This window comes from Pinus tabuliformis, chromosome 9, assembly GCF_031772625.1.
Source record: "Pinus tabuliformis cultivar Carrire ecotype Pingquan chromosome 9, CPIR1, whole genome shotgun sequence".
In the NCBI taxonomy this organism is placed as follows: Eukaryota; Viridiplantae; Streptophyta; class Pinopsida; order Pinales; family Pinaceae; genus Pinus; species Pinus tabuliformis.
This window is the reverse complement of record NC_142307.1, coordinates 189,042,153-189,186,331: the sequence shown is the minus strand read 5'-3', so window position 1 is coordinate 189,186,331 and position 144,179 is coordinate 189,042,153. Positions and strand designations below refer to the sequence as shown.

Sequence of the window (144,179 nt, the reverse complement as noted above, 5' to 3'; positions counted from 1 at the left end):
AAGGCTTGTTACAATACTCTCCAAGCTTTCTCTAAGATACTCCTATCGGAAGATTGGCTGACCAAAAGCATCTACAATGAGTTATGAGGGACTATATATAGCAAAGGGTGGGGTGGCCCTTGACATTCCCCTTTGTGACTATTCATCTACCCTCATGACTCTTCATCTACTTTATGACTGTTACATCCAAATATCAACACTTGAACTTCCACTTGACAAGAAGTTACATACAATCTAAACATGTACCCATGTGAGACAAAATAGGCTTGAGAAAGCCATGAAAGATATCACTATGACTCGGATAACTGTGCAAAGACCAACTCTTTCGCATCCTCACGTGGTCGACAGTAGTGAACTGATGGTAGGCTCGGTAGTCCGCGATGGTGTCTGTGTACTCTATGGTGACATATTTTTGGAAACGAACTCTTGCCTTTGTAGCATCTAGGTACACTGCTCTAGATCCTCTATCAAACTCACCTGATAACATGCACATCATTATGTTGAGTGTAGTTGGACTAGCGACATACTCATGCATGGTGTTTGCAATGATCACCAAGCTTGCACTGGTGGCTATGCGCATCAACTTGTCAAAGTACGAGTCAAGCTCGAGTCGGACTTGTGACTTCATCTTTTCCTCGATGAGTGTTCTAATAGACGGGATCACATGTGCATGCACAACTACATCTATACTCCTGAATACCCATGCATGGGAAGATTGCAAACTAGTGATGAACTATTGGAGTTCTTCATAGTTCTAGATTTGGCTCCAGATGACTGCCTTCAGCTAGACTGCTCTGGGATTCATCATCTTATTTAAGTGTAACGGGGCTCCCTTGTATCTTATTGTGCATGTTTGCATGTAGTCAACAATAGTATGAAAGTTTAACAAGGTACATGCTCTCCTAGCACATCGTTGTTGCCAACCATTGAGATGGACAATTGCCTTATGCAAGGTACCAAACATTGAATACAACACCCACATGACTGTCTTAACGGACAATACTTTATATAGTATCAACTTCTTCAACTCTGCGTAGGCAAATGTTGTAACGAGTTCTCCTCCTTGCTTGGTTGTCTATAACTCCTTAGTCATTTACTCGTTCTCAACTGTCAAGAAGTGAACACTCGAGCTAGTGGCTTCGACATATGCTCTGGTAGCATCGGCCAATGTTGCTAGATGCTTATGCATGTTAGACATGATCACTCGTTCCTCAATATGCACAGGAGATGTTTGATCATCTAGAGTAGACACTCTACGTGATTGCACAACTCTACACTATGACTTGCCGAATGATATGTCATGCCTCCCTTCTTCTGGATTGTCTCCAAGGATCTTAGTGTCTCCTTGGTCACTTGGGACTTGTTCCGCTTCCGGATCCAGTGAATATGGTAGGTAAACCTCTTGGTGGTAAGGAATGAGGTTGATGTCTTGCTCTAGCTATTGTTTCTCCATATCTGTATCCGTCTTCTCAATCTCTTGTTCAATCTCTTGAGCGACGTCATGCTCCTGGGACTGCTCACCCTATCTGCTTGGCGCCAAATGTTCGAATGAGTCTACTACCTTTACGGGCACAGTTTCATTTGTCTATACATGTTGTGCCCCCTGTTGTACCTGTTCTTGTTGTGCTTCCTTCTCCTATCTACATAGCTCCTGTTCCTTCTAGAGTTGCTCCTTCAACTCATGCAACTCCTTCATTGTTTCCTCCATCCTCTATTTTTCTCTCTATCTTTGTATGTTCCTCCTGTCGCGTTGTTGCATCTTTGCCTTTATGGCCAAATATTCTTTCTGTACAAGTGGGTCTACTTTGAACCTGTAGCTTTTTTCTACCTCTACAATATCGACAATATTTCTCTTGCCTTTGTCACGTGCCAATATGTTTACCTCTGTTGTTGTTGTTGTTGCTAGTGCTATCATGCATGCTGCTTCACACTGCCTCGCTAACCATTCCATAGCAATTCTGACTAGTGCATTGGGCCTGGAGAAGCTGTAATAATATCTCCATGGGTCTTCCTCTAACTAATGGCATGCCCCGCAAATCCACTGACATTGTACTCTCGCGTAGTGATCTTTCACAATACAATTCGGGTCATACAGATTGAAGCATCAGACGTCGAAAAGATATTTCTTGATCTCCTTTGTTTTGAAATCCACATTCTTGAGGTTCCTTATCTTGTACAACCCGATCCGCAATTGAAGATTGGGCCAAGGTGCCTTCTTTTTTCAGTGCATCCTAGCTGATAGTCTTGCCTAGATGTGGTATGATACTTCTTGCATGACGAGCTTGTCCATGGAAAACTTTGGAAAAACATGTGGAAGCTTCTCCGCATTGTACATCTGTATGAAGGTATCAGATGGTGAAGCATACCAATCTGCTATGTCGATCAGTGCCTCCATTGCTACCTTCGACATGTAAGGTGGATCCTGCTCAAATATCATCTTGTACACTAGGGTGACAAAATGATCTGACAGCTGTGTGATAACTCCTCTAAAGCTTCATTTGGAAAACAGTTTACAATAAGTATTGATAGAGGTTTTTGCCAATGTCCATGCCCACTTCATGCTCAGGAACTCATGACGGGCACAGATTGCATCCAAGATGTAGGCGGACATGTAGATTTCTGCTTGCTGACCTTTGGGCGGTTGTCGAGCTCCTATGACCTATTCCTTTAGCTTGTGAGCCAACATGTCAGACCAGTTGCATGCTTTGCCTTCACTGGCTAGTTGGTCCAACGCGATCACCCAACTCTGTGGGAAGGTCTCTGTGCTCTCTTGGCCATACAAGTGACATGCAAAGATAACCAAGCACTGATATGCCTTCCACAGTATCTTTGTATTGTAAATCTAGTTAGGCATCATCCTGAATTTGGCTAGCTCCTTTACCCAGTTCTTCAAGATATCCCTGGAGTTGGCATTGTTGCTGGGTATGTTGAATGGTGTCTCCATGGTGATCACTGGCTTTGAAAAATAGTACATCTGTTGGTAATTCTATGCCCTGAAAGTACAAATCTCCATCCCATTGACACTTCCCAATTTCATCGTCTCGAGATCAATGGGCAAGACGATCCAATGTATCATGTATGTGCATGGGAATGCAGGATACCTACATGTAATCTGGTACAAGCCAGACTTATGAATGTTCACATAGACTTGGTGGTCTTCACGATCCTCCCCTACTGTGCTTGAGAATGCACCATTGACCTCTTTCCATTTCACCTTGGTGTCTTCATAGATCGTAAAACTCATAGACACTCACTCAACTGTTGCTCCAGTTGTGCTTTTGTCGGTGTCCTTTGACCCTGCTCCCTTGGAGGCCATTGATCATGAACTATTGAGAGACATAAAAACACTTGCTATATATATAGACATGGTAACATCCATGGAAAGAAATCTGTTAAATATAACCAAAAAAACATTAAGGGATGACATGTTAGATACTTGGGGATTAACTGGCAAGGATTGCACAATTTTCATTGGGAGGTCAGGAGACTGACTGTTGGAACTGTGCAAAAGGCAGTCCAAACTGTCGGGAGGTTGGTTGGCTGTTGGAATTGTGCAACGTGTAATATAGACTGGCCTGCTAGGTGCTTGGATTGCACAATGCGCAATTTGAGCTGGCAAGTGTTGTAGGCCCAAGGATTGCATTGCGCAATTTTCTAGGCCAATAGTCACTGACTCTTAGAATTGTGCAAGGCAAGACTCAAGGGTAGTCACTAGCCAGAATTGCACATTTTTTGGGAGGAAACCATAGCCTTCCCTCTGAGAATTGTGCAATGTTGTCTTGGTGAGGCAAAGTGTGGGCCAAGGTTTCCCAGACCCGCCAATGGGCAATTGAAAGTAGATGAAGATGTGAATTCATGGTGATGCTGATTGTAAGAAGAGGTGAATGATCATGCATGGAAATAGTGAATGTAAGATTTAGAAAATGGAACGAAATGTATGTGTGTGAGACGTGTCACCGATTCAACGACTGTTCATGCAAAACAATGTCATGCATGCAACAGCAATGAGATGCTAACAAAAACTAAAACGGTGCGTGTACAAGCTAATATGCATGTAAATGATAGGAAGCATTCATAGAAATCAAGCACACAAAACTCACACAATCAAAAACACAAAAAGTGACTAAATTTTGCAAAAGTCAAGTAAAGCGTACTTACCCAAAAATAGTTGAGCTAGATGTGTTGTGGGATATCAGAGCTCCAAGATTGATGTGAAGAATGAACTCCAAATCTTCGAATAAATAAATTTGATGCTCATGACATGCATGCCACAAATCTAGGAAAAATCGACACATAGAGGAAAGTTTCTAAAATGATCTTTGCATGTAACCTCTAACTGCTAAAAATAGTTCCCTAAAATCTATGGATGATTTTTGCATGTTTCTTTTTTTCTATTTCACGAAAAAGAAGCCCATGCATGCAAGTCAAGTTTTCTCAGTCCCAGGTGGAGCCGGTCAACCTGATGGCACATGCAAAATCCTGCTTGACTGAGGGGAAATTTTGTGCAGTTTCTAGGAGGAATTTGGGCTAGATGTCTAGAGGGATTGCACAATTTCTAGGAGAAGCAGTTGATTGCTCCTCAAAATTGTACAATTTCTGGGCCGAGAAGCACTGCTGGGCCAGATTGCGTAGTTTTCACTGGGAAGACCGCCTCACAGGATTGCACTGTTTCTGAGCCTAGCAAGCTGCAAACTAGATTTGCAAAATTTCTGGAGGGAAGGTTGGTTCCCCTCTAGAATTGCACAATTTTTTGAGGGAGCTGCTCAGCCAGCAGCTAGACCAAGTCCAAAGTAGCAACCTGTAAGGAGAGTGAAGCAATCTATCATGCACAATATGGCAAGGTTCTATAAAATCGCTGAATCTTATTTACTTGATAGTGCAAGACATGCTACTGAGTGTTATCCTCTACAATGTCCTAGGCTAAGGAGGAGATCAAAAGAGGTAACATCAAATCACTTGTAGTTCAGAAGCTAGCCCTGCTAAACTAAAGAGCGATATCGCTAAGGATTTCACATTCAATAACTAGAAGAAAAATGGATTTTAGGTTAGATATAATAGTTTTAGATGATTTTTCGAAAATTTAGGGTTTTTAGAATGTTGGACCAAGGATGAGAAAAATAAATTAGTTCAAGGCCTCAAAGGGTTCCAGTAGTAGCATAATGGAGGAGTAAGATAGAAGTGTCTTGTGATGAATATAAGAGTTTGCTCTTTTTCATTTTCACTCCATTGCCCAATGAATAAGGCTACCTGGTCTACGGTGTTCTTAACACCTCCAAGAAGTTGCCATCCCTAGCTGGAGCCAATGTTAGTGTCAATCAATTCAACTCATCACCTCAATCAAATATACTGTTACAAGGTGTTTTTAGGGTGTGAAGTCAATTTTTTTTTCCTTTAAGTGAATCTTAAAATAAAAATTTGGTCAGTAGTTGTTGTGTCTAGGTCATTGCTGCTCCCTTCACTTATTCATGGTCTTCATCACTCATCATGTTCATTGTCTTCTTCGAGGTATAATATCTTCATTTAAGTGTCTTGAGTCATGAAATGGTTAAATTCCTAATATTAGGTCATGGTCTAGTGTTTCACTCCATGTGTCATCATGATACCATATGTAAAAATAAAAACATGTACATCATGTAATTCAGTGGGTAAAGGGAGTTAGTATCTCAGGGAAAGAAAAATAAAGGTAATATTTTATTTCAAATAAGACAATGTTGCAGTACAGTACTACCTCATCTCATCATTTCTCATACGGATAGTTTTACTTCAAAATATGTGTCTGACCAAATGGAGAATAATTTTACAAACGTGAAATAGTTTTTTGTCAATGATAGGCCAAGGAACCAAAACCTCCTTAATTTTATGCATAGGTATTATGATTTAAAAGAAATACCCAAACTACACTTGCTACAGGAGAGTTGCTGCACTTTTGGATAGCTTGACTTCAAGACAACTTTTCAGGTCTTTGGACCAGGTGTTTGCAGTACTTAAGGACTCTATTGTGTAGAAGACATCATAATCTTTCTAATAATACAACTTTATGACCAAAAATCCTCCAGGAAGGTAGACAAAATTTCTCTGCAATTTGGCACTATGCTTTTGTTAGAGACACCCTGCGGTTTTGGAGTGACCTTGGGAAAATCAAATTTTCTCCCTGCTAGAGTGTCCAAATTACATTCTTCATGTGTCCATATTGTAGAAAATTTCAAGATATTTCCAAGAGCTATCAATTTCACAATTTGGAGTAGTTTAATGCCTCCAAAATCGAGTTTCAAGTTAGTGCTGCATTTCTGGAGGTGTTGTTTCATTTCTGTAGGTGGCGTTGTGCATAGAGACATTGTGTTGCGTTTTCACGCTGTGCACCAGCGAACTGTGCTGCGCATGGGGCAAAGTCTGAAAAAAATAATAAAAAATCACTCAAATCAAAACTTCAAGCCTGCATTCTAGCTTCTTCATCCTCTAAGCCTCATAAAAAGTAAGTACGCTCATTTTCATTCCCTCACTCTGTTTGGAAAAACAAACAAAATGATTGTGAGTTTAGTCTTCTAGGGTTTTCTATGAGTTTCATGTTTTGAGATTTAAAATGATTAGTTGGAGCTTTGAAACCATAAAGTAACTATCCATATACCTCTATTTTCATTGCGACTCATCATTACCATTCACCAACAAACCATTTCCCTTCATTCCACTTCACCTCCCTACAAACCCTAGCCCTCATCTATCAAATTAGGTAGTTTCCCTAACTAGGATTGTGTTTAAATTTCCTAGCTTATCTCCCTCATTAATTTCCCTTCATTTACCTTCCTAAGGATTCCTAAAACCCCTTTCCATCTCCCAAGATTTCCCTACTCCCATCTCCCTTCCCTAACTTCCTCATTTCACTACTTCAATCACTTTTCAATGTTTTTTCCATTTTCCTATCATCTAGGGTTTCAAAAATGGAAGGAGACTCTTCACCATCAGAGAAAATAAAACATCATAAAGGGGGGAATATTCTAAGGCATTAACCCACAAATTGCAATGAGATCAATTCTTCACCATTCATAATACAATGCTTTGAAGATGTCAACTGCCTAAGGTTTTGTCAAAGAGTGGGAGAGGTAGGATTTCATGAGCAACTCACTAATTTGATTGCCACCAATCTGAAAGGAGAAAAAGTCACCATTACAGGGATTGATTTCACATTCTCATTTGATTCCATCTCTCTTTCCAGAAGGATAACCAGATGTTGAGGCACATGGCCCACCACTACCAAACCAGAAACAAGATTTGCAACATCAAGGTCAAACAAATAAAAAACAAACTAAAGGAAACCCTAAAAGGAAAATATGAGAAGGAAAAATTGGAAATGCTTTCTTAGGCATCCATGATAGCATAGTAAACCTCATTTGGCACTTCTAGACCAATTTTGGGAGTTTTTTGAGCATTTTTGGTTTTTAGTGAAATTTGGTGTAAATTCAGGAAAATACATTAGTCTCAGAAACGCAATGCATTGGCACTACACTTTTTATTCAGGGCTATAAATGAAAAATGATTTCATTTTTGGAAATATGATGGCCTCCTCTCAAAACCCACTTCCTCATACTTTTCAAACAAGGCTCAAATTTTGAGAAAAAGGGGTCAAAAATCAACATTTTGCCCCTTTTTTTGACAGGTGCTGCGCTTTTGGAGACACCTTATGAGAATCAGTTTTTGAAGGCCTTACCATAGGTCATTTTCAAAAATTAAAGATGTTATAAAAACTAGATAAGAAAGGATCTTTTAATGTTCTTTCTATTTTCAAATTTGACTTCAGGAAGGTACCTAAAAGTGGACCCAAATTTGGCGTTGCACTTCTGCAATTTTCTAAGTTTTTAATTAAATATTCCACTCTGTAATTTCTCAGATTTCTAGTTTGACTTGGTCAAAGGTAAATTGATGATGCAATTTCATTATTTCAAAGTCTTAATGATGTAATCATGAATAAATTAACATGATAGGTTGTCTTTGTGTTTAATTAGGCCTCATAAATGAAGAAAAACTCAAATCAAAGTCTAAGAGAAGAGTTTGTTTTTTACCTTCTCACTCTCACTTGTTGGTTGAGATATTCTTGGAAACTGTTCCACCACTCATGGATTCGACCCCTGAAGGTGGGGAAATGGTTTATATTAGTCTATATGTATCATTTTCTCAGTCAGAGAGAAGGGTTGGACATTTGAGGAGAGAACTCTTGTAACTTGTGTTTCAGCATTTTCAGGAAATCAAAGAACAATTGCAGCTATTATCTAGGAATTCATGTGCAGTGATTTTTTGGTATTGTTTCTTCTCTGTTATAGTTTCATATGATAGATATTCATCTCTTCTTTCTATTCATGAGTTTCTTCAGTGATTTTTCCTAAGTTTATAAGCAAAATTCTTTCCTTAAAGCTCTGTTTTGATGGAATTATCACTATATGTTATTTGCTTTCTAGCTTAATGAATTCATGACATATATGCTCATTAAGTCTTCTTATTTCTTCTAAAACACTACACTACATTGAAAAACCTAAGCTATCACAAAACTACTGCTACCTTGCTCCTTTATATTTTTGCTACTACTACCCTTTGATCTTTTGACCTAGTTGCCTGGTTTTCATCCCTTGTTCAGCATCAAAACCCTAAATTTTCAAACCTATATAAGCCTAACATACCTAGCCTAAAATACTTTTATATTCCAGTCAAATCTTTGGTTGTGATCTCATAGAGAGAGCCCTATCTAGTCTGGTAGGGCTAGCTACTAAACTAAAAGCTTGGTCTGTAGTGACCTTCGTCAATTCCTCTCAGCCTGGGACATTGTGGGGGATAACACTGAGGATGGTTAGTAGGGAGGCTCCAAAACGAAGCTAAGGAAAAATTTTGGAGGGTGGTTGTAGCCACTACAACAGAAACATATCCAACTATGCCCTACAACATGGAAGGAGATCCCACGAAAAGAATGGAAACATGGATTTATTCATACATTAGAGACAATCCCTAAGAACTGGTATCGAGAAACAGAGCTTGAACATGGTACAATAAAATAGGAAGACATGGTTGAAGGCTTCATATTGACATTCATCTTTGAGGATGATTTCCCATACATATATTTAGCCCTTCAAATAGTCAAGAAGAGGATATTTGAGAATGTAACCCCACTGACATGGAGGAAACTTGATTGGCCTGCATAGATAGAAAATGCACAAGAGTGCTATAAACTTACTACATATGAAGAAGAATGTCCTTGGAACATCAACATAGTAGAGTCAGAAGGATACCTTGATGTAACTAGACCTAAGCTAGAGATACCAGATATAATGAAGCCATTAAAGGCCAAGAAGGTGAACATATGATCCAAGAAGGAACCCAATTTTGCAACAACAGGAGACTACTAGGATGAAGAGATAGTCAGTAAAGTAACAGAGTTACTTCATGAATATCAAGAACTATTTCCCACCAAGTTTTCAGAAATGAAGGGTATAATAAGAGAAATAGGAGTCATGAAGATTCCCCTTAAGCCTGAAGCCAATTAGAAAAAGACCTTACAGGTTGAATGCCCGAAGTATAAGGAGAAAGTGAAATAAGAGCTTGATAAGATGAGAGCAATAGGAATTATTTAACTTGTATAAGAATCAGAATGGGTGAGCCCTATGGTGGTGGAAGAGTAGAAGACTCAAGGAGAGATTAGGATTTTTGTTGATATAAGAAAGTTGAATGATGCATGTTTACATGATCCCTTCCCTACCCCTTTCACAGATGAAGTGCTAGACAGTGCAGGAGATCGGGAAGCTTACTCATTTATAGATGGATTCTCAAGTTATCATCAGATTAGGATTTCACCTAAGGATCATAACAAGACCACATTTGCTATAGAATGGGAATCATATCAATACACAGTAATTCCTTTTGGATTAAAAAATTCCCCTGCTATATTTTCTGGGGTGTTGGTTGCAGCTTTTAAGGAATACATTCACAAGTTTTTAGAGGTATAATTTTTGTGATTAGACAGTATTTGGATTATTTAGCAAACATGTTAGAATTTTAAGACTTGTGCTCGACACATGTATACAATATGCGATCTCTTTGAACCTAAAGAAGTGCATATTTTGTGTACCTTTTAGCATATTGTTAGGACATATTGTTTGTAAACAAGGACTAATGGTGGACCCTACTAAGATTGTTATCATTGAGAAATTTCCTACACTTAAGACAGTAAGATAACTTTTCACTACGCTGGGACATACTGGGTATTACAGGAAATTCATCAAGGGGTATGGTCAGATCATTGTGTCTGATCCAAAAATGGATATTAAAAGGTATTACAGAATCATGTGTAGGAATTCCTATATTATTTAGTGCAATGGATCGAAAATATTGTGAATAATACAGACATTGAACAGTTATAAAACATAATAACACACATCCACACAGTCAAAATAATAAAGGAGTTCACTAGACCCCCTCGCTACGTCTCCTGGTCCAAGTTTTCAGTGTCGACCTCTATATTATGTCTTCAAGAACAGAGTTTACAGGTGTGAGCTCAATCAAAGTCATAACACAACAACAATGATATTACACAGGGATTTCACTCGAAAACCTTGAGTCTAAAGAGTGCACAGACTCTCCCTCTTAGTGCCTCTGATCAACTGTTCGTCGTTGTGTGTTTTCTCTGACTCTCTGTCTCCCCTCTCTCTCTGAACTCCGACTTGTTTTTGTTCTATTATGGAATGGCTTTTTAAACCTATCAACTGTGTCTGTTCACCTTCCCTCTTCGAGCTCTCTGTCTTCCTCTTCTATCCATTCACCTTCCTTTTGTCGTTGGGCACATCTTGTTAAGAAAAAACACTTAAAGCACAAGAACTCCTTTGTATTTCGATTTTATAATGGAAATACACCAAAACACAGAAAAACCTGACAAAACACCGCATATCAGATTTCAAATTTTATAGTGCCGTATTTATAATCCTCTCAGGTTCGTATTTTATCGCTGTCACAAGCCCACTGTTGATCTGCCTTCAATCGGACGGTTCACATCCAACCTGATCATCCAACTAGCTCGTGCCTTCTTCACCATCTGATAAGTGATCGCTAATCCAATGGCTGACAGCCATTTTGGGTGGCCCACTTGCACGGAGATTACCCGCTCGAAAAAGTGGTTTTCTCTCTCCTGTGGCATGCTACGTGTTAGCCAGTGTATGGAATCGGGCGGAGCCTCTCCAATACTACTTACTGCCTGAAGCCCACTTGAAATACCCCTTACCACAGAACTTAAATCCTTCGCTATTTTATTTCATAAATCCTTCGGGTCCGTCTATGTTAAGTCCTCCCTTTAGGAATCTGCGATGTGATATCCGTTGTTGATCTCCTTTGCCCATTTGATGGCTATGATGGAAGCGCTCGTTGCGAGTCTTTAAGTTATGGGTCTCGATTCTTCTCCCTTGGTTCATTGCGATGCGATAAAGCGGCCATCACATATCGCTTAAGCCTACCATCATGTGTTAAGTCCTCCCTTTGGTTCCATGCAATGCGATATTGGTAGTTGATCTCAACCATTGATCTGCGCACTCGATCAACGATTCACATTGTTTCGTTTGTATCGCTATCACATTTTTCTTAAGGCTAAGGCCTGTTAACACTGCTTGGCTTTCTTCAATGCAATATCAATGCTTTATTGCTGTGATTTAACCCCGATGCTATTTTTTGTGGTTTTAACATATTTGAAGACTTTTAAAAGGGTTGTTTAAGATCCATTTTAGATCACGCCTTCCCACTGAAAAGCTTTTGAACCACCAAAATTTGGTTTTAGGCATCCATCAAGTGAGGATCCTACTCCTTCACCTATCTAACTTCTATCCATCATGCTTTGCTTGGATTTGAACTTTTGAGTCCTACTATTAGGTACTCAACATCCCCATGACGTGTAGTTCAACTGTGTCCTCCTGTAACTCATTGAGATACTTGGGCAACAAATCCCCAATAGAAGGCAACTGAATTTGCTCTTCAGGATCTTCAACCAATGAAGGTTCATACAATCTCAAGTTTTCTACATTAACGACTGAATAGATCTGCATATAAGCTGGCCAATCAAGGTGAAAATCATTTTCACCAATTTTATCAAGTATCTTGAAAGGTCCATACCTTATTGGTTTTAGCTTCTTAACTTCACCTTGCATTCTGTCTTTGCTAATGTACAGCCAGACTTGATCACCAACTTGAAAACTATGTTTAGCTTGATGCTTGTCATGTCTTGCCTTGTACTTGGCTTGACTTCTTTCCAGTTCTTCCTATACTGCCTGGTGAATTTCCTAAATTTGTTCAATGAACTTGGTTGCTTTGTCCACATCACTGTGTCCATCCATTTCTATGTTTTTACCAAAGACAAAATCCAAGGGAGACTTTGGTATAAAACCAAAACAAGTGTCAAAATGAGATCTCTGAGTAAAAGAGTGCTTGGCACGATTGTAAGCATGCTGCACATAACACAAATGCTCATCCCAGAGCTTGGGATGCTTACTGCAATAATCTTTGAGCAACTGGATCACTATCATATTGAACACTTCTGTCTGACCATCTATTTGTGGATGAAATGTTGTGCTCTTCTTCAACCTAGTGTCCATCAACTCCCATAGATTTGACCAAAACTTCCCAACAAATCGAGAATCGCGATCAGATACAATAGAAGTGGGTAAACCAAAGTGAACCCATACATTCTAAAACAACAAATATGTTGTTTTTTCAACTGTAACCTGCTTGTTACATGGTAGCATAATACACATTTTACTGAACCTATCCACAACAACATACAAATAATCATGACCTGTCCTAGATTTTGGCAATCCCCCAACAAAATCCATGGAAACACTTTCCCAAGGACGAGAAGGAATTAGGAGTGGAGTGTACAAGCCTAATTTCCTATTATTGGGCTTTCTTGTAGCACACATTGTACATCCTTTGATATATCTAGAAACTATCTCATGCATTCTTGGCCAATAACAGAACCTTTGCTATTGTGCCACTGTTTTACTTACACCAAAATGCCCTGATATGAGAGAAGTATGTGCTTCTTGAATTATGTTAACTCTTTCAGTTTGTGGAATGAATAACTTTCCAAAATGATATAAGAGTTGGTCCTTTACATAATAATCCAATTCTTCTACTTGCTTGCCATGACTTAAAGTTGCATATACATCTTTAAAATCTACATCTTGAGCATATTGTTCAATGTAACTTTCATGCATTACTGAGTTATGCTTAAGTATAGTAGATGCATTTATGATTAGTCTTGATAAAATGTCTGCAACCTTATTGTGTATTCCCTTCTTATATCTGATGACAAGATGAAATTGCTATAGAAAACCCGTCCATCTATAATGTCTTGATTGATGCAATTTAGTTTGTGAGTGCAAATATTGAAGTGGTTGATGATCTTCATGTATGATTGTTTCTTTACCCATTAGGTAATGTTTCCACTTTTTCACACTTTGTACTAATGCATAGAATTCTTTATCATATGTGGGATAATTAACTACTACAGAAGTAAATATCTCAAAAAGATAGCATATGGATTTTCTGTGTTGCATAAACACTGCTCCCATGGCATAGTCACTTGCATCTGTCTCAATCTCAAATGGATGCTGAAGATATGGCAGTGCTAGTACTGGTGCTATACTAATTTTCTCTTTTAAGGTGTCGAAGGCTTTCTGTTGTTTGCCTCCCCACTTAAAACCCTGTTTCAATCCTGTTAAGGCATGTAATGGAGCTACAATCAAAGAAAAGTTAGCAATAAACTTTCTCCAATATTGTGCTACCCCTAGGAAACTCCTAACCTCTGTAGCAGATTTTGGTTTAGACCAATTCACATTGACTTCAACCTTAGAGGGATCTATCTTCAATTCACCACCCCCTACAATATAACCCAAACAATTTAAAGATGTTCTACCAAATTCACATTTTGACATTTTTACATAGAGATTTCCTCTTTTGAAAACATCTAAAGTCCACTTTACATGCTTTACATGGTCTTCCCATATCTTACTAAAACCAAGAATTTCATCTAAATAAATAATTACAAAATCATCAATAAATGGTCTGAGTACATCATTCATAACTCTCATAAATGTAGCAGGAGAATTAGTTAAGCCAAAAGGAATAACCAACCATTCATAAAGTCCTTGCTTTGTCTTGAAAGCAGTCTTCCATGCATCCTGTTATGCAACTCTGACCTGATGATAACCACTTTGCAAGTATAATTTAGAAAAGTAAACTTCTTTATTCAATTGATCTAATAAATCATCAAATGAGGAAGAGGATAACGATTCTTGATTGTTATTTTATTTAGTGCTTTATAATCAATGCACATTCTCCACGAACCATCTTTCTTTCTCACCAGAACGATTGGAGATCCACATGGTGATGTGCTTGGTTGTATAAACTCTTTATTGAGCAACTCCCGTACCTACTTCTTTATCTCTGCATTCTCTAAAGTTGACAACCTGTACATTCCAATGTTAGGTAATGGAGCATCTTGCTACAAATAAATATCATGTACTATTTCTTGCTTGGGTGGCAAACCTTTAGGTTCTTGAAATAGAACATCATACTCTGAAACAACTTTAACTAAATTAGCTTTCTGTTTAGAATCACAGCCTTCAAATGCATTGGATTTTTCAAGATCCTTTGCCTTTACAACCATTAGTAAAAATTGCTTATTTGAATTCACAATTCTTTTCATCTAGCCTGAGTTTATGAGAGAATAAATACCATTGAGTTTATGAGCTCTTACAATATATTCCATTCCATATTTAGTTGATACTTATTCTCAGCTCTATAGAAAATAGCTTTCCTATCATATAAGTATAGATTTCCCAAAACAATACCACATATATCCAATCGAACTATATCTAACTCAACCTCATCTACAAATGTTGATCCAATAGCAAATCTAATTTTACATTGTCTCATTACTTGTAGCTTTGTTTCATCACACACCCAACCTAATGGATATAACTTCTCATGAGGTTTTTTTGTAATCCAAACTTCTTTACAATTGTTTCAGAAATCAAATTTACTTGTGATCCACTATTAAATAAAGTATCAATCTTATTGTGCTTGGAAATTACTCTAATATGAAAAAGTTCATTTCTTTCCCTTTCATTATTTTCATTATCAACAGATTGTGTAGAATTACTTATGGATGCTTCAGAATCTTTACCTTTAATACCTGTGGCTGTAACTATTGTTTCATCGCCTGAATCTAATCCCAAGTCCTGCTGAATATCAACAACATTCTTTCTCTCCTTTCCACCAAACTTCTTAGGTTTTCGTTCTAGATGCAAAGACCAGCAATGTGCCTCATTGTGTCCTTCTTTATTGAAATGAGTTCATGAAGGTTTATCCTTCTTTATAGTGTTTTATTTCCTCTCCTTCATTTCAATTTCTTCTTTTCCTTTATCTTGCTTACAAAATATTTAGATGATCCCCCAACCTCTAGGTTTACATTCTTACCTCTAGCTTCTAGATGTGTGGCTTGAACTGATATATCATCTAAGCTAGTGGGATTAAACATGAGAATATTATGCTTTAAATACCTATGAAGACCACCTATATACTTCAATAAAGTCTCAGGTGAATCTAATGATATACGTAGAGTTAAAGCTCTCTTTCTGAATTTCTGAGTATAATTTTGTACACTTTAACCCTTCAATTGCCAAAGAATTTGCCAACTCATCATTGCCTGCTGCATGTAAGCTAAAGGATAGAATTTATTTTTGATAGTAGAAACAAATTCATTCCAGGTAGAAATGATTTTACCATGTTTTTGCAGATCAGCTTGTGTCTTGCATTCCCACCATACTAGTGCAGTTCCTCCAAGTCGAAGGCTAGCCAGCTGAATCTTCTTCCTTTCTGAATCAATGTTATGTACCCTACAATATACATCAATTTGTCTTATCCAATTATCTAGCTTTTCTGCATGGAGATCTCAATCATAAATTGGCAAATCAAACTTCACATCTAATTTGATTAAGGAAGTTTTCTTCTTCTTCTTAGAAGTGCTAGTGTTATGCGAAGAAGATGATGAGAATGATGAAGGTGATGATGGAGGAGATGGTGGAGGAGGCATTTCCCCTTTCCTTTTTCCTTCTAGAGAGGCAACTAGAAAATGTTCCTCTGCTCCTTTGTCTGGTTTGGGTGTTGCAGTGCTTTCACCTCGACCCTTATGAAACTCCAGATACATCTCTTCCACCATGGCTTGGAGTGTCTTAGAACTCTCTATAAATTGAGATTCTGATCCCAATGGAGCTTCTTCTACCATTCTCCTCTCAAAATAGAATCTTCTAATCTCTGGATTAGCCTCAACAAGTTCTCCTTCTCCTAGTCTAATCTTTAATCTAGTTAGCATTCAAAATCCAGCACAAGTTTGTCTAACCTTAACAAAACCAAATGCTCTGATACCACTTGATCCAAAAATGGATATTAAATTAAGGAGAAAAGGTATTACAAACTCATGTGTCGGAATGCCTATATTATTTAGTGCAATGGATAAAAAATATTGTGAATAATACTTACATTGAACAATTATAAAACATAATAACACACATCCACATAGTCAAAATAATAAAGGAGTTTACTAGACCCCTTGGTTACGTCTCTTGGTCCAAGCTTTCAGTGTCAACCTCTATATTATGTATTCAAGAACAGAGTTTATAGGTGTGAGCTCAATCAGAGCCATAACACAACAACAGTGATATTACACAGGGATTTCACTCGAAAACTTCGAGTCTAAAGAGTGCACAGACTCTCCCTCTTAGTGCCTCTGCTCAACTATTCGTAGCTGTGTGTTTTCTCTCACTCTCTGTCTCCCCTTTGTCTTTGAATTCCTACTTGTTTTTGTTCTATTGTGGGATGGCTTTTTAAGCCTATTGGCCCTATCTATCGCCTTCCCTCTTCGGGCTCTCTATCTTCCTCTTCTGTCCATTCACCTTCATTTCGGCATTGGACACATCTTGTTAAGGAAAAACACTTAAAGCACAAGAGCTCCTTTGTATTTTGATTTTATAACGGAAATACAAAAAAACATAGAAAAACCCAACAAAACTCTACATATCGGATTTCAAATTTTATAGTACCGTATCTATAATCCTCTTGGGTCTGTGTTTTATCATTGTCGCTAGCCCACCGTTTATCTACCTTCAATTAGATGGTTCACATCCAACCTGATCATCCAACTATCTCGTGCCTTCTTCACCGTCCGATTTGTGATCGCTAATCTAACAACTGACAGCCATTTCAGGTGGCCCACTTGCACGAAGATTACCCACTCGAAAAAAGCTGTTTTCTCTCTCCTGTGGCATGCTACGTGTGGGCTAGTGTATGGAAGCAGGTGGAGCCTTTCCAATACTGCTTACCGCCTGAAGCCCGCCCAAAATACCACTTACCACGAAACTCAAATCCTTCACTATTTTATTTCATAACTCCTTCGGGTCCACCTATGTTAAGTCCTCAATTTAGGAATCTGTGATGTGATATCCACCATTGATATCTTTCACCCATCTGATGGCTACGATGGAAGCACTCGTCGCAAGTCTTTAAGTTATGGGTCCCGATTCTTCTCCCTTGGTTCATTGCGATGCGATAAAGCATCCATCGCATATCGCTTAAGCTTGCCATCACGGTTCATGTTGTTTTTCTTGTATTGTTATCGCATTTTTCTTAAGGCTAAGGCCTGTTAACACTGCTTGGCTTTCTCTGATGCGATATCAATGATTTATTGCTGTGATTTAACCTCGATGTTGTTTTCTGTGGTTTTATCATATTTGAAAACTTTGAAAAGGGTTCTTTAAGATTCATTTTGGATCAGTGCCTATGGAGAAATTGTTGAAGGATGTAACTTTTCAATGGAATGGAGAATGTCAAAAGAGCCTTGACATATTGAAATAGAAAATGGTAACTGCACATATACTAATGTTCCCTGATTGGAATAAGGAATTCCATGTCCATGTGGATGCCTCTTGTATAACTTTGGGAGTGGCATTGGCACAACCTGGTGCAGGAGAGATTGATAATCCTATAGATTTTGCGTGTAGAAAGTTATCTAAAGAATCAAAAAACTACACCACTACAAAAAGGGAAGGATTGGCCATGGTATATGATTTGCAAAAGTTTAAACACTATTTTTTGGGGTCACTCTTTAAAATGTTTACAGATCACTTTTCATTGAAGTATTTGGTTAACAACCCTGTCTTAGGAGGAAACATTTGTAGATGGTTACTGATATTCCAGGAATATGACTTTAAGATCATTGTTGAACCAAGAAGACTGAATGCAGGACCTAACCATCTGTCAAGACTAGAACCATGGGAAGAAATAACTAACATAGAGGATAATATCCCTAATGCACAGTTATTTGCAATTAGAGTTGCGTATGACCATTTCGCAGATATCATTCATTTTTTTAATACAGGAACGGCTCCTTCAGAGTATACTACGCAACAAAAGAATGAATTAGTGGTTAAGGTAGCTGAGTTTTCATTAATAGCTGGACAATTATATAAGATGGCACTAGATGAGATACGATGCAGATATGTTCCTGAATATGAAAGATAGATGATTCTAGCAAATGCTCATGGGGGCACAACTGGTGGACACTATGTAGGAAAAGCTACCACGCAGAATATTTTGAGAGAAGGATTGTGGTGGCCTACACTACATAAAGATGTGAAGGAGTATTGTCGAGCATGTGATGTATGTCAAAGGACAAGAAAGCCTTCTAGAAGAGATGAGGTTCCATTCGTACCACAAGTTACATTGCAGACATTTGATACCTAGGCCATTGATTTTGTTGGACCTATCAACCCACTTGGAAGGCGTACTGGTGTAAGGTACATAATTATAGCGACCGATTACTTAACAAGATGGGCCAGAGCACAACTAGTAAGGGGCTACAGTGTAGATAGTATTGTTAACTTTATTTGTTAGTACATATTGTCTATATTTGGATGTCCAAAGATTTTTATGAGTGAATAAGGTTCACACTTCTTAAATACGACTAGATTGAAGCATTGATTGAGGAGTTCCAAGTTTATCACCATAAGAGTACCCCTTATCATCCTCAGGCAAATGGAATAGTAGAGGAATTTAATAAGATTTTGGAGAATTCACTTACTAAGGTATCCAATGTGAATAGAGATGACTGGGACCTTAGAATTCCAGTGGTTTTATGGGCTTATAGTACCACATGTAAAACGTTGATAGGTCAGACACCCTTCAGGTTATTTTATGGGTAAGAAGCTTGTTGGGTCTCCAAAATGTCATCCAGTTTCACATTCATTTCCATAATTTTACCCTCAATCTGTAACCTTGTAACTCCATAACCCTACATTTAGTAACCATTTTCATAATCATATGGGTTTATTATTATTATTTTCAAATTCATTGATTTTAGTTATTTTAAGTGAATTTGTGATTAAATATTAGGAAATTAAAATATTTTCATATATATCTAAAAGTGTTATGAGTTTTGTGATATTGTATGCTTACATGGAGATTCTAGAAGGGCCCTACTTGGAGATCCAACCAAAAACTTGAATTTCAAATTCCAACTTATGAGGATTTGTGGAACAATTGTAGAAGATGTGGATCATTAATTATGCACGTTCAAAGGATAAGAATCATGGATGAGAATTTAGAGAGGATTTGTATCTTACATTTTTAGGATATTGGTTGTAACCACAAGAGATAAATGTGGATTTACGAGAGATATAAGGATCTATATTTATTGAATAATTATCTTCAATTTTTGTATTAATAGGAGTGCACCCTTCATACAAATAGTTAGTAGCTAGTGGTTAAGTGTTAGTGTTAGTTTCTAGTTGAAGGTTCCAAGTTCCATCCAAGAAGAGGAGAGAGTATTATTGTAATATCTTGTAACTTCATTTTATGAAATACATACTACCATTTTGATCTCTAAGATGTGTTAGTTTTTCAGTGTTGCTGAGGAATTAGGGCCCCCATAAACCACACTTTGCACACCTTCGTACATATAGATAACATAGTGTAGTTGTTTTATTTCATTTATTTTCAGCGGGTGTGTTTTCATTTTATGCAAGTGTGATTTTCCTTTCAGCAAGTGTGATTTCATTTTAGCATGTGTGATTTCAATTATGAAAGTGTGGTGTGATTTCATTTATGCAATTGTGGTGTGATTTCATTTATGCAAGTGTGATTTCAATTTCTTTATGTTTGGTTTGATTTGGATGAGATTTCTTTAATTTGTTTTGTAAATTAGTTTTAATTGCATTAGATTAATCTATTATAATAAATAACCACCTAGTACATATAGTACAGGTATACCTCATCAGTTCTAGGAACCTTGGGTTGACAATTAATGATAGGGATCTAACTTACAATTAAATAACCCAAGAAATTTGTGATGCACATGGAGTGCATCGTGTGTATCTTGAGCATCACAACTTTTACAGATATGGCAAACCCTGATATAATGGAGGAAATAATGTCACAATTGCTTTCTTTAGAGGAAGACATTTAAAGTAGGATTTTGTCAGCAGGTACAAAAAGAAAGATAAAATTCTTGGCATGACAAACATATTAAGCAGAAGAAGTTCTAGGTAGGAGATCTTATTCTCCTTTATGACAGTAACTTTGTAAAATTTCTAGGAAAATTCAAGATGCATTAGTTAGACCCATACATTATCAAGCATATTACTGATGGAGGTGCAATTCAAATAGCAAAGTTAAATGGAGAATTGGTTCAAGGAAGAGTAAATGGTAGCAAGTTTGAGTTGTACAATGACAACCCTACCCCTACAACTTCACTCTAAAGAAAGAAGAAAAGTCTTAGTGCCACCTGCAACTGAAAATGGGCATTCGACTATAAACTACGTTGTAGAAAGAGCTTGAAGTAGGAATATTACCTCGCTAAATTCTAGATTATGTCGAAGTTTCTTCATAAGAAGGGTTGCTTTCTACAATATGGGATGTGTCAAAGCTCATCGGAAAAATATGACCATTAAAAGGGAAAGTTAACAAGCAGAATGCATTTATGAGGAAAGAATGACTGAATCTAGGGATAGATATGCAATTAATGAACACAATATGAGCTAATGATGGGGTTATAAACTCATGTTTGCTATAAAAAATAACGTCCCGCCTAGATTTGGCACTTGTTTGAATTGAGAATTTGAATTTTTCTATTCCGAAGAAGTTGCTAAAATTTTCACATGAATATCCTATCGACAGAATAATTTATTCGTATATTTAATGAGAAGTGCTTAGTCAGAGTCATGGAAACAACATCTAAAGTAGTAGTTGATATGCCTACACCAGAATCACCTATAGCAGCATCATCACGCATGTTGCAGAAATCCCCACCAAAGAAAACGACCAAAGATGAGAGAACGAAGAAGAAATAGGACAAGAGACCTATTGAGAAGCCTGAACAAGTGAGAGATAGTGAACAAGAAGCAAAGAAAGTGAAAATGGAAATGGATGGTTTGACATTTCCTTTGCCTCTCCCACCATATATTCCATTGAGAAAACTAGATGCAAAACCAATAAAAGAGTCAATGGATGCAAAGTATGGCACCTTCACAAATTTATTGCCAAAGTCAGTGCCATTTGTTGGAGAAACCCTTGGGAAGATTCCGCAATTGGATTTCACTGACTATGAGTTTGCACCAGATAGATACTTAAATATAAGTACACTTCACTAAGAGTTGTGTGAGAAGGTTAGAGCCACAGCAGTGGGTGGCTGGATTGGTGCAGTCGAGGTTGATGAACATGTTGAATGTGCTACACTTTGGTAGAAGTCCAGGGAGCACAGCCTGTGTAAGAAAACTACTCTTGTTGGTGAACGATGGATGCCTATGGATGTGGAAGAGGATCCCTACTGACCCAGTGGTGATATGGAGAATCACAATACTCTCGTATCAAGGGAAAAATCCCGTAAAAGAATTTGTTGGGAAAGATCATGACAGAGCAATGGTCGAAAACGTGAGGACGAAGTTCATACTGACAAAAGGGAAGCGAGGTGATGACATCGAATCGATCAGTGACCAGGGATTTCACTTCACAACACAGATATTGGCTCGAAAAATCATGAGGAAGTGTCCAACTAATGAAGTCCTTGCATCGATGGTTTCATTAGCTACGTAGTGTGCTAATGGGGTTCAGTACAACTAGGCCACATATCTATGCCAAGAGTTTCTAGATGACTGTCGTGAGGCTCAGGAGAAAGTTATTGCATTTCATTATGCATGGATAATTTTGATAATTTATATTCTTGCATGGAGAGAGATGGAAGATTCGTAGCTTCCTGTGCTACCCTCAGATGTTTGTGAAGACGTGCAGTATGCCTCACTATGGTATACCACTAAACCGACATGAGAACATGAGATTTTTTTTATATATATTATACCATATGGACTTACACATGTTGGTGAACTGAAAACATTGCCTTTCACCAAGCCTATACCAACAGTATAGAAATGTCACAAAGTTTAAGTTTGACTTCCATGGAATTTACATACAGGCTCGTAGGGACACAAGGAAGAAATGGAATCCCCTTTCATATTTAGTGACAGAATACAATATCCTAGCTCAAATACAATAGTGGCTCGCAGATTGGATGACTCCAATAGAGACACAGACAAAGGATAGTCTGACAGAGGAGGACACAACGCAGCATGGGGAAGTGTTGATGGTGTTGGACACGCCAACATTTAGCGGATCTCCCCAGTATGAATTCCCAACTAGACCTCACATCATTTGGTCTAGGAGTCCCATTTGGTATGATGGCTCGGTTGCCATTATATTAAAGGTTTTCCTTAGCTCTTTCTTGTTAGCATATGAGAGTGGTATTCTTTTTCTTCGAACAACGAGGTCCGCTTGCCTGGTGAGTGCTATTGTTACTTGTGTCAAGTTTCTTTCACCACATAGGGATAGGGTGGAAGTGAGTCTCCAGTTGAAAGGGAAGAGTCCCAACTCTATCAGAGACACACAACACAATAGGACATGTGAAACTTTTGGCGAAGTAGTCCACATAGATGCGATAGTCATAAACACACAAGAAGTGATAGCACGTACAAAACTGAACAGAGTAGTTTGCATGAGTCCGATGTTCGTTGTAACCAATTTATTGGAAATATTTTGTCTGATGTCCAGTGAGGTAGCCCACACAGGAAAGACAACATTAACAACTTATACAACACATTTTCATAAACACATGTATTAGAGAAACCAAAATAGTTCAACTGTTTTAACACAGGTTAAAGAAACATGCATTACAAGTGTTCCAAGATTATTCTTACAAAAATTTACAATACATTTTTGAAAACATGCTAATCTGTTATCAAGCTTCTGAATTAAGCAAAAGTTCCAAGACACATTGGTACACCATACATCACTAACCCTGCAAGCGGGGTGTTGGAGTCACTGCTCGTTCCTCAAAGAAAATATTACATACTCAAAAGGCTATGTGGGAGGAGCTAAGGTGAAAAGTCCTTTGCATGCACAAATGAGGGGTATTTATAGCTAAGGGTAAAACTGGCCCTTGTGACCGTTCAAATTCCCTCATGATTGTTTGACTTATTTGACTCTTCAAGTTTACATTACTCTTCATATTACATGTGGGTCTCTTGGAATTCCATGTTACATTACATTAATTTACAATAGTATGGACCATAGTAGTGATGTTTCCGAGGTGACTCATGAATTGACTTGACATGACAGTGTTGGTATGTTCATGTTGCTAGTGGTGTCCATGTCGAGCTACAATGCTGCTAAGTGATGGATGTGCTCTTGGTGTATCATATATTCACCTATGCATGGCAAGGTGTGGGGAGTCTTCGATGGTCTTGGTGTTCACTTGATGTCGCATGTGCATGTCGCTCCTTCTCTTGTACTTTCAAATTTTTTGCATGTTCATCTGTTTGCAATAAAATCTCCTCACATGCATTCTATGTTCATCTATTCGCAAAGAAATCGCCTCGCTTGCATTCTTTATTCGTCCATTCATGAAAAAATATCCTTGCATGTGCTCTCCTTGTTCATCCCATTCGTCATCACATCATGTCTTATCAATGTACCTATATATGCAATCAGTCATGATGAGATGACATAAAATCCATAAATCTCCTAGTCTACCATGATGTAGTGTCATTTGCTTTTTTATGCGTGTGACCGAGAGAGAGGATAAGGCTATGAAACTACGCAAAGAATATTTCAAGCTCAGATGTGGGCTCTGGGAACTACCGGTGAAAATTGCGCTAAAGTCATTGGGAGACTGAGATGGATAATCTAAATTAGTAGTTATTGTCTGTGGGATCTACCTCAGTTGGAGGTAGATCTATTCAATTTCTTGAGGGAAGCAGTGCAAGCAGTAGTGAGGGTTGGCAACAAAAACTATGCAATTCCTTGGGGGAGTTGGTAGCAGGCTATAGGAGGCTTGTTGTGAAACAAAACGCAATTTTTTTAAGGATATGGCATCAAGCTATGGGAGTACTACTCGAAAAATCTGTGCAATTGCTAAGAGGCTGGCCTAGTGAACATCCCTGAACAATTTCTAAGCCAAGCGGGATGCTTGGTAGCTGGGTGACTACTCATGAAGTCTGCACTATTTTTTGGGTGAGCGATAGGTCGGCTAACTAGGTGGCTAGAAAAGGTAACATAATTTTTTGAGGGAGACAGTGATAGAAACTTGGTGTCTATTCAACATGTGTACGCAGTTTCTTCAGTTAGCGGAGTGAGCATGCTTGGCATATTTTGCACAATTTTTTGGGATAGTGAGTTATGGGATCATTGTGCGGTCAAACTCTCTGGTTGACCAACAAGAGGCTTTGTAGATTTTCTTGTGGGCAACACAGATTGCAATCGCTTGTTGGGAAGCTTCTACATTTTTTGGGGGGACATTCGGCCAAGTTAATTCCATATTTGTGTAGTGTAGACTACCTGGGAGGCAGCCTCAAGCTCTGTGCAATTCTGGGTAGCAGTACATAATCACTGAAAGCTAAAACTGCACAATGCATATCAGCGGGTGTCTAGCTGTTGGGGGTTGGTCTAGTCGTTAGAACTTCAGGAAAATGACTAAGTGTGTGAGCGAGTGAACTTGTTCATACGTGACCTTGTGAACGCACACTCAAGATGACTCGATGACAAGACACCTCAAACAATCAAGACAACATATACTTAGTGTGACTGACCGATGGTGTGAGCGACAAGTGTGACACTTGTGATAGATCATTGGAAAAATGCGATGGCACTTGCACGATAGTGCATACAACTTCGTGTGTGAATGCGATAGATGTTTACATAGAGAATACAACTTGTACACATGAAGGCAGACCTTGTGCATGGCCAGAACATGACTGCAACCATGACATTATGACCAACATGAAAAAAGATGTCTGATGAATGATCAAGCGAGGAGGGTGAAAAGACTCACTCTGGGCTCACGAAATGAACCCAAGTGCTTGCAAATATCAAGGAAAAATCCAAGGAAGGCTCTGAAATTGAATGCAAGCCAAAAGTTTGGAGGGTGTTACAACCGCTACAACACTTGGCGATACACTAGTTGAACTCCAGGTTCTCTGGTTTGGTCCATTGATAGCACGGGGCCTTGGTCTTTGAGGAAGTATTGAATCGTTGTGTGCATTACTTCATCTTCCCCACTTAGCCCATGGAAAGACATGGTTCACCTTCCATCAACTCAGTCAAACACAACAAGAAGTTTTAGCTTGATCATAACGTTTCGAAATGGGGAAGGGTATTTTGGCTCGTGTGTTAAAAAATTTCAAAGTATAAGTTTACATCTCTGGTGTTTTTCTACTGCCAGCAGGCCTGGAAAGTACCCTAGCGGAGTCACGGAGGAACACACACATTGCTCCTTTTCCAACAAGCCTAGTCAGTACCCCAGTGGAGTTGTATGCATAACCTCTCTATGCAGGAAGCCTTTCGCTTCTTTCCCCTTTGTATTTTTAAAGAGGATTGTGCATAGGAACTTATTTATTTTTTGGGTTGAAGATAGATCCCGACTTATTGAGAGAAAAATAGGTTGTTCCTTCAGATAATTATGTAAGACCTTTGACACAAGTTTTCTCGTTTAGATTCTCCCCTTCTTCGTTTCTACTAGTTGGATGAGCTTGAACACACAGAGGACAAGACTGAGTATAGGCATGGGGTTTCCCAGTGCGAACATAGGTTCATGGTTGGACCCAATATTCCCTTGCATATGGATCATATTTTATGTCAAGACTTCATCGCCCAAAGGTTATAACCAAGCATAGAGAAGACAGATGCAGGACTGGCCAAGTTCTGCATTCTCACAAGACTCTTTAGATCTCAGCCACATACTCATTCAAAAGCCAGAACTCATTAGAGGGAAGCACTTATTTACAAAAACAAAAAATAGCAGGATGCTAAAAAAACAAAACAAAAATAGTAAGAAAAGCGAAAAATAAAAACAATAAGCAGTAAACAGACTATGTACATAGCATGGGGTGTGGCCTTGGCCTCCTGAAAGTAATGTTTGAGATCTTGACCATTGACAGGAGGGTTTTCAATCATCCAGTCAAGTGATTGCATAAGGTATGTGTGTGGGCCAAGCTTCTCATGGACAGTGTACGAACCAATCCAAAGGGACTATAACTTCGTATGCTACATTTGTCTTCATGGGGTTTTTCCCATTTCAAGGCTAAGTCACCAACATCGAAGTTAGCCTTCCCTGCAGACTTCTTGTCAAACCATCTCTTGATATGGTTTTGGTGGAGTGTAAACTTTTATTTTTCTTTCATCCTTTCTTCCTGCAGTTTTTGAAGTGTATCCATCCTCTGCTGGACTAGCAGACAAGGCTTTCCTTGGGATTCTTGAGACAACTGAAACGTAGGAAATAAGAAGTTTGGCGGTCGAATGGCTTCTTTCCCATAGACTAGGAAGTATGGTGAGGTATTGAGAGAGGGCTTGGGTGTTACGTGGTCAACCCATAAAGCATTCTTCAAGGCAGAGTTCAAGTTACGCTTCTCAGAGTAAATGGTCTTTTTCGTTATGCAGAAAATGTTTTTGTTCATAGATTTTGCGGGACCATTTCCCTATGGGTAGTACTTAGATGAGTGCTTCAGAACAATACCATATTCCAATGAAAAATCATAAATCTTCAAAAGATGAAAAGTAAGTGGCATTGTCAAACACGAGTGATATCGGGAAGCCAAAGTGTGAGATGATGTTTAGTTGGAGGAAGTTGATGACCTCCTGGTCATTCACTTGCTTGAGCAGAAATGCTTCTCTCCATTGTGTGAAGTAATCAGTTGTTGTCAAAATGTAGCAGTGTTGTTTTGATGAATGTGGGAAATTTTCCCCGATAATGTCTAGGCCCCATTGTTGGAACAATTCAGTCACTACAATAGGGTGCAGTGGGGCTACTGAACTTCATGTTCCGTTAGCACATCGCTAATAGACCAGGCACGTATGGGCATAGGCGTGTGCATCCTTGAATAATTTGGGCCATTAGGAATAGGCTCGCATGACTTTGTGTGTAGTGGTATTTCCCGCAAAGTGACCCCCGACTGGTCCATCATGCAGATCTTGCAAAACCTTCTCTGTTTCATGTGCCTCTAGGCACCTAAGAAAGATTATGTTACTTTTCTTTCTGTAAAGCATTCCGTGCACCAACTGATAGGCTAAAGCTTTAAGGTGTTGTTCCCTCTTCTATGTCATGGAGAATTGAGAGGCTATGGTACTATGCTCAAGGTACTAGTGCACATGGTGGTGCTCACACTACATCATACAATTCAGTTTCCTCCTCCCAACCAATGAGCTCTTCTTCTTCCTCCTGTGTGTGTACTGCATCAGCTACAAATCTGTAGAGACCATGACCCTTGATGGTGTGAACTAGCTTGATGTCAAGATCTTACTCTTGCAAGCCTGCCATCCAGTTCGCACGCTGTTCACCCAACTCTTGTTGTACGGGTAGTGAGTGAACTGTTGGGTGAGGAACATACACTATGCAATGATTCTTTATTATGTAGGGTCTAAAGTGTTTCACCACCTTGTATACTACATATGATTGTTTTTCAATGGCGGGGTAGTTGAGTTCGAGTCCCTGCATGCTTGCGCTCATGAAGGAGATGGGATGTTCGTCGTTTAGTTCATCCTTCTAAGTGAGTATTGTAGTGAGCGAGTTGTCGAAGGTGAAGGTGTACCGAAGGAAGTATTTGTTGAAATATGGGTTGTAGAGTGCAAGCGCTACTACAATAGTCTGGTTGATACAGGTTAATGCACACTTTTCCCTCTTACCCCAGCTATAGACTACATCCTTCTTGATCATGTCTTGCATTGGTTTTACTATCTGAGCATAGTCAGAGATGAACTTCCAAGGAAGTTTTTCTTTCCCAAGAAGGACTGCATTTCTTTCTTGTTGGCTTGGTGAGGGATCTGTGTAATAGTGTAGACCTAGTTTGGATCAACCTTAATCCCTATTTTGGCAACGATGTACCTAAGGAGGTTCCCCTCAGACACTGCAAATATGCTCTTTTTGGGATTCAGGGAAATCCTGTATTTCCAGCATCACTCAAAATTTTTCTTCAAATGGCATATGTGGTATTCTTCTTTTCTTGAAAACACAGTCACATCATCGAGGTACACCACTATGCTTTGTCTGATAAGTCCGTGGAAGGTGATTTCCATGGCACGCTGAAAGGTTGCGCCTGCATTCAGAAGTCCAAATGACATTCATTTGTATGTGAACGTACCCGAATTGGTACGGAAGGTAGTATTGAGTCAATTAGGTTACACTACTAGGACTTGATTATATCTTGAAAACTTGTCAAGTAAGGAAAACATGTGTGCCCCAGATATTGTCTGTAAAATGTGCTCCATAAATGGCATAGGGTAATTGTCTTTGTCTGAGGTGTGGTTCAGGTTCTGGAAATCAACACACAAGTGGATTTACCCAGACTTCTTACGTACAGGAACAAGGTTTGAAACCCATGTGGAATGATGAACTCTATATATGATCCATGCATCCAACATCTTGGTGAGATCTTTTTATATGAGGGGTTCAAGTGATAGATGTACTTTCCTTAGATTCCGTTGATATGGCTTGACCCCTTCTTTGATCAAAATGATATGTTGGATTATTCTCGTGTCGTAATTTTTCAGATCATCATATGTCCACGAGAACACAACCCAGTACTGTTTGAACAAGTGGACAAAGGATTTTCACTCTTTCTACGTGCAACACGTACTGAGATTGAAAAAATTCAGATCTTGTTCTGTTCCCAAGTTAATCAGTTCATGCATCATGGTAAACTTATGGGTTTTAGTTTTCCTTGGCCTGTGAAAGAGGTCTTGGAATTCATAGACCTTTTCTAAAGATACCACACCCTTGGGGTTAAGGTTTCCTTTCTTGTCATCAGCCTGAGATTAAAGAGACAGCTCGTGCTCATCTTCATCAATCCATGCATCTTTGAAGATATCAACATTGGCCATGAAGTGCAGTGTCTGTTGATCATTATCAAACACACGTAAATTAGTTATCTTGTTACTACTGCTATTATTTTTTCTACTGCTACTGCTATTAGTACTAATGTTACAATGACCTATACAGGTTTCATTTCCATCACTTGGGCAAGGAAGGAGACCCAACTACATGTCTAGTGGGGTTGGAGTTGGCCGTGTGTGATAACACCCCAACGTTGTTTCCAAATGGTAATTGTTGAACATGATCTCTGCGAAGGCCAATGGTTTGTTCTCGTGATTGATGGGAGTGACATTGTGCCTCATGTATCTATCGAATAATACCCATATTTGATTGCTTTTTCCCTTGTACAAAAGCCACAAGTGTGACCAGTCTATAAAAAAGTATCTGTTTAGCTTGCTAGAGCAATGTCTAATGAGTAGTAAGCCACACTCTTTCGGTATGCCCACAACAACAATTTTTATGCACTGGTGAACTCAGCTATCATGAGATAGTCGAATGATCACATCTCGAAGTTCACCAATGACCAATGAGGGCTTCACAGAGGTAGTAATACCATACCACATGGGTTCAAATTGGAGGATATATATTGAGGAAAAGGTAACACAATATATTGAGCATATATTAGAGGGTAAATGGTTTTTATGTTGCCGAGTATAAAAAATGGAGCTCAGCTAATGAAAAAATATAAAGGGTTATAAAAAATGTTAATGAAAAAATGGATACCTACAATATCTAGTGAAACTAGGGGTCTTTTAAATTGGGAAGGTGTATTGGGTTTATATTGGTATAGGGTTAAACAATGTGATTTTTAGAGGTATTTTTCAATATGTAGTCAAATTAGGGGTATTGTTTAGTATTCCATGAATGCACATGATATGTCAAAGGTTCATTGAGGGAAGCCCCCGTGCAATGGTCAGTATGGATGTCTAATCGAATTGGATGATCTGCGTGGATGTCTTGCTCCATTGCGTATTGATCTTTTTTGGAAATGGAGAGCGACATGACCTTGGTTGTTGCGCCAGAATCATCCAAAAATTATGGTTAAATATTTCAAATGAAAGCAGGAATGGAGGGAAAGAAAAGTTTTCTTCTTCCATCTGGAGTGTATTTAGCCCAGTTGAGAGTGATCTGGGAGGTGTGCTTGCTCCCTTGTTGGTAGAGGTTATGTTGTCCATAGATGTCTATCCTAGCGCACATAGTAGAATATCCCACTGGCTCAGACTCTTAGCGAACTCGAACAAACTAATGTTTGTGCGATTTTTCTTCATGTATTCCACAATGTTGTAATCTAGAGTAGGTAGAATCACCAAGATGTCTGGGGTGAGACTGGTGTTCATGTTATGTGATGGAGTGTTATGCATTTTTTTGCTCATGGACATACTCTTTACATCACTGTCTTCCTGGCCTTGCTTTGTTTTTTCTACTTTTGAGTGGCATGTGGATCAACCTTCCTCAGCAGTTCGAGCCTTTGTTGCATTTCCCAAACTATTGGGGGAGCCCCTTGACTTATCAGTTTGTAACAACCATTTTTCCTTTGGGGTTGTTTCTCGGTGTTTTTCTTCTGCATTGCTCATGAGAACTGATACATGCTAATCACCTGCCCAATGCTTGGGGTCTCATCAGCTGCAACAGCTTCGTCATCATCTGTGTCTCCTGGCTGTCCATGTGCACTTCTCATCATGTTTGGCATGTGGTCACATACTAAGCCTACAACTCGTTTCTAGTCCGAACAAGACCCTTCTGGGTGATTATCTTCATGAAATAAGAAAAATTCATTGTTCATGCACCATTCGAGCTGGAACACTGAGATAGAGCTCTACGCAGTTTTGGTCGAGAAGTGATTGCTACTTAATGAAATGCTTCCTTGTCTTTTTTTGGGTGGCCAGCTACTCACAGATGTGTCAACTATTCATTGTTTGAGATCAGACACTTTTGTTGTTAAGTTCTTGACAAGACGAGTAAGGCTTTTAATATCACTTTCTTCCTTGTCTTTCTACATGCTCATTGCAGCCTAGGGCTTCCTACTAGCATCTCTGGAGTCCTTTGTTGGTTCATCATCCTTGATTATTGTAATCACGCGTAGGTCCTTCTCTACAACGATTGCCTCTTCGCAATTTTCTAATAATGGTGGTTTCATACCTTGCTTGATGAAATGCACAATGTTGGTTGGGATTGTGGATGTGTTTAGTCGACAGTGATGGATTCGTGAGGCTTGATGTCCGCTGCAAACTTATTCAATATGCGCAGAAACCTCTAATTGAAATTTTTACCTTTTCTTTCCTCTCCATCTTCAGGCTTTCCAAATATTTGAGCAACATAGTTAGGGTCTTGTCATCAACAAAATTTTCCAGAAACATGTGTTTGAACATACCCCAGTTATGGATGGAATTGACAGGAAGGTTTTGATACCATAATGTTGCATGACAATCAATGGTACATGGGAACAATCTACATGCAACATCATTGTACCATACCTCGAGATTATGTAGCTGTATGTAGAAGTTGTCCAAGTGATCTTCTACCTTCACTGTGCTGTCAGGATCAAATTTTGTGAGAATTCTCTCCAAACACTTTGGCATCTTGTGCAAAGCACCTAGGACAACCAATGGTCCCTGAGTCATCCATTCCAAGTTTTGTTCAGCCATGTCTTCTTCTTTTTTGTCCTCCTCCTCTTCTTTAGAACATGATGGTTCCGACTCTTAGTCTGTTGGTTCGTCTCCACAGCCACCTCCTCCCCTACCTTCCCGTCCACCTTCTGTATTGAAATCTGAGCCCAAGATTATAAGGATCTCTCGATCTTCATGTTGGAAGACTAGAGGTTCCTCTCTGTTCGCAACAACTTCTGCCAGACATTTGAGTGTGGCAAGAATTGACTCTTCCACTAATGATACAACAACTCCTGTGGGAGTGGATTTTTGCTTTCTTGAAGCATATGGAAGATGTTGTATTCCTGGGATCACTCTGACTTCTTTCATGAACTAACAAGTGATTTGACAGACAAAGCGAAGGTGTTGATACAAAATTTTTTGTTCACGTTTGGGAGGTGAGGAGTAAGCAACTTCAGAGTCGCACGTAAGGGAGAGGGAGTGTGAGTTGCTGCCTTGACCAAATGATTGACGTCTTGGGGTGAGAGGACATTCAACCATAAACAATTGGTGGCCTTCCTTCTAGCGCTAGAAATGTTGATGGTGCTGGACCTGCCAACATTTAGGGGATCTCCTCGGTATGAAGTCCCACCTAGACCTAACACCATTTGGTGTAGGAGTCCCTTATGATATGATGGCCCAATCCACATTATCTTAAAGGTTTATTTTAGCTCTTGGTTGTTATCAAATGAGAGTGGTCTTATTTCTCTTCGAACAATGAGGTTCGCATGCCTGGTGAGTGCTAGTGTTGCTTGTGTCAAGGTTATTTCACCGCAGAGGGAGAGGGTGGAAGTGAGTCCCCAGTTGAAAGGGAAGAGTCCCAACTCTGTCAATAACACACAACACAACCAAACATGTGGAGCTTCCAACGGAGTAGTCCACATGGATGTGGAAGTCACAAATAAACAAGAAGGTATATCATGTACAACACTCAATGGAGTAGTTCACCTGAGTGCGACGGTCATTATAACAAGTTTATGGGAAAGGTTCTTTCTAATGTTTGGTGAGGCAACCCACATGGGCAAGACAACGTTAACAACTTATACAACACATTTTCATAAAAATATGTATTAGAGAAAATGAAATAGTTCAACTATTTTAACAGAAGTTGAAGAAACATACATTACAAGTGTTCCAAGATTATTCTTACAAACAATTACAATACATGTGCAAAAATGTGTTGGCCTGTTATCAGGCTTCTGAATTAACTGAAAGTTCCAAGACATATCAGTACAGCATACATCACTAACCCTGTAAGCAGGGTGTTGGAGCCACCACTTCCTCCTCAAAGAAAATACTACAGACTCTCAAGGCTATGTGGGAGGAGCCAAGGTGAAAATTCCTTTGCATGCACAAATGAGGTGTATTTATAGCCAAGGTTAAAACTAGCTCTTGCAACTATTTGACTTCCCTCGTGACTCTTTAAATTATTTGACTCTTCAGCTTTACATGACCCTTCATATTACATGTTGGTCACTTGGACTTCCACATTACATTACATTAATTTACAAGAGTATGGCCCATAGTAGTGATGCGGCCGAGGAGACCCATGATGCAACTCGAAATGACAATGCTAGTATGTTCATGTTGTTGCTAGCGTCCTTATCGAATTGTAGTGCTGCTAAGTGATGGATGTGCTCTTAGTGAATCATAGGTTCACCTTCGCATGGCCAGGTTTGCTGAGTCTTTGATGGTCTTGGTGTTCACTTGATGTTGTAGGACCTGGCTCAGCTAGAGGGCAGATCTATGCAATTTCTTGAGGGAATCGGTGCAGGCAACAGAGGGCGTGTTGGGTTGTGTTATATTCTTTCCACGACTAGCCCACGTAGTTAACCGGGGGGTTAGGAGGGGGGTAGAGAACCCCTTCGTTGCACTGATTGCGTAGCGGGGGGTTCACAAGGGGTTTGAGGGGTGCAGGTAACCCCACTCTATGGGGTCCAGGGCAGCGCCTCGAAAAATTTTGGTTTTGGACGTGATGGTTTTTCGGTCCATGGTATTAGATGCTTCGACATGTATAAATATGTATTTTAACATTGAAAGGAACATAATGAAAAATCAAGCTGATAGTCCTGATTTTGGGATCCATGGGAAAATCTTTGTGTATATGTGTTTTATGTGTTATGCTCTCACATTGTTTATTTTCTATGTTTTAGAATTCGTATGCAGGTAATTTTTGTATGGGGTTAAAACCTACATTTGGTATCAGAGTTGTTTTGGATTCAAGGGGATGCCTTTGTTGCTAAGGGGTTTCTCTCGGGCTTGTGGTAGACCCTGTTCAGTGGGAGATCTACGAGATTGATTCTGGTGGTGAAAGAAGATGGCGAGCAGTGGAAAAATAGAGATCGAGAAATTTAATGGTCAGAGTTTTGAGTTGCGGAAACTCAAGATGGTGGATCTGTTGGTTGATAAATATTAGTGGATCGTGGTAGACCCAGGTACTAAACCAATGGGAGTGTCCAATGAAGAATGGAAGAAGTTGGATTAGAAGGCAAAGAACACAATACGATTATGTGTCTCAGATTTAGTATTGTTGAATGTATCTGGGGAAGCTACGACGAAGGCTTTGTGGGACAAGTTAGGGACTTTGTACCAATCTAAGTCTCTCGTGAATAAATTTTTCCTACAGAAAAGGCTGTATAACCTGAGGATGAAAGATGAAGACTCAGTGACAGACCATCTGAACACATTTAATACTGTGGTAAGTAAGTTAGCATCTATTGATATTAAAATTTCAAATGAAGATAAGTGCATCAGTTTTTTGTGTTCGCTACCAAATTCATGGGATATTCTGGTTATTGCAATAGGTAGCAATGAAACTGCCTTGCAGTTTGATGAAATACTCTCATCCTTGCTGATAGAGGAGATGAGACGGAAAAATATGGAGAGCCAAAATGGTGATGCCTTGTCTATACGAGGATGGTCCCATAATAGAAACAAAAATAAGTCATTGAGTGGGAGATCTAAATCTAGAAGGAGATCTAAATCTCCAAGAAAACCTATAAAGGTGGTGTGCTGGAAATGCGGAAAGGAAGGGCACTACAAAATGGACTGTAAATCTAAAGCTCCTGATAAAGGAAAGGGATCTGATGATGCTCCTTTTGCAGAGGTGAAAACCACCTCAGATGAAGGTGGGGATGTGTACTTGGCTTCTTCAAGTACACATGTAGATCATGAGGCATGGTTGATTGACTCAGGTGCATCCTTTCACTTCACTCCCCATAGAGAGTGGTTCTGTGAGTATGAGAAATAGGATGGTGGTGATGTCCTCTTAGGGGATGATAGAAAGGCTAGGATCATTGGTCATGGAAAAGTAAAGTTGAAGTTGCAAGGTGGATGGGTTAGAACACTTCCGGGTGTTCTACATATTCCTGCATTTGCCAAAAATCTGATTTCTGTAAGCAAGTTGGATGATGCAGGTGTAAAAACAATGTTCGAGAAGGATACCTACAAGATGGTTCAAGGAGCACCGATATTGATGCGGGGAGTTCAGATTGGAACTCTATACAAGTTGCAAGGTAACATGGTTGTTGATGAGTGCAACAGTTCTGTGGTTCCTGAAAGTGGAGCAGAAAATATAGTGGTTTCTGGAGAGAAGATGATGTTGTGGCATCAAAGGCTTGGACATATTGGAGAGAAGGTCCTTTGAATACTTCATGGTAAAGGTATGGTAGAAGGTATGAGTAATAGTTCTCTGGATTTTGATTTCTGTGAAAATTGTGTATATGGGAAGCAAAATCGGGTGAGTTTCCCCTCTGGTAGTAAGCGGGCGAAACATATATTAGAGCTTGTGCATAGTGATGTGTTTGGACCTGTGAAGGTTCCATCACTGGGTAAGTCTGTGTACTATGTATCATTTATAGATGACTTCTCAAGGAATATGTTGGTCACTTTAATTGTTTATTAATAAAACAGTCGAGCGCCACATAAATTATCAACCCGGGAAAGTCTGATTAGTCCAAAGGTGACTACGTACTGTATGTACTCAATCTTAATGGTATTAAAAGCTGTAGTATAAACAGTCTACTATCTATTAAATCCCTACTCTGTGTTACAACAGTTACAGCAGTTACAGCCTATTGCAGGAATGAAGTAAGAACAAATAACTTAAAAGAAACAAATCTGCAAAAGGAATTGATGGCTGTCCTACAAAAAAGGATCAGGACCCTATCCTCAGAGTAAGGACTTTCAGCACCTGCCTCTGTTGTCTAGTTCACCAATACACTCTATAAATCCTAATCACCGTGAGGCACTCATATACAGCATCAATCAGTTAAAAAGGAAAACAGAGTTTCAGCAAAAGTAAATATCATTAGAAGCAGTACTCGTGATATAAACAGAAATCACACACACACCACACAACAGAAAGAAGATGGGTGAATCTTGTGATGAAGGTGGGCCCTGTCCTTCTCACAAGATTCCCCAGAACACAGAAACTAAGATAAAATACTCAGAACAAAATTGTATTCATCTGCCAATAAACCATATTACAAAAAGAGATTTAGTCTCATCCCTTCACTACAGTTTTTGTGTTACAGCTTGTTCCCTCCTTTTCTATCCATCCCTCTAATGTAGATGTCTCCTCTTTATAGAGGAGACATCTATTACAAAAGATTTTCATACATTCTAATTCAACCCTTTTGTACCAAAAATAGGAAAGTCAGTTCTCGATAACAGAATATTGTTACAGTCATGTGGATCATGATCATTATGACCAATATAGTAATTGGTCAGACTCCTTTGCCGATGCAGATTTGTTACGCAAATCTCAATTGTTCCTCAAAGTGTGCATGCTGTTCGTGCTATTTCAGCTTCGAGGTTCATGCTGTTCTTGTTGTTTCAGCTTCACGGTTTGCGTTGTTTCCACTGTTTCAACAACTGCAAAATGTGATCCTGCCAGTTAGGCAGTTTCAACAATTGGTCAGCACTTAATCAACTTCAGGAACAATTATAAAGATAGCATGATTATGTGTTGAATAATTAAACATATAGCAATGAGGAGAGTTACTCTATACCTTTTGGAGTGATTAAGCCAAAACACTAGCAAAGGCTTTCAACTAAGGGTTGAAGAGGGTAATATAATGGCAAAATATATGATCCAAAATAGACAATATGGGAACCTAACATCCGCCCCAACTGAAAATGTTGCATGTCTGCATGCAATGTCTACTCTGAATCGGAATCAGAATACTGGGCTGAACAGTGTAAATTGCTTATGTAGCAAGTGTAGAAGGTGTTGTCAACCATGTCTCTGAACCCTTGGACATTCTGAAGTCTCTTCCATGCTGCCAACTCTTCCTTTTTAGTCAATGTAAATTGAGCCTTGTATTGTTCTCCAGGAAGCCATAAGAGAGGGAAATGAAAATGGTAACCAATCCACTGTTCAACACATTGTCTCATGCATTTTACATAATCAGGTATTCGTGAGATTGCCGCCTAAAGATTGAGAGGATTTTAGGGATGATATTCCCGTCTTTCTTTGGGACAGTGTTCCCAGAATAATTCATTTGCTTTTATGGCCAGAGGTCCTTTAGTTTTGACATAATGTTGGCAGTCTTCCAAGACTGCTGCTTGTAGATTCCTAATATGATCGGTCATCCCTAGTTCTCGTAGATTCCGTTGATGTTCCATAAGGAAGATGGCTGCATTCTGCGGTTCCGGACGAATCCAGAGAAGACAGTTCTCCTCATTGTGTTTTGCAGACATAAAAGCATTCTGCCAAGTAAGCTGGTTGGCCAAAAAGGAAATAAAAGCTCTTATTTGAATATCACCACAAATAGGAAGTAAATTAATCTTTCTATCTTCAGGCATAGCCTCATTGTGAAGATAGAGTTCACACAGCAAGTTCTGGTCATTGTTTGGTGCTTCTGCAAAAGTCTCAATGAATTGCTGTGGTGTAGAGACCTGGTGTGGTCTTCCATCCTTAATTGCTTTTAATTGGAGGAACGCTAAGCGTTCTCTCAAGAATACAGAATAATTAAAAGAAGGCTTTCTTGTAGCAAGTAAGCGCTGGACCAAATCGAAGATAAGGGACAGTCTGGCTTTTAATTGCTTATTTTCCTTGTGTTGTGCACGAGACTGTTCCATTGCTTCCCAATTTCTATAGGCATAGTTAAGCCATAATGACTTCTGTTGTTGAAATGCCTTTCCTTGGGAGAGCTCGTATTCTGCCTTCCATGTGTTGCTTAGTTCTTGAAAACTGGAAGTCTGTGCATGAGCATTGCTGACACAGGGAGGTTCAGTTTGTATATGCACAGTTGTAAAAGATTTTGATTCTGGTTTCTGCTCATCAATAACTTGGGTAGGCCGGGGTGGTTCTGTTTCTTCTTCTGAAATTCTTGAAGACCCTGCTGGTTCTTGTGTAACAGTAGGGTGTTCCTTTTTGAATATAATAGGGCTGGCTCCAATCAATGGGACTGCAATTATCTTATATCATGCTTGAGTATAGATATCCCCACATTCACTGCACATGTATTCACTGTATTGCTCTTTCTCTACACTCTTTTCAGCTTGAGATGCTACCTGAGCTAACATGTACAGATTGAGTTCCTTTTTATAGGCTTCCCTAGCCATTGCTAACTCTTTCTAATAGGCCTTAATTTCTGATTTTAAGAACTCATTTTCTTCCTGTAGGGAGGCTAGAGTAATTGGGGCTTCTATAGTTGTAGATTCCAAAGGAGAAGAGAATTGTTGTTCAGCATTAACTTCATCATTTGCGTCCTCAACAGGTGGTTCTTGTGTATCACCTGTTGGGTCAGTTTGTGTATCAGTCTCACCTAGGGCATCTTCTTCTTGCTCCCCAACAGGTGGTTCTTGTGTGGCACCTGCTGGTTGCAGGTCATCTTCTTTTTGCTCCCCAACAGGTGGTTCTTGTGTGGCACCTGTTGGGTCAGTGGTTGGTTCTTGTGTAACAGCCACATGCAGGTCGTCTTCTTTTTGCTTCCCAACAGGTGGTTCTTGTGTGGCACCTGTTGGGTCAGTGGCTGGTTCTTGTGTAACAGCCACATGTCCTATATCGTCTTGGATGTCTAGTTTGAATGTATCGGCAGCTGGTTCTTGTGGAGCAGCTGCCTCTGTTGAGAAAAATGATGTCACAAAATCGTGAACACTTTGTATTTCGGCATCTGAGGGTGAAGGAGGTGAAGGTTCAGGGCTATGCGGAATACGGGGATTTAAAATGATAGGAGGGACATTTGGGATAATGGCCTCAGTTGCTGCAAACAACCTTGTTCGTTGCCGAGGTAGGGAACCAGGAGAGACAGTAGTTTTCCTCTTGCGAGGACTTTTACTCAGGGTAAGGGAATCATCAGAAATAGTAGCTCCCTTAACTGAGGCCCTGGTTCTTCTTTTTAGTGGGGTTGCAGCTTTCTGTTGCTTTTTCCTCTTAAGGAAAGTGATGAGAGTATCCTCGTCTGAATCATCAGTAGGGATATGAACTATGGGGGTGGATGGTTCAGCTTCATCAGGGGGTGAGGACTGCTGCAGATTTTCAGTGCTCAATTGGGGTGTTTCTGCTGCTGGTTGCTGAGTTTCAGCATCTTGCTGGGAATTTTCTTCATTTTGCTGAGGATTTTCCTCAGCTTGCTGGGGAGGGTTATTGAGGGGAGGTGGATTGTGCAGGGTGAAGCCTCTATTTATCAGGAGTTGGACCAAACGATGGTGCGTGAGGCAGAGGAGTTGGTGCCTTGCGTTCACAGTATAGTGTGCCATATTTTTTAGACATCCAAGGAGATAATAGGGCATATTTACTAGACGACCATGCCGCAAATGATTTAATAAAACAAAGTCGTGTTGGTAGACTACCTGATAACGGCCCTCGCAGGTGAAGTAATGCTTGATGAATTCTGCAACCTTTGGCCAAGGTGGTGGTAGTGATCGAAGCGCAACACCCTTGCCTTTGGCTTCCACCTGCTCCCCAGGTAACAGGAAATCTTGCTGTGCATTGAGGATAATATGCTTCCTACTGAACCGGTGAATATCATTGGTTGGAAGCCTCGAAACTTGCACTATGTCTTCTTCTGTTACTGAGATTCTGACCCCTTGGACAGTAGAGTACCCCTCCCTCAAATTGCATGCAAATTCTAGAACCTGTTGTAAATCCAAATCCAGAAGTCTTCTGAAATAGTCCACCCATCCTGCTTGTAGGAAGATCTGGTATGCGTCTGGGTAAAGTTCCAGTAATGTCGTTGAGCCCAGTTCATGTCTAACAGCATCTCCTCCCATAGTTACTATTTTAGGTAGAATACAAAGTGCAGAGCCAAGTTGCTGAGGTCGAAACAGAGCAGAACGTTGCAAAATGAGATTATGACATGATAAGGTATAAACGAGGTGGATTAGACACAACCGCGAGGAATAGGGATGGTGGTGATTGGCGTGTTATGTAATGATTACAATATTTCGGTAATCCCGCCCCAACTGCGATTGAATGATATGGTTGGCCGTACGACGCTTTTAGCGGTCATGTCAACTATCTCCTCTTTAACTACAATTTAATATTCACACTTAACATGCGTACCTTTACAATTACCTTTGGTTGTTGCGCCGAAAAGTGTTATCTCGTCCTTAATAGGTCAATGATCATTATAGAAAGGGTTTGTAAGGTGTGAGGTTATTTATACACGAGCTTTTTATTATTCACGAGAGGCAGTAGTGAAGGGATATTATTAACAGGATAAATGGCTGATTCCTTTGAATAAAGAATGATATGTTTCTATTGAAGTAATAGTTCATTCTCGGGAGTAAAAATGGGGGCATTTAGGAAAATGGAAAAGATTGGTGTTTGAGCAGTGGGATTTGGTGTTTCAACAATGAAGAATGGTGTTTCAACAACGGGAAATGGTGTTTCAGCAATGGGAAATGGTGTTTCGGCAACGGGAAATGGTGTTTCAGCAACGGGAAATGGTGTTTCAGCAACGGGAAATGGTAGAGGGAATGAATTATGATCTGGAATGACATGGCAATGCTTTCCAATCTGCAGATTAATTCTTCCTATATTGGAATTTTTCTTTTCAGCCACCATCCAAAGCTAAGATCTGCAAAATAATTAATTGTAACATGGCAACCCTTGACAGGGATTATTAGTTAAGAAATCTAATCTAAAAATAAATACATAAACAGGAAATTAAGTGCATTTAGGGATAGCTAGTTCCCCCAAAAAGGCATAGTGTATGTCTGTCATGCAAGTAGCTTTGAAATCCTCTTTAGAAATAGGTTGTTTATACAAACGAAGTCGATACCCATTTACTAATAATGGTGTTCTAGAATCATCAATCGTTAGGAGTCTGACTGTTCCATTTGGAAAAATAGTATCTACTTCATAAGGTCCTAGCCACCTTATTCTTAATTTACCCTGAAAATTTTCAAAACGGGAGTCATACAGTAAGGCCCAATTACCTTTTGGAACTTCTTGTGCTTAATAGTTTTGTCATGCCACCTGGTTCTTTGCTGTTGTATCATGGTTGTTTGATGGATGGAATCCAACCTCTTTTCATCCAATTCCTGAAGCTGCTGCAACCTAGCTGTCTGTGCATCAGTCAAGTCAAGGTTAATAGCGAAAGCAGTCCTTAAGGTTTTGATTTCAAATTCCACAGGAAAAACAACACTTTTACCATAAACTAATTCATAAGGTGAAAAACCCGTAGTGTTCCTCCAAGTAGTTCTGTAAGCCCATAATGCTTCAGGCAACCTTTGAAACCAGTCCCCTCTATTCTCCCTGTCTGTCTTTGTTAAAATGGCTTCTATGACTTTATTTGTACTTTCCACTTGCCCATTTGCCTGGGGGTGATAAGGTGTAGTCATTTTATGCTTAATGTGATATTTCTGGAGTGTATCTTTGAAGCCATGAGAATTAAAAGGAGGTCCTCCATCTGTAACTAGCTCTTTAGGCAAACCAAACCTAACAAAGATTTCTTCAAATAGAAAAGTTAACACTGATTCTTCATTAGCTTTGATGAGTGCCTTAGCTTCTACCCACTTAGTCATATAATCTGTGCAAACCAGTATATAAACTCTTTGATTGGATGGAGGATTGATGGGACCTATAAAATCTAGTGCCCATCTTTCAAAAGGTTCAAGTATTATCTGGGGGTTAAGTGGCATTTCATCCCTGTGATTAGGCTAGCCCATTCTCTGACAACTATCGCAGGACCTAACATATTTCCTTGCGTCCTTGAAAAGTGAGGGCCAATAGTAACCCATTATAAGAACTTTGTGTGTTGTTCTTTTGTCCGCAAAATGCCCTCCACAAGGGCCATCATGGCAAGCCTTCAATATATCATAAAATTCATCTTCTATGATGCATCTTCGAATTTCCTGATCGAGTCTTGTGTGAAAGAGACACCCACTTATCCAGCTGTACCTAGCATTTTGCTGAACGATCTTTCTTTTCTCTCTGTGCGATAGGTGTGATGGTAGTTTCCCTGCAACTAAGTAATTGGCAATGTCTGCATACCAAGGTGAGTGAGCAGATACTGCAAATAAATATTCATTAGGAAAAGAATCATCCACTGGAATATTTTCATCAGTTTTTAACCGAGAAAGAAAATCAGCAACTACGTTTTCTTTACCTGGTCGATCTACGATTGTGATATCAAATTCTTGTAATAATAATAACCATCTGGTAACTCGAGCATTTGTAACTGATTTTTTCATTATATATTTAATGGCTGAGTGATCAGTATGCAAAAAACTAGTGTAACCAGTAATATAATGTCAAAACTTATTAATAGCATAAATAACTACTAGGAATTCTTTCTCGGTGACTGTATAATTAAGTTCAGCAGGGGTCATATTTTTACTAATAAAATAGATAGCATAGGGAAGATTGTTTTCTTCTTGACCCAAGACAGCTCCAATTGCATTATCTGAAGCATCAGAGGATATATGAAAGGGGAGTGCCCAGCCAGGTCCTCTTAAAATGGGAGCTGTAGACAATTGATGTTTAAGTTCATTAAATGCTTTTTGACAACCATCAGTCCACTTAAATTCAACATTTTTCATAAGTAACACAAATAAAGGAGAAGCTATTTTAGAAAAATCCTTGATAAATCTTCTATAATATCCAGCATGTCCTAAAAAACTTCTTACATCAGTTTGTGTTTTAGGGATAGGCAGAGTCTGAATTACTTGTACTTTAGCTGGATCAACTTGAATTCCTAGGAATGAGATAAAGTGTCCCAAAACAATACCTTGATTCATCATCATATGGCATTTTTCAATACTTAAGGCAAGATGTGCTTCTATACATCGTTTAAGTAATTTTTCAAGGTTTTGTAAAGCATCTTCAAAAGTCACACCATAAGGAGTAAAGTCATCCATAAATATTTCTAAGGAATCGTTAATCATATCAGAAAAAATTCCTATCACCGCTCTTTGAAATGTTGTTGGGGCATTACATAGTCCAAATGGAAGAACTCTATAGGCAAAAGTCCCCCATGGACTAGTAAAAGTGGTCTTGTCCTGATCTTGGGGTGCAATCTTGATCTGATTATATCCACTAAATCCATCCAAAAAGGAAAAGAATCTCTTACCTGCCAAATTATCTAGTACCTGATCAATAAATGGTAAGGGAAAATGATCTTTCTGAGTAGCCTTATTTAGAGCTCTGTAATCCACACACACTCTCCATTTCCCATTTTTCTTAGGTACTATTACTAATGGTGAAACCCATTCACTATCAGATATAGGATATATAAATCCTGCATTCAACAGTTTTTGAAGTTCTTCCTTCACAATTTCCCTTAAATTGGGATTCATTCGTCATTGGGGTTGACAGACTGGGTGGGATCCTTCTTTAATATAAATACGATGAGTACATAATTCAGAAGAAATTCCCTTCATATCTGTGTAATCCCATGCGAATGCTTGTTTGTTCTCGTGGAGTAACTTCATTAATTGTTGTGTTTTAGCATCTGTTAGGTTAGGGTTTATATTTAATGTTTTTACAGGCTCGATTTCGACTGTTATACTTTTGGAGGAGGTGTCAGCTGATGTCTGAGATATGTCTTCAGTTCTAACATTTTGCTGTAATTCAAATTCCAAGATTGTAGTCAAGTGATCATGTATTTCAGAGTTAACTGAAGAAGGTTCAGAAATAAAGCTACTAATTAATTCTTCTTTGGTTGAATCCTTAAGAGTTAGGGCTTGTCCGACAGTCAAAATGGATTGGGTCTCATCGTCCTCATAATCTAACCACACAGAGTTATAATTATTAATCATAGGTGTAGCATGAGGGTACAGAGTAAGTTGTTTGGTTTCACATCCATTAGAAATTGTCATTGAACCTGACCTACAGCTGATGAAGGCATCTGGTGTAGCCAGCCAAGGTCTTCCTAAAATCAATGGATGCCCCCCCAACTTTCTTTTGGTCTGTAACACAACAAAATCAACTAGGTAGTTCCAAGATTCGACTGAAATTATCAGGTCTTCAATGACTCCTTCAGGTTTGATTGTGGAGCAATCAGCTAACTCTAGAATGGTTGGGGTTTCCCTAATTACATCCTTTAACTGTAATAATTGTGCAGTTTCAAGTGTCATGATGTTTATTGTAGCACCCAGATCTACTAGAACTCTAGAAACAAAAGTTTTTCCCACCTGTACTGTGACCGTAGGATGACCAGGGTCACCATATTTCACAGGAGGGTTTATTTCTGACATTAGAGCAGCTACATCACCCATCACATGAATTGTGAGGGGGTCCTTAGCTTTTCTTCCAGGTTTCTTAATACAAATATCTCTAACAGTTCTAGCATAAATTGGTACATCTCTCAGTGCTTGTAAGAGTGGAATTTTAACATATAAATTCAACAGCTCTCCTAACAGATTAAAAGCAGGTGGCTCAAGTGTTTCGGTAAGAGCCAAACGTTCAGGGAATGGTGGCTCTGCTACTTCAGCAGTCTTTTTAGAGGATGTTTCAATTGTTTCAACATTGTTATTAGAGGATGATCCAACTGTTTCAGCATTAGATGAATTTTCTTTTCCGATTTCTTCTTTATCAGAATCGGAAGTAATGTCATCAATAATGGGTTCAACTATTCTTCCAGAGCATAAATGAATGTCATTACATTGCATAGGGGAAACCAGTTGGTTTTGAACATCAATTACCTGCAGAGCTTTATTATTATTCAGGTTGGGGTTAGGTTGTACAGGCAGCTGAGGTCTCATTGTCTGAATATTTGGCAGAGCATTTGATGGTAAGGAGAGAGATTGCTGATACTGAGGTAATTGGTTTGGAAATGGGATCTGTGGAGCTGTCCAATTTGGGTTCCATTGATTAAAATAGGTTTGTTGTAGAGCCCAGGGATTCCACATCATAGGATCAACAAAAGGAGGGTTCGGTTGCTGCATGGTTGGGAAATTCATTTGATTAAAGTGTGGGTACTGCATTTGATTGAAGGGTGGGTAATTTGTTTGAAAAGGAGGATGATTATTCCAACGATTAAATTTCATGTTAGAATTCGTACCTTGTCCTCGTGGTTTCCATTGCCTTCTCTGTATGAGGAGGTACACTACTTGAGCTTCTTCTTCAGTTGGCTGCAGTGTTGCTTTTATTCCTGGAAAAGAAGGGCATTGTTGAGTCTCATGGTCCTTTTCACAGATAGTGCAGATTGGTACCTTGTCCAGGGGGCATTCCCTTAGTGGGTGTTTTTCCCTGCATTTAGAGCAGAAAATAGCCAGAGCAGCTTCTGCTTCTGCCTGCTTCTTTTTAACCTGCAAGGTATCAATTTGTGAGGAAAAAGAGCCTAACATTTCAGTTTTAAATTCTTCAAGTAAGTTACCTATTTCGGCCCGTGTTGCTCCTCCACTTGCTGATTTCTGGACTCTTGAGTATGTATTATCTTTTCTCTTTGGTCTGCTTGCTGCTCCTCCCGAACATCTTTTATAGAGATTGATAATCTCATCATAGGATTCCTTATATATGTCTCCTTTTCCAAGCATATTCAACATATCTAAACAATCATCTCCTACCCCTTTTAGCAATATTGACTTGAGAATATCCTTACTCATATCAGGATGATCAGATCATTGTAAGTTATACTGTAACCTTTCCACGAAGTCCTCCAGACTTTTGTCCTCCTTCTGAGTCATCTTGAATAATTCCTCCTTCCTTTCTCTTGTTCGACAATAATCTTGGTATTTAGCCAAAAATTTCTCCTTCATCTGGTCCCATGTTGTAATCACATGAGCTCCCAAGCTCATGAACCATCTTAATGCATTCCATTTTAATGTAGCTGGAAACAACTTCAATTTATGAGTGGCATTAACATAGTCATAGCTTCTACACAATATATCAAATTCAAAAAGAAATTCATCGGGATCTTCTATGGATAACCCATGGAAATTGGGTAATGCTGAAAGTGGGATATTCTTCATAGGAGTTGCTCCTCTGGAGAGATCTCCAATAGGGAATTCCAGGGTGGAGAGAGAATTTTCTCCCCTTCCTTCTATTCTGCGACCTCCACCGAAAAGTCCTTCATTGTTATCCTCCATTGGTTGTTTTCCTGATGCACTTGCCCGGTCTTTAGAGTTTTCTGTTGGAATTTCAATGTCCTGCACTGGTTCCTCCACCTTAATTTCCTCTATTGGTTCTTCTACTGGTCGTTCGTCTTCTTCCACCGGTTCCTCAGTATATTCTGATGGTTATATAACCTTCTCTGGTCCCACTACTTCCTCTGTCTCATAGTCTGTCTGGGAAGAGTGTTGGGTCTGTGGCCTTCGAGAGCTTAACCTCTGGGATGTCTCAACTTTTGAAATAATATCATCAATAAAAGTTTTTCTTCCTCCTCCTTTGCCTTTTCCGCCTGAATGGTTAACCTTCTTGCGTCCTCTCATGCATCCTGCATCTCTAAAAGAAGATTGTTAATACCCTTAAAATCTTCAGTCGCCTTCCCCGACAACGGCGCCAAAATGTTGGTCACTTTAATTGTTTATTAATAGAATAGTCGAGTGCCACATAAATTATCAACCCGGGAAAGTCTGACTATTCCAAAGGTGACTACATACTGTATGTACTCAATCTTAATGGTATTAAAAGCTATAGTATAAACAGTCTACTATCTATTAAATCCCTACTCTGTGTTACAGCAGTTATAGTAGTTACAGCCTATTGCAGGAATGAAGTAAGAACAAATAACTTAAAGGAAACAAATCTGCAAAAGGAAGTGATGGCTGTCCTGCAACAAAGTATCAGGACCCTATCCTCAGAGTAAGGACTTTCAGCACCTACCTCTTTTGTCCAGTTCGCCAATACACTCTATAAATCCTAATCACCGGTGAGGCACTCATATACAACATCAATCAGTTAAAAAGGAAAACAGAGTTTCAGCAAAAGTAAATATCATTAGAAGCAGTACTCGTGATATAAACAAAAAAACACACACACACCACACAACAAAAGGAAGATGGGTGAATCTTGTGATGAAGGTGGGCCCTATCCTTCTCACAAGATTCCCCAGAACACAGAAACTAAGATAAAATACTCAGAACAGAATTGTATTCATCTGCCAATAAACCATATTACAAAAGGAGATTTAGTCTCATCCCTTCACTACAGTTTTTGTGTTACAGCTTGTTCCCTCCTTTTCTGTCCATACCTCTAATGTAGATGTCTCCTCTTTATAGAGGAGACATCTATTACAAAAGATTTTCATACATTCTGATTCAACCCTTTTGTACCAAAAATAGGAAAGTCAGTTCTCGATAACAGAATATTGTTACAGTCATGTGGATCATGATCATTACGACCAATATAGTAATCGGTCAGACTCCTTTGCCGATGCAGATTTGTTACGCAAATCTCAACTGTTCCTCAAAGTGCGCATGTTGTTCGTGCTGTTTCAGCTTCGAGGTTCATGCTGTTCTTGCTGTTTCAGCTTCACGGTTTGCGTTGTTTCCGTTGTTTTAGCAACTGCAAAATGTGATCCTGCCAGTTAGGCAGTTTCAACAATTGGTCAGCACTTAATCAACTTCAGGGAACAATTATAAAGATAGCATGATTACGTGTTGAATAATTAAACATATAGCAATGAGGAGAGTTACTCTATACCTTTTGGAGTGATTAAGCCAAAACACTAGCAAAGGCTTTCAACTAAGCGTTGAAGATGGTAATATAATGGCAAAATATACGGTCGAAAATAGACAATATGGGAACCTAACAGAATACATTGATATACTTCCTTAAGAAGACATTTGAAGTCCTTGACAAGTTTAAAGAATTCAAGGCTCTGGTGGAAACCCAGATAGAGAAGAAGATAAAGGTGCGAAGGACAGATAATGGTGGAGAGTTTTGCAGTAAGGAATTTGAATAATTCTGTAAGAAATTTGTTATAGCATGACAAAAGTCTACTCCATATACACCTCAACAAAATGGAATTGCAGAAAGAATGAACAAGACATTGATGGAAAGGGCAAGAAGCATGCTTAGTGGTTTCAGGTTAGGACAAGAATTCTGGGTAGAAGCAGTGGAGACAATATGTTACCTAGTCAATAAATCACCTTCATCAGCATTGGAGGATAAAACTCAACAAGAGGTATGGACTGGTAAGAAACCCTCTCTTTCACATATGAGGGTATTTGGATGTGATGCATATGTACATGTTCCAAAGGAGAAACGAACCAAGTTGGATATTAAATCTGAAAAGTGCATCTTTATTGGGTATAAGGATGGTTTAAAGGGTTATAAGCTTTGGAACCCAGTAACAAGGAAGGTTGTGTATAGTCGAGATGTGGTGTTCAGAGAGGTGAAATATGTTATTAAACATGAAGTCCAACCAAAGGAACCTGAGAAGATAGAGTATGAGCTAAAGGAGGAAGAATCAAACTCTACAGTAGAGGAGGAATGAGAAGATGAAGAGCCACAAAATCCGGGTGTGAGAAGATCAGTTCGAGAAAGAAGACAACCAAAAAGGTATAGTCCATCTGCTTTTTGTTCAAACTTTTCTTTATCTATTACTGATGATGATCCCAAAACTGTGAAGGAAGCAGTAGATTCAGAGGATGGAAAACTCTAGAAAGAGGCCATGGTTGATGAAATGGCATCTTTGCACAAAAATGAGGCTTGGGATCTGGTGGAATTGCCGCCTGGAAGGAAACCCATTGGAAGAAAATGGGTGTTCAAGATGAAGACAAATGTAGAAGGATAGGTGGAGAAATACAAAGCTTAGTTGGTAGCAGAAGGTTATTCCCAAGTGTCGAGAATTGATTTTGGTGATATTTTTTCTCCTGTTGCCAAGGTAGCTTCTGTTAGATTAATTTTATCTGTTGTTGCTGCTTTTGATTTTGAGGTAGAGCAAATGGATGTGAAGATAGCATTTCTTCATAGGGATCTAGAAGAGAAGATCTACATGAAGCAACCTGAAGGCTTTGCGGTGAAGGGTAAGAAAGAACTAGTATGCAAGTTAAACAAGTCTTTGTATGGCTTAAAACAGTCACCAAGAATGTGGTATCAGAAATTTGATACATTTATATGGGGACTTGGCTTCACCAGAAGCAAAGCAAATCACTGTGTGTATTTTAAATTAATTGGTGATCATGTTATTTATCTAGTCGTGTATGTGGATGATATGTTGCTTGTTGGAAATGATAAAGAAGTTATCCAGGATTTGAAGACCCAGTTGTCCTCCAAATTTGACATGAAAGATCTTGGTGCTGCAAACTATATTTTGGGCATGGAAATTAAAAGAGATCGGGAAAAGAGGAAGCTCTGGTTAAAACATAGGAAGTATGTCGAGACAATATTGCAGAGGTTTAATATCCAGGATAATAAACCGGTGAAGGTTCCTATTCCTGTAAGTGTAAAGTTATCTACTAAACAGTGTCCCAAGACACAAGAAGAGGAAGAGAATATGTCCCGTGTTCCATATGCAAGTGCAGTTGATAACCTGATGTATGCGATGGTCTGTACTAGACCAGACGTTGCACACGCAGTGGGAGTATTGAGTAGGTTTATGTCAAAACTAGGGAAGGAGCATTGGACAGCAGTGAAGAAGGTTTTCAGGTATTTGCATGGCACTAGTAATTATGGTTTGCACTACCAAAGAAGACCGGGATTGGACAGAGTATTGGATATCTGTGGCTTTGTTGATTTGGACTAGGCTGGAGATCTGGATCATAGAAGATCTACAAGTGGGTATGTGTTAACCTATTTGGAGGTGCAGTTAGTTGGATGAGTAAGAAACAATCTGTAGTGGCACTATCAACTACAGAGGTAGAATACATGGCAGCCACTCATGAAAGCAAGGAAGCAGTTTCGTTGCAAAGATTATGTTCAAGTATGGGGTTAGTACAAGGAGGTATAAGGATATACTGTGACAGCCAAAGTGCAATTTTCTTGGCAAAGAACCCTACTTACTGTTCAAAGACAAAGCACATTGATGTTCAGTATCACTTTTTGAGCGATATGATAGAAGAAAAAAAGGTGTTGCTGGTTAAGGTGGACACTTTGAAGAATACTACAGATGCATTGACAAAATCTGTGAGCTCTGAGAAGTTCTCTTGGTGTGGAGAAACAATGGGTGTTGCAGGGTTGGATAAATGACTAAGCTCTCTTGTCGCCCCCTGTGGAAAGAAAAGAACAAGTGGGAGAATGTTGGGTTGTGTTATATTCTTTCCACGACTAGCCCACGTAGTTAACCAGGGGGTTAGGAGGGGGGCAGAGCCCCCCCTTCATTGTGCCGATTGCGTATTGGGGGGTCACAGGGGGCTTGAGGGGTGTAGGTAACCCCACTCTATGGGGTCTGGGGCAGCGCCCTGGAAAATTTTCCTTTTGGACCGTATGTTAGGTTGGGTGGACCTACCTATGGTTTTGTGCATGATTTTCGCACATGGTTTTGGACGCGATGGTTTTCAGTCCATGGTTTTGGATGTGATGGTTTTTTGTCCCATGGTATTGGATGCTTCAACATGTATAAATATGTATTGTAACATTGAAAGGAACATAATGAAAAATCAAGCTAGTAGTCCCGGTTTTGGGATCCGAGGGAAAATCTCTATTTATATGTGTTCTATGTGTTATGCTCTCGCATTGTTTATTTTTTGTGTTTTAGAATTCGTATGCAGGTAATTTTTGTATGGGGTTAAAACCTACAAGGGGTTGGAAGCAAAAACTATGGAATTTCTTCATGGAGTTAGCAGTGGGCTGCAGGATGCTTGCTAGGGAAAAAATCCAAAATTTTTTGAGGGAGGTGGCAGCGGACTACGAAGTGATGCAAGCCAAAAACTACGCAATTGCTGAGAGGCTGGCTTGTTGAACATCCTTGTACAGTTTCTGAGTTGAGAGGGATGCTGGGTAGCTGGGTGACTTCTCATGAAGTCTGTGCAGTTTTCCAGGTGAGTAGCAGTCCAACTAACTTGGTGACTGGCTAGAAAAACTTTACAATTTTTTAAGGGAGACAGTGACGGACACTTGGTGTTTGTCCGACATGTCTGCATAGTTTTTTCAGGTAGTGGAGTGAGCATGCCTGGCATATTTTCCGTAATTTGTTTTGGGAGTGAGTCCCAGGATCACTACCCATTCAAGCTCTCTGGTTGACAAGATGGAGGATTGGTTGATTTCATTGTGGGAAACGCAGATTGAAATGGCTTGCTAGGAAACTTTTGCACTTTTGTGGGTGACAGTCAGTCGAATCGATACCATAGTTACACATTGCAAACTTCCTAGGAGGCATCCTCAAGCTTTGCACAATTCTCAACAATAGTACATAATCAATAAGAGTTGAAACTATGCAATGCAACTCAGTGGGTGTCGGGCTATTGGGGGTTGGTCCAGTCGTCCAAAATTCAGCAAAATGACTAAGTCTGTGAGCGAGTGAACTTGCACATATGCGACCTTGCGAACAAACACTAAGCATGAGTCAATAACAAGATGCCTCAAACCATCAAGACAACATATACTCAGTGTGACTTAACGAAGGTGCGAGTGACAAGCGCAACACTTGTGATAGATTGTTGAACGACCGCGACGGTGCTTGTGCGAAAGTGCATACAACTTCATTTTTGAGTGTGAGGAATGTTTACATAGAGAATACAACTTGTACACATGAAGGATGACCTTGTGCATGGCTAGAACATGTCTGCAAGCATGACATTATGGCCAACATGTAAAAATATCTTTGATGAACGGTCAAGCGAGGAGGGTGAAAAGACTCAACATGAGCTCGTGAAATGAACCCAAGTGCTTGGAAACATCAAGGAAAAATCCAAGGAAGGCTCCAAAATTCAACGCAGGCCAAACTTTTGGAGGGTGTTGTAGCCACTACAAGAGGAAGCTTGTGGGAAGGATAAGGATAAGCTAGAATCATAACACAAATAGAAATATGACGAGGTTCACCAGGATCCTCCTAAAGGTGATGAGAAGAAAAAAGAATCTGAAAAGACATAGGCAGACCAATCTGTCACATAGAAGAGGAAGGTTGGCACTGAATATTTGACAAGAACCAAAAAGAAACAGAAGGTAGATAAAACAAGGACATAACACCAGTGGTTCTCACTGAGGGGATTTGGATCAGACTGGGGATAAAATTCAGGAAGTAACAAAAAAATAATGGAATACGTTAGAGGATCACTACGACACACTTTTAATAGGCGTCGAATAGTGCAGTGTAGAATTGAATATTTTGGCACAGATGGTCAGATACCCAGTGCAGGAAGAGGAAAATCTTGCAGAGGAAAGATCAATAGATCTTACACTTGTAGTGCAAATAACATCGATACCTGCAAGAGCCTTGTAGTTTGACTCCACCGAGGTACACAAATAGGACAAAGAAGGGATATATGTGAATATGAACATTGCAGTAGTGCGAATTTAGAGATTACACAAGCTGCTTAAAGAGATCATGGATGAGATGAAGTGACGTGAACAACTTACATCGAAATTAAACATTTAGGTAGAGAGAGAGCGATTTTCTTTATAGAAGAAGCTCGACCAGGCGATCGAGGAGAGGGATCAGATAGCACATCAGCAATAGAAGTTGAAGGAGGTCATCGAAGCAACATGTCCTGAGATTCTAGACATTAAGGTCCAAGAAGACGAGTCAGTGGATGCCAAGGTCACAAATCTCAGCCTTAAAGTAAAACGATACAAGGATAAGATTGCAGAAGTGTAATTTTCATATGAGATGAAGATCAATGAGATGCAAATGAAGCTACAACCAACCACACCACAAGAAGTGCGAGAGAAGAGGGAGACCAACCTGAAGGATGTAATGGTCGACATCTCCACAGTAGTGGCAGATTGTGGGAAGCTTTTGGATGAGAGATTATAGATTTGAACTTCGCTACAGGAAGTCCTAAACGTACAAGAACTTCAAGAAGACATTCAGCATAAGCATCAAGAGCTAGAAGAGATTTGGGCAACTGCGAAGACCTTACTAATATCGCAGAAGCTCGCCAATATCAATGAGGTAAATTCCCTCCAGAGGAAGATAGACGAGTTGGGGAAGGAAGAGCAGGTTTTCACAGAGAGAAATTAGCCATGGAAGGATGTGGCTCTCCAACTGTCCCAAGAAGTAGATGAGAATCCTCAGGAGCTTTGAAAGAGAGAGACAAAAATGATACATAAGACTACAAAAACTGTGACAGAAGCACTGCTGGAGGAAGTGCGTAGCGAAGAGAAGCATTCTGAAGCAGTTCAACAATGCCTACAACAACATTGTAGCAAATATCAGAGGCAAATCGGCTGAGTGACTCGGGATGAGTCACATGTGAGAGTTGGGGGCCTATTGGGCGCAGCCCAACTTGGCCTAGATTTTGGCAAAAACTCTGTGTTTTGTGGGGTAGAGTGCACAGTGGATCAGGTAGAGGAGTGTGAAGTGGACCGCACAGCGGAGCAGTGGAGTGTAGCTGGAGGAAATAAATATATCACGCAATGTAAGGGCTTCGATGTGGGTTGAAGCCCCTCCTTTTTTGTAAATGCACATGATTTTGTAAACGGTCATTGGGATTTTTGGGTCATAGTTGCTTGTTTTAGGGATTCCATGGTATTTGGACCATGGTATTATAATGATGTGACCCTTCGATGTAATAGTATATATAGGGTAAAATAATAGGAAGAGAATCTATCTTGAATTAGATCTAGATTAGTTTTATGGGAAAATTGTTGTGATCTGTAACTTGAAAGCGAAGGAGAGGCTCTACAGCTATGTGCGCAGAGGCCTAAGTCTACAGCTTAGTGCACAAGTGAGTTATTTTTTTTTGTTCAAAGATTCATTATATTAGCAATAGTTCTTATGAATGTAGCCCCACATTGGGGTGAACCACAATGCATTGGTGTTTGATGTATATATTTTCTTATTATAGAGTAGTAGTTATTATAGTTGCATTTTACTTTCAGCACAAAGATGGTTTATGGTTTTATATGACATTTTTAAGTGTTTAATCTAATGCAGCGAAGTGATTTATGAATGATAAGAATAAGAAATCATAACAATATAACATCCCCTAGTCCTTTAAGGCTACAATAACCTGGTTCGACATCCTCCCATAATCACTTCAGGTGAGACTGCGATTTGCTTGCAGGTCATTTCCAAAAGGGCCAGTGATTGAGGGGTTCTGTTGGTGCACAGTATAAGTCGAACTTGGGTCAGCCCAAACCAAACCAACAATAATAATAATTGGTCCTTGGTTTGCATATTCATCATGTTAATGTCACCCTCAAGATCTATAAAAAAATTTAGGCTGTAGAATCCATTAACATGGATTAACACAATAGGACTACTAAAATCTACATATTTCTCTATAAAGGGTTGACCTATCATTAAATCTACTATTTTTCCCACAAATTGAATAGTTTTTGGATCGTCCCTTTTCCTTCCTATATTTTGTCAAATAAATTTCCCTTAATAGTTTTGGTGTAATTGAGAATATCTCCAATGCCTTGTACTAAGGGAACGTGGATGTAAATTTTCCTTAGTTATCTGGTCAACTAATTTTTGGAATGTTTAATAGGATTTTCAAAGCTAAGCATTTATGGATAAGGAGGAAGTGTAGACGATTTTAGGGGTTCTAATGTTGAAGGAATATGTTGTCTTCTATTATTGTGTGTTTGCAATGGGGTCTCCTCCTTTGATTTCTCTTCAATAATCACATGGAAGGTTTTATTGAGAACCTCCTTAACGTAAGGTTTACATCCTGCAACTCTACAAGTGTGATTAAATAGGTCAAAAAGGTTGGTGGATCAACATTGAAAGCAAGCTGAGCCACGTTTTTGTTCAAATTGGTTAATGATGGGTACAAAATTGAGTTGACTTTTGGGGGTTCAGTAGGTGGAAATTGTAGTTGTGGAGCTATTGGAAGTTGTGCCATTGGTTGGGCGACTATAAAGTTTGGTTTTTGATATAGTGGTGGAGGTGGTTGTATAGGATAAGGTTTTTTAGCTTGCATATGATAATAATAAGTAGAAATATCCCCAAAGTTAGGACCTTGTCATCTTTGATTCTAAGGACAGTGTCAAAATAGTTGTGGTGGGCATGCTTGCCAAGACACATTAGAATTAGAAAATTGAGATGGATATTATCGATGACAATAAGAAGGGAATCGTTGAATAGGTTTAGAGGTTATACCTGAGGTTGTTGGCTACCAAGGTTTCTTTGGTGTTTTTGCATATAGTTTCATGATTCCTTGATCTTCTTCTTGGTACATTTTCTTGAGCCTAGGTAGAGAAAGAGATTATCAGTATTTAATGGTTACCTATATAATTGGCATAAGAATTATAATCATCCAAATGATATTCTTTAAGTGGATGTCTTCTTTATACATTTAGAACAAAAAACAAAGAAAGGAAAATTTTCATCTTCTTTCTTCTTTTTAAGTTCAAAGTATCCAACTTCATACACAAATTTCCATTAAGATTATTTTTGAAATTCTCTAATAGATTTCCTAAGTCTCCTCTAGTAACACCATCTATAGTTTATTTGGTAACTTTCAAAAAGTTGTCTTAAATTCCCTTACTAGATTGAGCTTGTCCCCCTTAGCATCTTACGCAAATATCACTAATTTTATCAAAGGATAGATGTGACACATCCCTGATCCCGTCATATCAGGAAGGTTAATTGATTCATCCAAAGCGTCCCTTCAAAAAATGGTTCTAATAGTTTCTAAGTCAAGATTGTTTTTTCTAGATCTTCGAAGATTATACATGAATCATTCTAGATAATCCTCTAATATTTTATCCTCTTTTTGTGCCATTTTGAAAACATATTCCCTTAAGTCCCTAGATTTATGATAATCCAGATATTTTGTATGAAAAATTATACGCATTTCATTCCATGTTTGTATGGTATTCTCTCACAATCCCATGAATCAATTCAAAGTTGAGTCCTTGAGAGTGGTAGGAAATAACTCAAGTTTTTTTGCATCATTATAATAATCATAACTATGACATAACATATGAAATTAAAATAGAAATGCATCAGGTTCATCAGTCACTATACCATGAGAATTTGATAACACTAACAGGGTAATAATTTTCATTTGAACATGTGTAATAATATCTACAATTGGGAAATCCAAATGTTACCTCATCGTCCTATATGCATGTCCTCTTCTCCAATAATGTGAACTTCACTATATCCTTCCATATTCATCATTATAGTAAAGCTAAATTCCACCTCTATTAGCGGAATCTCCAAATTTATATTTGGATGGGAGGCTATTTCATTTCTTGGCATCTAGAGTTGACCTCCTACATTGATTTTCTCTATTGTAGGTTTTATTTGATAGTTTATAGGACCTGTGCTTATTTTTGGTTTGATTTTTTGGATCTTTGGACTATGAAGCTTCCTCTTTGGACCTCCTAATGGGATCTTAACTACTGATTTCTGAAATTTGAAATTTCTTGCCCTAAGTATTTTCTTTTGGACCCTCAAACTATTTTCCCCAAAAATTGGATTTGACAAAGGATTCTTTTTTGCTTGTCTTCTTTTAGATTTACCTACTAGTAAGTTAGAATTTGAAAGATTTTGTTTATCTAAAGTAACAACCTTTTATATTCTTATAAATCTACCCCTAATGTCTCTAATTCCATTTCTATTCATACAATCCTAACATTGCTTTTAGAACCAAGAAATAAATTAATGGATCTAGAATTCTAGCTTAAAGAAAGAAATTTTCACAACTCTCATGCAGAAATTATAACTAAACCATCAATGGACCAATCCCCTTAGTGTATCCCTAGCGATGATGACAAAATGTTGGTTATTTTAATTGCTTAAATGATTCAACATTAAATTATCGACAATGATGTTTGAAAACTTTGAGATACTATATTATATGTGCAGAGGTGAAATTATTGATGGAATTCTATCCTAACACTATGAAAGGAAATGACATGGAAAATTAAATCAATTGAAAGTGAACTGTTATGAAACCAGCTCACAAAAAGATAGAAAAGATAGATAAACGCCTTAGAAATAAGCCTCTTCGAGGGGGCAACCTCCTTTACATTACAAAAACGAACAATTCTTGGATGATACAAATAACAAGACCTCCTTTCTATGTATAGGAGTCTAACGAGTCATAATATAATCAGAGTTGAGATAACAATAATAATGTAAGGGCAAAATAATAACAATATGGGGACTACATGGGCACAACAATATAATAAGGGGGTCGTACAAATAACAATAAGGGGTTACACTAGTAGTATAGGGACCTAACATGCCACTCTCCTTAATGTATATATTAATGTAATGTGTATATTAATGTATATATTAATGTAATGTGTATAATAATGTAAGGGCACAATAATAACAATAGTAGGCTTCTATGGGGCACCATAATAACAACATGGGGACTACATGGGCACAACAATAGAATAAGGGGGTTGTACTAATAACAATAAGGGGTTACACTATCAGTATAGGGACCTAACATGCCCCTCTCCTTCAAAAAGTGTTGTCCTCAACGCTTGAGTATTTCTTGATGCTTCTGTATAAATTCTTGTCCTCCCATGTGGAATCTTTAGTGGGTAAGTTCTTCCACTTGATGAGATACTCTAAAATTGATCTATTTCATAGCTGTCGATTTCTCGGTTCTGTGAAAAGTTCTTCCACTTGATGAGATACTCTGAAATTGATCTATTTCATAGTTGTCGATTTCTCAATTCTATGACTATTTCAGGTTCCAATATGATTTTTTGTTCCTTGTCAAGTTCTTTCAATACTGTTTGAACTGGGATCTTCTGCAACTTTTGAATGAGTTCCCACTCCTTTTGGCATATGGATATCTGTACTGCTTGATATTTGTAGGAACACTTCCTGGAATCAAATGAATAGCATGATCATGATCACGAGTAGGTGGGAGGCCTTTGGGAGTCTCAAATACCTTGGAATGATTGTCCAAAACGTTTTGGAGATCTGGAGAAATATATGATTTCGATGTGGGATCCTCTAGTGAACATAATTGTGCAATTACCCCCCATTGTTATTTATTTAGAAGATTTTTCATGCTGTGAGAGTTGATTATCTTTCTTGATTTCCCTTTGATACCCCTCAATTCAACTTCCTTTCCTTCCCAAAAAAATTCAAGAAACATTCTTGAAAATTAAAAGCTATCATACCCAAATATTGTAGCCATTGGACTCCTAGTAAAAAATCAGCACCACCCATTGGAAAGGAAAGAATTTGGCTATTCAATACATATTCTCCCATGGATATCTTGATATTATGGCACTTTTCAGAGCAATTTATGGTTCCTCCACTTGCAACCATCACTTGACACTCTGGCGCTAGATATAGGAAGCAATTCAATTCCTTGGCTATCTTACAATGAATAAAATTATGGGTACTACCTGAATCAATCAACATTGTTACCTTTTTCTTCTTGATATGTCCTTCTATCTTGATAGTTTGAGGAGTGGTAATTTCTTCCAATGCATTACAAGATATGGTTAGATTCGTTTCTTGATCCTCGGTGTGATCTTTCACTTCTTGAACATTTTTCTTCTTGATATGTCCTTCTATATTGATAGTTTAGGAGTGGTAATTCCAACAAATGCATTACAATATATGGTCAGATTCATTTCTTATTTCTCGATGTGATCTTTCACTTCTTAAACCTTTTTCTTCTTGATATGTCCTTCTATCTTGAGAGTTTGAGGAGTGGTAATTCTTTCCAATGCTTTACAAGATATGGCCGGTTTCATTTCTTCTTTCTCTAGGGTGGGTTCCTGGTGTATATCCTCTTTTTTTGATGTTTCTTGATTCTTTTCTTCCTCCTCTTCATAATCTATGTAAAATAATTTCTTCTCAGCACACTTATGACCTTTAGTGTATTTGTTATCACAACTGTAACAAAGCCCTTTTTCTCTTTTTTTATTTCGATTGTTGTGGTGAAAACCTTGTAGGTTGTGGAAGGCTAGCAGAAAAAACACTTCCGTAATTATTGTTGTGAGTGGTGGGATTCCTTGTTTCCATAATTTTGCTTTCAATTTTTCTTGCCTACCTGAATGCCTTCTCCAATGAATCAGGTTCCCAAAGACAAACCTCATGTTGAATGTTATCCTTTAAAGTCCCTATGAAGACATCAACCATTTTCTTCTCTGGAATATCATATACCCTTATATTCAATTTTTGGAAGTCCTCAATGTGCTCTGCCATTGAACCCTTTTCTTTGAGATTTATCAATTGGCTAAAGAAGGTGTTTCTCTTTCTATCCTCATAATGTGCTATCATTTCCTTCGTGAAAATTGACTACGCGACAAGTGGTTTACAAGAACAAAGCCCTTTATACCATAAAAATTGATTTAGTTCTAAATAATTAGATGCAATATGTACCTTCTGTAACAGTGGTACACCATGTAGATCAAAATACATATGTAGTATCCAATTTACCAGATCCTTGCCATCAAACTTCCTCATCTCACTTTTTCTTGATTTTACGAGCTTGATGTTGAAACAACTGTAACTCTGTTATTTCGGATCTTTAAGTTCAAAAATTTTGATCCATAATAGCCCTTTGAGTCCTCTTTCTAACTCCTCAAGTCTGATCTCAATTGGATTCCTAAAGAAATATTTATTCCCAATCTCCCACGATGACCTAATTATAGACTAGTTCAGTAGAGTGAACTGGTACGACGTTCCACATGTCATTGTTTCAACCTTACGTTCTGAAAATTATACCCAAACAAAATAGAGTCCATCATCTTTCTGTAACTTCTTACTAAATTTCAATCTGATGCTCAAAGAGAAAGTTATGATGATTTTCCTAAGGTCATCTGTTTAGGATGTAATTCGAGCATCTGCAAAAACCCTAAATTCCTTAGATCATATATCCGAAACTATAGCGAGACAAGATCTGAAATTCGGACCCAAGGTTCAGACCACTTTCTTCTCAAATGGCTTTTTATTTTACATTCTAAAACTTCATAGAGAAAATATTATAGATAAAATTCCACAATGACTTGTTTTAGATGAAACTCTGGAGCTTGAAAAAACTCTAACTTCCTCAGATCATATATCCTAAAATATAGCGATACATGGTCAGAAATTCAGACCTGAGGTTCAGTGAGATTTTTTCTCACATGGTTTTTATTTAGCTTCTGAAATGTCACAAAAAAATCTATAGCGAAAACTCCACGATGATCTGTTTGGAGCAGCGAAACCCTAGAACCCAAAGCTCTGATACCAAATGTTATGAAACCAGCTCACAAAAAGATAGAAAAGATAGATAAACACCTTAGAAATAAGACTCTTTAAGGGGGGAACCTCCTTTACATTACACAAATGAATAATTCTTGGATGATACAAATGACAAGACTTCCTTTCTATATATAGGAGTCTAAGGGATCATAATATAATCAGAGCCGACATAACAATAATAATGTAAGGGCACAATAATAACAATAGTGGACTTCTATGGGGCACAATAATAACAATATGGGGACTACATGGGGACAACAATATGATAAGGGGGTCGTACTAATAACAATAAGGGGTTACACTAGTAGTATAGGGACCTAACATGCCACTCTCCTTAATGTATAATATTAATGTAATGTGTATATTAATGTACTTAACTACATATACAATATTGTTATGCACACAAATATATATTAAGAATGCATTTCAATGTATTTAAATCTACATTAATATACTTAAATATATATAGATATATATATAGATATATATAGATATATATATATAGATATATATATATATATATATATAGATATATATATAGTAATGTGTATGTATATCTACTTAAGTACAGATACTAGGAATTGATATTATAAGCCCAAGTAAATAATATTAACCCAAGGGATTAATATTAAAAACCTTAGGACCTTATGGAGAGGTAGGTTTTCCCTATTGCTACACAAGTTCGGGGTTACCTTTGGATGGGTAGGATTTGGAATCATGGAGATGCTTGGGCAATATTTATTTGACATTTATCAGTATTTCACTATTGGGTTTCAGGAGAGGAGGATACGGTATGTGCATGATGGGTAGTCAGTTGTAGTTATAGTGGCACAATGTCGACATGCTGGCATATTTTTGAGATTATCATGGGACCCTGGTATCGAGGGATTCATTTTTAATAGGATTGTGTAGGGGTTCAAGGTGACTCAGTTGCACATTTTGGACCCTAGTATTGTTTGCAGTGACAGATTGGTCAATAGAGAGAGAGTGATTGTTCGAGCATTGCTTGAGGACAAGCAGTTTTTGGCGGGGAGGACTGTAATATACCCAATTTTGTGAGCATGGGAGTCACTAAGGAATTTTACCCAATTTTAGTAATATTAATTAAAAAGGGGAAAATATTATTGGAGAAAGGTGGCTAGTATTACTTTATCGGAGAATAGTGGCAAATTATTATTTTATTAAATGGTGGAAAAAGTGACTTAGTAGAAAATGGCCCCCACAAATAAAATAATATTAAAAAAAAATAAGTCTAGAGGAATGAGGAGAAATTATAAAAGGAGGATGGACTCATTTTTTGGATTATCTTCTACATTTGCAAACAAACACTCACTTGTACACTTTGTTGTTTAGCAAGTCTACCAGCTATTTAGCCACGAATCTCTCACATGAGATATTCAACCTCTACTTCGGGGGAACATCTGTGCCCACCCTAGGGAGGCCGTTGTACAGGAGATTCCAGGGAGTTAGGGGCAGCAACACACATCAGTCACCAACGTGAAGAGAGGGAAGTGCGTATTTCTTGGCAGCCAGAAAACACACAGAGGGAAGTGAAGATCAAAAGGGGACTCATTATTTTTTGGGATATCCAGGAACTGAGGAGGCAACATAGACAAGGTATTTTCGCTAAAGTTTGTAGATAGGTGAGCTAGCTACTAGCAATTCACATTCTAAGTAGAGGGATCGTATAGAGGCCACCCAACATAAATTCACGATGTTTGGGGAGAAACTTATATTGGCTAAGATTCATCCAAGTAGTGAGAAGTTGGATAGCATGGGTGAATCCAACATTTTAGAGGAGTTTGCAGAGGGATTTGCAGGCAGTTTGCAGTAGGTCGAATTTGGCAGCCATAGTTGGGGTGAGGCTCCAAGAGGGTCTAAAATCAGAAGTCAAAACCAGCCAAATTCCCTTCTGTGTTTTTCTAGGTTTTGGCCAAGGAGTTTAGGGTTGAAAGAACACAATTTTCTAGGTGCTTTTAGTGAACATTCCAGCCAATCGAAGTTTAGTAGTGGAGTAGTTTTCTCAACAATATATTTTAGATTGGTGCAACAGTTGGGTTGCCTTCAACTCAACCATTTTCCTAACTGGGTTTGGTCCTTATTCTCCATTGAGACAAGCCCAGGTGCACCATTCCACTATATATTGTATTTGGCTTGCAGAATTATAACAAAATGGCTCAAAAGTTCTTCATTTGTAGTTTTTCTGTGGGTGCTTAATGAATATCTTATTTTTGTATTTTGCTGCATAGGATAATTTCTATTATCATTTGTATTTCCTATTTAGGAACATTACATTTCCCAACGCTCGAGCATTCTTGTATGAGCGAAGGGATCTTTTTGCAAGCACCCTACCCTAGATCAACCAATGTTTACGTTAGGGGCTTAGCACCATGAATGGCATGGAAGCAGACACATCAGAGGAAAGCTGAGTTTATGATGAAGCAGAATCATGTGTCGAAGCAGGAGTATGCAAGAATGGGCCATGTGACTTTGAAGAGCCTACTTAGTATGTGATCGTTGTACAATTTGAAGAAGGGTTGGGTCCCCAATCAAAGTCACATGACGTTCAAGAACTTCAAGTCCAACTTTTATAGTCTTGAAAAGAAGGAAAGAAAGAGGAAATGAATGCGACATTAGTTGTGTTGTCACTTACTGCAAAATGTGCTTTTAGTTGTCCAAAGAGTAAATGAGAAGAGAAGTTTTCAATCATCTTCCAAGCCTTAAAAGGAATCAAAGTCTAAATTAGACCCTCTCCGTTGGAAAGTGCTCTGAACAAGATTTCCAATGATATCTAGGAGTCCAAAAATGGACTCCTAGATCAAACGATATGGTATTCTAAGCTTTCAAGGATTCAAGCTTTAAGAAACAAGGAATATAAAAAGTCGTGTCCCACCCATATTTGGTACTTTTCAGAATTGAGAACTCGAATATTCCTATTCCGAAGAAGTTAGAAAAATTTTCGCATGAGTACCCTTTCGACTAAAGAATCTATTTGTATATTTTAACAAGAAGGGCTTAGCCAGAGTCATGGAAGTAGCATTTGAAGCAGTAGCTAATATTCCCACACTAGTATCACCCGTAGCAGCATCATCACGCTTGCAGCGAAGATCCCCGCAAAAGAAAACAAGAGTGAATGAAGAAGAAATAGGACAAGGGACATGTTAAATAGCCCGAACAAGTGAGAGATAATGAGGAGGAAGAAGAGCAAGTGCAAATGTAAATGGATGGTACAGTGTTTCCATTGCCTCTCCCACCATATATTCCATTGAGAAAACTAGATGCAAAACTAGTAAAAGAGTTTATGGATGTGAAGTATGGCACCTTCACACCTTTATTGCCAAAGTCAGTGCCATTTGCTACAGAATCCCTTGTGAAGATTCCACAACTGCAGTTGATGGACTATGATTTCAATGAGAGAAATAAATATCAGCAGTTTTCACTAGACAAATACTTAAAACAGGCACACTACCCTGACAGTGGTGTGACAAGGTTAGAAACACAGCAATGGGCAGCTAGATTTGCACAGTCGAGGTTGATGAACATGTTGAATGTGTCGCACTTTAGTAGAAGTACAAGGAGCATGACCTGTGTAAGACAATTTATCATGTTGGTGCAAGATGGATGCCTATGGATGGGGAAGTGGATCCCTATCGACCTAGTGGTGGTATGGAGAATCACAAGACAGTCATATCAACGGTGGAACCATGTAGAAGAATTTGTTGGGAAAGATCAGGAGAGAGCAATAGATGAAAACATGAAGAAGAAGTTCAGACTGACAAAAGGAAGCGAGGTTGTGATATCAAATTGATCAGTGACTAGGGATTTTGCTTCATAACACATATATTGGATGGAAAAATCATGAGAAAGCGTGGGGCTAATGAATTCCTTGCATCGGTGGTTTCATTAGCTGTGGAGTGCGCTAATGGCTTTAGTACAACTGGGCCACATATCTATGCCAAAAGTTTCTGGACGACTGTTGTTAGGCTTAGGAGAAAGGTACTACATTTCATTACACCTGGTTAATTTTGACAATTTCTATGCTTGCATGGAGAGAGCATGAACATTCACAATTTCCTCTTGTACCCTCAGATGTTTGTGAAGCCACATGGTATAGGCTCACTGTGGTATACCACTAAACCAACATGAGCACAGGAGAACAAAATGTTTTTTCTTTTATACCATATGGACTTACACATGTTAGTGAACCAACACCCTCACGTTTCAACAAGCCTATACCAGCAGTATAGCAATGTCGTGAAGTTTAATGCTGAATTTCATAGAATTTATATACAAGCTCGTATGGACACGGGGAAGAAACAACATCCCCTGCCATATTTAGTGACATAAGATGATCTCCTAGCTTAGATACAATAGTAGCCCGTGTAGTGGATGAATCCGCTAAAGACACAGACAGAGGATAGTTTGTCAGAGGAGGACACAACACATCATGGGGAAGCTAATGGGAACGATAAGGATGATCTAGAATCAGAACACAAGGAGAAATATGACGAGGGTCACCAGGATCCTCCTGAAGGTGATGAGAAGAACAAAGAATATGAAAAGAAAGAGAGAGACCAAGAATTGAATCTTCCACAAGAACCAAAAATAAATATAAGGAAGACAAGACAAAGGACATAACACCAGCAGTCCTCACTGAGGGAGACTTAGATCAGATTGGGGATAAAATTCAGGAAGTAACAACATAATAATGGAATAAGTTAGAGGATCGCTATGATGCACTTCTAACAGGTGTCGAAGATCACATTTTAGAATTGAATATTTTGGCACATACGGTCAAATAGCCAATGTAGGAAGAGGAAAATCTTGTAGAGGAAAGATTAATAGAGCCTACACTTGTAGCATGGATAACATTGCTACCTACTTGAGTCCTACAGTTTGACTCCGTTAAGGTATAAAAACATGCCAAAGAATGGAGATATGTGAATATGAACATTACATCAATGCGACTTCAGATATTACACAAGATGCATCAATAGATCATAGATGAGATGAAGCAATGCGAACAACTCACATCAGAGGTAAACATTCAGGTAGAGAGAGAGCAAGCTTCGCTGTAGCAGAATTTCGACCAAGCGATCCAGGAGAGGGATCAGGTCGTAGAGCAACAACATAAGTTGAAGGAGGTCATCGAGGCAACATGTCACAAGATTCCGAACATTGAAATTTGAGAAGAGTAACTAGTGGAGTACAAGGACGTGAAGCTCAACCTTGCAGTAAAAAGATACAAGGATAAGTTTGCAAAAGTGAAATTTTCATATGAGATGAAGATCAATGAGATGCAAATGAAGCTACAGCCAACCACGCGACATGAAGTGAGAGAGAAAAGGGAGACCAACCTAAAGGATGAAATGGCCGATATATCCACAACAGTGGCAAATTATGAGGAGCTTTTGGATGAGATCTTACATATTTGAAGTTTTCTACAGGAAGATCCAAATGTGTAGAAACTTCAAGATGACATTCAGTAGAAGCAATAGCAACTGGAAGAGATTTGAGAAACTACAAAGACCTTACCAAACTAGCAGAATCTCTCCAAGATCAATGAGGGAAATTCCCTCGAGAAGAATATAGACGAGTTGAGGAAGGAAGAGCACATTTTCATAGAGAGAACTTAGCCATGGTAGGATGAGGCTCTCCAATTGTCCCAATCAGTGTATGAGAAGCCTCAACAACTTTAATAGGGAGAGACAAAAGTGATACATAATACTACAAAACCTGTGACAGAAGCACTGCTAGAGGAAGTGCGCAGCAAAGAGAAGTAGGTCACAGACATTTTGTGGCATTTCAATAGTGCATACAACCAAATTGTAGTAAAGATCAGAGGCAAATGAGATGAGTGATTCGGGACGAGTCACATGTGAGAGTTGGGGGCCTATTGGGCACAATCCAACTTGGCCTAGATTTTGGAAAAAACTCCAAGTTTTTTGGGGTGAAGCATGCAACGGAGTGCGAAGTGGACTGCACAACAAAGCATAGTTCGAGGAAATAAATATACCACCCAGTGTAAGGGCTTCGGCATGGGTTGAAGCCCCTCCTTTTTGTAAAAGCACGTGATTTTGTAAAGGATTAATGGGATTTTTTGGCCGTAGTTTCTTGTTTTAGGGATTCCATGGTATTTGGACAATGGTATTATAATGATGTAACCCTTTGATGTAATAGTATATACAGGGTGAAATAATAAGAAGAGAATCTATCTTGAATTAGATCTAGATCAGTGTTATGGGAAAATTATTGTGATCTATAATTTGAAAGTGAAGGAGAGGCTCTGCAACTGAGTGTGTAGACAACTCGTAGCTTAGTGCGCAAGTCAAGAATCGTTTGTTGTTCAAAGATTCATTATATTAGCAATAATTATTGTGTACGCATACCCACATTGGGGTGAACCACAGTACATTGGTGTTTGATGTGTATGTTTTCTTATTATCTATTATAGAGTAGCAATTATTGCAGTTGCATTTTAATTTTAGGACAACATTGGTTTATGGTTTCATATGACATTTTTAAATGTTTAATCTAATGTAGCGAAGTGATTTATGAATGATAACAATAAGCAATCATAATAATACCACATATCCTAGCCCTTCAAGGCTGCAGAAACCTAGTTTGGCATCCTCCCATAGTCACTTTGGGTGAGATTGAGATATGCTTGCAGGTCGTTGCTGAAAGGGCAAGTGATTGAGGGTTTTTGTTGATGCATAGTATAAATTGATCCTGGGTCAACCCAAATTAAACCAACAGTAATAATAATTGGTCCTTGGTTTGTTTATTCATTATGTTAATGTCACCTTCAAGATCTATCAAAAAATTTACGCTGTAGAATCAATAAGATGGATTAACAGAATAGGACTACTAAAATCTACATATCTTGCTATAAAGGGTTCACCTAGCATTAAATATACTATTTTTCCTCCAAATTGAATTTTTTTGGCATCATCCCTTTACCTTTTGGTCTTTTGTAAAATAAAGTTCCTTTAATAGTTTTAGTGTAATTGAGAATATCTCCAATGGCTTGTACTAAGGGAACATGGATGTAACTTTTCCTTAGTTATTTTGTCAAATCATTTTTCGAATGTTCAATAGGATTTTTAAAGCTAAGTGTCTATGGATAATGAGGAAGTGTATATGATTGTCAGGGTTCTAATGTTGCAGGAATATGTTGTCTTTTGTTTTTGTTTGTTTGCAATGGGGTCTCCTCCTTAGATTTCTCTTCAATAATCACATGCAAGGTTTTATTGAGAACCTCTGTTGGGTCCCTATAATACTAGTGATTACCCCATTACTATTGTAGTTATACCCCTTATTTATATTGTTGTCCCCCTATTACCCCATGTTGTTATTTCTGTGCCCCATAGAATCCCTCTATTGTTAATTTTGTGGCTTTATATTATTATTGTTAGGTCGGCTCGATTATATTGTGACTCCTTAAACTCCTATATATAGAAAGGAGGTTTTGTCATTTGAATCATCCAAGAATTGTTCATTTATGTCATGTAAAGGAGGTTGCCCCCTTGAAGAGGCTGAATTCTAAGGCATTGATCTATCTTTTCTATCTTTTCTTGAGCTGGTTTCATAACATTTGGTATCGGAGCTTTGGATTCTAGGGTTTCGTTGCTCCAAACAGGTCATCGTGGCATTTTCGCTATAACTTTTTTTCTGTGACATTTCAGAAGTCGCAAAAAAAAAACCCATTTGAGAAGAAATCGCGCTGAACCTTGGGTCTGAAATTCAGATCTTTTCGCGCGATATTTGTGGAGATATGATTTCAGGAATTTGGTCTTTTTGCTGACTCCTGAATTACATTCAAAACAAGTGACCTGGGGAAAATCGTCATAACTTTCTCTCTGGGGATCGGATTGAAATTCTGTAAGAAGTTACAGAAAGAGGACGTACTTTAGTTTCTTGTTTGCATGTTTTAGATACATAGGTTGAAACAGTGACTCGTGGCATGTCGTACAAGTTCGCTCTACTGAACTAGTCTAGAAGAAAGTCACTGTGGGAGATTTCACATAACTCTTCCTTGGAGAATCCAATTTGGGTCAAACTTGTGGCATTGGAAAGAGGACGCAGAAGGCTACTATATATCACAATTTCAGAACTAGATGATCTGAAATTACAGAGATACATCAGATTCAATATCAGGCTTCTACAAAGTGAAAAAAAGTGTGTAGTTTTTTTTTTAATTTTTGCGTAAGCTTGGTTTAACGGAATTCAAAGGGCATAGTAAAGCATTATTATCAGTAACTGATGCCCCGAGGAAAGAAAATGCAAACACCTAGTAAGGAACCTGAAAGCTCTAGCATGACTCATGAAGAAGAGGAAGAAATGCTACATGATATATCAAAATTACAAGAACAAGTGCAACAAATGTCACGCTCACAAAAGCTAACAGAAGCTAAGATAAATGGCGTGGAATATAAGATAAATGGCGTGGAGTGTAAGATAAATGGCGTGGAATCTAAGATAAAGGGCATGGAAGCTAAGATGGATGATTCGAAGACAGATCTGAAGAGAGACATGGCAGATTTAAAGACAGATTTGAAGACAGACATGGCAGATTTGAAGACAGATTTGACAAATTTTCTACAAGAAATACTTACTAATGGTGAAAAGGTAGTAAAGGAAACTCATGATGAGAACAAAAGAAATGTTAATCATGATTCCATAGACTCTAATGTTGGATCAAAGACCCACCATATTCCAAAAATCGATATGAGGAAGTTTGATGGCAAGGATCCCGCCACATGGATATTACAGATGGAGCAATTCTTCGATCTCAATAATGTGCAAAACACACAAAAGGTACGTATGGAAACTGTATATTTGGAACCAAATCAGTTTGTATGGTATCAATGGCTTTTCTCTCGTAAAAAATTTATCACTTGGGCAATTTTTACGGAAGAATTGATAGCACATTATGAAGATACAAAAAGCAACACTTTTTTTAGCCAATTGATAAGTCTCAAACAAAAGGGTTCAATAATGGAGCACATTGAGGAGTTCCAAAAATTGAACATAAGGGTAAAAGATATTCCAGAGGAGCATAGGATTGATGTGTTCATAGGGTCTTTAAAGGATAATATCCAACATGATGTTCGCCTTTGGGAACCTGATTCATTAGAGAAGGCATTCAGGTTAGCAAGAAAAATGGAAAGAAAAATTATGGCAACTAGGAAGCATACCACTCACAACTATAAAGACGGAAGTGTTGTTGCCCCTAGTCTTCCACAACCTATAAGGTTGACACCACAACAATTGGAAGAAAAAAGAGCAAAAGGGCTTTGTTACAGTTGTGATAGCAAATACACTAAAGGTCATAAGTGTGCTGAGAAGAAATTATTCTACATAGATTGTGAAGAGGAAGAAGAAAAGGAGCAAGAAAGGTCAAAAGAAGAAGATATACTCCAGGAACAAAGCCTAGATGAAGAACAAATAAATCCGACCATATCTTGTAATGCATTGGCGGGAATTACCACTCCTCAAACCATCAAGATAGAAGGACAAATCAAGAAGAAAAAGGTAATAGTGTTGATTGATTCAGGAAGCACCCACAATTTTATTCATTGTAGGGTAGCAAAAGAATTGAATTGCTTCCTATATCCAGCACCAGAGTGTCAAGTGATGATTGCAAATGGAGGAACAATAAATTGCTCTGGAAAGTGCCATAATATCAAGCTATCCATGGGAGAATATGTATTGACTAGCCCAATGCTTTCCATTCCAATGGGAGGTGCTGATGTTGTACTAGGAGTCCAATGGCTACAATCCTTGGGTACAATAGCTTTTAATTTTCAAGAACTTTTCATCAAATTTTCTACGGAAGGAAAGGAAGTTGAATTAAGGGGTATTGCAGGGAAACCAGGAAAGATAATCAGCTCTAATGGTATGACAAAGCTTCTAAAAAAGGAGCAAAGAGGTGTAATTGCACAATTATGTTCGCTAGATGTTTCCACATTGGAATCATCTATTTCTCCAGATCTCCAAAAAGTCCTGGACAATCATTCCAAGGTATTTGAGACTCCCAAAGGTCTCCCACCTATGCGTGATCATGATCATGCTATTCATCTGATTCCAGGAAGTGTTCCTCCAAACATCAGGCCGTACAGATATCCCTATGTCCAAAAAAGTGAAATTGAACGTATGGTTGCAGAAATGCTAGAGGCTGGTATAATTCAACCGAGTCAAAGTTCTTTCTCTGCTCCAGTAGTATTGGTGCACAAGAAGGATGGATCATGGCGCATGTGTCCGGATTATAGGGAGCTCAACAAGCTCACTATTAAAGATAAGTTCCCCATTCCTGTCATTGATGAATTACTGGATGAATTGCATGGATCAATTTACTTCACCAAGTTGGATCTTCGTTCAGGATATCATCAAATCAGAATGAAGATTGAAGACATTCCGAAAACGGCATTTAGAACTCATGAGGGTCATTATGAATTTTTGGTCATGCCTTTTGGCCTTACCAATGCACCTTCAACATTTCAAGGTTTGATGAATTCAATTTTCAAACCATTCCTTAGAAAATTTGTGTTAGTATTTTTTGATGATATACTAATCTACAGCAAGTCTTGGAAGGATCATGTTGAACATGTTGACAGGGTGCTACAACTATTGGAGGAGAAACAATTATATGCAAAAAGATCCAAATGTTTCTTTGGAGTCCAGGAGGTGGAATATTTGGGTCATATTGTATCTCATGAAGGAGTTAAGGTAGACCCTAGCAAAATTAAAGCCATTAAGGAATGGAAAATCCCCACACCCATAAAGCATCTGCGAGGATTTCTTGGGTTGACAGGGTATTATCGCAAGTTTGTTAAGAATTATGGGAGAATAGCAGCACCTCTAACAACATTATTGAAGAAAGATGCATTTTCATGGACTCCGGAAGCAACAAAGGCCTTTGAACATCTTAAAGAGGAAATGTGCCAAGCACCGGTCTTAGCTACACCGGACTTCAAAAAATTGTGGAATGTGATGCTTCAGGAAATGGAATTGGTGTTGTTCTAATGCAAGATGAAAGACCCATTGCTTTTGAAAGTCGTCCAATCAAGGGAAAGTTTTTAAGCAAAGCTATTTATGAGAAGGAAATGTTGGCAATACTCCATGCACTTAAGAAATGGCGACCCTACCTAATGGGAAGACACTTCAAGGTAAAAACGGATCATGATAGCCTTAAATACTTTTTAGAACAAAGATTATCCTCTGAAGAGCAACAAAAGTGGGTCACAAAGATGTTGGGTTATGACTTTGAAATCATCTACAAAAAAGGGAAGCAAAATGTGGTGGCAGATGCACTCTCAAGAAAGGATGAGGATGTGGAAGCATTGTTGTGCGCCATTTCTATTATCCAACCAGATTGGATAAACGAAGCAAGGGAGGAATGGAAGAATGACGAAGAAGTGTGGGCACTTATTCGAAAGCTACAACAAGATTCCAGTATGTCTGATACATTTAGCTGGAAAATGATTCGTTATGGTACAAAGATCGCTTATACCTCTGTAAGAATTCCCAGCTAAAACAAAAGATTCTTATGGAATTGCACACTTCTCCCTTAGGAGGGCACTCAGGATTTTTAAAAACTTACCACAGGGTTAAGAAGGAATTTTTTTGGGATGGCCTTAAATCAGATATTCAAAAGTTTGTGGCGGAATGTTTGGTTTGCCAACAAAATAAAGTTGAAACAATTAAGACACCGGGTCTATTACAACCTTTATCCATTCCAAGCCAACGTTGGGAGGAGGTTTCAATGGATTTTATCACAGGTTTACCCAAGTCTGAGGGAAAGAGTGTCATCATGGTGGTAGTTGACAGACTTACCAAGTATGCACACTTTTGTGCATTATCACATCCATTTAAAGCCAGTACAGTTTCTACTGCATTTATGGAAACAATTCAAAAGCTACATGGAAACCCAAAGATTATTGTAAGTGACAGAGATCCCATTTTCACTGGAAATTTTTGGACAAATTATTTTCTTGTCTTGGTACTCAGTTAGCTCATAGCTCATCTTATCATCCTCAATCTGATGGGCAAACTGAGATAGTAAACAAATGTTTGGAAGGATATCTTCGTTGCTTTGTATCTGATAAACAGACACAATGGGTCAAATGGTTGCCTCTGGCTGAATGGTGGTATAACACTTCCTTCCATACAGCAACAAAAATGACCCCATTTATGGCACTTTATGGGTATCAACCACCATCCATCACATCATATTTAAGAGAAAATTCTAAGGTTCAGGCAGTGGAACATCACATCGAACATCAACAACAAGTCCTCCAACTCTTAAAGGATAACCTCGTGTTGGCACAAAATAGAATGAAACAACAGGCAGATCAACATCGCAGTGAAAGAAGTTTTGATGTAGGTGATTGGGTATTCCTACGGCTACAACCATATAAGCAAATGTCCCTAAAGCAAGCTAAGAAGGATAATAAATTATCACCAAAGTATTATGGTCCGTACAAGGTGTTGCAAAAGATTGGTACTATGGCATACAAATTGGAGCTTCCTGCAGCTTCTCGATTGCACCCAGTTTTCCATGTTTCATGTTTAAAGAAGGTTATAGGCGACAAGCTCCCAGTTCAAACAATATTGCCAGAACTTGACGAGGAAGGAAAAATTATATTGGAACCGGAAGCAGTCACAGAAACAAGAACTCGACAGCTACGAAATCGATCAATTTCAGAGTATCTTATCAAGTGGAAGAACTTATCCGCTGAAGATTCCACATGGGAGGATGAGAATTTTATGCAGAAGTATCCAGAACTACTCAAGCGTTGAGGACAACACTTTTTTGAAGGAGAGGGGCATGTTGGGTCCCTATAATACTAGTGATTACCCCATTACTATTGTAGTTATACCCCTTATTTATATTGTTGTGCCCCTATTACCCCCATATTGTTATTTCTGTGCCCCATAGAATCCCTCTATTGTTATTTTTGTGGCTTTATATTATTATTGTTAGGTCAGCTGGATTATATTGTGACTCCTTAGACTCCTATATATAGAAAGGAGGTTTTGTCATTTGAATCATCCAAGAATTGTTCATTTATGTAATGTAAAGGAGGTTGCCCCCTCGAAGAGGCTGAATTCTAAGGCGTTGATCTATATTTTCTATCTTTTCTTGAGCTGGTTTCATAACAACCTCGCTAATGTAAGACTTGCATCCTTCAACTCTACAAGGGTGATTAAATAGGTAAAAAAAGTTGTTGGATCAACATTGAAAGTAAGTTGAGCCACGTTGTTGTTTTGCAGATTGGGTAATGATGGGTACGAAATTGAGTTGACTTTTAGGGGTTCAGTAGGTGGCAATTGTAGTAGTGGAGCTAGATAAGGGGTTGGAAGTTGTGCCATTGGTTGGGCTACTGTAAAGTGTAGCTGTTGATACAGTGGTGGAGGTGGTTGTGTAGGATAAGGTTTTTTAGGTTGCATATGATACTAATAAGTAGGAATATCCCCAAAGTTAGGACCTTGTCATCCTTGTTTCTAAGGATAGGGTGATAATATTTGTGGTGGGCATGCATGCCAGGACACATAAGAATTAGAAAATTGATATGGATATTGTCGATGATAATAAGAATGAAATCGTTGAATAGGTTTATAGGTTATACATGATTTTTTGGTTTGCCAAGGTTTATTTGGTGTTAATGCACATAGTTTCTTGATTCCTTGATCTTCTTCTTGCTACACTTTCTTGAGACTAGGTAGAAGAGGATGGCTTCTTTCTACAGTTAGAACAAAAAACAAAGAAAGTAAATTTTCCACCTTCTTTCTTCTTTTCAAGTTTAAAGTATCCAACTACATAATCAAAGTTCCATTAAGATTATTTTTTAAATTCTCTAGTAAATGTCTTAAGTATGCTCTAGTAACACCGTCTATAGTTAAGGGGTGGCTCTAAAACTATCTAACCTAGGGTTTCGCTCATAGTCTGCGCACTGTTACACACTCTGGCAGGGGGCAGTGCCCTATTCATAGATCTAAGATAGCAGGGGCTTGCCCTGGCCCAACAGATAAAGCAAGTGGGGGCTAATGGGACCCCTTCTTACAAACAAATAATGATGGACAAAGGTAAAAGTCCATTGGAAGGAGTGCAGATCATGGGTTCAAACACCATAGGGAAAAGTGAGCTCAACAAGAAAACAAAAATGGATGGCAAAATGAAGGAAACCCAGTTTCCACATCGGACAAAAGGCATAAAAATTCTGGAAGGAAAAGACAAACCAGATCCCACTCAAGGAGCGGGAAAGAACAACAAAGAAGTGGAGGATGCAGAAACCTCCCCCTTGAAAGGCCCAGACCCAGAAGAACCGGTTGCGGATAACAAGCAACACAAGGACCAGGGGAGATGTAAACCAAAAACTACAGAAATCCTGAGGGTTATCATCACTGACCCCGAACTGCAGGCCTATAAGGATCACATGGCTATGCATCCAGTGATATGCAAGTTCATGGGCTTTTGGCCCAAAGAAAAAGCCTTATGCCAATGGATCAAGAAAACCTGGAAGCTGAAAGGAGATGTTACACTCCACTTGGGGGCCAAAGGTTTCTTTACGATGGTCTTTGCAAACCTTGAAGAAAGACCTCATTTTTTATGGAGGCCCCTACATCTATGCCTCAACAGGACTCTACATGAGGCCCTGGAAACCAAATTTCGCACCAGAGCAGGAAACTTTCAAGCATGTTCCTGTGTGGATCCACTTGTTTTCCCTCCCTATCGCCTACTAGAGACCGACAGCTTTGGATCAAGTCGGAAATAAACTGGGCACCTTCATTCAAGCATCGGAAGCGACCCTCCAAAAAAGGTACACATATTGCACTAGAATCTGTGTTTAAATGGATGTTTCAGGTGCTCTCCATAAGGGTCTATGGTTGGAATATGGAGATGAAGTCTTCTTTCAAGCCATAGACTACGAAAAAATACCTTTCAGATGCAGAAAATGCCATGAACATGGCCACCTAATCCAGGAATGTTCCATGCACAAGCCTGTAGAGAGGGTCAAGGATCCCCCAAGCAAAAATCAGGATGGTTTCATCCGACCCACAGGCAGACACCACAATAACAGAAGAAACCAACCGAAAATAGGAAACATCAACAAAAGGTCCATGAACGCCTTTGAGGTGCTTGGAGAAGAAACTAGAGCAGAGGAGGATACCCAAACACCAACAGTAAGGCAGGACTTCCTAGAAAAGAATGATCAGAACAAAAAAATGCCAACTCCAATCTCGATTGATGATTTTCTTTGAGAACCAGGATTGAGGAAAGACATAGAAGGGGATGAGGAAATGACACTAAGTGAAGTGGGCACAGAGGATCAGGACCTCAATGACACTCTAGAACAAGAAGGAATGGACCTTAATACCATAGTTGAGCAATGGAAACAAAAAGGGGTGGAGCACATTCTAGAGGAAGAGATTGACAGAGTCAACTTCCTCTTTTTATCAAGGTAGGATGTAGTCCTGAGAGGGCAGAAAAGGGGTATGGGCACAACAAAAGGACTGGACATCAAGCCAAAAAACCTACACCAAATTTTTTCTAATGTAAAACACAAAAAGAAATGGGGCAGAAGAACAAACAATGAGGCACTACATGAGCTCAGCCAAATGCTCATCAACTCGGGAAAGATGAAGGTCCTGGAGGCTTTTCCTCTCTCCTCATAATTATAGTTTAACTATGAATATACTCTCATGGAATGCAATAGGGCTCAACAGCCAAATCAAACAATGATTATTGAAAAAGATAGTCACATAGGAAAATCCAGACATTGTTTTCCTACAGGAAGCCAGATGCTCTAGGCTAAAGCTAGAAGGAATAGGCAGAAAACTAGGAAAGAGAATGGATCATTTGGATGTAGAGGGTAATGGTTTGGAAGGGGGCTTATCCATCTTCTGGAACCCCCACTCCCTACTCCTCCTTAATGCCGAGGCCTCCAGATCATACATTTCCATTGAAATGCAAATCCTAGGAGAAGCTGGCACCTACTTATTCACAAATGTCTATAGCCCCCAAAGGTTGGAGGATAAACTACAGCTACTAGACAACCTATCCAAGATGCAACAAAGGCACTCTCATGCTAAGGCCATCTATGGAGGAGATTTCAACATGATTACCTCTCTGGGGGAAAAGAAGGGAGGACTTCGAACCTTAAACAGAGATGCAGAAGCTTTCATTTCTTTCATAAGAATGACTAACCTGGTGGACATCCAACCAAAAAATGGCATTTTCACTTGGAATAATAAGAGAGGAGGAGACAGGCTGATCACATCTAGGCTTGATCGGTTTCTAATCTTGGATACCATTCTCCTTGAAGGAATCATAGTGGAATCTGAGATTATTCCATCTGGAGGATCGGATCATTGGCCCATCTCTTTACAGGCAACCATTCTAGGCACACCAAAAAATAGACCCTTTCGTTTTGAAAAATTCTGGCTCAGTCATCCAACTTTCACCACCAACATCCAACTTTGGTGGAACGAGCATCTAGACATTAGAGGAACCAAAATGTTTCAGCTCCAAGCTAGATTGAGGCACATTAGAGCAAAGCTTCGAATTTGGAACCAAGAGGTTTTTGGCAACATCTTTGAGGACAAGCAAGCCCTGGAGGATCAGATGACTCTAATACATAACAACTGGATCAAGGGGGACATATCTCAAAACTCCATTAACACGGAGCATGAACTCCTGCAAAAATGGAATGATAGATGCAATCAGGAAGAGACTTTATGGAAACAAAAATCTCATATTCAATGGCTGAACGGAGGGGAGAAAAATAAAAAAAATTCCATCGTTCAACCATGGATTACAGAGGCAATAATAAAATAACCAAGATTAAGGATGAACAAGGAACCTCCTTTTAATCTCATGAGGAGATTGCCTCTATCCTCAGGAACCACTTCAGTTTTATTGCCACAGAACCCATCAATAGACAAGAGGCAATCAATACAGTCATTACCTCTATTCCTAAGTTGATCATAGAGGAACAGAACAGATCCTTAGACCACCCGGTCATCCTCCTGGAGGTAGAAGAGGCAGCCAAAGAAATGGCCAATGGAAAAGCCCCAAGACCATATGGATTCACCATTGATTTCTTCAAAGCTTGCTGGGACATCATGAAGCAGGACATTTGGGTGGTGGTCGAAGACTCTAGAAGATCCTCCTCCATTCTCAAATCCATAAACTCCACTTTTATTGCCCTCATCCCCAAAGAAGAGGCTGCCTGCACACCTTCTAAATTTCGACCTATAGCCCTCTATAATGTGCTGTACAAGATCATCTCCAAAGTCATGGCCAACAGGTTAAAGCCTATTCTCCCTTTGATCATCTCAGAAGAGCAGTCGGGATATGTGGAAGGGAGGCAAATCATGGACAATGTTTTATTAGCACAGGAAATGATCCACACCCTTCAGTCTCAGAAAAAGGCTGGAATGATCATTCAACTGGACCTCTCAAAAGCATATGATAAGGTTAGTTGGACTTATCTTGAGGCAATTTTGAAAGCTTTTGGGTTTGCCCAGCATTGGATCAGTTGGATTTTAGCCATGGTAAAATCCCCCAGCTTCTCTATTTTAGTCAATGGAGCCCCTTCAGACCCCTTCTTCCCATCCAGAGGCATTCGTCAAGGAGATCCCATCTCCCCTTTCCTTTTTGTTATCTTAATGGAAGGACTTAGTCACATCATCAAATCGGCTAAGGATAGGAATATCATCAAAGGTCTTCAGCCCTTGATTCATGCTCCTACAACTACCCATCAACAATTCGTGGATGATACTATGCTGCATGGCACCCCTACTACTAAGGAGGCCCAAGGTTTCAAAGCCATTTTGAACCTATTCAGCCAAGCTTCTGGTATGGATCTTAACTTGGATAAATCTTCTATTTTTTTCTTCCATACGCACTTGGTGGTCCAAAAGCACCTCACTAATATCCTTGGTTTCAAGAGGCGCAACCTTCCTTCTAAATATCTTGGCATTCCTCTCACTGGCAAGCCTTGGCAAAAACTCCACTGGGAGCATTTGCTCTCCAAGCTAGAGGACAGGGGGAATTACTGGACCAACAGAGTTTTAAATTTTGCAGGAAGACTTGTAATGACTAAGGCGGTTCTGCAAGCCATTCCTCTCTACATGCTCTCTATCCTCCTAGCTCCAAAAATGGTTTTAAATAAAATTAGGAACATTCAAAGAGCATTTCTTTGGTCGGGAAGTGTCAGGCGGAAAGAGTCGATAGTGCGGACACAAATCAACCTCCCTAGGAGCCTAAGACTCTCTAGTGACAAACAAGACAAACAAGAGCAATCCTTCTCTAAACATGCATTTACTATATGGGAAATCAAGTGTTTAGATCCTACCTGTAATCCAACGCTGTTGTAGCAGTCCAGCTCCGCTGATCCGGATGAGCTCCTCCTTCACTTTGAAACCTGCATACACTAACAATCAAACGATTAAATAGCACTTGATAATCTCATAGAATAAAACATATTTAACACATAGACCAAGGAGTACATGAAACAACTCATAAATAACAAGTTATTGAGAAGAATGAACTCATTTGCATTAATAGGTAACAAAAGGAACAAATACAACCTGAGCCTTGGTGTTGTGCAAGTCCCTCCCAGGGTCCATCAAGAGTTCTCCTTTACTTTGACAAAGCTCACCCACTTCCAAATAGAACAAGCAAAGATGGCAATCTCTCCTCACAAGCTTCTAAATGGGAGTCCTAATTCCCGTAGCATTTACCCTTAGAAATGTATAGCTTCCAACCTCTCCTCCTTCTGGCCCAATGCCTGTATTTATAGTGCTCAAGAGGAGGTTAATCAGGTCCACCATCAATGGGATAATCCCCTCTTTGGATGGGATAGCTCCCTTATTGATGGGATAAGTTCCTCTTTGGTAGGGGTGCATGAACCATCTGGAGGCGCTCAATACACGTCGAACAACCTTCTAGAATGCTCTAGAAATGACCACAAGTAACTTTTTAAAGATGAAACTTGCGCATTTTAACCTTTACAGGGGGGACGCACCTGCCCCTTTACATACAGAGCGTCCAAAGACGCAGCTTTTGTGAACATTGGGTGCGTCCCCGCAGGTAAGGTTGAGAGAACCTGCGTACCCAGAGATAAATACATTTATAAAGACTTTCTCTCTTTTTTGGAGTTTGACATGGAGAGCAGAGGCATAAGACTTGCCTAAGAGGATAGCATGACTGTTGATAGAGCCATACTAACTGTAAATAGTCATGGTGACATTTTTTAGTGTAACAGATTGCCCCCTAAAGTGCGAAGCCTGTAATAGATTAGGGTTTTGTATTATCTAGGAAGGGTGAAGCGCTTTATCATTTCAAGGATTATCTCGTGGAGAGCCTGGTCAGAACCTGCAATTTTCAACACAAAATACATGTATAAGATTATATCATCACTGAGGTAGGCATTCCCATACTCAGATTAAAACTTTAACTAACAGACTAACTACTCTGATACAGGAATGATCTTGCAGTACATCATAATCATAGACTTTTGTAGACACAGTATGGGCGCAGCCATCTGTTTATGATTAGTCTACTTAGATAATGAATACAAAACTCCTCGCAGCCTGGATGGTGGAAACTAGATCCAGGGTCTTCATTTCTACTTCCCGAATTGGTACGATTCTAGCCATGCGAATAAATGAGTTGATGTCGAACATGGTAGAAACCACTTGATTACCAGTCGATGATGTAAACTGTTAACAAGCGTGAGAGAGACCACCAGTAATGTCAATGGTTCTCAAAGTACCCAGTACAATCCATGAGATGTGAATGAATGAGTTGATGTCGAACATTTCACGGAATCCTTCGATCGAAAGTCAATGATGTAAACTGACGTCAAAGGCGAGAAACCTGCCATTGATGCATGCAGACTTCAAGGTACTGACGATTTCTAAGTCATCTCTCTAGATAATGTGCTGATGTCGATAGAAAGCGACCGTTGCAGGCAAGCCCGCAACACGAAATCATTGTTCAAGTTGAAGAAATGTTGCTGTAAGGACTGACTCAGGGATGGTCAAATGGATGACAAGTATTTTGCAGATGAAAGTTTTGTTTGCAGACCTCTTGAACACATAACGACACAACAGATGGCTTGGTGATAAACGACTCAAAGTTAATCCCCGGAACCCGGCTGAAGACTTTCAAAGTGGTTTGATCAACTGTGAGGTAAAGGATTTCCCAACCCAGGTGAATGAAAAGTGTCGTGTTCAAGAGTGGTAATAAAGTTTCTTCTGAGACAAAAGGTAACAAATAGGCTCATTCTTCTCTCTTTTCCCCCACCATTTCTGGCAAGTACCTCTTTATTTTTAACAAGCTTGAGGAGGATAACATATGCTTGATTATAAGCTCATCCTTCGGATGAGTCCAACCTAGTTTTGATTCGAACCCTAGGAAGGAGTGGTTCGTTCCTGTTTGTAATTGAACAGGTCCTTTACTGTGAAATGTTTAACGAGCCCAGTATAGGAGAAACTCGGCGTTTTTCAATTTTAGAGAGTCTGAAAAACTTAAGAAGACTCCAAGTTGAACTTTTTCGTAGATTTGTGTCCCTCAAGCCCGAAAAAGTATAAAATAATACCTGGGGGAACCGCTTGATCTTGCGACCAAGGAGTACTTTCATAATTAGTGCCACTGACCTGAAAAGTAAAAAGCGATCAAGGACACGTCGTTTTATTTCCGTATCGAGTTTGAAACGACAAAAACCCGGCAATCTTTTCCTGATTTTACGGTCAGAAAAGAGCTATAAGGGGACCGTCTTTTAATTCCGTTTTAACGAGTGTAAAAGAAACGCTCGGCAATCTTTTCATTTTTTAGGAGTCAGAAAAGGGCTTAAAAGATGACTCTGATATTTTGGTTTGTGAAAAATGACAATTTTCCCTCTAAATCCCTTTGTCCTGCACAAAAACGACACATTACTCATACCTGTTTAAGATAGGCAAAAATACATCGAAAAACATCCTTCCATGGTGAAAAATGAACAAATTCATCCAAAAAACCTATAAAAAGACTTTTTACCATGTCATTTTTACCATTTTACTGTTGAGGTTGAAAAAAGGGCTTTTGGCAAGAAACTTCCCGTGGTCGCTGCGGAAAATCCGACCGTCAGAATCGAACGCCGTCTCTTCCAGGTATTTTACAACATCCTCCTCTTCAATTTCATCCGATTAAAATTGTGTTTTAGGTTTTAGTTTTGATTTTTGGGGGGTTTTGGGTTTCAAAATGCGCTCTGCGGGGGACGCAGGTGCCCTTCGGGTGACCTGCGTCCCCCGACTTTTTCCTGTACAGGAAAAAGGTCGGGGGACGCAGCCCACCTTCAGGCCAGCTGCGTCCCGACGCCCTGTGTTCTAAACGCGGGGTGCGTCCCCGCGAAAGGCGGAATTTGAAACCCCAAACTCCACAAACAACCATTTAAAATTTCCCAAATAATTCTAATCTTTGTTTCTTGGTGTGTAGGGCACTCACCATGTTGGATTGGAGAGAAAGAGAGCACGAAGACGTTGATTTAGCCGCAATTGAACATCAACCTTCCATTGATGCCCTAAAAGCATGCGGGCTATATAAATACTGGGCCATACCTGGCATGAGGGCTCAGGTGAGATTCTTAGAATGGCTGGTTGAGAGATGGAACGTTCAAGAGCAATGCTTTTACATAGGAGGGCACCAGCTCGAGATAGAGCCCTCTGATGTATACTTTCTCACTGGCTTGCCAAATAGAGGCGAGCAACTCAATCTAGCCGGGACTAGGCCGGGTGGCCAATCCCTTGCTAGTCTCCGGGCAGATTGGTGCACACCCAATGCACACCATGCGAAAGGCGTGGAAATCAAACACATCTCTCTGCGTGAACTCAAAGTTATAGCTTTCACGGTTACCAGAATTTGCGGCGCAGCCGCTTTACATATTGCCTCCGGGTCCCAAATGCGGATGGCGATTGACTGTTACCAAGGCACCATTTTCAACTGGTGTGATGCTGTGTCGGCTAATATGAAGAGCCAACTGACTAGGGCAAAGAACGGACGACTGAAGACCTTTGGATATGGGCCTCTAGTTGTGAGCTTTGCCTTAGAGAGAGTTCCGATGCTGATCCCTCAGCAACTCACTGTTGATATCTTGGGTCCTCGGGAGCCAAAGCTGATACGATGGGTTACGGTGATGGCCCGGCATCCTGACGAGGGCGCGGCGATTGTTCGATTCTCTGATAGTTATTTTCACTGGTTAGAGGACCAGGTTTTTTCGATCCAGGACTTTCCGTATGCCGGAGTAGATTTTCGAGGTGATCCGGACATGGTTCTTCCACAGGGAGAACAATGGGATGACAGAGGTACTTTATTTTTCACAAGTTTTCAAATTATGTATTTTTTTGTTTTTTATATATATCGTCTCAAAACTGACAGTAAAAATTTTCAAAATGCAGATGTTGGTCCACAGCGCCCAGCCAACCTCCGGCCTTTTGAGAGGAGACATCCAGTTGCACCGGTACCGGCCCCACAGGACGCGGCTGCAGAGTCACTAGCTGAGTTGGAGCAGGATCTAGAGCGTCTGACGGTGGATATACCTGAGACTACCATAGATGATATTCCTATCAGACTTCAGCGCTATGTAGTCGCAGTCCCTGGACCGTTTAGGAGATTTTTGTGTAAGGTAGCCCGTGCAGTGGTGTCGTATAGGGAGCACCACCAGTGATTGGCTAGTCACTTTGTAGACACATGTGACATTTTTGACTTTTTGTACTTTATCATTTTTGCCGATCATAAGGTGTTTTTCAACCTATGATCGAAGACGATGTATATTTTTTGACACACTCCTATCTATATATATATCACTATTACCGGCTTATCTTGTTTAACATATGTGATGAAATGTTTTTAAATTTACTTGCATGATTATCGTAAATGTCTGTCCAACATTCGAGAAGCAATTGCATCTGCTAATGTATTTAAAGACCTTGGAATATGCTGATATTCAATGTAATCAAATTCACGTTCCAAGAGACGCACTCTCAAAAACAACCTTAATAACACAGGATTTCTAATGGCATAAACTCTATTAAGCTGTAATACAACAAGTTCAGAATCTAACCTCACTATCAAACGTCGAATTCCAAATGAAATAGATTCGGATAATAATTCAACCACTGCACTGTATTCTGCAATGTTGTTCGTTGTTTGACCGAGGCTTACCCCATGCATAGAAACTAACTCGTCAGAGGGTGAATAGATAACCCAAGCTGCGGAAGAGATATTCCGTGTACTACGACAAGCACCATCAGCAAATCCAATGTATGTTTGGAGAGGCGTCGACATCTGCAATATCAAGAGTAAAACCAAGATAAGCCAGAATAACGACGAAAAACACACTCTCTAAGCTAAGCACACTGACTAACTAACAAACATACTAGCTAGAAAGAAAACCTAACCTAACTAAAAATTCTCCATACCCACCATTTAAGCATAATACCTCTTTAGGTAAAGTCCATTTCTGGGTTTACCCAAAGAGTCCCCATCAAAATCTACCAGCTCATAAGCCCCTTTTGCTAGCTTTCGCTTTACAATGTAGGGTCCATGCCACATAGGAACGAATTTTCCAGCACCTAGCTTATCGTTAGCTTGATCATATAATAGCACTAGGTCTCCCTCCGAAAAACTTCGAGGGGTCACATTTCTATCATACTGAGCTTTCATTCGCTTCGCGTGAGTCTCGATTGCCAATGCAGCGTCACGTCGAGTCTCATCTAATTTAGCTAAGTACAATAAACGTTTCTCCTCTTCGGAAGTAGCTGGAAGTAATTCGACAGCCATTTGAAGTGATGGGATTTCGCATTCAATGGGTAACACAGCTTCCAAGCCATAAACTAGCTGGAAAGGAGTGAACCCTGTTGAAGTTTTCACTGAGGTTCGGTATGCCCATAGCGCTGAAAATAACATGTTGTGCCAATTCGACCGATGAATACCAATGGTTCGTCGGATCATGATAACCAGAACTTTGTTGATAGACTCAACCAAACCGTTGGCTTGCGGATAATAAGGAGTAGAGCTATCGTGGCGCAAACCAAGCTGGCTTGTAAGCTCAGTCATCATGATGTTTCGAAAATGGCTCCCATGGTCAGTAATGATTGCTTGTGGGACACCAAACCTAGTTATAATATGATTGAATACGAAAACTGCAGCTGTTTTGCCGCTTGCGTCGAATGTAGGCATCGCCTCGGCCCATTTAGTGAAATAATCAACCGCGAGGATGATATACGCATGCCCCCCGGCCGAGTGAGGGTTACAAGTAATAAAGTCGATACCCCATTTGGCGAATGGACCAACGGCAATTATAGGGTGGAGAGGAGCAGGTGGTGCGCGCATCTTGCGATCAAACACTTGACAGTTGTGGCACTTCCGGACTGCAATGATACAATCTTTAAACATAGACGGCCAGAAATAGCCAGCGCGCAACACCTTCTGAGCTGTGGCATACCCAGACATATGACCGCCACATGCTCCAGAGTGACAATCATTCAAAACCCTCTCAGCCTCTTCGTGAGTTAAACAACGTCGAAAAACTAAGTCTGCCCCCCGGCGATAAAGTGTATCTCCAATAATTTTGTATTGCTGGGATTGAAACCGAATTTTTCGACGTTCCGCCTTTGAAGCTTCAGGCCGAAAGGTTTGGGTTTGGAGATAGATGATTATATCCCCGTACCACGGATCTAAAGTACTGATAAGAAACAAAGATTCGTCCGCAATGGACTCCTCTGCCACAGTCTCTGTGTCAGCACGCGGGAAATCACACATCAATTCCGCAAAAACTAAGGATTTCTTAGACTTGGACTTCTCGAACTCCAAGTCGAACTCTTGCAGGATAACGATCCATTTAGAGTACTTGCCCCCTAGCAGTTGTTTTGTCAAAATGTAAATCATAGGGTTGCAATCCGAAATAACTGTAGTTTTACGGAGAAGAATGTAGTGACGAAAACGCTGGACAGCTTGAACGGCTGCCAGGGCCAATTTCTCCACATGCGAATATTTTAGCTCAGTGGGATTTAAGGTCCTACTAAGATAATATATCACATGTTCCGCTCCGAATTCATCTTCTTGAACTAACACCATTCCAATGGTGGAATGCGAAGCTGCGAGGTATAAGAAGTAGTCCTGGTTGTAGTTGGGAGGATGCAACAACGGTGCATGGGTCAACGCGTGTTTAAGTGCATCAAAAGATTGTTGGGCAATCTCGTCCCAAAAGAATTGAGCGTTCTGTTTCAACAACCGTGTAAAACCTTTAGTGACCTCGGCGTAGTTTGGGATGAATCGGCGTAAAAAGTTCGCTTTCCCTTGCAAACTTTGGAGTTGGCGCAAACTCGAAGGAGGAGGCAATTTGATGATAGCTTCGACCTTCGAGGGATCGACGCGAATGCCGGCTTTTGAAACAACAAATCCCAGCAATCGACCTGTTTCTATACAGAAAACACACTTGTGGGGATTCAACCGAATTCGATAATGCCTACACCTCATAAAGATTGCTCGTAAGTGGACAAGGTGATCAGCTCGATGTAAAGAATGAGCAGGCAAATCATCGAGATACGGTTGCACAATGTGCTTGATGTCATGAAATGCGTAAGACATCGCCCGTTGAAAAGTGGCCCCGGCATTCTTAAGCCCAAAAGGTAATTTGCAATAAGCAAATGTCCCCCATGGACAAATGAATGCCGTTTTTGGTTGGTCGGCAGGTAGAATATTGATTTGATTATAGCCCGAAAAACCATCCATAAAGGAAAACATTTCACTTCCGGCACAATCATCAATAATTTGATCGATATAAGGCGTAGGATAGTTGTCTTTTGGACAAGCTCGATTTATATCCCTATAGTCGATACAGATTCTTATTGTTCCTTGTTTCTTGTTGACCGGAACAATATTCGATACCCAATCCGTTAACGGGATCGGATAAATGAAACCTGCTTTCAACAGCTTTTCGACTTCTGCTTTAATCGCAGCCGCTTTTCGAGGGTGAATCTGACGCAACCGTTGCCGGACGGGTTTAGCATCCGGGTAGGTCTTTATTTCATGAACAACAATGGCAGGATCGATTCCCGGCATTTCCTCGTAAGACCAGGCAAACACATCGCGGAATTCTTGGAATAGGGCCTTGTAAGTTTGGATTTCATCTTCTGTACATGCGGCACCTATATGAATGTTCTCCTCAATTCCGGGCTTCACTGAAATATCAATGGGAATAGTACGAGAAATATTCCCTAAATTCAACTCTGAATCAGAATGTTTCGTTGGATCCTGAGCGTCTTTGACATATTCAGCGGTAAAGATAGATGAAAAATCATTTTCAAATGCATCATCCTTAGGTAAAAACGAAGATCTGTGATGGAGATCTTCCCATGGTAGATCGTCTACACTTAGGATTTCGCGAAGTTGTTCGTCAGATGACACGACTTCGGGAAACGCTATCCGTTCTAAGGTTGAGGTGAAAAGTGATTCTTCACTGACCACATTCATTTGGTCGATTTGGGTTGAACGCGAGTCGGTAAAAGACATGACAGCTTCATAAGCAATTTCATATGGACTCAAAGGCATAGCATCACCGAATGAGTCTATCTCAGATTCAGATGGGACAATCCAAGGATCATCATAAATAATGTTTTCTGATGTAATCATATGAATTGATGCAAATGAAGGGTCTGCGTTGATTGGAGGGAAAGGAAAAGTTCCCAGTAAACCGGAATCTTTAACTAAACCTACGCCAACGTCCCTATAAGGGATTGTCGTCTTACCGACATGCTGGATACTCTCTGAAGAGGCTGGGTCGGATGAAAAGTATGTCAGCTGATCAATAGTCACGATCTTACCGTTATGTGGAAACTTAATTACTCTGAAGACCGATGAAACGACCGCTGTCATAGCATATGACCAACTTCGACCCAAAAGAAGGTTGTAGTCTAGAGGGGCATCAACCACTTCCACATCCAGACTAACGGTTTTACCTTCTACCCCTATAGGCAATTCCTGTAGAATACCAAACGGACGGAACCCACGGCCATCAAAGGCCTTAAGGATGGTGGGGGATTGGTTCAACGAAGGAGAACCAAGCGATCTCCAACATTGAATCGACATAATACACGTAGAAGCTCCCTCATCAATCACAGTCCGATGAATAGGCCTGTTTTTGACTATCACTGGAATTTGGAAAGCCATTTGATGGGGTAGACGCGGTGTACTATTTTCTAGATCGAAGATTATCAGGTTCGGGTCCTGAACATCAACAGCTCCGATAGCCGACAAAAGTAATTTTCGTTGTGCTGGGCATGATTGCAGCACTTCTAACGCCGACATTGCTGAGGGTGAAACAGCTAAGTCCTCAACAATGTTGTAATTCTGGGCTGCTCTCGCATGTGGATTGAAAGCAGACCTTCGAAGTACACCCTTGGCGGGCGGTTTGATTACTAAGTCCGGGTTAGGTTTTTCGATCTGTAGTGGATCGGAACCAGGAGCTGAGGTTGATGGGTTAGAGTGAGAAGATTCTGCTTCCTTACCATCAACAGGATTCTTACTACCATAATCTTGCGATCGAGTCGCAATCCTCACATGAGACATCATCAAAATGGGTTCTTCACTGGCATTCGAGGAAGAACCTATCATCTTACTCTCCTGCTTTGGAAATGGATCTTTTAACACAGCAGGAGTGGGAGAACCTTTGACTATTTTCACAACCTCGGCCCGATGAGGGCAATCTCTTGTAAAATGATCCTCTTCACAAATAAGACAAGGATATCGAGGTTTGCGCTTTTCGTCATTGGTTTCCGACTTTTCTGTTTTCTCCTTCGGAGCCTTGTCTGCTTTAGCCTTCTTCTTTCCTTTCTTCTTTCCACCGTTTTTTGATTTGGCCGTAGATGACTCTACAGCGTGAATATCGGCGGAAAGTTCAGGAGAAGACTCTCCTGTCGGGGAATCGGGCAAAGTGATTATAGGAGTAGTAGAAGCCTTGGAAGATTTCTTCTTGCTCTTTGTGTTCACGATACCAATCATACCATCAGCGGCATGAGATCCCGAAGGAGCAGCAGCGATTTGATTCGATTTTGGAAGATCTGGAATCTTCTCGTGTAACGTACCCGACTGAGTATAAACTAAGTCAAGGTATTGCGCCTGAGCAATGACTTGCTCCTCAGTAACTACTCCGGCCTTAGCTACATCTTCAGTAATCTTCGGTAATAATGATTTAACAAACCATTCAGCTAAGATTTGGTCCGGAATAAAAACTTTCACTAACCTTCTTCGACGTCTCCACTCATGAATGTGATCAGAAATATACGTGGACGTCGATTGTTTTAGTGAAGTTAATAACTCCGTGCCGTTATCGTATCTGACCGGCAACTGAAAGTGAGTTAAGAACGAGGTAGCTAACTGGCTAAAATTGTAAAAAGAGGCCCGTGGTAACTCAATGTACCACTTGGCCGCGAGACCAATGAGTGTACGCTGGAAAAGACGTAAGCGGATCGAATCATCCGAGATAGAATTTGAAGCACACCAGAGGTGGTAAGTCATCACATGATTGGACGGATCCTCTCCAGACTTACCTTCGAACTTGGGTATATCACTGGGCAACTTATTTGGCATTGGCGGCCAGAACTGAAGATATTGAATTGGATCGTTCGTTAGGCGCGTCAAGTCTGGTAAATCCAAAGTTGCGATAAACGGTAACTGCCGGTTAGGATCTCTAAAACTCTGGGTCACAAGACCAGCCCCAGGAGGAGGATATCCAGGATAACTAGGAACAGGAGTCGCATTAGGGATATTATATCCTCCTGGAAAACCAGGATTAACCGGACCGTACTGGGGTTGTTGAGGTTGTTGATAAGTGTACCCAGGATACGGTTGATACTGGTAAACCGGCTGTTGGACAGCTTGCCCATGTTGGTACTGTCCCTGGTACGGTTGTTGAACAAATTGAGGTTGAGTAGTGACAACCGTACTTATACCAGGCTGACCTATAGGCATCTGGACCGTGGTTTGAATCGTAGATCCAGACAACGGTAAAGATGTCTGAGGAGTGGTTGCAGAGACAGTAGAAACCGGAGCTGTCGATACTCCAGAAGTAAGTGCGGTAGATGTAGCGGTAGTTGCAGCAGCCGTTTGAGATGGAGTACTAGGTGCAATTGGCGGCTGAGTAACTACCGAAGTTACAGAAGTTTGAACATTTGACTGGACAGGTTGCGGTTGCTGGGGTGGACCAGAAACTACGGGTTGTCCAGCTTGAGGTACCAACTGTATACTTGGCTGCAACACCTGTTGACCCTGTGATGGATCCCACACTAACATTCCAGGGTATTGACCCGTAACAGGTTGAGGATACTGAGATCCATAACCGGATTGAGGATAGGATTGATAATTGAAAGGTGCAGTTCCCATACCTTGACCATATGACTGACCTTGAGGTGGTTGATAACCTTGACTCGAGTATTGACCTTGAGGTTGATAACCTTGAGGTAAATACTGATACTGGGGTTGACCTTGACCTTGAGGTTGGTACCCTTGAGGTTGATACCCTTGGGGTTGATACCCTTGGGGTTGCCATCCTTGAGGTTGCCATCCTTGAGGTTGATATTGATACTGAGGTTGACCCTGGGGTACATATTGAGGCTGGGGTTGACCTTGAGGCATGTATTGCACCATAGGTGCATACTGACCTTGAGGTTGCCCCCCAGACACGATTTGTGTACCTTGAGGTTGCCCCCCAGGCGTTAACTGAGGCTGCCCCCCAGGCGGTAATTGGCCACCTTGAGGTTGGGAAACGGGAACTGAACCTGACATCATGTAAATGTCTCCTACACCCAATGGTATATTACCACTGTTTCCAGCTAATAACCCATGATCAACGGGTTGAGGAGATGCCCCCGCAAAGGTACCAGAAAGTGATTGATACCCAGTGGGAACAGAAGGACCGCCGTGTAAGAAAGATTCAGGACTTTGAGTAAACACGGACGACTGACCAGACATATTTACAGGAGTATGAATACCTCCAGGTGGAAAAGGAGTACGAGGTGTAGAAAAACCTATCCCTGAGTTGTCTAAATAATTGGTTAACGAAAGGTACCAAGTAGTACTTCTAGGAGGACTGTAAAAGATAGATTCACGCTCCCTGAGATCAATAGTAAGTTGATCTTCAAGGTTAGAGACGCCTATTTCTTCCTCTGGAGCAAGTTCTTCGATAGCAATCAAACCAGTAGGAAGATTTTCGGTGATAATTCTTTCTATTCTTGGTGAATCTGGAACACTAGAAGTTGGAGTAACAGGTTCAGATATTTCAGGTTCTTCGCCTGTATCACTAGCAGACGAAAAACTACCAACAAGCTCAGAAACTGTAACAGCTTCGGGATTATAACCTGTCTCTAGACTTTGGTAATCTGGATGGACTACCAAGGAAGATTCTCCTTCTTCAGGTGAACCTACTCTACTGCCACTAGGAGGAGTTACAAGGACCTTCAACCCTTCGTACTGACCCGGGACGTCTTCAGGAGATCCACCCCGTGATCTACGGAGTTTCCTCAACAAATCAGTTCCGGTAACAATCTCAGGTGACTTGCCCCGAAGTCTACGGGACTGTCTCGGTAATTCCGCCACAGCTAAAAACTTTTAACTACTACACACGAAAACAAAATAAAATTTCAAATCAAACCACCTAAAGTCTCTAAAGAACCAAACAAATTTGAATCACACGCCTAAAGAATCTAGGGCGTCAAACCAAGCACAAACAGTAGCCTTCCAGACCGAAAGCGCTAGTTGGTGATGAAGCCCAACATCGCTGGATTCAGTACAGAAGTGGCGGGTGGAACAGTTACCCCGGCAACCTGCTTAATGAATAGACTGGACCAAGTTCCTCCACTTTAACCGTCTCGAGTGAAGTGAACCCCCCAGAAAATCCAAGTGAGTCTAGCCGACGTCTGCTCCAGGTACAGTGGGATCTTCCCTCCACCGTCACCTCGGTAGAATCCTAAAGATAATGGTCACTAAGGTTACCAACCGCAACAAATGCACCTGGGGGAACAGTCTAAACTCCGACAGCACGCAAGGGCAGAGTATCAAGCTCAATCCCCTTGCCGGCTCCTTGACAATAATCCAAGGTTTACCGACAAGTGACCCCTGGCTCCTCGACAATGGTTAATCCGAGGTTTACCGTTTGTAATACGTGCGTGTCTGGCGTCGTTCCCAACGAGGGGGGATTGATCCCCTCACTGGTTCGGACACGAGCTCGTGCTTCTCCTTTAAGAGGAGCTTTCCCAGAGTACAAATGAGACAATTGGATTTATTCTATCACAAGATAAGCTACTTGTTTGGTTTTGTTGTCTTGGAGAGTTAATTACTCACCTACTCCAAGACACTAGCCTGATCTAAATTGGTGTTTCAGAGCCCTAGTAAATAAAAGTTACTACGTCGATTTTACTTTAAGCGTTAATTTTATGGTTTTTCTTAAAGACAAAAGGTAGCGGAAGTGAAACCAATGGTGTGTAGACTCGACTCAAACCACTACAAAGATGCACCTAAGATGATTTACGCTACTTTCCTTTTTCAATGAAATTCTTAACTAAGAGAGTTGAGAGATGCAAATTTTATAGAAAACAACTTTCTTAGTAAAGACAATCAAAGAAACAATTCTCTTTATCTTTTCAAGCATACAAACATGACCACTCCTTACGTGCACGAAAAAACTCTTTTTCTTTCAAAACTTTTCAAAGCTACTTGAAACAAAACTTTTCAAAGGAGATGTTTTTGTATTTTCTCTTTTTAATAAAGCATATAAATCTATTTTAACGAAAATCAATCTCAAAAGCTATAAAATCTATGAAAACTTGACTCACAAGCAAATCAAAAAGGAAATTACTCTAAGCAAACCTAACAAGGCAAAAGCTCACAAAGATGATTCTAGGTTGTTTTACTTGACCAAAATCAAATCAAGGACCAGCTAATGCAGAATCAAAAGACTAGTCAAAACAAAACTCAAATCTTTTTGTTCTTTTTGTAAAATGGAATTCAAGACTCAATCAACAAGCACTTCGAAATTTGCCCAAAGAAACAACTCAATGGTAAGTTGCTCTCACAGGTAGACTTTATGACAGGTCTGACTTCTAAGAATGCTGACAAAACCAGAGAGATCTAAGGCTTGACAACTTCTACCGCCAAAGTCACTACAAGACCTACTCAAAAATCAAACCCTAGGGCTTAAACTTCTATGAAATCCACTAAAACACTCAATGCTATCGAAACAAGTTCAGGTGAAGATCTTTGACAAGAGACTAATGGATCTGGGCAGTAAAAACTAAGAAAAAGCAAAATCTAAGAGAAAAAATGCAAAAAATGGAATTTTTTCAAATTTTAGCAGGGGACGCAGGCGACCCGTTAAGACAGGTGCGGGCCCGCTCTGTGCACACAGCGACAGTGCGTCCAGGGACGCACTGTGCAATACTCAGAGGGTGCGTCCTACTGGAAAATTCAAGAAAAACCAAAATAAATCTAACCCTAAGCTAACCCACCCAAAGACAAAGTCACAGAGCCAAAAACCAGAAAAATAAACCAATTTTCTCAGAGCAAAGTTCATACAAAGGAAAAGACTTTCACATCAATGGAGTCCCCAGCGGAGTCGCCAATTTGTCAGGCGGAAAGAGTCGATAGTGCGGACACAAATCAACCTCCCTAGGAGCCTAAGACTCTCTAGTGACAAACAAGACAAACAAGAGCAATCCTTCTCTAAACATGCATTTACTATATGGGAAATCAAGTGTTTAGATCCTACCTGTAATCCAACGCTGTTGTAGCAGTCCAGCTCCGCTGATCCGGATGAGCTCCTCCTTCACTTTGAAACCTGCATACACTAACAATCAAACGATTAAATAGCACTTGATAATCTCATAGAATAAAACATATTTAACACATAGACCAAGGAGTACATGAAACAACTCATAAATAACAAGTTATTGAGAAGAATGGACTCATTTGCATTAATAGGTAACAAAAGGAACAAATACAACCTGAGCCTTGGTGTTGTGCAAGTCCCTCCCAGGGTCCATCAAGAGTTCTCCTTTACTTTGACAAAGCTCACCCACTTCCAAATAGAACAAGCAAAGATGGCAATCTCTCCTCACAAGCTTCTAAATGGGAGTCCTAATTCCTGCAGCATTTACCCTTAGAAATGTATAGCTTCCAACCTCTCCTCCTTCTGGCCCAATGCCTGTATTTATAGTGCTCAAGAGGAGGTTAATCAGGTCCACCATCAATGGGATAATCCCATCTTTGGATGGGATAGCTCCCTTATTGATGGGATAAGTTCCTCTTTGGTAGGGGTGCATGAACCATCTGGAGGCGCTCAATACACGTCGAACAACCTTCTAGAATGCTCTAGAAATGACCACAAGTAACTTTTTAAAGATGAAACTTGCGCATTTTAACCTTTACAGGGGGACGCACCTGCCCCTTTACATACAGAGCGTCCAAAGACGCAGCTTTTGTGAACATTGGGTGCATCCCCGCAGGTAAGTTTGAGAGAACCTGCGTACCAGAGATAAATACATTTATAAAGACTTTCTCTCTTTTTTGGAGTTTGACATGGAGAGCAGAGGTATAAGACTTGCCTAAGAGGATAGCATGACTGTTGATAGAGCCATACTAACTGTAAATAGTCATGGTGACATTTTTTAGTGTAACAGGAAGCGAATAAGCATAAGTGGGCACTTGTAGCTTAGACTAAATTATGCAAGCCCAAAGTCATGGGGGCTTAGGGCTGCAAGACCTGGACACTATCAACAAAGCTTATGGAGCCAAGCTTTGGTGGCGATGGCTCAAGGAACCCTATACACCTTGGGAAAAATTATGGAAGGCCAAAAATGTCAAAATGTGGAGATCGAAGGACCTGATCAAAATGACAGATACCCCTGAAGGTTCCCCTATTTGGAATATGGCTAGAGCTAACAACCACCTCATTTAGAACCACTGCTTCTAGGAAATTCAAAATGGAAACAGGGCTTTATTCTGGGAGGATGCATGGCAACAGCTACCTAAACTAGAAAACCCTAACTCTCATGTCCTACAGAGATGGTTTTAGGCAACAGGCAAGATACAAGTCCATCAATATTGGTCTGATATCAACGAGAACCAACACTGGAGGAAATGGAACCTAGAGGCTCTCCCCCCAGGGGAAGACATGATAGACATCCTCAGCAACCTAAACTCTGATCTGGATAAGAGAATGATCTGATCCACTCAGGAGGAGGACCAACTCAGGTGGGGAAAAATTGACGGAGGAACCTTCAACCTCAAGGAAGCCAGAATTTATCTCAAGCACCAGAACCTCGAAGACAAAGTAGCTTGGTACCCAAATGTCTAGAACAATGCTCTCTGGCCAAAGATAAAATCTTTTCTTTGGCTTATCATGCATCGTAAAATCCTTACCTGGGAGAATCTAGTGAAAAGTGGTTTTATTGGGCCTTCTAGATGCCCCTCTGTGAAAAGGATGAGGAAACGATGAACCATCTCCTTAATAACTGTGACTAGACTAATAATATGTGGGAATGGATGAAATGAATTTTCAAACAAACAGACAGACACAGAGATTCTATTCAAGACTCCATTGCAAATTGGTGCACAAATTATTCCAGTTGCAATGCGGTTAACACCCTTTGGAGGCCCTGCCTTGGTTTCATAGTCTGGAACACTTAGAAAGAGAGGAACGGGCCCATCTTTCAAAAAGAAATCAAGCAGCTTGAAACCATCAAAACAATCATTATGCACAGTTTAAAAGAGACTACCCTTACCACCTGCAAAGCGGAACAGGACAAGACGCTCACTCCCAATGACTCTCGCATCCTGCTGTTGTTTGGCATGAATGGTCTGACAAGTCACAAGGCTCAAGCTGACCACCTTCGACCTGCTCCCGTTCCTTCGGCCTGGCTGCCCCCCACCTCGGGATTCTGCAAATTAAATTTCAACGGGGCCTCTAGGGGCAACCTTGGCCCTATAGGGCTTGGAGGCGTCCTCCGAAATGACAAAGGTGAAATCCTCCACATTTACTGCAGAGCGCTTGGGGAGGCTACCAACAATGAAGTAGAATTCGCAGCCCTGGAACAGGGGCTGCAAATCCTCATCCAGCTGGGTAAAGGCTTTGTTATAGTGGAAGGTGATTCCCTCTTGGCCATCACTATGGTGAAGAGGTTGCAGAATGGAACTCGACCGGAGAAAGTCACAAAGCACTAGAGATTAGCCATGGTAACAGCGCTCATCACGAAACATCTCTCCTCCCTCAGCAGCATTGTTCCACAGGCAGTCAGGCGGAAAGCAAATGGCTTAGCGGATTGCCTTGCCAACCACGCGGTCGATCATCTGATGGAGATCACTGACACCTGTTGGCAAGACATCACAGAAAACGAGCTTCGGGATCAGTGCACTCTCATCTCGAGGCAAGATCTTACCAGAACATCAAGAGTGGAAGAAGGGCTGCAGGTTACGGCTCATTAGTTACTTATGAGAATTAACAACTCACTTAACACCAAACGAAGGTACAATGGGCGACAGGCCCATGGAGTACCTGGGGAAGGGTGGGAAATCATCCACAAGGAAAAAGTTCATCAGACGGGGAGGACAATCAACAAAAAATATGATCAGTGTCGTCAGCAAGATGCAGGGGAGGACACATGGCTTTCAACCAATAGCCTCAAGCGTGGCAGAGTTAAGGCTCTAGATCGGCATCATGAGTAGGAGATGGGAAACCATAATGGTAGTTATTATGGCAGGAATAGCATATCTCCGACGGTGAAGTGGGAGATCTTAAGCCAGACCTTCCCACCCTCAGCTATATCTAAGGCGTCCAACCAGGTGATCAGAACACTACTTTCTCCTGGCTCGTTTCTTAACAATCGCAGTGCTGCTAGGATTTTCATTGTATCCTCGACCTACAATAACATTATGGTGCATGAGGGTAGTCGGAATGCTTCCGCTAACCGAGACCTGCAGAAAGCCCGGGAGGCTTATGAGACCCGGACCACTCAGAAAGAAAAATGAAAAATTGAAGAGCTCGAAGCTGCGGTTATAGAGGAGGAAGAACGTTTGGACACTCAAGCTCTGGAGATGGAAATGGATTGGCTATCTGATCTAGGCACAACAACTACAAGAGCAACACAATTCGTTCGAACCCAAGGAGAAATGTGGAGAATGAAGACCATGTTGGCCAAAGCGCTCAACATGCAGGCTAAAGATATCAAGAGAGCTCACCAGGCCATCTCCCTCATTTCTACAGAGAATTCAGCTAAGTTAGATGCCATGGAGTTCAATTTCAGTGCCCTGACTCAGGAAGTCAGAATCCTTTCGCAAAAGCTAAGTGTCCTCATCAATCTCCTCAGGCACTCCATCCATCAGGGATCCAATGCTACGATGGAAGTCCCGGTGGAGGTAACGGACACCAACCAGGTGAAGCGCCCCACTCCGCAAAGGATTCAGCAGCCCGAGTTCGTGACTGCAATGGCAGGCCCAAGTGCACCCAGTAAAGACTATGTGATTTTGAAGCTGTAATGGCTTCTCAGTTTCTTGTTTCTCTCTTGTTTTTGTATCTCTCTGTCATAGCTGTGGAGGTCCTCCAGGCCCTCTTTCTTTTTGGAACTACTGTCAAGCAGCCCAGGGTGGTGGTTTTTTCTAGTTTAGACCCCTCGTTAGGCAGCCCTGCGTGGTTAGCCTCGGGTTTAGTAGATGTAGGTTCAGCTACTTATAGTCATTTTGAGCATGCGTTGATGATTTTTCTTTGTCTATGCGTACAGACCTTTTGTATCCTATGTATTTTTATGAATTAATATATAACTGCTGATTTACACAAAAAAAAAAAAAACACAATCTATAGTTGATTTGGTAACTTTCAGAAAGATGTCTTAAATTCCCTTACTAGATTGAGCTTGTTCCCTTGAGTATCTTATGCAAGTATCAGTAATTTTATCAAAGGATAGATGTGACACATCCCTGATCCCATCATATCAGGAAGGTTAATTGATTCATCAGAAATGACCCTTAAAAAATGGTTCTAATAGTTTATTGGTCAAGATTTATTTTTCTGAAACTTTAAAGATTATACAGGAATCATTCTAGATAATCCTCTAATATCTTATCCTCTTTTTGTGCCATTTTGAAAATATATTCCCTTAAGTCCCTAGATTTATAATAATCCAGATATTTTCTACGAAAAATTCTACTCATTTCATTCCATTTTTGTATGTTATTCTCTCACAATCCCATCAATCAGTGCAAGGCTAAGTCCTTGAGATTGGCAGGAAATAACTTATAATTTTTTGCATCGTTATAATAATCACAACTATGACATAACATATCAAATTCAAAGAGAAGTGCATCAGGGTCATCAATCACTATACCATGAAAATGTGATAACACTGACAGGGGAATAATTTTCATTTGAACATGTGCAATAGTATCTACAATGGGAAATCCAAATGTTACCTCATCCTACTATATGCATGTCCTCTTCTCCAATAATTTGAACTTCACCTGATCCTTCCATATTCATCATTCTAGTAAAGGTAAATTCCATGTCTACTAGAGGAATCTCAAAACCTCTATTTGGATTGGAGGCTATTTCATTTCTTGGCATCTAGAGTTGACTTCCTACATTGATTTCCTCTATTGTTGGTTTTGTTTGATGGTTTATAGGGTCTATGCTTCTTTTTCGTTTGAATTTTTCAGATATTTTGACTATGAAGCTTCCTCTTTGGACCTCCTAATGGGCTCTTAACTATTGATTTCTGAAAATTGAAATTGCTTGCCCCAATTATTTTCTTTTGGGCCCTCGAACTATTTTCCCCAAAAGTTGGATTTGACAATGGATTCTTTTTTTCTTGTCTTCTTTTAGATTTACCTACTAGTAAGTTAGAATTATAAAGATTTCGGTTATCAAAAGTAACAACCTTTTATCTTCATATAAATCTACCCCTAGCATCTCTAATTCCATTTTTATTCATACAATCCTAACATTGCTTTCAGAACCAAGAAATAAATTAATGGATATCGAATTCTAGCTTAAAGAAAGCAATTTTCACAACTTTATTGCAGAAATTAAAACTAAACCATCAATGGACTGATCTCCTTAGTATATACCTAGTAGTGATGAAAAAATGTTGGTGAGTTTAATTTCTTAAAGGATTCAACATTAAATTATCGACAATGATGTTTGAAAACTTTGAGATACTACATTATATGTGCAGAGGTCAAACTATTCATGGAATTCTATCTAAACACTATGAAAGGAAATGACATGGAAAATTAAATAAATTGAAAGTGAACTCACATGGGAATTTTTCTGTCTACAATAGGCTTATGCACTAGCAAAACCATATTAATAAATGTAGTTGATAAATTTTGATAGGCATATATCAATCACATTTATAAATACATATTAATTTACAATATTGACCATATGAACTCAACTATTAACATAACTATATATGAACTTAACTATATACAATTTATATCAATCTATTGAAATGTTTAATCTATATTAAATATACTTAACTATATATATAGTAATGTGTATATTAACTGCCCCAAGGGATAGCTCAATTGGTCAAGCCCTCGTTGCTAAGTACCTTGCCTATTGTGAGGTCATAAGGTAAAATCTCCTCGATGCCCTTAGGGTTGGGCCTGATATATTAGGCTGCCTTTGATGGATCTGTGTGGATTACTACCCTTAGATGTAGTGGCCACTCAGTGACTACGAACCATTGTTGCCTTGAAAAAAAAGTAATGTGTATATTAATGTACTTAACTACATATACAATATTGTTATGCACACAAATATACATTAAGATTGCATGTCAATGTATTTAAATATACATTAATATACTTAGCTATACATACAATAATGTGTCTGTATATGTAATTAAGTACATAGACTAGGAATTGATATTATAAACCCAATGGATAATAAACCCAAGGGATTAATACTAAAAGCATTAGGGTTTATATTCCTTTGCATTTTTCTATTAATCCCTTAGGTTTACAATATAAATCCCTTGGGTATATTAAACTAAGGATTCATATTCCTAGGGTATAATATTATTCATAGCTTTATAATATTATTCATCTAAGGCTTTATAATATTAGTCCATTGCATTTATAATACCTTGGGGTTTTAGTATTAACCATTGGGTTTATAATATCAATCCCTTTGATTGAATGTAAGGATTCATATTCCTAGGGATTAATACTAAGACCCTAAGGGATTATCAACCCAAGGCAATAATATAAACCCAAGGGATAAAATACCCAATGGATTAATACTAAAAACCTAAGGAATTATAAACCCAAGGGAAAAAAAATATTAAACTCTAGGGATAAATATTTTAAACCCAAGGTATATAAACCCTAAGATAGATATTATAAACCCAAAACTAAACATCATTGACCATACTTAACCATGGTCCTACGTCAAATATCAAGGTGCCTTAAACCACTGCAAGAAACACAAAAAGTTCATCAATGTCGTTGATATAGGATTTGAAAGTAGGGTTTTTTTTGTTAAGGTATTATCGAAACATAATACTATAAATACTATGGAAATATTATCCTACAATTTATTTTGTTCACAAATGATTGATTGTACAACCCTTAAAATTTGTAAACCCAAGATATTAACATTATAAAACCAACATATATAAACCCTTGGATAAGTATTATAAACCCAAAGAAATAATAAACCCAATGCATTATAAGCCAAACCAAATAATAGTAAACCCAATGGATAATAGTAATCTATTGTGGTCAACTCTAGCCAAACATGTTTAAAACATTTGGAATTTTAAAACTATAAATACAAGGAATTATAAAGCCAAGGCAACATTATTGAAAAGAAAATTATACCCGAAGGGGTTTATGAAAATTCATTGGATTTACAATATCAATCCATTTTATTGTTATGCACACAAATGTATCTTAATCAATAAACATTTTCTAGCACTATAAACCGAAGGGAGAAGGAGTTTATAGCATTAGAAACTCAATTTAATAGTAATAAATCCAAGGGACAAATATTAAAACCCAAGGTATATAAACCCAAAGATAAATATTATAAACCCTTAAATGAACATGTAAACCCTTAAGTACTCACACAATCCTTCACATAATAACAAATGTTGGATTTATAATACATAGTGCTTAATAAAACCAAGGGGTTATTATTAATAAATACTACCATTAATGTTAATAAATACTATAAACCCAAATGAATAATTGTACAACGCATACAATTTGTAAACCTAAGGAATAGATATTATAAAACCAACCTATCTAAACACTATTATCGAAATATAAAACTACTAATATTTTTTTTTTTGCTTGTTAAGACTAACCTACTCACTCACGGGGATTTGAACCGGTGACCTATCGCAAGGAGTGCTTTAACAATGCACCCATTCACCGTTAATCCAAAGCCCCGTGGGCATAAAACTACTAATATTATCAAAACATAATACTACTATTATTAATAATAAAAATTATAAATCCAAACGATTACTTCTACAACCCAAGTGATAAATTCCACAACCCAAACATTCTGTAAACCCAAGGAATTAATATTATAAAACCAACCTATATAAACCCTTCGATAAATATTATAAACCCAAACAAATAAATAACCCAAGGGATTATAAACCCAATATTATAATACTAAACCTAATGGATAAATATTATAAACCCTAGACATAGTTATTAAAACCCTTAAATAAACATGTTTGAACATAGTTGACCACAATGGATTTTGGATTGCAAAAGCCTTTTTACAATGCAAAACTTGGCTATGGTTGTCTTTGGTTTACTACCTTTGGGACAAGCTTCGTCACAAAGCGACATTAGACAATGGTTAAGCATGGTTGATTTTTCTATTGAGACAATCTTTGTCATTATGCGACATTGAACCATGGTTGAGAATGTGAATTTGTAGAAGGAGACAATCCTTCTCACAATAACATAAGTTGGGTTTCCAATCATTGCACATTTTAATAATAAAGACACATGGAATTATAAACCAAGGGGGTTGATAAAATCCCCTTGTCTTTATAATAACAATCCATTTTACTGCAATGAACAAAAATGAATACTAATCAAAATACATAGATGTGTAGTAATGTTTATAAATGACAACAAAAATGACAAGGTACAATGACACGAAATCGAATTCATTGACATTTAAACCGAATATATATATATATTATTAGAATTCATTATGTAGAAATGAGTTTTGCATATCTTAACTTCTTCAAAGTGTAAAAAAAAAGTGGAATTCAAAAATTCAACCATAACACAACTATTTCATGCGATCCTCTTCCAAAACACAGCCTGAACGGTGAAAAAAGCAATGTCAATTCAAATAAATAGGATAATGCTCACGGTACTTAACACTTTCCAAGCAATTCCTTCTTTCTTTCCTCCCATCTTCTCTTTGGTGCAAATGATACAAGGTTTGCACATCTGATATCATTACATTCAACACACAGATATGCTCATCAATAAAACTCGGATGGAAGCCATGTCTCTTATCTAGCCTTTTGCGAATATACAAAACAAAATTTTGGTCGCATCAATTGACTTGAATGCTTTAATGTAATAAATACCATCATGGTTGTCCATATCTGCATTTTAATCACAGAAATATACAATAAAAGTTAGTACATAAACAAAGAAACAAACAAATATATACAAACACATAATAGAAACATATTTTCGTTTTTGTATTTGATTTTACATAAGAAAAAAATGTATTATACATAAATTTAATCATTCAAGAGAAGATGAGAATAAAGGAAAAATGACATTACTACTATATGAAAATATGGAAAAGGAAAAAATCTAGTAAAGATATTACTACTATTACTATTTTAATCAAAAGAGAAATATGTAGCAAAGATATTACTACTGTTATTAACAGTAGTAACAACCCTACTGTTTACAAAAGCGCAAGTTATTATAAACCCAAGGGAATATAATTCCAAAACCAAGGCATATAAACCATTATGTATGTTATTTAAAACCCAAAAAAAGTAATGGTCATAAATGTAATAGCATTAAGAAAAAGGATACAAGATAACAGAAATAGGTTAAATTAAAACAATCAAACAAAAAAAACATCACCACAAAGTCAAAGACCCATGGAATATCTTCCAATTGATCAATTCACTAACTTTATTAATAAAAAAATCCATTCAAATGATGAAAAAACACGAGAAAGAAATTATCATCTGCATAAAAAAAAAATTGCAAGAAACAACAAGAATTATACAGAAGTATTCATCTTTTTCAGGAAGAGATGCACAAATATTAAACCATTCAAACAATATCGTACCCTCCAAATATGAACTGTAATATTAATAAACCCAAAAAACTAACAATATAAATGAAAGGATATAAAACATACAATAAAAAAGGATTGATACTAAAAAAAAAAAACATTAAAACAAGAAACATAAAGTATTAATACTATAAACCTAAGGCATTAGAAATCAAAGGGAATTATATTAAACCCAAGGAACAAAGATTACAAACCCAAGGTATATGAACCCAAAGTTATATGAATGCTTGGAAAACCAAACACTCAATATGAGAACTTTAACAAAAAAAACTAAAACTAACTAAATCATAGTACAAAAAACTCACATGGAAATTGTTCTCTCTACAATAGGATTATGTAATATGGTTATAAGGATTTCATAAGATAATCTTATTATGGATGACATTTTTTGCATTCATATCTCATTAAGGTGGCCTCAAACTAAGTCTCATATAAGATTCCCTTTGAGGGTACAATCCACAATCAAAGGAAAGGAAAAGGAAAATAACTCTAAGTTTACTAAGGCCATTAGGGTTTCCTATGATGTCCCTTCTTGAAAAGACTTTTTCTGTCACTTTGTTTTGAAAAAATGATCATTGAAAACCCGAGAGGGAAACAAAGCTTGACACTACACACAGTGTACTCTCATAGACTACAAATCAAAATTAAAACTATAAAATCAATGAACTTTGTGGCAATGTAGCAAATTACCGAAATAAATGAAACCTATCTATGTTTGCATAGAAAGGAAAGAACTGGCTAAATTTCCATTTCATGCCCTCATACATAGACCAATTATTGCAATCAGTGCTATGTTTTGACAAGTGAAAATTCTTTTCCTTGTATACCGACAACATGCACCTCATCAATATTTACACCCACACTCATATAATGTAACACGAATCCACGCAATACCGCGTACCTATATCACAAAAAAATATTAGCATAATAATATATATATATATATGAGAGAGTGAACACAATGGGTCTAGTAACCATATCAATACAAGACCAAAGTATGAAAGCTATACATAGCAACAAATATATCCTTACAATTGAAAGAAAAATGGAGTATTCATGAAAAAGTATTTCGAAAAGAATTTGATAATTATTGTACAGAAAGGATACAAGTGGCAGTGGCTAGATTATTGGTCCCTCCCAACTAGCTACATCACCTATGTTAACTACTTCAACTAGACATAAAGCATGAAAATGAAATCGAGATAAAAAATTACGTTGATTGATCTATTTCCCAGTTTCCAGCTCTGCCTCCTGTGTGAGGTTTGGGTTTATACAAGTGCATGAAAGGGAGGAGCCAACAAGTGTATTTAGGGGATCCCTTGTCTCACTAGATAAATAATTTTTGATTTTAACTGAAATATGAAATATTGAGGGAATAGGAGTCTCCCTTAAGACTTTAACTGCATAGATTAAATCACAACTAAAATGGAGCTAAACACACAAAAATTTAACTCACAGTAAACATAGTGGTTACGCGGTAAAACTAGACGTGAAATTTCAAAAACATATCACAACAAACTGTACTTTAGACTATATTTCAAAACACACAAAAATCCATTTGCTTGATAAAATGGAGGTTGCAACTCCTTCACAAAGTAAAACAAAATTATTATTGTGATTTATGCCTCGCCAATAGTTGTAGAGTAACTCTCTATACAACATCATAACAAATTGCTTTTACGCACCCACCATAAATTTCTCCACAATTTTCTCTCTTGACCTCTCAAACCTACTTCCGCCCCAATATAAAAGACTTCTACTTACATCTATATTCAAAACATACATTTCAACACATTAAATTATGACAAATTCAAAGTATTAAGACATAGTATGGGCGCTTGTACAAAATATATGATTTTCTAAACTTGTATATGTTGCAGAGTACATATATCAGTTGTGGAGTAAATGTTTGACCATATGTTTTCACCAACCCTGATTTAAATACACATTCCTTCTTAATTACTTAATGTGTATTGTGGAATAGAGAATTTGTACTCATACTCAGAACTTCATTTACTCTGTCCTTCATCCTATAAACAAAATCTGCAACCTGTAGTTAAAGGTGTAACACACGTGTGGTTGTTGTTAGTTTAATAACTAAGGTGGTTGAGATTAAATTTTTCCAACACTCCCCCTTAATCACAACTATTGTTATTGAAAATTCCCGAACAGTCTCTCAGACAAAACACAAATTTCATGTTCTAATGGCTTGGTCAAAATGTTAGCAAATTGTTCATGTGACCTACAATGCTGCAACACAATTTCACAATTGTTAATCAACTCTCTAATAAAACGATATTTAGAATCAATTTGCTGGGTCCTCTTGTGAAAAATATAACTCTTTGATAATGAAATTGTGGAATTGTTGTCACAGAAAATAGTTGTTGTTCCCTCTTGGTTGTGACATAAATCACTCAACATTCTTGTCATCCAAACCGCTTGACACGATGTTGTTGTTGTAGTGATATATTCAGGTTCTGTGGTTGACAATGACAGTATCGGTTGCTTCTTGAAGGCCCATGAAATGGTTCCCGAAACCCAAATGAAAAACATATCTTGATGTTCTCTTTCGTCATCGACACTTCCTGCCCACTCACTGTTAGTGTAACCAACCAACCTGAAATCATTTCTTGTGGTGTACAAAATACCATTCTCCTTTGTTCCATTGACATACCTTATTATCATTTTGGCTACTTTCCAATGTCTCTCCTTGGGTGTCTCCATGAACCTTAACACCAGGTTTACTGCATACATTATATCCGACCTAGTTGTTGTCAAGTACATCAAGTTTTCCACCATACTTTTGTATAATGTCAGATTGACATTGCTGCTGCAATCTTCTTTGCTCAAATTCAACCCCATGACAATTGGAGTTGGTGTGGGCTTGTTTTTTTGCATATTAAACCTCTCCAAAATGTCCGCTACATACTTTTCTTAGGAAATAAAAATACCATTTTCTGCTTTCTTCACTTCTATGCCCAAAAGATACCGTATCAACCCCAAGTCATTCATTTCAAACTCACTTTTCATGACTTCCTTGAAATCAGTGATGAGGAAATCATCATTCTCTATAAAAATCAAATCATCTACATATAAGACAGTAATAAGAAGCTTACTGACACTCTCTTTGATGTAGAGAGTAGGCTCACCATCACATTCGTTGAAACCATTGTCCATAAAGTAAGCATCCATCCTACTATACCATGTATGTGGTGCTTTCTTCAGCCCATAAAGAGCTTTCCTCAACCTATACACTTTGTCTTCTTGGCCTTCTACCTCATAACCAGGTGGTTGTGCAACATATACTTCCTCTTTCAACACTCCATTCAAGAACATTGATTTTATGTCCATCTGATACAATTTCCATTTATGTTACGTGATAATCCACAACATTGTACGCATTGTCTCCATCCTCATGACTGGGGCAAATGTATCTGCATAATCTATTCCATGTTGCTACTTGTAACCTTTTACAACTAGCCTTGCTTTATTCCTTTCCATCTTTCCTTCAGTGTTGCTCTTGGTCTTATAAACCCACTTCACTCGAATGATTTCTTTTCCTTGTGGGAGGTCCACTAACTCCCATATGTCATTATTTTCTATTGCTTCTATTTCTTCATCCATTGCCACAACCCCTTTTTCTTCTTTAACTGCATCCTCAAAATGGATTGGGTCATCTACATAAAAAAACAATGCAAATAAGGAATTTAGACCAACGCTACTATCAACTTCATCTTGCTCATAAATTTCACTTAAATTTATGAATTTTTTACTTTTTATGCTCGCGGAAGATGGGCTTGACATGTCATTTGATGTTGTGTTTGAAGAAGATGACACTGTGGGTCTTTTTGGTGTGCTTGGAGAAGCGCTTACTTCACTGCATGACACTATCCTATTATTTGTTAGCAGTGTCACTTGGTGACTACATTGTTGAGCTTGAATAGGAGTAGAAGGTGTAATTATTGAGGAATTTCTTGCTTCAGTCAATTCGTCGTTGTCTTCAAATGGTATACATGTTTTCACATTGATTGTCTTCTCTAAACTTCCATCCCATGCTTTCTCTTTTATGAACTGCACATCTCTGTTGATTATGACATTCTTGGTTGATGGATTGTATAACTTATATGCCTTGGATTCATCACTATATCCAACAAATATGCATTTCTCCCCCTTTTTGTCCAAATTCTTCCTTAATTCATCTAGGACATGTGCATAAGCCACACATCCAAACACTCTCATGTGAGTGACATTATGCTTTCTTCCACTCCATGCCTCTTCAGGAACCATATTCTTGACACTTTTGGTTGGACACCTATTAATGATATATGTTGCACAAGTGACAACTTCAACCCAATAATCATTTGGAAAATGCTTTGCCTTCAACATACTCCTTTCCATTTCCATAATGGTCTTATTTTTCCTTTCCGCGACACCATTTTGATGAGGTGTATACCTTGTTGTAAATTTCTTGTGAATTCCATGCTCCCTAAAAAAATGGAGGTCATTTGAGATGTATTCACCACCTGTGTCAGTCCTAAAGACTTTGATGTAGTTTCCACTTTGTTTCTCAACAAGATATTTGTATTGGCAGAAGATTGCAAACACTTCACTTTTTTGCTTTAGGAAGTCGACCCATCTCTTCCTTGTATAATCATCTATGAAAGTCAAAAAATAATAGTTGTGACCAATTGATGGTGTTTACATTGGCCGACATAAGTCTGAATGGACGATCTCCAAGGGTCCTTTTTCCCTTATTGACTTTCCTACTGGAAATGTCTCTCTATGTTGTTTGACCAAGGTTCATCCTTCACATGGGCTATCCATTTTTTTTATGAGTGGAAATCCCTTCACCATGCCTTTCCTATGCAGAAAATTCAAACCTCTAAAGTTGATATGACCAAATCTCAAATTCCATAACCAATTTTCAGCTTTGACTTCTGCTTGAAAGTTTACTTGTGTGACAACTACAACTTTTCTTTCATCCTCTTGTGAATTCATTGACAATTGTCATTCTATTGCTTTTCATCTGAACTTTTTGCAATTAGTTGTCTTCTTGGAGACTTATCAAAAATTGTGAACTCATAATTTTTGAAAAAGACATTGACACCATTTTGCATGAGTTGCTCAATGCTTATGAGGTTATGCTTCAAACCAGGGACAAAATAAACATCAGAAATGTACTTCTTCTCCCCTTCTTTGTTAGAATATTGACTCTTCCTTTGCCCATGACAAAGAATTTTCTATCGGTCCCTAATGTCACTTCTGATTTCACATGTTCATCTAGATTGGTAAACATTTCTATGTTCCATGTCATGTGGTTGCTGCACCCTAAATCTAGAAACCATAAATCCCTTTGTTATTCTTGTGCTACATTACAAGCTGAAAACATGCTATCATGGTTTTAATTTTCATTTGTGAAATTTTCACTTGGTTTGTTACTTATGTCATGTTGCTTATTTCTACATTCATTTCCATAATGACCATACTTCTTACAATAATGACATTGAACTTGAGATTTACCATACATCTGACCTTGTGCTTGATTCTAGCTTAGGCCTTGACTTGAATTTTGATTGTTTCCCCTTCCACTTGACCTTAAAGGGTTGCCTCTTCCACCTTTGTATTGGCTTCTTCCTCTTTCTCTAGAATTTGATCTTCCTCTTCCTATACCTTGACCAAATGAAACTTGCATCTTGAAGGCATGCTCCAATGAGGAGTTTGTTTCTCTATTCAATCTACGTTCTTGAGAAATCAGTGATGCATGAAGCTCATCAACTGAAAATTGTGAGAGATCCTTTGTCTCTTCTATGGCCAAAACAATAACATCAAATCTTGCTGGAAGACTTCTCAAATTTTTCTCAACTATTATCCTTTCCTCGAGTGTCTCACCATTAGACATGATTTGAGTAACCAGTCCAAGTACTTGTAAAAGAAATGAGTCTATGTTATCAGACTCATTCATACAAATTGTCTCAAAATCACTCTTTAGCATTTGTAGTTTTGTTGTATTCACGTTTTCCATGCCTTGGTAGGCTGTCTAGAGGGTGTCCCATGCTTACTTGGACTTTTTGTTGTTGCAATCCTTGGGAAAATACTTTCATGAACTGCTTTAAAAAATTAGAAGAGGGATTTTGCATCCTTCTTCCTGTTGTCCCTCAACAAAGAATTTTTTGCTTGTGACAAGACATTGTAGGCTATTGCATCTGCTAATTCTTGAAAACCATTCTCCGCCAAATCCAGAATATCATGGGAAGAAAATAGAGCATTCATTGTTATAGCCTAGTAGTCATAATGTTTTCCATTAAATAGAGGTATCTGAGGATTAGTCAAGCTTGTGCTTGATGTTGCCATTTTAACTATTAAAAGAAAACTTTCTCCCTGTTGCTAAATACGCTACAAAAATCTGCCTTGAAAACAATTTTTAACTCCCAATAAAAACACTTGTTTTAAAAAAACAAGGTTCCCCCTGCTTTGATACCACATGAAATATTGAGGGCAGAGGAGTCTCCCTCAAGACTTTAGTTGCAGAGATCAAATCGCAACTAAAATGGATCTAAAAACACAAAAATTTAACTCAAAGTAAAACAGAGTGGTTGGGTGGTAAAACTAGACGTGAAATTTCAAAAACATATCACAAAAAATTATACTTTAATTTAGATTATATTTCAAACCACATGAAAATACATTAGCTTGATAAAATGGAGGTTGCAGCTCCTTCACCAAGTAAAAAAAATTCTTACTGCAATTTACGCTTCACTAGGTGTCACAGCCCTATGCATGTGGTAGTCTTTCAACTAGTGTATAGCGGGTGCGACACCACTAAAATTTTCCCTTTCTCCAATACTATAGTGTGTGGACTACACCTAACTTCAACACTTAGCAATTATCCAATCAAGCATTAATAGTGCAGCAGAATAACATTTACTTCAATTATATTTCTTCATCATTATGCAACGAAAAACAATAACCATACAAGTATACACACTTATACTTGGGAGGGGAAACTCCTATAAATTCTTCCCGTGTCAATAATAATACAATGTTCAATAATATACAAAGTGTACAATTTGTAATTTACTTCTAAGTTGTGCAAACACCACCGGCTTGCACACTTAGACAATTTTCCAAAACCGTGCCCCAACCATGCAATAGCACCTCTCATTTTTTGCACCATTGGAAACCCCAAATTTGTCTCTAGCACAACTCGTGCTACCCATAATTCAACCTCACCAGAATTCTGCACACTCCATTCAACAATCGTGTCACTCACTCGTGCTACTCGTTATACTCAACACACATCCTACATGTAGAAATACACCATACACTATGAAACTGTGTTAAACTCAAACTGTCCACAGCAATATCATTCCGTAGTTCACCCATCGGTGCAGATACATGACCTAAACATCATGCAGCCTATCTGCACAACTCACCTTACTGACCAAACAAACTGCGCCAGAAATATGACCTAGCCTGGCTGCAACCCAAAATTTATCTCATTTGCTCTGTGACCTTCTCCTTACGCATCCCTTTCTCTTGTCATGTTTATGCAATGCTTCAAAGCAAGTTCATTGATGATCCAAGTGATCGCATTCTTCTCCAATATATAGCCATCACACACCATGGCAATGCTCCAAACAACACAACCGTTCTCTCATTCAAACGTCAGCTTTGTGTCTAAGTATAGGTCAGTCTTCCCACTGTCATAGCATCAGACCAACCCAAGTAGACATCTCGTCAACCTCAAACATATAAGCTGGCCATTACTTCACCATCGTGTCCACTCATGCCTCTCAGGTTGGCTCGTGCCACCTGCTCACCCGTCCTCCACATGAAGCTTACCACTGTCATGTTGCATGTCGCGAGTGCATGCCCACCCAGGCACTCGGGCCACTCGGTGCGCCCTCCACCCATCACGCCTTCTTGTCGCACTTTTCCCCCATTGCACTTCTTCAACTAGTCACACAACTCATCGCGTATAGGGGTGCGCCCACCCATCACATAAAACTGGAAATTGTGTCAAGTCGTCGCACATAACCGAGCGCGTTCTAGCCAAGTCGGTCAACATAGGAACCTATCGTACAAGGGTGTGCCTACTATAACTTGGTCACACATTGCTAACTTGGGGACCTGACATCCTCCCCCACTCTAAATAAGGTTGTACCCCTCGAAACCACCATCAACATCAACATGTCGCAAAGTGTTGCTAGGTCCAACATCCAATGTCCATACTGCCCAACGCTTCTCTCCATCGCATAAACCTACATAAAGTCTCATATCTCCATGAACAGGAAAGTATCCACAATCCATGATCGTCAACCACATATGTCGCATCCCCACATGTTTCTCCACCATGGAAGGTTGGTCCCTCCAACTCAAGCTACATGCTAACACTGCATCATAAATCGTGTTGACTCATCATGTATCATCATCATGTGAACTATTTCCATGATACTACAACTCAACTCAAAAACATATCAGTACATTTCTGACCCTCATGACTCGAATTAGTCGAGTGATCAGTCCAACTGTCATGCTCAAAACATGAGAATGCACCTCCTCATGCCATCATTAGTCATTTATCCAACATCTCGTCACACCATCAACTCGATCAAGAATCCATCCCATCTCTCCAAGTGTAAAGTAAGGCATGTCCAAGCCCATGAAGTGGTCTCCCTCTCATCTGAAACATGTTGTACATGATCTTGGTGTTGATGTGTTGTATATCAATTAGTCGCATCTATCCAAGCATCATCATCCATATGTGAGAGGCTCCTCTCCTCAAATTGGTCAAGAGATCCTCCCATCAATCCAATGATCAATGTGCCATATCTAGGTCCACGAAGAAACCTCCATCTCATATACAATATATCATCCATAAAATCTATAAAAAGGGGCAAGTCTATACCTACCTCATCATCCATTTGCTACCTATGGTCATAGACCAATTAGCCACCATGTCCATCAAAATAGGTCAAGTCTCATCAACTCAACCCATGCCTAAGTGATACCACCAAGGAATCCTCATCGTTGCAACCCCATCAACTCCAAATAATATGAAGCCTCCATCAGTTGCAACTCTCTAAAGTCACCATGAGCTCCCATGATTCATCTCCATCCAACATCTCTGTAAGCATACTTGACTTGATCACAAGTGCCACTGCAAGATGCCTCTGCACTCCATGTGGTATGAATACTCTCATAGGTTTCCTATAAAAAAACCATTTCCTTGTTGTAGAAATGTGCACAACATCCCCATGGGCTCATGTGCAAAATATATCCATGTCACATCAGCAAGTCCATCCGCACAACATCCCTGCCTTGGAGTTCCTCCCAAGATGCCCATAAGTGACATATCTATAAGTGCTTCTCCATAATGTCTGCCAAGCTCCATCTAACCAAATCAATCTCCATGACTCTAGCTGCCCATGTTTTCCATCTTAGTGGATCCATCACAACTTAGATCATCACATCCTTGTCCTCAAATAGGTTTACTGCCCTTGATCACTCAAACCTCATATCACATGATATAATATCATTTCATAGGTCCCTTCTATCATCGCTTCCTCCCCCACTAAAGGTCCACCAAGACTGCCTCTTTGTCTCAGTGATGAAAAAGTCAACCCAAGTATCATATCATCATAAATCTAGTGTGCCCACTCTCAAATTTGTCCATGAGTCATGCCAGGCACTTAGCCAATTCCCCATATGGCTAATCATGACTCATCCTCCGCAATGATCCTCATGTTCCTCCCTTTTCACGGACATTTGCACCTTCTTCCATAAGGTCACAAATTTCCTCAACAAGACCTACAACAATCAATGTTCCTTGCCTCAACGCACAAGGTATCATCGTAGTCATTCATGGTAAGCTTTTCCATCACACTGGAAAACTCCCTTTGGCCATCCTTTCATATGGCCCATCCTCCAAAATATCTAATGAAACACATGTAATAGCAATACTTACTTCACCATGAGGCTCCTCCATGTGAGTGCCTTCATCCATCAATGATTACAATATGTATGATCCTGGTCCAACTTGGTCAAGTGTCATCACACCAAGTTCTTCCTCCATCATTGTCATATCGACAACATCCTTCAAGTTTGGTTCAGCTATAGTAGTCTCCATGATTCGAATTGGATCCTTAAACACTCTTAAAGTTCCCTAAACTCTTTAAAACTCATACCGAAGTTTCAAAGTATTATGGATGTCGGAGCTTATCAGAAATTACCTCTGAACAATGGAAATTTGTGGTCAGCACAGAACAACGAGGACCCTTGGTCGAAGCGCGCAGACCGTTGGCCCAAGGTGACCGCGCACTGGCACAAATTGACAAACGGGAGGTCAAATCCAAAAACAAAGGCAGTTTCTGATACACAATTCACACTAAAGCGCTAATCGTGTATCGCAGGGCATCCTCCTCAGTGAAGGAAAAGGCCCAAATGCTCGGTCACGAGGAAAAGCATAAAATCATATGGGAAATCACTGATTCTATCAGAAGGCGGGTCCCACTCTAAGACCGATAAGATATCAAAAGGGCTTCGAGCAATAAGCGGGTTCGACTGAGTCCCGCCCAATGCCATACACTGGGTGACACGCATCCAGCGTATGAGAGAGAAAACCACTCACATTGTGCGGGTAAAGGTCATGCTACTTAACCCCGCGATATGGACAGAGACTGTAGGATCTGGAGGCTCTAGATCAACGACGGAGAAACGATCCGATGGATGACCAGATTCGACAGGGAAATAGGCTGAGTCATATAAGATTTGAGGTCTGGCATGACCGATGAGTTGGCAGAGGAATCAGTTTCACGGGTAATCTTGGAGCAACAGAAATAACAACCGTTTAAAGAGAACTGACACTCAGTTCATGAGAAAACAAGTCGCCACCTCTCTTTGAAGCGTTACACATTGATGATGATGCAGAGCAAGGGAATTCCAGCAGACAGAGGCAGGAGATCCAGAGAGCCAGGAAGCAGAAACAAATAGTCAGGGAGAAGATTGGCTTTTAAGCCACGAACAGATGGTGAGCAGGAAAAAGAGGCAGAGAAGGAGAAGAAGAAAGCTGAAAGGCAAGAAAGAAGTGAATTGCAAAGAACAGAGAAGCCGAGCTTACATATAGAGCAAAGCCAGCATCGAGCAGACAGAGACAGAGAGATTCCGAGAGTCTGTGAACTCCAGAGAAGGCTTGAGAGGTTCAAGCAACTCCTCTGTGTATACCTGTCAGGTATTGAGTACCAAATTGGACTCATACCACTGAGACCAGTTGAGGTCGAGATTCAGTAAGGGGAGTTTGTGTACTCTAGAGACTTGGGGAATCCAAGTACAATCCTACTGATCATCATTTGTTAAAGTGAGACTCAAATTGAGCTCCTTATTATAAAAACTCTGCTTTAAGACACAATAGAAAGGCCACCACTGAAGGCTGGACCAGGAGACGTAGCCCAGGAGGATTGGGTGAACTCCTTATTAAGCTTATTGTGATTTATGTGTTTGCTCACTGTGTTTCTCTTACTGTTTCAGTGTCCGCATATTTCACAATCTTATCGATTTGTTGCATAAGATAACATAGGCACACCCTAGCACATGAGTCTATAATACCTTCATTAATTCACTGAGGTCATTTACGGGTGATTTCAGATCAAGTGGTATCAGAGCTTGTGGTTGTTAAGGTTAGACAAGCTTGTGCTGGATTTTGTTGTTGAATGCTAACTAGATCAAAGCTTAAATTAGGAGAAGGAGAGTTGGTTGAAACTAACCCAGAAATTGGAAGAGTCTATCCTCAAAAGAAAATGTCAGAAGAAAGTCCCTTGGGACCAGACCCCCAATTTATAGATAGTTTCCTAGCCATGAGGTCCATGGTAGAGGAAATGTATAGGGACTTTAGGAAACATAAATATGAAGATTCATTAGGCTTCAAACAAGATAAAGGAGAAGAAGAGTCTCTCCTCCATGACCACTCAAAAGGCAAAGGGAAAGAAGAAAACTTTCTCACACCTCCTAATAGCCCTGAACATAAAAAGAAGACATCTTTGATTAAATTAGATGTTAAATTTGATTTACCAATATATGATGGAGAGTTGAATGCAGAGAAGCTAGATAATTGGATCAGATAGATTGATGTTTATTACAGAGCGCAAAGTATCGGTTCAGACAAGAGTAAGATTCAGCTAGCCAGCCTACGCCTCGGAGACACTACCTTGGTATGGTGGGAAGGCAGGACACAAGTTAACATGAAGAAACATGGTAAGATTCTTTCCGTCTGGAGTGAATTTGTTTCTGCAATCACAAAACAGTTCTATCCACTAGCTTACATGCAGCAAGCCATGATGAGCTGGCAAACTCTTCGCCAATTAAAAAGGCAAAGTGTACAAGGTTACACCCAAGAATTTAGGAAAAGAGCTTTGATTCTCGGAATTTCATTAGACTCACCTGAGACTCTGTTGAAGTACATAGGTGGTCTACACAGCTACTTGAGGTACACTATCCTCATGTTTAATCCCACTAGTATAGATGAAGTCTCTATTCAAGCTACGCATCTAGAAGCTAGAGGAAAGAATGGGAACCCAGAAGTTGGGGGATCATCCAAGCCCATTGCAAGCAAGAATAAGGAGAAAAGAAAACAGAAATGGAAAGAGAGGAAGGCCAACACTGGACAGAAAAGCAAGTCTTCATGCACTCACTGTAAGAAGGATCGGCATGATGATGATCACTGTTGGATCCTGCATCCGGATCTGGGACCTAAGAAGTTCGAGGGCAAGAAGAAGAAGATTGTTGCAGCTATTCAGAAAGATTTGGGGTCGGACTCAGGAGATGAAACAACCATTGTAGCCACAGGTATAAAAGGTTGTCCGCTTTAGAGAATGAAGCAATCAAGAAGCAGGTACATGAGTTTCTCAAGAAGGGGTTCATAAGACCTAGCACATCACCATGTGGGTCTCCAATCATTTCGGTGAAAAAGAAAGATGGCTCGTGGAGAATGTGCATTGATTACCAAGCATTGAATAAGATAACAATAAAAAATCGTTATCCCCTTCCTCGTATAGATGATCTATTAGATCAGTTAAAGGAAGCTGTTTATTTTTCCAAGTTAGATTTGCATAGTGGACATCATCAGGTCAGAGTTGTAGAACAAGATGCATGGAAGATTGCTTTCAAAACAAAACAGGGATTGTATGAGTGGTTGGTTATGCCTTTTGGCTTAACTAATGCTCCTGCTACTTTCATGAGAATAATGAATGATGTACTAAGACCTTTTCTTGATGATTTTGTTATTGTATATCTGGATGACATTCTTATATCCAGCAAAATGTGGGAAGAACATTTAAAGCATGTTAAGCAGACACTAGATGTTTTGAAAAGAGAAAAACTATATGTTAAGCTCTCAAAATACAAATTTGTAAAAACATCTTTGAATTATTTGGGACATATAGTAGGGATGGTGAATTGAAGATAGATCCCTCTAAGGTGGAATTCATTGTAAACTGGCCCAAACCCAAATCTGCTACAGAAGTTAGAAGCTTCTTAGGAGTAGCACAATATTGGAGAAAGTTCATTTCTAACTTTTCCTTAATTGCAGCTCCCTTACATGCTTTAACAGGATTGAACAAGGTGTTTCAATGGGGAGGCAAACAGCAGAAAGCCTTCGACACCTTGAAAGAAAATATTAGTACAACACCAGTACTAGCACTACCCAATCTTCAAAGACCATTTGAGATCAAAACGGATGCCAGTGAGTATGCCATGGGAGCAAAGTTGATATAGCACGGTAAACCCATACGTTATCATTCTGAGACATTTAATTCTGAAGTAGTTAAATATCCCTCATATGATAAAGAATTGTATGTATTAGTACAAAGTGTGAAAAAATGGAAACATTACTTAATGGACAAAGAGACAGTTATACATATTGATCATTGACCACTTCAATATCTACACTCCCAAACTAAGTTGCAACAATCAAGACACTATAGATGGATGGGTTTTCTACAACAGTTTCATTTAGTCATCAGATATAAAAAGGGCATACACAATAAAGTTGCAGATATGTTATCTAGACCAATTATAAAACACATCTACTATACTTGAGCATAACTCAGTATTGCACAAGAGCTACATTGAACAATATGCTCAAGATATAGATTTTAAATATGTATATGCAACTTTAAGTCAAGGCAAATGAGTAGAAGAATTGGATTATCACATTAAGGACCAGCTCTTGTATCATTGTGGGAAGCTATGCATTCCACAAACTGAAAGAGTAAAGATAATTCGAGAAGCACACACTTCTCTAATATCAGGTCACTTTGGGGTAAGTAAAACGGTTGCACAGCTACAAAGATTCTGCTATTGGCCAAAAATGAATGAGATAGTTTTTAGACATGTAAGAGGGTGTACCATGTGTGATAAAAGCAAGCCCAGAAATAGAAAACTAGGCTTGTACACTCCACTACCAATTCCTTCTCATCCTTGGGAAAGTGTTTCCATGGACTTTGTTAGAGGACTGCCTAAATCTAGGAAAGGTCATGATTATTTATATGTTGTTGTGGATAGGTTCAGCAAAATGTGTATTTTGATACCTTGTAATCAATAGATTACAGCTAAACAAACTGCAAAGTTGTTCTTTCAGCATGTATGGGTTCATTTTGGATTACCCACTTCCATTGTATCCGATTAAGATTCCATATTTGTTGGGAAGTTTTGGTCGAGTCTATGGGAACTAATGGACACCAAACTAAAGAAGAGCACAACCTTTCATCCACAGACAAATGGCCAGATAGAAGTGGTCAACAGGACAGTGATCCAGTTACTCAGAGGCTATTGCAGCAAGCATCCCAAACTTTGGGATGAACATTTGTGTTATGTGCAGCATGCTTACAACTGAGCAAAACATTCTTCTACACAGAGATCTCCTTTTGAGACCTGTTTTGGTTTCACACCAAGGTCTCCCTTGGATTTTTTCTTTGGTAAAGACATAGCAGTTGATGGACACAGTGATGTGGACAAGGCAACCAAGTTCATTGAACAAATCCAAGAGATTCACTAGGCAGTACAGGAACAGCTGGAAAAGAGCCAAGCCAAGTACAAGGCAAGGCATGACAAGCATCAGATGGAGCATAGTTTCCAAGTTGGTGATCAAGTTTGGCTATATATCAGCAAAGATAGAATGCATGGTGAAGGCAAAAAGCTAAAGCCAATAAGGTATGGGCCTTTCAAGATACTTGAGAAAATTGGTGAGAACGCTTTTCACCTTGATTTACCAGCTTACATGCACATCTACTCAGTCGTTAATGCAGACAGCTTGAGACTATTTGAACCTTCATTAATTAAAGATCCCAAAGAGCAAAGTCAATTGCCTTCTATTGATGATACGTTACCTGAATATCTCAATGAATTGCAGGAAGATACAGTTATAGACAGAAAGGTGAGGACGACGCACAAGGGAGATGTTGAGTACCTCAGGATTAGACTCAAGGGTTTAAAGCCAAGTAGTGCAAAATGGATAGAGATTGGAAAAGTGAGATAGCTATACCCTCACTTAGTCGATGCTTGAAAACCAACTTTTGGTGGTCTAAAAACTTTTTCAATGGGAAGGCCGTGATCCGAATTGGATCCTTAAACACTCTTAAAGTTCCCTGAACTCTGTAAAACTCATACAGAAGTTTCAAAGTATTATGGATGTCGAAACTTATCAGAAATTACCTCTGAATAATGGCAATTTGTGGTCAGCACGGAACAATGAGGACCCTCAGTCGAAGCACGCAGACTGTTGGCCCATGGTGACTATGCATTGGCACAAATTGACAAAGAGGAGGTCAAATCCAAAAACAAAGAGTTTCTAATGTAGGGTGTTCCCCTCAGTGAAGGAAAAGCCCCAAGCGCCCGATCACGAGGAAAAGCATAAAATTGTACGGGAAATCGCCGATTCTATCAGAAGGCGGGTCCCGCGCTAAAACCGACAAGATATCGGAAGGGCTTCAAGCGGTAAGCGAGTTCGACCGAGTCCTGACCGATGCCATACACTGTGTGACATGCATTTAGCAGATGAGAGAAAAAACCGCTCACATAGTGCGGGTAAAGGTCATGCTACTTAACCGCGCGATATGGACAGAGACCATAGGATCTGGAGGCTCCAGATCAATGGCGGATAAATCATCTGATGGATGATCGAATTCGATGGGGAAATAGGCTGGGTCATATAAGATTTGAGGTCCAGCATGACCGATGAGTTGGTAGAGGAATCAGTTTCATGGGAAATTTTGAAGCAATGGAAATAATGACCGTTCAAAGAGAATAGACACTCAGTTCGTGAGGAAACAAGTGGCCACCTCTCTATGAGGCGTTACACAGTGATGATGATGCAAAGTAGGGAATTCCACTAGACAGAGGCAAGAGATCCAGAGAGCTGGGAAGTGGAAACGAATAGTCAGGGAGTAGATTGGCTTTAAGCCACGAATAGACAGAGAGAAGGAAAAAAATGCAGAGAAAGAGAAGCGGAAAGCCGAAAGGAAACAAAGAAGTGAATTACAGAGAACAAAGAAGCCGAGCTGACCTATAGAGCAAAGGCAGCATCGAGTAGACAGAGACAGAGAGAGTCTGAGAATCTTTGAACACAAGAGAAGTCTTGAGAGGTTCAAGCAACTCCTTTGTGTATACCTATCAGGTATTGAGTACCAAATTAAACTCATACCTCTAAGACTAGTCGAGGTCGAGATTCAGTAAGGGGAGTTTGTGTACTCTAGAGACTTGGGGAATCCAAGTACAATCCTACTGATAATAATCTTTTAAAGTGAGACTCAAATTGAGCTCCTTATTGTAAAAACTCTACCTTAATACACAATAGAAAGGCCACCACTTAAGGCTGGACTAGGAGACATAGCCCAGGAGGATTGGGTGGACTCCTTATTAAGCTTGTTGTGTTTTATGTGTTTTCTTACTGTGTTTCTCTTACTGTTTCAGTGTTTGTGTATTTCACAATCTTATTAATCCGTTGCATAAGATAACACAGGCACATCCCAGCACATGAGTCTGTAATACCTTCATTAATTCACTGAGGTCATTTACAGGTGATCTCAGATCACTCCATCCCACCAAGGTCCTCTTCATTATGTATCACACCTTCCTCCTCAACATGAGTAACAAGTACGACTTGTTTTTTCTCAAGAGTAGTTTCTCTTCAATCCCAGTATTCTTCTTCTGAAGCACCCCTTGCCTTTCCTTCAACTTCCTCAACCTTGCTTCCATACAGTCCACTTCACCACGAGTTGATGGAACTTACTTATGTTTTTATTAGATATCCCTTCCTTGGCTAATGCAAGAAGAGCCTTCACTGTTTCACAAAATTCTTCCTTCAATTCCATCAATCTTTGATTAATATCATCCAATTCTGCAAGTGGACTTTATTTAACTTGACTCGGCCCCATGGTGTGCCTTTTCCAATCTTCAGACCTAAGTTGTGCAACAACCACTAGCCTACATAGCAGTTGATGGACACAATGATGTGGACAAGGCAACCAAGTTCATTGAACAAATCCAAGAGATTCACCAAGTAGTACAGGCACAGCTGGAAAAGAGCCAAGGCAAGTACAAGGCAAGGCATGACAAGCATCAGATGGAGCATAGTTTCCAAGTTGGTGATCAAGTTTGGCTGTATATCAGGAAAGACAGAATGCAAGGTGAAGGTACAAAGCTAAAGCCAATAAGGTATGGACCTTTCAAGATACTTGAGAAAATTGGTGAGAACGCTTTTCACCTTGATTTACCAGCTTACATGCACATCTACTCAGTCGTTAATGCAGACAGCCTGAGGCTATTTGAACCTTCATTAATTGAAGATCCCGAAGAGCAAAGTCAATTGCCTTCTATTGATGATATGTTACCTGAATATCTCAATGAATTGTAGGAAGATACAGTTCTAGACAGAAAGGTGAGGATGACGCACAGGGTAGATGTTGAGTACCTCAGGATTGGACTCAAGTGTTCAAAGCCAAGTAGTGAAAAATGGATAGAGATTGGACGAGTGAGATAGCTATACCCTCACTTAGGCGATGCCTGAAAACCAACTTTTAGTGGTCCAAAAGGTTTTTCAGTGGGAAGGTCGTGATCTGAATTGGATCCTTAAACACTCTTAAAGTTCCCTGAACTCTGTAAAACTCATACCGAAGTTTCAAAGTATTATGGATGTTGAAGCTTATCAGAAATTACCTCTGAACAATGGCAATTTGTGGTCAGCACGAAACAACGAGGACCCTCGGTCGAAGTGCACAGACCGTTGGCCCATGGTGACTGCGCACTGGCACAAATTGACAAACAGGAGGTAAAATCCAAAAACAGAGGCAGTTTTTGATGTAGGGTGTTCCCCTTAGTGAAGCAAAAGCCCCAAGCGCCTCGTCACGAGGAAAAGCATAAAACCGTACGGGAAATCGCTGATTCTGTCAAAAGGTGGGTCCCACACTAAAACCGGCAGGATATTGGAAGGGCTTCAAGCAGTAAGTGGGTTCGACTGAGTCCCGCCCGATGCCATACACTGGGTGACATGAGTCCAGGGGATGAGAGAGAAAACCACTCACATAGTGCGGGTAAAGGTCATGCTACTTAACCACGCGATATGGACAGATACCGTAGGATCTGGAGGCTCCAGATCAACGGCGGATAAATGATTCGATGGATGACCAGATTTGACGGGGAAATAGGCTGGGTCATATAAGATTTGAGGTCCAGCATGACTGATGAGTTGGTAGAGGAATCAGATTCACGGGAAAGTTTGGAGCAATGGAAATAACGACTGTTCAAAGACAATCAACACTCAATTCATGAGGAAACAAGTGGCCACCTCTCTCTGAGGCGTTACACAGTGATGATGATGCAAAGCAAGGGAATTCCACCAGATAGAGGCAGGATATCCAAAGAGCTGGGAAGTGGAAACGAATAGTTAGGGAGCAGATTGGCTTTAAGCCACGAACAGATAGAGAGTAGGAAAAGAATGCAGAGAAAGAGAAGCGGAAAGCCGAAAGGAAAGAAAGAAGTGAATTGCAGAGAACAAAGAAGCCGAGTTGACCTACAAAGCAAAGGCAGCATCGAGCAGACAGAGACAGAGAGAGTCCGAGAGTCAGTGAACTCCAGAGAAGGCTTGAGAGGTTCAAGCAACTCCTTTGTGTATACCTGTCAGGTATTGAGTACCAAATTAAACTCATACCTCTAAGACCAGTTGAGGTCGAGATTCAGTAAGGCAAATCTATTTACCCTAGAGACTTGGGGAATCCAAGTACAATCCTACTGATCATCATCTTTTAAAGTGTGACTCAAATTGAGCTCCTTATTGTAAAAACTCTACCTTAAGACACAATAGAAAGGCCACCACTTAAGGCTGGACCAGGAGACATAGCCCAGGAGGATTGGGTTAACTCCTTATTAAGCTTGTTGTGTTTTATGTGTTTGCTTACTGTGTTTCTCTTACTGTTTCAGTGTCTGTGTATTTCACAATCTTATCGATCCGTTGCATAAGATAGCATAGGCACACCCCAGCACATGAGTCTATAATACCTTCATTAATTCACTGTGGTCATTTACGGGTGATTTTAGATCACTCCATCCCACCAAGGTCCTCTTCATTATGTATCACAGCTTCCTCCTCAACATGAGTAACAAGTACGACTTGTTTTTTCTCAAGAGTAGTTTCTCTTCAAGCCCAGTCTTCTTATTCTGAAGCACCCCTTGCCTTTCCTTCAACTTCCTCAACCTTGCTTCCATACAGTCCACTTCCCCCACAAGTTGATGGAACTTACTTCTTTTTTTATTAGATATCCCTTCCTTGGCTAATGGAAGAAGAGCCTTCACTGTTGCACAACATTCTTCCTTCAATTCCATCAATATTTGATTAATATCATCCAATTCTGCAAGTGGACTTTATTCAACTTGACTCGGCCCCATGGTGTGCCTTTTCCAATCTTCAAACCTAAGTTGTGCAACAACCACTAGCCTACATAGCAGTTGATGGACACAGTGATGTGGACAAGGAAACCAAGTTCATTAAACAAATCCAAGAGATTCACCAGGCAGTAGAGGCACAGCTGGAAAAGAGCCAAGCCAGGTACAAGGCAAGGCATGACAAGCATCAGATGGAGCATAGCTTCCAAGTTGGTGATCAAGTTTGACAGAATGCAAGGTGAAGGTAAAAAGCTAAAGCCAATAAGGTATGGACCTTTCAAGATACTTAAGAAAATTGGTGAGAAGGCTTTTCACCTTGATTTACCAGCTTACATGCACATCTACTCAGTCGTTAATGCAGACAGCTAGAGACTATTTGAACTTTCATTAATTGAAGATCCCGAAGAGCAAAGTCAATTGCCTTCTATTGATGATATGTTACCTGAATATCTCAATGAATTGCAGGAAGATACAGTTCTAGACAGAAAGGTGAGGACGACGCACAGGGGAGATGTTGAGTACCTCGGGATTGGACTCAAGTGTTCAAAGCCAAGTAGTGCAAAATGGATAGAGATTGGACAAGTGAGACATCTATACCCTCACTTAGTCAATGCTTGAAAACCAACTTTTGGTGGTCCAAAAGCTTTTTTAGTGGGAAGGCCGTGATCCGAATTGGATCCTTAAACACTCTTAAACTTCCCTGAACTCTGTAAAACTCATACCGATGTTTCAAAGTATTATGGATGTCGAAGCTTATCAGAAATTATCTCTGAACAATGGGAATTTGTGGTCAGCACGGAACAATGAGGACCCTCGGTCGAAGCGCGGAGATCGTTGGCCCATGGTGACTACGCACTGGCACAAATTGACAAACACGAAGTCAAATCCAAAAACAGAGGCAATTTCTGATGCAGGGTGTTCCCTCAGTGAAGGAAAAGCCCCAAGCGCCCGGCCACGAGGAAAAGCATAAAACCATATGGGAAATCGCCGATTCTGTCAGAAGGCGGGTCCCGCGGTAAAACCGGCAGGATATTGGAAGGGCTTCAAGCGGTAAGCGGGTTCGACTGAGTCCCGCCCGATGCCATACACTGGGTGACATGCGTCCAGGGGATGAGAGAGAAAACCGCTCACATAGTGCAGGTAAAGGTCATGCTACTTAACCGCGTGATATGGACAGAGATCGTAGGATCTGGAGGCTCCAGATCAATGGCGGAGAAATGATCTGATGGATGGCCAGATTTGACGGGGAAATAGGCTGGGTCATATAAGATTTGAGGTCCAGCATGATCGATGAGTTGATAGAGGAATCAGTTTCACGAGAAATTTTGGAGCAACGGAAATAACAACCGTGCAAAGAGAATCGACACTCAGTTCATGAGGAAACAAGTGGCCACCTCTCTCTGAGGTGTTACACAGTGATGATGATGCAAAGCAGGGGAATTCCACCAAATAGAGGCAGGAGATCCAGAGAGCTGGGAAGTGGAAACGAATAGTCAAGGAGCAGATTGGCTTTAAGCCACGAATAGATAGAGAGCAGGAAAAGAATGTAGAGAAAGAGAAGTGGAAAGCCAAAAGGAAAGAAAGAAGTGAAATGCAGAGAACAAAGAAGCCGAGCTGACCTACAAAGCAAAGGTAGCATCGAGCAGACAGAGATAGAGAGAGTCTGAGAGTCTATGAACTCCAGAGAAGGCTTGATAGGTTCAAGCAACTCCTTTGTGTATACCTATCAGGTATTGAGTACCAAATTAAACTCATGCCTCTAAGTCCAGTTGAGGTCGAGATTCAGTAAGGGGAGTCTGTGTACTCTAGAGACTTGGGGAATCCAAGTACAATCCTACTAATCATCATCTTTTAAAGTGAGACTCTAATTGAGCTCGTTATTGTAAAAAATATACCTTAAGACACAATAGAAAGGCCACCACTTAAGGCTGGACCAGGAGACGTAGCCCAGGAGGATTGGGTGAACTCCTTATTAAGCTTGTTGTGTTTTATGTGTTTGCTTACTATGTTTCTCTTACTGTTTCAGTGTTTGTGTATTTCACAATCTTATTGATATGTTGCATAAGATAACATAGGCACACCCCAGCACATGAGTCTGCAATACCTTCATTAATTCAATGAGGTCATTTACGGGTGATTTCAGATCACTCCATCCCACCAAGGTCCTCTTCATTATGTATCACAGCTTCCTCCTCAACATGAGTAACAAGTACGACTTGCTTTTTCTCAAGAGTAGTTTCTCTTCAAGCCCAGTCTTCTTCTTTTGAAGCACCCCTTGCCTTTCCTTCAACTTCCTCAACCTTGCTTCCAAACAGTCCACTTCCCCCATGAATTGATGGAACTTACTTCTATTTTTATTAGATATCCCTTCCTTGGCTAATGCAAGAAGAGCCTTCACTGTTGCACAACATTCTTCCTTCAATTCCATCAATCTTTGATTAATATCATCCAATTCTGCAAGTGGAATTTATTCAACTTGACTCGCCCCAATGGTGTGCCTTTTCCAATCTTCAAACCTAAGTCGTGCAACCACCACTAGCCTACATACTTAGACAATTTTCCAAAATCGTGCCGCAACCATGCAGCAGCAGCTGTCATTGTCTACAATGCTGGAAACCCCAAATTCGTCACTACCACAACTCGTGTTGCCTGTTGTTCAGCCTCACCTGAATTCAGCATACTCTGTTCAGCAAATTTGTCGCCAACGAACTGTCTGGAACATTGTCGTTCCGCAGTTCACTGTCAGTGAGGATACATGGCCTGCACACCATGCAACCTATCTGCCCAACTCGTCCTACCCGCCAAACACATTGTGCCAAAAATTTGACTTGACCTCCTTGCAACCCAAGCTTCAGCTCGTTTGCTCCATGACCTTCTCCTTATACCTCCCTCACTCTTCTCATATCTTTGTGATGCTTTAGAGTGAGTTCGTTGATAATATAAGTGATTGCACTCTTCTCCAACTTATTACCATCGCACAACATGGCAATGCTCTAAACGACACAACCGTTCACCCGTTCAAGGGTTAGCTCTGTGTCTAAGTATAGGTCGGCCTACCCTTCGTCATAGCATCTGCCCAACGGAAGTATACATCGTGTCGGCCTCCAGCATATAAGTTGGCCAACATTTCACCATTGTGTCCGCTCGTGCCTCTCGGGTTGGCTTGTGCCACCCGCTCGCCCATCCTCCACACGAAGGTTAACACAACCATGTTCCATGTCTCGGGCACACGCCCACTTGAGAGCCCAACTTGGGTTGCCGGGCACGCCCTCCACCTAACACGCCTTCTTGTTGCACGCTTCCCCGTCACACTTCTCCTACTAGTCGCACTAATCACCAAACGCATGACTCAATGCATCTAGGGATGCGCATGCTCGTCGCACATGGGCACGCCTGTCACATAACACTGGGAGTCCTGTTAGGTCATCGCACATAACTGAGTGCTTTCTACTTGAGTTGGTCAACACTAGTGCCCATCACACATGGGCGTGCTCGCTGTAACTTCGTCTCACATTGCCGACTCGGGGGCCTGACCCCAAGAGTGGCAGAGTAACTCTCTGTAAAACCCTGTAACAAATTGTTTTTACACGCCCACCACAAATTGCTCCAGGATATTCTCTCTTGACCTCTTACTTACCTCCCCCACAATACAAAATATTTCTACTTACCTCTATATTCAAAACATACATTTTAACACATTAATTTATGACAAAGTCAAAGTATTAAGACATACTATGAGAGCTTGTACAAAATATATGATTTTCTGAACTTGTATGTGTTACCGAGTACATATATCAATGACAGAGTAAATGTTTGACCATAAATTTTCACCCACCCTTCATTAAATAGCCATTGCTTCTTAATGACTTGAAGTATGTTGCAGAATGGATCAGTTGCAAACAAAATCAGTTGAAGGTGTAGCAAAATATGGTTGTTATGTGTGATATGAAAACATTGGGGAGTCGATCAGACTTTGGCTCGCTAGTTGCACTTCATCCATAACTTGGAGGTCTAGTCAACACGTGTTTTCCTCGTGGGTAACAATTTGCATGATGATCCTTTTCCAATCGAGTGAACATGAGAGCATATTGATAATGTGTGGAGAAAAATCCATCTTGGAACCCTCAAATTGGAGAAATTGGAGGTTGGTTACACGATCCCATGATTATTACAAAATATTCCAAAAACCTCGCTGAGTGGCACAAATCCCCAAGTAAATCTCTAATTATGATTGAAATAAATATATAATACAGAGAAATAGCCTTGTATACTTCTTTTGGTGACTTTTCAAATGGGGCATAACGGAAGAATATTATTGGTATTTTTAAAAATGGACATTTGGAGCCCTGACAGCGATGATGGGTTGCTGAAAGATCTTTTAAACACGGTCTGAAAGAATGCCATATGTTCTACTAGTTTCACCAAAACACAAGCTTCATGAGAATTAAAGATGAGAGATTGTAATATTATGTGGAAGACCGAAATTTCAAACAAGCCTGAAACTTTGACATCAACTTAAAATAATTCTGCACAGGAAGCTATTTGTATGCTTTACGAACGGAAAAATAGAACACTCGATGCCTAAAATTGGCATCCAAGTGTGATGGAAACTAGAGATCCAAATAAAAATACAAATTCTAGCCTTGCTCCAGAGGTCTATATTAACTTATTACACACAATTGTAATAATAATTTCACGCAACTTGTTCCAGAAAATTGAGGTTTTCTAGCTATTTAATTGGAGCTGCGGTTTTGCGTGGTGAATGAGGATGTACGAGTCCAATTCCATCCTTGTCCTCCTCCTCGTCCTCCCGGGATAGCTCTTCCAAGGATTTTCCATTTGTTTCAGGGATCAGGAACGTGCAAATCAAACCGAGAGCATTTGTTACTCCTAAGATCAGCAGAGTATTCTTTATACCAATACCCTTGCTCTCAGCGGCGAAGACAAAACCGAAGGCTCCGATTATGGCTCCTGCTTTTCCTGCTGCTGCCGATATGCCGTGGCATGTTGAGCGAAGCCTTGCCGGGTAGATTTCCGCTGGCACAATGAATGTGGTGGCGTTTGGACCGAAGTTTGAAAAAAAGAAGGTGAAGGAATAGAGCACCAGGAAGGCCGTCTGATGACCGCCGCCTAGCCAGTGGTAGTATGGAATAGCAAGCGTGAACATGAAGATTGTCATGAAAAAGAATCCCATCAGCTGAATTGTTTTTCTTCCGATGCGGTCGACAAAGAAGACTGTAAACCAGTAGCCCGGGACTGTCGAGCACAGAGAAATAATTGATTGCGCTCTTGCTATACTATAAACTTCTTCGACGGCGTTCACTGTGTCGGCAGAGGGAAGCCATCCCACGGCCTTGAATATATCCTTTTGGAATAGAGTTTGGCTATAGAAGGCGATGTCCAAGAAAAACCATGTGCTTGTAGTACCCAGTAGATGCCAGCCGTGTCGCCTTGCAAACTCTTTGGAGAATAAACCGAACCCCGGTTCATTTCGTCTAAACCTTTGGACATCCTGTGGGTGTACTTCGATTTGTAGGTGTAGAACCCTGGACATGTCGGCAGCAGCTCTTTTCTCGTCATTTGCGATGAGCGCTGTGAAGCGAGCCGTTTCGGGCATTCTCATTCGCCAATAGTATGTCAACACAGCGGGAGCGGCCCCGAAGATAAGAATGATCCGCCATACAAAATCCGCTTCACGAGTGGTAGAACCTCCAGGACCGTCTTTGTATGCGTGTCGGAAGATTGTGGAGACGACAATGGCCACGGCACCGCCAGTTAGGATCCCAAAGCCTTGCATAGCAAACACCGCTGCGATGAAGGCCCCTCGGGTTTTCTTGTTGGAATACTCGGACATAATGGTGGCCGATAAAGGATAATCTCCGCCGATGCCGAATCCTAGCCAGAATCTGCAAAAGCAGAGCGTGGTCATCACGGATTTGGCTGTGCTGCCGAAAGAAAAACCCGATGCTATGGAGGCGACGACCATGAGCATAAGCGTTATTCCATAGGCTTTCTTTCGTCCCAGTTTGTCACCCATCCAACCAAAGAAAAGTTGCCCAGCAACTGCTCCGCATAAGGCCACTGCGTTCACCGCAGCCGAGACACGGGCAGGTAAAATACCCGGACCGTTGTTATCGAAGTAATAAATCCTTCCAAGGAGCTTGGTGACGGTGGAGATGCAGAACAAGTCATAGGCATCCGTGAAGAACCCCATCCCTGCAATAACGATTGCACTAAAGTGGTACCATTGAATTCTTGCCCGGTCCAAGACGTTTAAGACTTCCCACTGTTTTTTCGCCATGATGACAACCTTGCTTTCAAGCTTTCTTCTGAAAATCTTTTGTCTACTACACACCACAAAGCTCAATTTGTTAAAAACTCAGCATCTTTATCGCTGATTTCCAAAGGACTTGAAAACAGAACGAATGAAATTAAACATGGAAGCTCGCGCGACGAGGACTTTGTAAAGATTAAAGAAACTGAACATTAAAAACAGGTTATTTCAGACAATTTTCGTGACCTTCGCAGATTTAGAAAATTTACACCGCGAAAGCTCCACCAGGACTAACTGTCATAACGGAACTAGTTATGAGAATTTAGAAAACTTCAGACTAATTATGAATTGGATCAAAGATTCCGGAAAACGATGCAAAATTTCAAGAAAAGTACTCGTCCATCGGGACAATTTCAAACTGAAGAGAGAAATTTATGAAGGCTGGCAGTTTACAGTCAGTATCATCTAAAAGCTTCAACCAAATGGTAAAGAAATGCAAAAATTCAAGAAAAGTACTCGTCCATCGGGACAAATTCAAACTGAAGACAGAAATTTGTGAAGCTTGGCAATTTACAGTCAATATCATCTAAGGTTCAACCAAATGGTAAAGAAATTCAACAACTGCGAAGCAAGAAACTTCAATTTCACACAGCGAATTTCTGAAGCCTAGCATTTTACAGTCAACAGCATCTGAGCTTCAACCAAAGGGAAAAGATATCCAAACAACTGCGAATCAAGAAACTTCAATTTAACACAGCGATTTTCTAAGCAATTTACAGTCAACAGCATCTGAGCTTTAACAAAACGGAAAAGAAATTCGACAACTGCGAATCAAGAAACTTCAATTTCACACAGCGAATTTCTTAATACAGTCAACAGCATCTTAGCTTTAACCAAAGTGAAAAAAAATTTAACAACTGCAAAGCAAAAGGGAAAAGCTATCGAAACAACTGCGAATCAAGAAACTTCAATTTAACACAGCGATTTTCTAAGCAATTTACAGTCAACGGCATCTGAGCTTTAACAAAACGGAAAAGAAATTCGACAAATGCGAATCAAGAAACTTCAATTTCACACAGCGAATTTCTTAATACAGTCAACAGCATCTTAGCTTTAACCAAAGTGAAAAAAAATTCAACAACTGCAAAGCAAAAGGGAAAAGATATCCAAACAACTGCGAATCAAGAAACTTCAATTTAACACAGCGATTTTCTGAGCAATTTACAGTCAACAGCATCTGAGCTTTAACAAAACGGAAAAGGAATTGGAGAACTGCGAATCAAGAAACTTGAATTTCACACAGCGAATTTCTTAATACAGTCAACAGCATCTTACGTTTAACCAAAGTGAAAAGAAATTCAACAACTGCAAAGCAAGAAACTTAAATTTCACAGAGCGAAACTCTTCGAACCAGGAAAATTAAATCATAGAAATTAAAGACGGTTAAACTGGGGAAAGAATCAAGTCAAAGGCCCCTGGCCGCAAAGCCTTTTCTTCCAATAGTAAGCCAAGCCGTTGAGAAAACCAAAGAGGAAAATCGGCGAAAGCTAAATACGAAAAACCTAAGCCCGTTTACTGCAATATCTACCATTTCTCCTAAAGCTTTAGCGATATTTAACAACCTTAAGCGTCTGGTAAATTTCAGCTCAAATACTGAAGTTCGAGTGCAGATTCTGGCAAAATTCCGAACAGAAAACCTCTTATTTAATTCTCATTTGATCGAACTGAGATCTTAAAGTTCCTCTCAGATTTTCCTCTTCCCATTCGATGTTCATCGTCGAACGCAACTGCAGCTGCGTATGCGAAGTTATAACGGGTCATGTCATTTTCATAGGATAGTGAATCCCGCGTTCCAAGTCGATTCTGAGATTCTGGATCCAAAAGTCAACATACAATATTGTCCGCTTTCGTTCGTTCAGGGCCAACGAAGAGATAGCTATGCCACAAAATTTAAAATTATAAAAGATTCTCAAGGGATAAAATCTAAAATTTAGAATTTAGTATAAAGGATACTCAATTTTAAAAATTATAAAAGATACTGATGACATAAAATTAAAAATTAAAATTTAGGGTTGACAACTATTATTCATTATTCTTTTCCGCGGAATAGATACCACGAAAATCGACCGCGGGAGAGATTCCCACAGTTCCATTTTTTCAAACATATATAGATTATGCTGCTAAACATATTCATCGTCACGCTGACACAAATATATAAATATATACACAAATATAGGAATATATAGTGCTTTCGCTCAACTTGAATATAGTTTTTACGCGGCAAAAATCATTGTCTAACTATAACCCTCTTCACACGCGCATATCATTGTGTAGCTATAACCCTCTTCACACGCGCATATACATATATATATATATATATCTTTTTTTTTCATAGGTCAGAAAAAGTATCCACACAAGTTAAATGTGGTAAATTTGGACGGGAATCAAAATTTATGATACATTTCATATTATTAAATTTAATAAATTATAAATTTAATTTAATTATAATTTTATTTTGGATAATATATAAATTGAATTTATATACATTTTAAAAAAATTAATAAACTTTTTAATTATGAAAATTTACAGCATTGTGATTCTTAATTTATTAATAGGTTTTATTACAATATTATGGATTAATACATGGTTTACTAATATTACGGGTCTAGAAAACCATAAGTCATATTCATATAACATTGTCTAACAATATTTAGAGTAAATCCGAATCGAGAGAGAATTAGATGTTTTGTTAAGATAATTGGAATGAAAAAATTATTAATTGAAATCTCTATAAATATTTATAGAAAAAAATAAATAAAAAATAATATATTTAAATAAATAACTTTTTAACTTTTTAAACAATCTAGAAGAAATTCATACTCGAATCTCATTATAATTTCATACCTCTTAACAAATCCATACTCAAATTTCATTATGATTTCATACCTCTTTTATATATAATTAGCATTTGCACCGAAAGGTGCAAAGACATGCCGTAGGACTACAAAATGGAAGATCCTACTGTATGATACATCAGACTGAATCTTCCTAGACAAAACATTAGAAAACATTCAACACATATTTGTTTTATCCGGCAGTGATTCAACACATATTTGTTTTATCCGGGAGTGTTGATTGGGAAAAATGTCGTGATCAACATTTGGGGAAATCCATGAAGTCAAGATTTGTAACTTACATCTATATTTGTTTAAGTGGTGGTTCTCACTTGTATAAGGGGACTAGTTATCATTTTACACACCAAGTGTGTAATAGAAGAATAAATGAAAGATAAACTATAACTCTAAGGTATGTATTGCATACATATTACTCTAATATAATGTAAGCTATAAGCCTATTAAGTAAATGTACACAGGTTTTATTTAGTTGACATGATTTTACAATTTTTCAATGTTACTTAGTAATATAAATTCATAAGTAAAACTAGAAGTTATTGCCTTAAATGATAAAAGTAATCTTGTTTAAGTAGCTAATCCAAATTACCTTTTAATGACAGTAGACATATAAAACCCAAGCAAGGAGTAAGTTCTTAGAGTTCTATAGCAAGTTGGTTACCAACTTTGATATAATATAAATGTTATATTTTTGTTCTCCAATAGCATTATTGCAACACTTTGCATTTCGTTGAGGGAAGGTGAATTTGACATATCTAAGCGTCGATATTGCTTTTTATTCTATATAACTTTACATTTAAGGTATGTAACAACAATCTAATTTCATTTCCAGAGAATATCAATGAAATTAACTTGAATAACTACCTTTCCTAAGAAAAAGAGAAATTCTCTAAGCAGTCCTCACCTCTACTTATTGGGAAGAAACAAAGGTTCTTTGAATCCTCACTTCAATTGTTCTTGGGGATTTCTGACTAACGACTTACCAACTATAAGAAGAATATCTAAAAACATTTATTTTGTTAATTTAGGTTAGACTTTTTTTTTTCTTTTCTCTTTTTTCAAGACCGTGTTGTGGTAAAAACACACCCCCTCTATTATTCACTTAATTCTCATTATGGGGACACTTTACTATTTGATTATTGAGAAACTGGATTGCTTCAATGAGTTTGATTTGTTTTTCTATCAAAACTCATGTGATCTCATTTGGACATTTGGTTTGCAAATAGCGCCTAATTGAAGATTGGATGTTTTTCATTGCTTTGGCCATATATAAAGTATTTTACCTTTTATGTTATAAATTTGTCTCTTTGTAAATAATTAATTTTTTGTAAATATTATTTTTTTTATTTTGTAACATGCATTTCATAGACCCCGAGACCAAACCTTTATTTACATAATAACTTAATGTTTAAAAGTGGATTTAAACCTTTCACATTTAAAAACTGGTCATAGCCAAAGGCTTAAAACAAGTGATACACACACACATATATACAGTATCAAAGCTAAATTAAAATTATTCAAGTCCAAACTCATATTTATATGGCTTATGGCATATATTAAAAATTAATCAAAACCTAAATTCCAACCATATAACTGATAGGAGGACCCACCTGCCACATCATTACTCCCGCTCCTAGTAGGGTCAACAGTTATCGGAGAGTTCTGACTGAACAAGCTTTTAAAATCTCTGATACAACACTCCCTCTAATCTTCGATAGCCATATAACTTCTCGCTATGATATGCCGATACACCTTGCCTCTCTGACTTCCGATATTCATATCCTTCTGATTGTCGATATATTCAATATGGCACTCCACCGATATTCCGATAATAAATCCTTCTAACCTCCAATATATGACATTCGTGATACTTCGATATCCTCATGTCATCAGTCTCCAATACCAGGTTTTGATATGTCAGACCTGATATGGTATTAATTCTAGTCATAAAGATATCATGGTTGCTGCATATCGTAGCTCCTGTATGTAACTACTTTAGAAATTGAAGATATCAGAAAATGTCTGACATACTTTTGTGCTCGCCACTTGTCCGCCTATGTCATCACCTCTGATACCACTAAGCATTAGCTCCTAAGGAAAAAGTACAACCAAAATAAACTTTATAAGAACCAATAGGATTGAAGATGCTGATGTCAACCATGGGGGATGATTCACCATTTTTGGAGTAAAAAGGTAAAAAGATTAATAAAATAATAAAACTACTTTTTCAACTCATATTTTCAACTTATCTCCATAAGGTTTTACTCAAATTTCGAGTGGGAGTACTCATTGGATGCAAAATTTAATTCCTCAACCAAGGAATACCCATGTTGCATACTTTCGATGAACCCTGCTACACGAAAAATGAGAAATGCATGAAAAAAATGTGATTGGAATCACGTTTTTCAAGTATTTCTCATTTTTCATGTAGTAGGGTCCATCGAAAGTATCCAACATGGGTACTCCTTGGATAAGGGATCAATCTTTTCATCCAACGAGTGTTTCTGCTCGAAATTTGATAAAACCCATAGGGAGATAAGTTGAAAATAAGAGTTGAAAAAATAGTTTTGTCTTTTTTTTCCCTCTAAAATTTGATGATGTAATCTAATCTTATTTTATTATTTCCAATATTATTTTATAATTTCCTTAAGAGGCCCATTTTATACCTCAAAATTCCCCTAATGCTCCTGCCACGTATAAATAAAAAACCACTTAATTAATTTAAAAAGGGTCTCATGGCATAAATGATGTTTGATACGTATTACAACATTTTGACCTGTTTTTTCCATTTTAATAAAAAAATATTCTACAACTAATTTTATTTTTTATTATAATAGAGAGGCATATAGAGCAAATGAGAATCAACACATCTAGTCAATGTTCTCGAAGAAGCTCCTCTAGGTGGCGCAAAGAAAACTTAAAATGGGCAGGGGCTGTTGAAGTTGTTATTCAAAGATAACCATGCCCGTGAATTCCACCTATCAGTTCCAAGAAAGTTGTACAATCTTATCAGAGTGCTAACAAAGTTGGGTATTTTCTTAACCATTAACATATTTATTCAACCAGAGCTCCAATAGAAGCATACTTCCATATCTATATTCTTTTAATAAACTTTGATGTTGAGATATATGGGGGGATTTTTATTATTTCTCCCTATATAAATATGATTTTTTGGATGAGTCGAGGGGGGGGGGGGGGGGGGGGGAATGTAAGAGATAAAGTAGAGAATAGAGTAGAGAGGCATTATTAGAATAAGTGATTATTTCACAGATCCTTGATTTATGTGATTGAGGTTTAGTCTCTTTGAATTATGAGTTGCGTAAAGAGAAGCAGGGAGTTGAATGTGATATCGGATCCTCTCCATATCAGAGCCCCCCAATATCGCAACTATTTCTTTTTGTCTCATTTTAAAAGTTTTGATGACCTTACCTCTGATACCACTCAGTTCTTGCCACATACAAGTAATACCTTTGAGCGCTTGCAACGATGAAACCAAAGTGTAACAAATGGCGGACGTGGATCGATATCGGAGGTTGGAACATATCAGAAGTCGAAGGGGGAGGCACATTGGGATATCTACATGGAGATACTATCGAAGGTTGGAGGGAGTGGTGTATCACTTATTGAAAATGAGAGTTTTTAAAAGCTTTCTCAAGTGAAAATGTTTGATTGTCAACACCCGAGAGTAGAAGAAATGATGTAGCAGGTGGTTCCAACAGATATTGGAAATTTGGTTTATCACAAGTTTCATAATGTGACTCGTAAAAAAACTCTGATATGGGTATTTCTACGATAGTGTGTTATTATACATGTGTATTATTTGTAGTAGTTTTCACTTTATATTCATCAAATATTGGCTATAAAGTTTTTCAAAAGAATACTTTGATAGCCTCAAGTTCTAGTATGTGTTTATTAAAGAGTCATTGCCACATGGTGTAACATAAGCTTGGTCTCGGGGGTTATTAATTAATTAATCCTAATCATTTAAGATTTAAAAAGAAGTTTTATTCACAACAAAATTAGTAAGATCAAGGCAAACTAAATCTTTAGCATTGTAGTGGATCATTTGTTTGATTAAGATCAGAAGGCAAAGATATTTCATAATCGACCCTGGGTTTATCTCGGAAATTTAAATAATAGAACTCATCAACATTTGATTGGAAATAACCCAAATCATAACCAATTGCAAAGAAAAACCACAACAGATAGCCTGAGAACCTTATAATAGTGACTTTCCAGAACTTTGTAAGAATGATCAAACAATAGTGAAATAACAGTGAAATGATGAAGAATCGACTCAGATACAACAAAGGAGCATGTAACAAAAGTATAATGAACTTGCAATGAACATGTAACATTACTATAATGAAATTGGAAAGAGTATTTAATTGAAATGAATATAAAACTAGTTAGAGAGAGACACGTACAACAGGAAAATATTTGAAGACATGATGAGTATATGCCTTTATATTTAATAATCAACCTTCAATTTCTATATCATAAAGATAGTACATAAGACATTTTGAAGATTTAAAAATAATAGTAGGCCTCATCAAATTAAAGAGTTATGACTTGATATTCAAATTAATAGAAGGAAGGATTATCCATTTATAATATTAAAAAGATTATAAAATTGGTTGTTTGAGTTCTAGATATATTGGTTTGACATCTACTAAAATAGAGTAAGAGGTGAAAACAAAATTGCATAAATGTTGGTGATAGAATAGGTACGAAGAAAAGTGAAATATTTTGCATCCACTACTATTCATATATACAGTGCGCACAATGATAATGGCAACACCAATTTGTATCTACAACAATACCAAGATAAGAATTGTGGGATTGCCAATCCATTGGAAAGTTTTTTACATTATCTCTTTGATGAATATTTACAATGCATTGCAGGAAGGTCTTCAATTTATTGAGAAGGTTAATAGTTTTTTGTAGATGATGGAGAAGGAAGATCGGGCGCGGAAGGTGTTTGGCCCTTATGTCAAGAAGAGCAAGTTGCTCGGCATGTATCTCTTTATAGTATCCATATAGTAGGGACAAGTACTCGCTATCCATCTTGATAGTCTACAAAAGGGGAAAAACAAGAGTTGTTGAATTACTTGAATTCCATAAGTGGAAATCATAATCATAATATTATTAGTATAAGTAAAGGAAAGTGTAAAACATTGATGAAATGAAATAGCACTACAAGGATAGAACATTGTGGAAGAGGAAGATTTTATTTATTTGAGAAAGGGAGAAAATATTGAAATTTCAAGTGAGTTTTGTAGCAAATATTTGTAAAAGAAAGCAAGTATATTGAAATTGAATCAAAATTATACTTACTAACAGCGAATCAGAAGGGACTAGATGTAACGATTAGATTGTAGCTGGCTGTAAATACTTTCTTGCTAACATGGATTCCTCTTGTTGCCTACCTTTAATGTAAGCATTACCTTGCATGTGGATGTAGCGACTGAAGGGAAATGGTGGAAAGATGTGAATATTAGCCAAGGTTCTAACTCTGGAGACGACAGTGAATGTTAAGCCTTTCCGGTCTATGTTGCCAATGTCCATTCTTGCCTTTGGTAATGTCAAGCCTTATGATTTATGTATTGTCAAGCGCTATGACATTTGAAGGGGAATTTTCCTACGAGATCCTCGTGTTATTGGTGGAAGTGGAACATAAGATGGTTTGAAGGTATCCCATGGAAGACCTTTGTATTGGAAGAAGTCAACAACAATAAAGGATGACAATTGAGGGGATTTTGATCTAGGTGCATAGAAAGTGGAAACTACTCTTCCAAGTGCTCCATTGACAATACCTACTTCAACCCATAAGTTGCACATGAAGAAAACGTGTTGTTCGTTGCAAATAATAACTTTTGCTTCCAACTATTCATATTCTTCGTGTTTACCAATAGGATGGTGGTTCCTTTTCTCGTGCAATTGACATGTTCAATTTTTTTAGCATTTGTTTGTTATGCAATGTGACATCTAGGTTTGTTGGATATAGTTGCATTGTGTTGTCGAAATCCTATCGCTCATCGCTTGAAAAAAAGGAATCTTTCCTTGACATGAGAAGGTTCCAGTCCTCCATAGCTGGTGTTGCATTCCTAAGGTTCACGAGAAATTGGTAGAATGCAACTTAAGCAAGGTTAGTCCCATGTTGACGAAAATATGGTATATAGTGTGATGACCATGCCAAAGTTGTGCCAAAGGGCATTGCCACATGAAGTGTCAACACACATGGGGATGTCCTTCATAGGAGGTAGTTTCCCAAGATCACCAACAAGTATGATAGACTGATTGCCAAAACGAACATTTTGGTATGAAGGGAATACCTCCCTTAAACAATTGTCTACGCGTGAAAGAAGTTTAGGCCCAATAAAGCTCATTTCATCAATTAAAAATTATTTGACATGAAAAAGTTTCTCTTGGAGATGTAGAAGTGCTTGGCCCTCAAGAGGATGCATTGAAATTAAAGGAATGTGAAGGGAAGAATGGATTGTAAGCACCTTTATCTTAAATGTTGCAACACCTATTGGAGTGAGTAGGAACAATGAGCTTTATTTGGGAGTAGATTCTACAATGAATGTATCTTTTAGGAAATCAATTAAGTGAGACTTCCTCGTGCCAGCAGTACCTTGGATGAGGATTATAGGTGGAGGAATGGAGGAAGTGATCCTAAAGTGTGTGACGACAATGTTGAAAGAAACTTTATGGGTCGGTGACATTCAGGCAAGGGAGCGAGGAACTGGAGAGGGGCTAGAATGGATTTGAGTGGATGAGTGACTGAAGTCTATGAAATGTATGGTTGTCTCTTGCAAAGTGAAAGGGATAGTAGTATGGGTGCAATTGTGGTTTGATTGAATGTCACAATGGCCAAGCATGTCAAAGTCATCAATTTCCATGTTGTTTCTAGGGTGTAGTTGAGAAAGGAATTGCCATTCATCCATGTTTATGGATTCAAGGGGGTTCGACATAGCATTAGTGGACATGTCATCACAGCAAGAGGAAAGGGATCTTTAGGGGCACGATGAACATTCCATGCAATATACGCATGTATTTTTCGTTCCCAATGTGAAATGATTGATTCATCAATGGAGCCAATGTCTTATGGGAGTGTGTGAAAAGGGCAGTATAGAAGTAGTTCACTCCAGTAGAAAGAAGTGTAGCATGCATAAATAAGAGAAGGGATCGAGCTATAACAAGGAAGGACATGAACAATATTATAATGGCTTATTTGTTTCCATTGGTTATGTTTTCGAAGAGCAAAGAAGGACTAGGAACATGCATCCTCAAGAAGAGTTAGTGTTTCAAGCGAAGGAGGTCTATCCATGTATGCTACAATGAAGGGTGATATTGGGAAAGGAAACAAAGGAGGGAAACAAATGAGCAACTACAAAGTGAAAGGGGAATTTTTTGTAGCATGTGGCATATTTATTTTGCATCAATGTCCCTATCGACAACCATTATTTAAAATATTTTTTGGACAACATTAACAACAGGTGCTTCAGGGTGGACAACCCGCGAGACACATGATAACATCTTGAAATATCTTTCTGATATTGTCGCTAGTTTCACTGTATATTTTGAGATGTAGTGGAGAACAACATGGTGAGAAAAAACTGGTTGACAGCCTATGTTTTCTCTCCATATGGATAACATGTCAGAGTTATGTACATTTAAACTGTCATCATTATGAGCAGGGACATATTTCTTTCGTCCATTATCATCAATCATCAAAGAATATGTGGGATGCAAATCCCATGGAACTCCATAGCGGCAAACAAGAGTAATACATTTTTTGTGAAGATAGGAAGAGGGGTGACATTGGCGTTAAATGCAATTAACAAGGTCATTGTAGTCCTAAATGCGAGGCGATGCACATATCAATGGTGATGGGAGGATGATCCAGATTTACACAGGAACACAACAAATTACAGAGGTAACCATATACACAAAGATGCAGCGGAAATAATACTTCATTTCATTAATGGAAAATACTGGAATATGCTTACAACCAGAAATGGAAATGAACCAGCTAGGGCGATGGTAGCTTATCTCTGAGAAGAGATGTGATGGCTACATGCCTCTGAACTGTGTTACAATGAGGCTCGAAGGCCTATTTATTGTTGAGAAACAATGGAAAAACCCTTCACATTCCAGAACCTAACCCTAGGAGATGAAACGCCAAACTGTGGGCCCCGTTTGGGGTAAATTGGTACATCAACTTCCCGGGTTCATAACTTTGGCATATGATCTCCGTTTGACGCGTACAATAGCTCATTAGAAAGATCTATCCGAGAACTATCATTGTTGGAATGGGCTCCATGGACCTATGTTGCCCCTGGATTCCCCAAAAGACGTCGTTTAGGGCCTCAAAACCGCTCCGGAAGTTTAGGACCCGAAAAACTGCTAAAAATAGTAAGTGGTGCTACAATTAAGGAAACTGAAAATGCTACGAAAGAAAATGGTGGGGGTCCAGGTGGACTTCGCAGGTGGCCACCAATATCCACCTGGATCATTCCTCCCCCCTTAGGAAGCAATGGTCCCCATTGCGTTGAGCTCCTCCATGAGATGAGGAAACTTCTGCTGAACTTGTTCCCTGGTGAGCCACTTGCCCTGCTGAAGGAGTTGGCCTGCTTTGACAACTCGATACAGTTGGATATTCTGTTGGCGAGTGTTCTTGATCTGTGTGTCCATGATTCGATCAGTTGCAGCTTGTTCCATGCAATCTGGATTTAATTCTGTGGGTTTGAGCTGTTCTGCAATGTCGGATGTGTCTAGCAATGGTGGAAAGTATGGCCGAAGGCGGTCCACATTGAACACTGGGTGCAGGCCAAGGAATGGGGGAATGTTGAGCTCAAATGCATTATCTCCCATAGCCTTAGTAATGGTGTAAGGACCATATCGGAGTGGTCTCAATTTCTGATAGGCCCCAGTAAGGCGTTCCTTTTGCAAATGCAACCAGACTTTGTCGCCCACCTGAAACTTGTGTGGAACCCAATGTTGATCATGTCGCTGCTTGTACTTGGCATTTGATTTCTCAAGAATGTCATGGACTTGCTGGCGAATATGTTGGATGCGCTCAATGAAGCTGGTGGCCTTATCCGTTTCGGACTGGACATGAGCTGAATTCATGTGAGTAGCTGCAAGTGGCATGGCCACATCAATGGGGCATAGTGGCTGGAATCCCAAACCCACCTGAAAAGGGCTATGGCCAGTGGAGCTGTGAAGAGCTCGGTTGTAGCTGTGCTGAACATAGGGGAGGCTCTCGTCCCATGTGCTTGGATGCTTTGAGTTATACATGCACAGAATGTGCACAATCATCCTATTGACAACCTCTGTCTGGGCATCAGTTTGAGGATGGAAGGCTGTGGACTTCGTGAGTTTGGTGTCCAGCATTGACCAGAGACTGGACCAAAATGTGCTGAGAAACCGACTGTCCCGATCTGAGATGATAGACTGTGGGATCCCAAAGTGCACCCACACTCATTCAAAGAAGAGTTTAGCAGTGGCTTCTGCTGTGATATTCTTCTTGCAGGCCACCATAATGGCCATCTTCGAGAACCTGTCAACGACCACAAAAACACAGTCATTTCCATGCTTAGTGGAAGGAAGGCCTGACATGTAATCCATGGAGATGGATTCCCAAGGTCGACTAGGGGTAGGCAATGGGGTGTAGAGGCCGTGCTTCTTAATGGTCGGTTTGGCAATGGCACAGGCAGTACATGATCGGATGTACTTCCCAACATCCTGTCGAAGATTCGGCCAATAGAAATAATTTTGCAGTACTGCCACTGTTTTCTCGACCCTGAAATGCCCAGTAGCCCGACTGTAGTGTGCTTCCCAAATCATCTTGGCACGCTCGCTTGAAGGAACACAAAGGTGACCGAGGTGGCATAATAGGGCATCCTGGAGGTGAAAATCTGCGACATGCCGACCCTCCAAGAGTGTCTGGTATGTGTGGCCGAATTCTGGGTCACTTTTGTAGATAAGTGGCCAATCAGAAGTCTCGTGCCCACAAGAGTTGAGCACGGTGGTCAGCGCCATGATCGGTGGTCGACTGAGGCAATCTGCAACATTATTGTTGCTGCCCTTTTTATACTTGATATTCAAGTGAAACTGTTGCAGGTATGTAGACCACTTCTGATGGCGATCATTCTGCAATTTCCCTTGGGTCTGTATGAACTACAGGGGTCGGTGGTCTGTGTGGATGACCGTTTCCTTCCCCAAAATGTAATGCTTCCATTGTCGGCAAGCCTGTACAATGGAATACATCTCTTTATAATAAGTGGGGTACTTCCGGACTGTTTCTGAAAGCGTTTCACTGTGATATGCCACTGGATGTCCATGTTGAGTAAGGACTGCCCCAATAGCATAGTCCGAGGCATCTGTCTCGACCTCAAATGGTTGTTGTAAATCTGGTAACGTGAGCACTGGTGCCGTGCAGAGGCGATCCTTCAACTCCCTGAATGCCTTCTGTTGAGATTCAGACCAAAAGAATTTTGCTTTCGACCCTCCCTTGGTGACTTGATTCAAGGGCCAAGAAATATGAGAAAACCCCAGCACAAACCTGCGGTAGAAGTTGGCAAGACCTAGAAAGCTGTGGAGCTCTGTTAGAGTGGTTGGAGAGGGCCAATCCCGAATGACTTGGACCTTGGCTGGATCGACATGCACCCCCTGTTCATCAATGATGTATCCCAGATACTGAACCTAGGTCATGCCAAAAGTGCAGTTCTCCAAATTGGCACATAGCTTGTGTTGTCACAGTGTTTGGAGAACCTGTCAGATGTGGTGGAGGTGCTCTTCCCAACTCTGGCTGAAGATCAGAATGTCATCCAAGTATACTACTACAAAGGAGTTGGTGAATGGCCGCAAGATGTCATCCATTAGCCTCATAAAGGTTGCAGGAGCATTCGTCAATCCGAAAGGCATGACCAACCATTCGAAGAGGCCCTCCTTGGATTTGAAGGTAGTCTTCCACACATCTGAGGGTTCGATTGGTACCTGGTGATATCCTGACTTCAGATCGATCTTGCTGAAATATTTTGCCCCCTTTAGTTGGTCTAGGAGGTCATCAATCGGCGAGATCGGGTACCTATTACGGACAGTGATCGTGTTCAGCGCCCGATAGTCAATACAGAGTCTCCACGTCCCATCCTTCTTCTGTACCAACACGATCGGGCTCCCACAGGGCGATGAACTCGGACGGATGTGACCTTTCTGCAAGAGCTCCTGAATCTGCCTCTTGATTTCATTGTTCTCCAGAACGGAGCGCCGATAAATTGGTCCATTGGGTAGCGGCGCACCTGGGGTCAGATCGATGGAGTGCTTGACTTGACAGTGTAGAGGAACCCCTGCCGGGGAGGTGAAGATGTCTTCGTACTCCTCCACAATCTTGTCCATCTGTAGCTGTCGTGCAGAGGGACCCCGTTTGGAGGTCGCGACCACTGTCTTCTTCTTCCCTTGAGGGCGTATCATCAGGAAAACAAATTTCCTGGTTTTGGAAATGATCTTACTGCATTGTTTTGCAGTAATCAAAGAGATGGCGGCACGTGGTGCTACCTCTGGTATCCTGAACAACTTATTTCCCAATGTAATAATAATAGCACGGGGCCTTGATTCATACACAGCATGTCGCTTCCACAAGTATGGTTGTCCTAGTAATACATCACAAACTTCAAGGGGAGCAATGTCACACAATACCTCATCCATGAAGGGCTTGATGTTGTATGGAAGGCGACACTGCTGACTCACGCAAAGATCTCGCCCTTGGTGAAGCCACCCAATGGTGTATGGTTGTGGATGTGCTGTGGTCGGTAAACCCAACCGCTTCACGACCTCTACCAAAATGAGGTTCTTTTGACTCCCACTATCAACAATGAACTGTATCGGGGAGCCCTTTACCCAC

General features: G+C 39.4%; 1 protein-coding gene across 2 annotated transcripts; it reads right to left on the bottom strand.

The window, feature by feature from the left end:
• Window positions 1-127,540: 127,540 nt before the first annotated feature.
• Window positions 127,541-131,120, bottom strand: LOC149147771 (low affinity inorganic phosphate transporter 1-like). Of its 2 annotated transcripts, none has more exons than XM_089438660.1 (2): window positions 130,979-131,120; window positions 127,541-129,429 (listed from the first exon to the last, which is right to left on the bottom strand). In XM_089438660.1, the coding sequence occupies exon 2, from the start codon at window positions 129,381-129,383 to the stop codon at window positions 127,812-127,814; it is 1,572 nt and encodes a 523-aa protein (XP_089294786.1). In that variant the 5' UTR covers window positions 129,384-129,429; window positions 130,979-131,120; the 3' UTR covers window positions 127,541-127,811. The 2 variants fall into 2 exon arrangements, with proteins under 2 accessions (XP_089294786.1, XP_089294787.1); XM_089438661.1 differs by having other exon boundaries at window positions 127,541-129,426.
• Between the last annotated feature and the right edge of the window lie 13,059 nt (window positions 131,121-144,179).

Coding starts and splice junctions, on each gene's coding strand:
- LOC149147771 (XM_089438660.1), bottom strand. CDS start 129,383: ATGGCGAAAAAACAGTGGGAAGTCTTAAACGTCTTGGACCGGGCAAGA.